Source organism: Hippopotamus amphibius, chromosome 2 (genome assembly GCF_030028045.1).
Source record: "Hippopotamus amphibius kiboko isolate mHipAmp2 chromosome 2, mHipAmp2.hap2, whole genome shotgun sequence".
In the NCBI taxonomy this organism is placed as follows: Eukaryota; Metazoa; Chordata; class Mammalia; order Artiodactyla; family Hippopotamidae; genus Hippopotamus; species Hippopotamus amphibius.
This window is the reverse complement of record NC_080187.1, coordinates 23,608,421-23,752,599: the sequence shown is the minus strand read 5'-3', so window position 1 is coordinate 23,752,599 and position 144,179 is coordinate 23,608,421. Positions and strand designations below refer to the sequence as shown.

Genomic DNA, 144,179 nt, shown 5'->3' with positions numbered 1-144,179 from the left:
TGAGGTATCACTTCACACCAGTTAGAATGGGCATCATCAGAAAATCTACAAACAGTAAATGCTGGAGAGGGTGTGGAGAAAAAGGAATACTCTTGCATTGCTGGTGGGAATGTAAATTGATACAGCCACTATGGAAAACAGTATGGAGGTGCCTTGAAAAACTAAAAATAGAACTATCATTTGACCCAGCAATCCCACTCCTGGGCATAAACCCAGAGAAAACCATAATCCAAGGAGAAACGTGTACCATAGTGTTCATTGCAGCACTATTCACAATAGCCAGGACATGGAAGCAACCTAAATGCCCATTAACAGATGAATGGATAAAGAAGATGTGGTGCGTATACACAACAGAATATTACTCAGCTGTAAAAAGGAACGAAACTGGAACATTTGCAGAGATATGGATGGACCTGGACACTGTCATACAGAGTGAAGTGAGTCAGAAAGAGAAAAACAAATATCATATATTAACAGATATATGCGGAATATAGAAAAATGGTACAAATCAGCCAGTTTGCAAGGCAGAAATAGAGACACAGATGTAGAGAACAAACATATGGACACCAAGGGGGGAAAAGGTGGAGGGTTGGGGGGGAATTAATTGGGAGATTGGGATTGCCATACATACATTACTAACAAGAAAAAAAAATCAAATTGTACACTTTAAATATATGCAGTTCATTGTATGTCCAAAAAAAAAAGTAAAATTATTCTACTTTCCTCTTTTGCTTGCCATTCTCCTCTATTTTAGTTGTATTATTTATACTTGTAAAAGCTACAGCACATAACTGATATTGTGTATAAGATTATTTTACCACCATATTCCTCATTTTTATTGTACTATAGTCTTACTTAGATCTATATACAACTGAGTGTATGAAATGTATACCAATAGTCTTTTTTTCTGGTTTCAGCAGTCAGATCTTGGTTAGATGCGTGTTTGTTAGTGAATTCCTTAAGTAAGGAGTATAGAGCTGAGTATAGAATGTCCTGATCTCTTGCATACTGAAAGCATTGCTATTTGAAAGACAACATTCTTGGTTTGCATTTCTTTTCCTGAAAGGATTTGAAAATTCTGCTTCATCAATGCCTTGCTTTATGTGTTTTTCTAAGAAATGTGATGCTAGTCTAATTGTCTTGTCCTTGTAACATTTTTTTTAACCAGATGGCCCTGAGAAGTTTAATCTTCATCTTTAAAGTGTGATAGTTTTACTAGGATTTGTCACAGCGTTGATCACTGTAGGTCAATTTTCCCTGGTACCTGGTAGATCATTTCAATATGTAAATACAGGTTTTGTTTATTTCTAGAAACTTTACTTAGATTATACATTTAAATAATAGTTGTTCAATTTTCCTTCTTCTGAAACTCCAATTATACATAAATTAGTTCTTTGCTTGAATAACATCTAAATCACTTTTCTTTAGCCTTTTAAAAACTTTATTTTTTCATTCCCATGGTTGTTTTCTTACTTTTATTCATTGTACTTTATTAATTTTTCACTCATATTTGTTTTTCCATATGATCCCCTCCTCCCTCTCTGAATTCAATCAACTCCTATTTTATTTCTTCTTGTTCTTGTTTTGAATTTTTGATGTAAAGTGCTTTTTAAAAAATCCCCAAATACTTGTTTGAGAATATTTAATTCAGTTTGGAACATTGTGTGATAGTTTCCTTTTGCTTTGCTTTTCTTCTGTTTAAGGAAAAGTTCATCAGAAAACTGTTTTGATTTTCATTTTTGTTTTATTTTAATAGTAATCTGTACAGACAAAGACTGTAACCCTGCTTGGGGTAGATTACTAGATTCTTAATTCAAAAGTATCTTCTTCAGTCTGTAGAGCAAAATATAACTTCTCTATAGATGGCTTTTGTTTTTCTATAGGGGGTAAGGAGAATGATTCTGTGCTCTTTGATATTTTAATTTCTTTTCATCTTCTAGGATCTCAAATTTCCCTCTCTTGCTTCTTTTTCTCATTCACTCTGAATTTTCCAAGAAGTATTTCTTCCATCTGTTTAACCCCTATAGCCCCCCAAATTTACTCTTTTCTAATTGCCTCCTTGCATCCTTTGTATATTTTTCAGTCCCTTCCATGAGGTCAGTACTCTTTTTGGTATTTTTACGCTTAGGTTTGGTTTTCTTTCTCTGAAAGTAATTTCTAGATTAACCTTAGGCCTACTGCCAGTTTCCCTCTTCTCTCTTTCATGCAGTTTTTAGTAGACTGCTTTTGCTCTCCGCGGACACTTCTGTCAGGAATGTGAGCAGTAGTTCACTGGTATTGTTTTTATTTTTCTAGTTTTACAAGTAACTGGAAGTTGGGACGTTCTCTACTACTAGAGTTTTGCATAGTTTTATTTGTTCCTGTTGTTCTGACTTTTTTTTTTAAGTCTTTATTGAATTTGTTACAATATTGCTTCTGTTTCATCTGGGAGGCATGTGGGATCTTAGCTCCCTGACCAGGGATTAAACCCGCACCCCCCTGCGTTGGGAGGTGAAGTCTTAACCATTGGACCACCAGGGAAATCCCTGTTCTGATTTTTTTTAAAGATGATATGTTGGGAGATTTGAATTTACACCACTGCCATTGCTTTAGCTTCCCTAAATTCCCCCGATTTTAAGTGGCATATTTTATAATCATCAATTAATATTAACTTTGAAAATAATGTGTATTTTTTAAAGCAAAAAAAAAAAAAATCCTACAAAGTTGCATGAGATGCTTCACAGCAAAAGACGTATCTAAGTCTTCAAGCCTGTGCTCCAAAAAGAATTGCTACTGAGATACTGGAATCACTACTAATGATCTTTGAGATACCAAAGGGACATGGGACAGTTGCGAGGATATTGCAAGTGGGTAAATCCTGTTGAAATTTTCACAATGTGAAAGATGGATTATGTAAGAAAACTATAGCAATTTTGACTATTAGCCTAAATAGTGTTCTAGGATGGTTATTTAAGAGGTCGTTTGGAGTTACTCAGATGAAGCTCTAGTTGAACACAGGTTCCTTGTGAAGAAGTACTATCAGTTCAGCTAGACTGTTTTTTTTGAAAGTATGGGTAGATTTAGGAATCATGACTGTAATGTATGTGGAATTGAGGAGACATTTGACAAATCTTTTATTACTTCCTTTTGGGCAAAAATATAAGCTGTATTATAATATAATATAATACAAAAATGTTTCTTGTTTCCTCTAAGCTATCAGACCTATCTTTGTGTCAGGTGCTCACTCCACCACATAAAAGAGGTCCAACAACACATTCTTTTTACTACCACATTCTGAACAATTTTCCCTTGCTTGTTTCACGTTGATTTTACCCCAGCTTCTGACCTGTTTCATTTTCCCATTTATGACTTTACCTTGACCCTTGGAACTATTGCTCATTACAAGTCGCTGGCTAGCAGCTACGCTTGGCTGGAATTCATATTCTCTCTTTGGTTACTTCTATAAAAAGGGATGACTATAAATTAAAGATTATAAAACTGTAAATAGAATGAAGGGATAAAAGAATGATAAGAGTTCATAACTCAGATTCTGAAATCCGTCTTAACGGTATCATACATATGCTACACTATGTAAAGTCCTTGAGATTTTTCCTTAAATACTCCTCTTTTTCTTATTTTATGTTTAGTTTTGATAACTACAGACTCCCCTAAGTTCTAAACATTTTGCTGTTGTTGTTGTCCAGAGGAAACACTCCCAAGTCGATCAGCAGATGGCACTGCTAACTTGAGGAACCAATTCCAAGATGAATTAAAAATTGGAGACATGACTTTTTAAAACTATTAACAGTCACTATTTTTTTCACTGCACAAGTGTGCTGAAGAATAATGAGAAAATTAAGCTAAGCAGATGGAAGAAATTTTAAAATCAGATAAATAACAGGTAAAATCACTATGAATATTTTAGTGCATAGCCAGGTTTTATATTCACATGTAAACAAAAATGGGATATATCCTACAAGAGCTTACTGACCAGGTCTTTTAAATGAATAATGTATTATAAACAAATTGCTATGTCATCTTTCTCAGCACCATTATTTTTTATGCCTATAAAACTATACCATAATTTAGTTAACTAACAACATGTTGTCCGGAATTTAGGCTACTTCCAGTTTCTTATTTTCATAAATAACACTGTCATGAACATCCTTGTGCCTAATTCCTTAGTTACAAGCATCACATACTTAACTGTCTCCCAACAGGATACATTTTTAATAGAACTTCTGTTTCAAAACATATCTATTTTTAAAGTATTGTTTTCAAATTGGTCACAAGAAAGGCGATACTAGTTTACGCTTTCCTTTTTGCTATGATTTACATACACTGAACATTATGTTAAAAAGCATTTGCTTCAAAATAGGTACAAAATAAACTTTAAAACAATTGTCTGTCTTATTAAATATTTTCTAACTTTTAATAGGTTTATGATCTGCTTGATTTTTGTGAAATTCATATTCAGGTCTTCCACCAAACCTTTTTAAAAATAGAGTAAGTCATGATTTCTCTGCTTATTTTGTAAGCGCTCTCCATATATTAAGGTTATCTTTGCCACTAAATATCCCAATACCATTAACCCAGGAGTTATTTAAGAGAGCATTATTTTACTTGAGAAAGAATATATTCTTTCTTTGTAAAGTTTATTAACTTTTTTTGAGTATTATTTTATAATTAATTTTAATAGCTGTCCCCAGGGGTTATAAAAAGAGTTAGTCTATATTGTATGCTATAGAATTCAAATTTTACAATCTATATTTCTCTAAGTCTCTATATGTTATTTATTTTTTGACCACTTGATTTCTCACGGAGAAGAGAAATTAAAATTTTCAACAATTATGTTTCTCTTTACTCACATTTGGTTTTTCTTTATAAGTTTTATCATTGCATTATTTGATGCATTATAGCGTATAACTCATATTTTTAGTGTGCATTTGCATTTCAGCTTAAAGAAAGCCCTTTACCCTGTTTCAGTTGTCTCTTAAAAAAATCAAATTATACTTGGTGTACTTCCTAATTAATATACCAATTGGTATATTATTAATATATCAGTTAAGAGTGGTTGAGCAGTTTGATCTTTTCACTAGCTGTAAACATGTTACTCGTAATGTTTCCCATGTTTTTTCAATAGCTTCCTTCAGATTGTCCTACAGGTCTATGTCATTCCATGTTGTAAATTAATAGAATTTGCATTTCATAATATAAATGCTATAAAAGAGGATGTGAGTGTCTCTTATGCACTTCATGTTTAGGGAGCTGCCTAGTTTGAATAGAGTATTTCTCATGTAAATCAATGGATTTTTTTTAAATAATGGCATTCACTTAATGACAGGGTTTTCAGGATAGGTATATGTACTCATCAAAACATCTACAAGAAGTAGATATTATTATTACTACTACTACTACTACTACTATAACATTTTAAAAATGAGGAACAGAGAGACTAAGTTCTTGCCCAAGGTAAGTCAGCCAGGATCCAAACCCACACAACAAAACCATCTGAATTTGTGGTTTTATTTCCACAACCAACCCAGAGAGAGAGAGAGAGGCCTGCAAACAAAATCTGAAAGTGCTGATTTTATTTATGACTGCAGGATGATGGTGTGTGGCACAGTATGGCTGGTGCCTGGTGGCTGGGGTGCCCGGTGGCAGCACCTTGGCAACCATGGTGGAGGCTGTTTCAACAGCTTAGGGGGCGTTAGAAAGTCCCTTTGGCAGGCCTGGCGACAGTATTATGGGGAGCAATAGAAGCGGTGACAGTGAGAGGCAGGGGCACTTACAACAGGCTTGGCAAGATGCCGAAGGAAGGGGCTGGCGCAAGAGAGGCAGATAAAAGCAGAGACGGAGCAGGTCAAGACTCAGTTTTGAGTTCAAGTGCACACTGCGCCCCTCCCCATCCCCCCACCGTCCCCTTACCAATGAATATGATAGATTCCAAAAAGGACTGATGCCACAGGAGGGATGAAGTTGAAAGCAGAAAATTTTCCTTAAAAGTGTTGTAAGCATAGCTACAAAAATGGGTATAAATATGAAAATTATGTTTGCTTATAAATTTATAGTGCATATGTATATTTAAAACTAATACAGCAGAAATTAATACAACATTGTAAATCAACTATACTTCAACAAGCTTGTTTAAAAGGTAATTCAAAATTATGGTAGGTACTTTAGGGAGTCAAAAAAGCATAGAGAAAAAATCATTTGTAATTCTGCCTACTAAAAAAAAAATCTTAACATTTCAGTGTATTTCTTCCTGCTACATATATGCATGTTGCAAGCCATATTATAAGCAAATTTTATTCTTACATTTTAAAACTTAATAATGGATGAAATATAACAGTCTGAATTTCTGAAAACATGATTTTTAACATTTCTGCATAATATTACATTCTACAAAAATCCTATAATTTCAAAAGATTTCCTCTTGGGGGTTGTTAGATCATTTCTACTTTTTTGGGCTATTAGGTATAACACAGATGTAAATGTCTTTTAATCTCTGCATTGGATAGAGTCCTGAACATGAAATCAGTGAGTCAAAAAGTATTATCTTTATAAAGCTCTTGATAAAAATTTCCAATTAATTTATACAACCACCATCTGTGCAGAAGAGTACTGGTCTCACTATGTCATCAGTAGCAATGATCATCCTTAGAAAGTATAACTTTCCAATTTGAAAGGCAAACAATGACGTATTTTATCTTATTTAGGTCCTATGTCTTTCATAGAAACTCAAATTGGAGCATTTTCCCTGGGTAAATGTGGTTGGCCAAGGAGTCAAGAGTCATGTTCTGTCTTGATATGTTGTCTCAGCAAACTGTGTCTATATCCTCACTGCACACACCCCTCAACCACACCAGCCCCACTTTCTACCATCCCATCCATTCCTCTGCCACTACATCATCTGTCCTTCTAGCCCTGAGCTAATGTCCTATCGTTGCACCATCCACCATTCAGACTGAAGCAAAGTAAGTTAGGGTTGGAGGTAGGAGCACATTACATGTTGCCCATTGACTAACATTCTCCTACAATTTGCTATTTAGAAATGGGGAACCAATTCTTACTGGTGCATTTGATTTAACTCTTTGATAAGACAGACCTTAATAACAACAGGAATTAAGTCATTCTTGCAGTTACCAGGGGCTGATTGGTACAAGGTTATTGCTTACACTTTTTTATCACGATACCAGCTGCACCGAAGCTAATGGACGCTGCTTTTCTCTCCAAGGCGGAAACCTCATATAGACATTAATGTTTACTATTTGTATTTCTTTAAATTGTGATTAGTTTGAGAATTCTCATGCTATTAGGTTTTTGTAATTCTATGACTTGTTTATGTCCTTTGTTGAATTTTATGTTGGAATTTTTACTAGTTTATATGAGCTTTTTGTGCACCATAGTTAGTAATCAATTGCCATTTCTGTAACAAACATTTACCCTCTCTTTCTCTTAGGTAGAGAATAGTCCTACCTGATTCCTAATGTCTAGGTGTCTATGCATGATATTCTTGGACATATTCTGACCTTGTTATCATTTCTCTCCGACAGACAAGCAGCATTGTGATCCAACTGATGAGTTGGGAGCAGAATCTACGCAAACACAGGTAAGTACCCTTTTCAAGTGCTTTCTGATTTGAGACGAGAGGGACAACTTCTGTTTCGCCTTCTCATGCTGTACATCTGACAGGCACAGACCCCCAATGGGAAGGCTTGGGTTGCTGCAAGGCTGCCTGTGAGTGGTACATAAGCCTAACTCAGGGGCTCTATTTTAGCAAACTCACCTGCCTATCACTGTCCAGTAACATTCTCCAATATTAGCCTGATAATAATAAAGGCGATATTTTGGCCTCTGTCTAGTGACTTATCTCCTTTATATTTCGAGTGGTTCAGAAGTTGGACAGGGTAGAGGAATACTACTGAACCTTTTCATTCCAATAATTTGTTTCTTAATGATGTGGATTTTTAATAATATAAAATTGTTTAATTTTTGTAAAGTCAAACTTATTGCTGCTTTCCTTTATTCCTTACATTGCTTTTTTTAAATTTTTTTTATTTTTTGGGGGGTACACCAAGTTCAATCATCTGTTTTTATACACATATCCCTGTATTCCCTCCCTCCCTCAACTTCCTCTGCCTCGAGTCCCCCCCATCCTCCCCATCCCAGTCCTCTAAGGCATCTTTCATCCTCGAGTTGAACTCCCTTTGTTATACATCAACTTCCCACTGGCTATCTATTTTACCGTTGGTAGCATATATATGTCTGTGCTACTCTCTCGCTTTGTCTCAGCTTCCCCTTCACCCCCCGCCCCCGCCAAACCTCGAGTTCTCCAGTCCATTCTCTGCATCTGCATCTTATTCTTGTCACTGAGTTCATCAGTACCATTTTTAGATTCCGTATATGTGAGTTAGCATACAATATTTGTCTTTCTCTTTTTGACTTACTTCACTCTGTATGACAGACTCTAGGTCTATCCCACCTCATGACATATAGCTCCATCTCATCCCTTTTTATAGCTGAGTAATATTCCATTGTATATATATGCCACATCTTCTGTATCCATTCATCTGTTGATGGGCATTTAGGTTGCTTCCCTGTCCTGGCTATTGCCTTACATTGCTTTTATCCTTAGAAAAATCTGCTCCCAAGCTAAGATCATTCAGATTTATCTATATTTTCATCCAGGTCTTACGTAGTTTGGCTTTTTATTATTTAAATCTATTAGAAATTAGCTTATGAACATGATATAAAGTGAAGATTTCTTTTCCAAGTAATTAAGAAAACACCCTGGCACAACTTTTTTGAATAATCCTTTTTATGCACAAAATTACGATAACCTTATCATATACTACCAAATATGTATATGTGGCTTCACCGACAACACCATCAGGATCTGGGACCTGCAGGACCAGGGCGTGGTCAGGGACCTGCCGGGTTACCCTAACGGAACCAAGAGCGTCACTGTCAAAGATCAGAGGATCCGGACATGGCAGTCTGGACTCCTGCCAGTGGTGCTGAGACCCAAGGACAGCCAGGGAGCCTCAGGAATACCAATTCATGTCTCAGATAATGAGCTTGTACCTCCGCCTCTGAAAGGTGGGCACAGCCAATAGCCAGCAGTAGCTGCAGCACATCTGTGGGAGCCAGAAGTACATGGTGGGGTGTAAGGACAGCACCATCCTCTGTCTCAACTTCTCTACCCTCCACTAGTGGTGGGTGAGTGTTGGGATGGACCACTATCTACTGCATGCCCATGGTGACCAAGGTGTTCCAGGTACCTGAGATCTCCCCATCATGTGCAGTGATGTGTCCCCCCACAACTGCCTGATGGTCACTGGGGTCCCGGGTCTACTCCTGATGTACCATAACATGTACTGGTGAACACTGTTGTGCCAACTTAGGTCCTTTTTTGGTCTTTTTTTCCCCCAAGGGATGGGGGGAGATGGTAGTGGTGGTGGTGTGGGGTGGGGCGGGCTGAGTTTCTCTGGCATTGCAAGATTGGACCAGTGATCTTTGTCACATGCAATAAAGCGACTGAGGAAAAAAAATACCCCCCCCACATATATACGTTATGTATATATGCATATATACATATGTCTGCGTGTTTACATACATATTAGTATACGTCATGTCTCTGGACTGTCAGTTATATACCCTGTCGATTCTTTTGCCAAAGTTCTATTTTTCTATTACAATAGCTTCATATATATGTTTTTTAATCAGGTAAGGAAAGTTCTACTTTGCACAATCTCAATGTATGAATACATGTTATAATAATAAAATACCATTTTTGGCTATCAAGTTTGCAAGCAAATGTTCACTAATTTCCTACAATAAACTTTTATTATTTTGTAAGTGTGATATCTACACATTGTTCATGCCTGTGAGTCAGGCATGGACTAGACTGTGGCTTGTGCTACCAGCTGGCCTGCCACACGACTGAGAATGGTCTCCACCAGTCACAAATTACATCTGTTTGTGCCTCTATTTGTTAGACAATCTGGCACCAGGAACAGCTGAGAAGAAAGATTTGAAAACAGCTTGCTTGATTGATGTGTCTAGAGTTATCTCTAAATCCAAATAAAATGTTAAGTGCTATCAAGAAATCATAAATCAGGCATGTCTCTCTTTGAGCCATGAGAAGGTCTTGCTACAGCTTTTATGACACCCATTTGTGAGAGATGGCTTGTGTTCAAAAACAGAATTTAGACCTGCTTGTTCTACACAATTAATTAGGTCACATTTTTAACCTCATCGAGCTGTGAGGTATAGCACAGGGCCTAGCATTTAAGTCATGGTGATGAAAACTGTTGGAACTAGGGTTGTCGGCCAGGTAAGAGGAATATAGCACCAACTAAGAATGCAGAAGGTGGCGGATACCAAAGAATATGTTGAGAGAGCAGCTATGATCCAGGAGTAGTTTGTGGGTAGTGAGACATCGATCAGGACAGGCATGAATAATACAGGGTAGCTGAGCAAAAAACCAGTAGGGCAGGCTTCCCAGGTGGTACAGTGGTTGAGAATCCGCCTGTCAATGCAGGGGACACGGGTTCGATCCCTGCTCCAGGAAGATCCACATGCTGCGGAGCAACTAAGCAACTAAAATAGCCACAACTATTGAGCCTGCACTTTAGAGCATGTGAGCCATAACTGTTGAGCCCATGTGCTGCAACTACTGAAGCCCACGAGCCTAGATCCTGTGCTCCGCAACAAGAGAAGCCACGGCAATGAGGAGCCTGCGCACCACAACGAAGAGTAGCCCCCACTCACCACAACTAAAAAGAAAGCCCATGCACAGCAAAAAAGACCCAACACAGCCAATAAAATTAATTAACTAATTAATTAATTAAAAAAACAAAACAAAACCCAGTAGGGCATCGCCATGGGGGAGATCCCAGTACCGAACTTCATGGGTTATGAGGAGAAGTTTTCAAGGGAACCCTCCTACACTATTGGTGGGAATGTAAATTGGTGCAGCCACTATGGAAAACAGTATGGAGGGTCCTCAAAAAACTAAAAATAGAATTGCCATATGATCCAATAATCCTACTCCTGGGCAAATATCCAGACAAAACTATAATTTGAAAATATATAGGCACCCTATGCTCATAGCAGCACTATTTACAATAGTTAAGACATGGAAATAACCTCAATGTGCATCAACAGATGAATGGATAAAGACGGAGCACTATGGAATGCTATTCAGCCATAAAAAGAACTGAAATATTGCCATTTGCAGCTACATGGATGGACCCAGAGATTATCATACTAAGTGAAGTAAGTCAGAGAGAGAAAGACAAATACCATGTGATATCACTTATATGTGGAATCTAAAATATGACACGAACTTATCTAAAAAGCACAGACTTACAGACATAAAGAACAGTGTTGTTGCCAAGGAGCAGCAGTAGTGGGAAGGGATGGATTGGGAGTTTGGGATTAGCAGATGCAAACTATTACATATAGAATAGATAAACAACAAGGTCCTACTGTATAGCACAGGGAATTATATTCAATATCCTGTAATAAACCATAATACAAAAGAATATGAAAAAGAATATATACATATATATAACTGAATCATCTCACTGTACACCAGAAACTAACACAATATCATAAATCAACCATACTTCAGTAAAAAAGGAAGTTTTCACATCTGTATATTTGTGAAAACACTAATGGCCACCTGAGTGTATAAATGGACCTCTTCTTCAAGCAAAGCTTTTTTAAAAAAAATATTCCCTATCTGTTGTATTAGATGCTATCAGTTAATACCAGCTCTGCCTTATTTAGGCAGAAAAGTAATTACTGGAAGAATATTGGGAAGCTCACAGAATCAACAGGAAACCTAGTGAATCAAACTTGAAAAATGTGTAAAAACCAAGGAAAGTTAGGCAGGAGGTACTACATCAAAGCCATGCCCCAGGAGCAGCGGAGCCCTGGTGACGTCTTGGCACCAGCAACGCTACCCTCTACCATGGCTGCCGTGCATCACGTCAGTGAATGTATTCTCAGGCGCCTTTGGCTTTTGCTGACTTACTTAATACTGGAAGTCGTGGTCAGGAACATCTGATTGGCTGAACCTGGTCATGTGCCCACCTGGGTTTGGAGGCAAGCCAGGGAGAATCTGGAAACTTGGGCTTCTTTATGTAAGGGGAGGCCTTGACTCCTTCGCAAGACTGTTGAGAGTGGGAAGGGAGGGAGTCTGGGTGTTGGATAGCAAAACAAAATGAAACAAACAAAAAACCCCACAGACACAAATATATCAGCAATGGATTTCTATACCTGAAATATCAACACTTTGAATATTTGTTACTTATATTATAAAAATCTGTTTCTGTTTTCTGCAATAATTTGTTTTTAAAAGTCTATTTCTTAATCGAGGGGGGGGCGTCAAGGAAGGGAGGGAATATGGGGATATGTGTATAAAAACAGTTGATTGAACCTGGTGTACCCCCCAAAAAAATAAAATAAAATAATAAAAATAAATAAATAAATAAATAAATAAATAAATAAAAATGGTACTGATGAAAAAAAAAAAAAAAAGTCTATTTCTTGAGGTCTGTTTTTTCCCCACTTTTTGTGAAAGAAATATTTTTTTGTTTGCTCATTCCCTTCACAGGGGCCTGGTACAGCTCCCCAGTAAGAGGGTGCTCACAGCTCCGCCCACCCCCTATCCCCCACCTCCCCCACATTTCCCTAAATGTCACTTGGGTCTTCATAAGGAAGCCTGGTCTCCAGCTCCTTGATCCAGGAGCCCAAACTGAGTGCAGAGGGATCCAGGCCTGGCAGGTAAACCTCATTTCTGAAGCAAATCTCATCTGTCTCTCTCAACACCTGCATGCCAGCTACCACATCTTTCCTGGTGCAGCATAAGCCTTGGAAATCTGATGTAAATGTGTCACTCACGGAAGGCTGTGCCCCATCTCCACCCATCCCCATTTTAGCACTCTGAACAGTTAGCGGCCTGGGCTTTGGCAAAAGTTTTCCAATATCATCTTTGCCAGCAACCAGTGCCTTGATAAAGTCATCCGGGGCTCAGACCTCTCAGGTTAACTACTCTCAAATCTGGCTGGATTCCCTCAAGGCACTTATACCAGGGAAGTCTGGTGAGGAGTAACTGCCCAAGACCCTTGAGGAGGAGGGTTTTCCTATGATCTGATGGTCCATTTCCAGCTCAAGCCCTAGACCACATAAACTAATGTATATTTGTGGCATTTGGAATTTCTTCTTAATTTCTGAAAGCCTCTAACTTCTAAGGCAAGCTATTTGCAAGCCAATCCTGATTAAGCAGATCCCATGTGCCCTGTAATTAACACAAATTCTAGCATTTGGATGGTACCCTTCCCTGGTTTCCTATGCGAACATAGCTGTTTCTCCATTTCTTGGCTGATTTTACTAGCTACTGGGAAGAGAAATATTAGACATCTGTTGTCAAGTAGCTACCTTCCCACAGATGGCAAGGAGATCTGCATTCGTTCTTTTCATATTTTATTTCCCCTCTTCCTTTGAGCTCTTGTATCATTGCTTTTTCTTGGCATTCATAAAAAGGTATGAGGCAAAAATGAATTAGATGAGAAAAGAAGTAGCACACTTCTCTCGTACCCACTCATCCTGGAGAGGCAGTTTCCCTTGAGCTCTACTTCTCTTTCTGCTCTTACATCTACCTAGTTAATAGCTGCTCAGCTCAAATGCTCTCCTCTCTGGGGGATCATCTCAGACTGGCCTCACCATTGCAGGACCCCTATCAGCACCCAGAGCGCACCCCCAACAGCTCTCTCAACATGCCTCTCTTACACATACTGTACTCCATCATCACTGTCCACGCACTCACACCATCTCCCTAGCCAGACTGTGAACTCCCTGAGAGCGTTACCTACCACTGGATTCCCCAAAGTCAAGCTGAGTTAGTGAAATGAATGAACAGGTTTGGGAAAGAGACAGAAAAGACAAGAAGAAAACTTTTCTTAGATTGTTCCTAAATTGTTAACATCTAAGATCTCTCACACTTTGTTCCATCAGTTTGGGAGGACAAAAGTGAAGAAAGAAAGAGCTGGATTATGGGGCTGATAACTATTTCTGTTTATTCTGTTAAAAGCATAGTGCATGTGTTAAGGGCTAACATTGTAAATAATTACGAATAGCCATGAAGTACATAAACATAGCTTTTGATAATAGTTTCTATATAATTCCCATTTCTTTATAATAAATGCCCTATTCTGCCTTTGTTATTAGAAAAACGAATTGTCCACTGTGGAAGAGCTACCCATCAGCCTCACAGCTCCTAAACAATCTACAATCTCGTCTTTTATGGCTCTCAGCTGCACCCTGCCTGGAAGATGCTTTAGACATGAGCCAACGTTTTACGTCTAACAAATGCCCAGTAAAAGACACTTCGAATTCCAGTTGGACTGAACTTGCCCTTGCTCCAGAGGGCACATAAATGAATAAATACATCGTGCACACACACATATGCACGCACGCAATCCTCAGAGCAGCTGTGTTGTATTATAAGTTGGAGGCCTTTTGTTAGTTCAGATGTTTCAGGTCTGTAAAAGCACTCTGGAGAAGAAATAAATATTATGAGTAAGTCTCGTTTCCAGGCTTGTAGTGGGGAAACACTTACTAGCACGGTTTACTACAGCTTTATACTCAAACAATCTCGTAAAAGAATATCAGCATTACTCACTCAGCACATGACTGCTAAGACAAGATGGTGTTTGTTTTATTCCCTAAATATTCAAAACATGATTTCATTCAGACCATTTCCCAGATGGGTTTTCTTTTCAGTAAAACTAATCAAGATAATCATGGATCACGACTCACTAACTTTCTTCTTCTTTTTTTTTTCTTAAAGCATTCATCTTTCTTTTACTTTACCAAATATTGAATATGAATAAAACTTCACAATTAGAGAGATAAGGTATATACATTTGAAGTGTCAAAGGAAAGGCAAGAAGCTGGGCAGGAACTCAACGTGGAATCCAGATCATTCCATTTGAGGATTTGGGTTTTTGCTGTGAAGGCTCAGGGTCTGAGGCTGACAAATAAGGCAACAAGAAGAGGATGTACTGAAGACTGATATAAATGTGAATTTATTAATTTACAAGGAGAAAGGACTCTCATAACAACCAGAACACTATAAGTCTGCCTATCAGTGCATTCTCTTCTTATTGTTAAACCCTATGTGAAGCCAAATTATAATAACATTGTTCAGTGAACATAAAGTCAGAATAAGGGGACAGGGAGAAATTGATTTTTAATGGCACTGAGAGCCTGATATGTCCATCTCCCTAGGAGATCTTGTTAAGGGGATTAAAACCCTTTGCCATGCTCTTCCCAAAGCCTGATACATTCTTTCCCCATTCTTCACTAACTTTTACTAACCCATCTAATCTTAGATTAATTATCACTTTCTTAGAGAGACCTTTTATGGTCTTCTTATCTAAGAAAGGGCCCCCACTGTACACTCCAGAGCACTCTGTAATTTCTCTTTATAGTACTTGCCCCAATTTGTATTTATAAACTTATTTACTGCTTTAAGTCCTGTCCACCTGTAGACTGTAAGCCCCAGGAGAGCAGGCACCATATTTATTTATTTTGAGTCCCACCAGGTTCTCAGTACCAACCACAGTGCCTGGCACCCCTGCAAGCATTCAATACATATTTGCTAAATGAATAAATGAATGTTCATCTAGAAGCTGCCTGGAGAAGTGGCTAAGAGCACAGGTGCTGGATTCAGGCTCCCTAGATTGAAATTCTGGCCCTGCCTCTTAATAACTATGGGAGCTTGAGCAAATTACAGAATAAGATCCCTTATCTGTAAAATGAGGACACTGAAAGTGCCTGCCTCAAAGCATTCTAATGAGGATTAAATAAGTTAATAGATGTAAAATACTTGGAACAATGACTGACACAGTAGGCACTCAAGCAGAGTTAGCTTTTATAGTTTCTTTCAAAGGATAATTCTAAGAAAAATTGAAAGTCTGATTGCTAAAACTCAATTTCCCTGGGACATTATTAGGATGAAAACCGCCAATACTAATTTCTGAACATATTTACTTGTGTTTCCATGGTTTAGCAAACCATCTTTTTGATTAAAAAATCCCTTATTATAGAATATGTGGATATATTAAAAGAAGTCATACTCAACCCCTTCCAGACTAGAATTCACTTGATCTTCTCAGGATGTTTTGTCTGTGCCCTGATCCTATGTATGGGTGACAGAGCTTAACTCTAATGGCAGCTGTGTTATCCTCATTTCTGAGTTCTTGGGCAGGCCACCGCTGTAACAATGAATTATGGACAACAATACTCAAGGTGGCTATTTTATCAAATTTAGGAAGGAAAGAGGAAGAACATAATAAATACACAAAATTCTGTAATAGCAGAGGTAACCATTATTGTATTCATTTGTTTTAAAGCTTTATTGATAAACACTATGGGGCACGCACCATATTGGACAACTATATATTATTGAATATAATGCTATAAGGCAAAACTTACATGGTTGTTAGAGTCTCACACAATGATGTGTGAGAACACAATTCCAAAACAACTAAAGTGAGGACAACTACATTTTTATCCCCACCCCCACTCTATATACACCTGAAGTGTATCCTTTAATCATTAGCTGTAGGTGCTATTCAAAGAGCCTATTTTCATGCACAACTGAGCAGTTTTTACTTGAAGTTAAAATACTTTTATTTTATTTAATAAAATCTGCTCCTTCCTTAACTTTAAGGACATTTTGGTATTAAACCCCAAATCAGGACTTTCTGATATGCCTTTCTACATTTGAGCCTTAATTTGTCCATCTTCTCTCTTTTTGGAATCTCCACTTTCTTATTCTCTCACATAGGAACTCTGCTGTTTTCAGTCCTTAAGATTTTAACCCATGTCTGCATGAATATCCCACAGACTAAATCAGTGCACACTGAATCTCAGAATTGGACCAAACTCAAAGAGCTTGTTTGCTGAATGACTTCTTACAAGAAGCAAAGCAAAACAAAACAAAACTACAATAAAATATTAATAAAAGAAATTGAAGTAGACAGAAATAAATAGGAAGATAACTCATGTTCTTGGATTGAAAGAATTAGTATTGATAAACTGTTCATATTATCCAAAGCAATCTACAGATTCAGTGCAATCTCTATCAAAATTCCAATGGCATTTTTCACAGAAATAGAAAAAACAATTTTAAAATTCATGTGCAACAACAAAAGAACTGAATAACTGAAGCAATCTCAAGCAAAAAGAGCAAAGCTGGAGGCATCACACAAATCACATTACAAAGCTACAGTAATCAAAACCGTATGGTATTAGTATAAAAACAGACACAGATCAATGGAACAGAACAGATATGAGTGGGTCTTGCCCCATCCTGGACAGAGTCATCTTTCCCTCCCCGACTTGGACACAGGTAATCAGAGCATGCCCAGAGATCCTCCCACTTCTAGTCAAGGACCACTGCTAAGTTTCCAGCCATGTCAGGACCAAGCAAAATAAAACCACTAGTGCAGGTTGCCACAGGCACAACAAGGCCTAAAAGGTGACTCAGAGTAACCTGGGGTTCATTATGCCATATTTGTAATAAATTAGCATTGCAGTTTTTGCCCCACTGCCCCCATGGGTTTCACTTGGGTGCTTATGGGAAAGCACCTGGGCACTAGGAGAAAAGTTACATAACCTCAGCTGTCAATCAACTTGTCAGTCAAATGACACAGAACACAGGGAGGGACCACCACTTTAAAAAAATTCAACCCTACTCCATTGTGGAGCTGCTTCTGGTTTCCAAACAGCCCACTCTCATCCTTTCTCAGGAGTGTACTTTCACTCTGCTTAATAAAATTCTTGCTACTTAAAACTGCTCTATGTCTCTCAACTGAATTCTTTCCCTCCAGAGGGCAGGAACAGAGGAAACTGCCAATCTGCCAGTGACAGACAGACAAGAAATAAATCCATACACATATAGTCAACTATAATTTTTGACAAAGGAGATATAAGAACACAATGAGGAAAGGATAGTTTCTTCAATGAATGGTATTCAGAAAACTGGATATTCCATGTGAAAGAATGAAATTAGACATCTGTCTTACAACATACACAAAAATTAACTCAAAGTGGAGTAAGACTTAAATGAATGACCTGAAACAGTAAAACTCCTAGAAGAAAACACAGGAGAAAATCTCCTTGGCATCAGTCTTGACTATGATTTTTTAGATTTGACACCAAAAGTAAAGCAATGAAAGCGAAAATAGATAAGTGGGACTATATCAAACTAAAAAGCTTCTGCACAGCAAAGGAAACCATCAACAAAATGAGAAGGCAACCTACCAAATGGGAGAAAATATTTGCAAATCATATATTTGATAAGGGGTTAATATCCAAAATATAGCAAGAACTCGTACAACTCAGTAAAAACAAACAAACAAATTGAAAAATCAGCAGAGGAACTGAGTAGACACTTTTCCGAAGAAGATATACAAATGGCTAATGGGTACATGAAAATGTGCTCAACATCACTAGTCATCAGGGAAATGCAAATCAAAGCCACAATCAGATATCACTTCACACCTACTAAAACGGCTCTCAGCCAAAAACAAGCAATAGCAAGTTCTGACAAGGATGTGGAGAAAACAGAACCATTCTTCACTGTTAGTAAGAAAATCAATTGGTGCAGGCACTGTGGAAAACAGTACGGAAGTTCCTCAAAAAATTCAAAATAGAACTACCTTATGATCCAGCAGTCCCACTTCTGGGTATTTATCCAAAAGAAATGAAATCATAATCTCAGAGAGATATCTGTACTCCCATGTTCATTGCATCATTATTCAAAATAGTCAACATATGCATACAACCTAAGTGTCCATCCACAGATGAATCGATACAGAAAATGTGGTTTATACATACGATGGAATATTATTCAGCCTTTAAAAAAGAAGGCAATACAGCCATTTTTAGCAACCTGGGTGAACCTGGCAGACATTATGGTAAGCAAAGTAAGTCAGGAAGAGAAAGACACGTTCTGTATTCGTGGGAGTGGAAAAAATGGGGAGAGGTTGGTAAAACAGTACAAATTTTCAGTTATAAGATGAATGAGTTCTGAGACTCTAATGTAGAACATGATGACCATAGTTAACAATCTTGTATTTCACACTTCAAATGCATTGAGAGAGTAAGTCTTAAGCTCTCTCATCAAAAAATAAAAAAAAGGTTACTATGTGAGGTGATGGATATGTTAATTAACTTGGTAGTGGAAATCATTTCACAATGTATAGACACATCAAATCATCACATTATGCACTTTAAACATATTACGATTTTGTCAATTATATCTCAATAAAACTGGAAAAAGCCTACAACTTTTCCACTCGAATTATCAATTACAAAGAGATGTGTCAAAATCTTCCACAATGGTTGGAATGGTTCTATAATGGCTATGGATTTGCCAATTTCTCAGAGTAATTCTATAATTTTTTGCCATATATACAATTTATACATATGCTTTATATATATACGTTAGGTGCGTGAAGCTACATATATGATAGTGCATGAAGAATAGGTAGACATCAATGAAACACAATGCACAAATATAAAGCATCTTTCCTCTCAAATATGTGCTCATGGGAGTCCTTAGTAATCAAACATGGCCCTCCATTCTGATCCTAAAGTTGTTCCAAACTATGTTTACCATATTTGTATAATCTCTGTATAATCATTTTAGCCATCCCTCAAGGTAATTCCTTTTGGCCTTTCCCTTCCTTACCATCTTATTGTCCTCAAGAATTGAATACACTAAAAAGATGAGATCTCAGGTCAATGGGATGAATAAGAGATTATTTTTTTAATAAATGAAGATTATTACTTAATAAATGGATTAGTTAATAAAGAGATTATTTAATAATTAATACTTTAAAAAATAATTTCATATTTCTCCTTTCCATCCATCATACTAAGAAAAATTCTGGATTGATTGAAAAATTTAATATAAAAATAAGAAACTCCTAGTTGGTCTAGAAGAGAATATACGTTGTTACTATCTTTTCTTAGAATCCAGAGAATTTTTATGAACATAAAAGCAGGGTCTGGGTAGAGGGCACAAGGAAAAAGTATGATAGATTAATTCTTGCAAAAATTAAAAAAATTTTTTTTCAGTCATAAAAGACAAACTAAATAAATGAGGAAAAGATTGACAACGCATATAATAATTTAAGTTCTTAACGTGTACAGATCTTATAAATTAAATAAGAAAAAGACAAACATCTTTGAGGAAAAAGAGACTAAGAACAAAACTCATAATCTACAACACAAGTATTAACAGCCAATACACATATTGCAAAAGGTTACATTTCACACATAAAACAACACAAAGATACATATTTTACCCATCAAATTATCACAGAAAGCCAAAGACCATATGATTTCACTTAAATGTGGAATCTAAAAAACAAGTGAACAAACATAGCAAAACAGAAACAGAGTCATAGATACGGAGAACAAACAGATGGTTGCCAGAGGGGAGGGGAGTGGGGGGACGAGAGAAATAGGTGAGGGAGATTAAGAGGTACAAACTTCCAGTTACAAAAGCCATGAGTCATGGGTATGAAATGTACAGTATGGGGAATACAGTGAATAATAATGTAATATCTTTGTACGGTGACAGATGGTAACCAGAATTAGCTTGGTGATCATCTTGTAATGTATAGAACTATCGAATCCCTTTGTTGTGTGCCAGGAGCTAACGCAGCACTGTAGGTCAATTATTCTTCAAAAACAAACAAACAAACTTAGAGAAAAGAAGAACAGCTTTGTGCTTACCAGAGGCAGGAGGTGGGGGGAGGGGGAACTGGACAAGGCGGTCAAAAGGTACAAACTTCCAGTTATAAGTAAGTACGAAGGATGCAATGTACAGCATGATTAATAAAATTAACGCTGCTGTATGTTACACATGAAAGTTGTTAAGAGAGTAAATCCTAAGAGTTCTCATCATAAGGAAAACTTTTTTTCCTCTCCTTTTATTTTGTATCTGTATGAGATGATGAATGTGCACTAAACTTATTGTGATATTTCATGGTGTATGTAAGTCGAATCATTATGCTGTACACCTTAAACTTATACAGTACTGCATGTCAACTATATCTCAACAAAGTGAAAGAAAAAATTATCACTGATAGTTCAAAAATGATATCATGATAGAGTGAAAATTGGTGACATTGGTAAAAATATCTGGAAGGAAATTTGGAAACATATATCAAGGGCTTCATAAATATTCACACACTTAGACTCAGTAATTGTTTCTATATATATCTAAAGGCCAGAGGATCACATGAACAAGAATGGATGAGATGCTGATATTTTACTTCCAAGGTTAGAAACTGGAAATAACTGAAATGGGAGAATGATTGCACAGATGATATTAATAGTATATCTGTATATTAAAATAAAATCTGTAATAATCAATGTTGGTAGAAATGTACACAAAACAACGTGCAGTGTTCTTCAAACTTTAACATACATTTTCTCTACATGTAATATGAAAGAATTTGAGAATAAATGTACAAACGGCAATAATGTTTGTTTGCTAAGTCTAGGCACTACTATAAAATGACTGACTACTGTTTTTATTGTTCTCAATGTTTTATAATTGTTTTCTTTTTCTTATTTTTTTTTTACAATGAATGGCTAAAAACACAAAAAGAGTTTTAAAAAGAAAATGTCAGTGAACAAAGAATGCCTGCAGTCTTCAAATACTTCCTAATCCAGAGAAGTGCAACCAACAATGGTTTATTAGACCACTGACATAGAAACGTCTCAAAAATCTTACTTCACTCGCAAAGCTAGAAAACCACAGAAAATGTCTTCTTGAGTATGTACTGCAATAATTCATAAAGCCCTATGCAGATCGCCACTCAAAATCTCCAGAATGTTCCCTAGTATGCACAGTTCAGTCTGGCCCTTGCCCTGGGCTAACCGAAAGCAACCTCTCCTCTGGTCCATGGGCCACACACATCCAGGCTTTGCAAAAGGGCAGGAGGTATGGTTGGTCTGCCTACCTTAATCCTGGTGATTACCAGGACATTACAAAATAAGAGTTATCTGTGGGTTTATATTTTTATTAAATTAAATCTCCTGAGAGTGTCAGGGCTATGCATAAACCACATTTATTAATCCTTGATTCAGCTCAAAGAGATCACTGCAAAAATAGACTATGAATACATTGACCACATCATACTGATTCAGCATGCAGCGTAATTTTCCAAATGTTATTTTGTGCTGCTGAGCTGCTGAGGGGCTAAATGAAGGCTTCTCTGTCCCTGAGGTTGTATGTTTTTCAAAACTGGAAAATTCTTTCCAGGCCACTAGGACATTAGTACATACTTCCTGAGCCCTTATTTATCCAGCACATCACTATAAGTGTACTATGCTGTTTATAGAAAATACTAGAAGACGTAGCTAACATCTTGTCCAATTGGTTTAAGATGATTGAATTCAACCATATAAAGAATTATCATAGTTTGTGTGTGCAGCTAGCAATTACTGCCAGGCAAGGAGAAGGGAGAGCTGACTGTATTCGTTTTCTGATCGTTTAGTCAACTGGCAAAAATGAGGGCTAATAATTTTGGGAAGCAAATGCCAAAGCTACTTTAAATATGGTGTCAACAGTTGAAATACATTATGCTTGGGACTTCCCTGGTGGTGCAGTGGTTAAGAATCCGCCTGACAATGCAGGGGACACAGGTTCGATCCCTGGGCTGGGAAGACCCACATGCCACGGAGCAACTAAGCCCATGTGCCACAATTACTGAAGCCTGCATGCCTAGAGCCTGTGCTCCGCAATAACAGAAGCCACCCCACTGAGAAGCCCGAGCACCACAGTGAAGAGTAGCCCTGGCTTGATGCAACTAAAGAAAGCCTGTGAGCAGCCTGCAAGCAGGAATGAAGACCCAATGCAGCCAATAAATAAATAAAATAAAATAAAATATTAAAAAAAATCAAATACATTATGCTTTCGTTTTGGGAAATGAGGATTGCATAAATCAAATTAAATCAAACTGAAATTTAATAAACACAGAGATCTCCTAAGAATTCAGCATGTGAAATGTCTGCGATTTTATTCTGTCCTCATGTGAGCCCTTAAATCTGCATGCTTGAAATATTCCTGACAAGGTCACCAGCAACCACCACGTGGCAAAATCAGATGGACACTTCCCATCCCGAAACTCCCTCAGCCCTCAGCAGCATTTGACCAAATTAACTGCTCGTCCTGCTTGAGGAACTTCCCTCTTCCCACAAGAATGCACACACCTGGTTTTCCAACTTCTCTGGCAATTGTTTCTCACTCTCTCCTGCCTTATTAACTTTTCTCAATACAGCCTCTAAACGTTGGTGTTCTAAGAGCTCAGTTCTGGGGCCTCCAATTTGCTCCACCTATGCTCTTCCATGACAATCTCTGCTGTCTTATGATTAAACAATATCAATATGCTGAAAACTCCCAAATTTATACAGAATCCCAAACTTCTCTTCTGAGCTTTAGCCCTAAGTCTGACCTGCTTAGCAGACATTTGGATATCATATAAACTTCTCAAACTTCACACCTAAATCCAAAATCATGGTTAAGAACGTTTTCCTTCTAAAGCTGTTATTTTTTTCCCTTTTTAAAAAAAATCCAGTCTTCGGCATCTTAGTAAGTGACACCACATCCATCCAGGTAGTCAATCTAAAACTCTGAGCATTATTTTTGTTCCTCTTTCTACCTTACCAAGTGCTGTTGTTCTAATACCCCAGATGAAAGACCAGTCTTTTTATAACCTAATATCGGAAGAGACATACCATTGCTTCTGCTGTGTTTTATTCATTAGAAGTGAGGCATTAAATGCAGACCACACTCAAGGAAAGGGGATTAAAAAGGGCATGCCACGTTTGGGGGTTATCTAAGAGGCTGTCTAAACACTCCACCACTATTCAGGCAGTGCTCCCAGCCCTGCCAAGAACTTCTCTCCTTACATTGCCACATGGCCTAGTGGAAGCAGTTGTCGATGTTTCTTTTGGATTCCAGCGCCTGGCATGAGGCCTCGCAATGACCTGCTGAACTGAATTGAATTGTATGTCTCTCAGGCACGGTCAGAATATGTAAACAGTGCTGATGGTTGGAACTAAATTGAGAAATAAAACTTTTGAAATGGGATGCTTCCTTTGGAGGTGATCTAGTGCCGTGTTGTCCAATCTTGTCCACAGTGCCCTGAAAATAGATCTAACTTTTTTGAGGACTATGTGGTAGGAATCTGGAACACACCAGTTATGATGATGAAGAAGAAGGAAAGAGACAGGTGGTGTGAAATAGGGATGAATCTGTCATCCTTGTTAGGGGATAAAATGGTGGTTTTCTGTCTTCTCTGTGTCTCTCTGTCTCAGGAAACTCTGGATGAAGTTTAAGATTGAGGAAAGCAGAAGAGATGAGGATACAGAAGGGCAGCTTACAGGGCACTCAGGTACCAGTTTTATTATAAGAGGAACTGAAGGACATTTGCTTACCACTACCCTCAGGTTCCCAAATGATAAAGGCCAGGGAACACCCAAATCAAAATCATTCTTATCCTGCACACAGGATATGCCCAGAATTCCTGCCTGCCATTTTCCCCTAATGATCTGGGTAAATACAATAACATAGATACTCTTTCTTCTCTACCAAAAGCATAGACTTCAAGCGTCTAGCCCTATGACTCCATTCTTGCTTTCTCTCCAGTGTTGAGTATGCCTCCAAACCATCATTTCCCCAAGCTGCAAAATGCAATTCTGCGTGACCTAACACTCCCAATGCTACTCTGGAGGAAAGGGAAAAATAAGACCTGTGAACGGAAGCCAAGGAAATCGCTTTTAATGTTTCACTCCCCTATCAAAAGAATCCACCACCAAGGCCTAAAATTCCTAGGAAGAAAGGAAGATATTGTTTCATTTATTCCTTTCTCATCATAAAAGAAGTACCGGGGTACAATACGTCAGGAACTCTGCTAGGCACAGGAATCACAGAGTTAAAAGATACAAAAATCAGTCTTCAATAAGCTCACATTTACGAGCAGTAAGAATTCTATTGTACAGTGTGTTGTGATATAGAGGGAGGGGAGCACAGGGTGGGAGTGCTGATGAGAACAGAAAAGAGAGCATCCTACCTGGGTCAAGGCATCAAATGAGGCTTCTTAGGGAGGTAAGAACCAGGTGGAATCTTGAAGGACAAGCTGTGATTGGCTTAAAAAAGAAAGCAGAAGAGTAACATTTCAGCAGAAAGTAAGCCACGTCAAAAGGCAGAGAGGCCAGAAAGAATGTGGTGATTTCAAGGCACTGCAGTTATTCCTCAAAGAGTGTGAGAAAGAGAGGATGAGAGGAGAGGGAGGAGAGGTGAACAGAGGTTTGCCACGCTAGGGAGTGTGGAGTTTACTCCCCAAAACAATGGGAAGCCATAAAACATTCTAGGCAGGAGAACAAAGTGGCCAAATTTGTGTACTAGAAGGAACTCTGATATCAGTGGAGAGAAACGATTGGCAGGGAGACCCATTAAGGGCCTGCCGTGGTGAACAGACAATAAATTAAAGAGGGCTTAAAGTAAGGCAGTGAGAAAGGGACAAATTAGAAAGGTCTTCAGAATGTAAATCTGATAAGACACATTCAATTTAAGGTTAAGGGGGGAAAAAGGGGTGTCAGGGATGATTCACAGTTTAATAGCTTGGGAAGCTGAGTAGAAGACGGTGATACTGACTGAAACAAGAGATAAAGGAATTGCCACGTTTCAGGGAAGATGGTGAGTTCAGTATTGGACATACTGATGCTGTAGGGACTTAGGACCAGTTTCCTCTGTTACTAGGATCTTCGATTCATTTAAATTAAGACAGATCTTTTGTTTGGTAAAAATTTAGACTCCAGGTCTTGAGAGCTTTGGGATGATGTTTTGTATCAAATTCAATCAGCTCTGAAATCATAATACCTTCCCAAGCTGTTTCCCACAACTCCCCAAACTAACTTCCCACGACCATACAGAGATTGGGGTATATAGGGGGACAAACAATGGAGACTATCTTATTTAAAGATTCAGATAACTGTATAGCACTAGCACTGTGTCTGTTACTAACTTCCTCTAAGGAAACTTTAACATTGAAAATCATGTTTTGCAGGTAATTTAGAACCACATCAACTTGAAAAGTTTCTTAATTTATGTTCAACTCTTATTTATTAAACTCATTCCATATGCCAGTCGCTATTCTAAAGTACTTGCCTTCACAGATCTCACCAATAAGAGGAAACACGTATTCTCCAACTTTCCCACTGACACCTTCATTTATAAGAGTTTGGAACTGGGTCTAGTTTCTGGAGATATGTGGGTTTCCAGAAATATTTTAGCTCAAATGAGAACAGTAGAAAGCCATTATGAAGATATGGCCTGTAAATGACATTTCTGTCTTAAAGAGCCCCTTGCAGTAATGAGGAGGGAAAGCAAAGTCTGAAGGTTTTCTGTCTTCTCTGATCTCACAGTTAATTCTAGTTGAATATTAAACGTTTTCAAGATTAAAAATATTATATCTCAACTGTCGAGTTTCAGTTGCTGTGGGACAGCCATGCAGGCAACCAGCTATACAGGTGTCTCCAAAAGAGAGATTTAGTTCAAAGATACAGGTGTAGGAGTCATACATGTATAGATGTTGTCTAATGCTGTAAAATGGCTAAAACCACTCTTAGAATATGTGTGCAAAAGAGGAATGCCAAGGACTTAACGTTGGGAAAAAATAAATGTTTAAATTCTACATGGGAAAGAAAGGGTTTTAAGAGGGAGACAATAAAAACTGACAAGAAAAACAAGAAAGGACATTATGCAGAAAAAGAAATTCAAGTAAAAAGAACCGGCCAGTATTGTCATATGCTAAGGAAAATTCAAGTAAGATACATACTGAGATATCTATTACCTTAGGAAGTTTTTTTTTCTTTTTGATATCTGCCTTTTGACCATATGTTTTCCAAGGTAGATTTGAAAATTTTATGTAGTCAAATGTATTCATCTTCGTATGACTTGTAGGTTTTGTATCATATGAAAGACTTTTCCCACAAGAATATACACATGTATTTTTTTCATGTATTCTTTCAGTACTTTTGATTGTTCTAGAATTTTACTTTGGTGTAATATATGAGGTACATATATAATTTTTTAGATGGCTACCCAGTTGATATAATAGGTTACCTTTTCCCCGATTTAAGATGTCATCTATCATTTATTCATTTTCCATTGATCTATTTGTAGCCTAGTACTACACTACTTTAATTACTATAAGCTTTTACAATGTTTCAGCATTTGCTAAACAAATTACCCCTTGTTAGTCTATTTTTTCAACAACTTTCCTTGATCATTTTTTATTTTTTTAGTTTCCATATAGCATCCTAAAATCAGTTCTCCTACTTCCAAAGATACTATTGGAATTTTATTGGGTTTACCTTAAACGTAGAGACCACACACTATTTCGGGGAGCAGCAGTTCTGCTAAAACTGTGGCTCTTGCTCTTTTTCGTCTTCATAAACTGCTGCAGGAGTAAATGAGGCACTATTACAAGTAGCTCCCCTTTAGAGTCTAGATATCTAGCTCTATGCAAGATTACCTGAACTAACGGTACCTACACAGAATTGATGAAAAACTGAGGTCCCAGCGGAGGAGGAAATACATGCTTCTATATACTAAGAAGAAAACAAACCCTAAAACCTCTCCATCCGTTGTATACTTGCCTGACATCTTAGGTGTTAGTGTTACCGAACCAGGTTCACTCACCTAGGGTGCAGCAACTCAGACCCTGAGATGCCAAAGTTTGCAGCAGAGAAAGGGTTTGTTCAGGAGGCAACCAAATGAGGAGATGGGTGAACGAACCGCAAACCTGCCTTGGCAAAGTTGAAGCGTTTGGGATATTTATGGGGTAAAGCTAGGGCGTGGGGAACTTACATGGGGAAAGGTGATTGGAGATAAGAAAAAGGTGAGACGCTCCTACTTCTGCGCAGGCGCAACTAAGCTACCGCCGTCTTCATGGGCCCCACGCGTTCAGAAGGGCAGCACCAGCATGTTCTGAGGGTGGAGCTCCTGGCCCTCTGACGTCAAAAGGTCACTGAGCGGACACCCGCGCATGCCCAGTTGGAGGGTCAGCGGTCCTAACCAGTCTTAACTGACTTAAGCTCAAACCGGACACAGTTGACGCCAAGTCTCCAAAAAGCAGCCTGGGCAAATATCTAGCTGTTTAGGCTGCGTGAGGCTTGGAGGAAATGTGAGTTTTTGTAAAAAAAAAAAAACAAAGCAAGCTTGATGCAGTGAAGGCAGGTTACAGCTTATTATTTATTAATGGTAACTGACAACTGCCCTCGGTTTCACTAACACACCAAGATAGGTAGATGCACAAGAAGTTCATAGTCAATATTGGTGACAGTAGGCTAAGTAGTTAAAATCCAGTAATCAAGTCTCCCATTCACAATCCTGTGACTGGCAAAAGCAATGAGTGAGCACGAATGTTGGTAATACGGTGAAGAAACTCCACGTTTCTAGGGCCAGTAATTCCTGATGCTATCATCTCCTACTCTTACAGGGAAATCATTACCTCCCGCATCTCCATAGAAAACTGGTTACTTTGCGGGATGAGATTAAATTGGAAGACAGTAAGTACTGAAGGTTTTTTTTTTAAATAGATAAATGTATTTATTTATTTATTGGCTGCATTGGGTCTTTGTTGCTGTGTGCAGGCTTTCTCTAGTTGCAGCGAGCAGGGTCTACTCTTCCTTGCAGTGCGCAGGCTTCTTATTGTGGTGGTTTCTCTTGTTGCAGAGCACGAGCTCTAGGCATGCGGACTTCAGTAGTTGTGGCTCCTGGGCTCTAGAGCACAGGCTCAGTAGTTGTGGTGCACACGGGCTTAGTTGCTCTGTGGCATGTGGGATCTTCCCGGACCAGGGATTGAACCCACACGTGTCTCCTGCATTGGCAGGCGGATTCTTAACCACTGCACCACCAGGGAAGTCCCCTGGGGTTTTGCTTTTGTTTTTTTGTTTTTGTTTTGTTTTAATAGGTACCAGGAAGTAGAAGGGAAGCAGTGACTTGGATGAAAACCTTGCATGAATTGTCTCCTAGAAGTTCAGGAATATTTAAGTTTTGCCTGCTGAGGAAGTTACTTTTGTTCCCAGAGAGGAGGAGGTACATGCTTACCTGCCTCCCGAGTTTATTGGCTAAGTCCCACTAAAAACCTGACTGATCTCATCTGTAGTCATGTATACATATTGGGTCACCATCTAAGCCAGCCTGCTCACTATGACTGTTCACACCAATGTGTAAAGAATCCCAGATGACTCACCTCCATATGGCAGGACATGTCCAACGTGATCTTGGGACAGCATTTGCCATCTCCATCCTTCCTCCAGAGTTACTGGATAACCATGTTTGCTCCTTCCCTGATTTCTCAGTTTGTATTCATCAGAGAAGATAAAATCACTACTTACCTTAACTAGTGTAACCTCTAAGCTTGTTTAGCCTTTAAAACATCCACCTATCATATGCAGCATATACTATATCTGCATTGTGGATGCAGTGGTTTGGGGGCTGGGGGAGAGGGAATCATACTTAGAGGCCAGACAGACCTGTATTAGAATTCTGCTTCCATCATTTACTAGTTACAAAACTTGGGACACATTTTCAACCTTTCAAAGCTTCAGTTTTCTTATCTGCAAAATAGACATTTATTGTTGCAATCAACAAAAAATGACTGGTTAATTTAAGAGAAAACAAATTTTGGGGAAGGATATTGGGTAGCTTATGGAATCCTTGGGAACACTGAAGAGCCAGGCAGGGACCTAAGGCAGTCAGGTGGCAAGCACCAGGGCCACGATCTCAGCAGGGGAACAGCCTGGTCAGGGTGACACAGCTCTGCAGCTGAACGCTGGGCACAGCCACCGGCACTGCCATCGCTGGACACTGGATACTGCTGAGGCACTGCCATGGCTGCATGCTGCTCTTGGCACCACTGCCACCGAACACTTGATTCCACCACCACTGGAATGAATTCTAACTACCTCTTTCTTTCTGGCGCTTCCTCCAGATTCACAGTCCCAGCAAAGGCGTCTGATTGTCTGAGCTTAAGTCACTTATCCAAACCCAGCTAGCAAGGTTCACATGAGTAAGTATGCACTTTTCTTAGCTTTTGTAGGCAGAGCAGAGACTTGCCTCCTACCAGATCTCACACAAACATAGGAAGAATCTCAAATACTGAGTTAAAAAAAAAACAAAACTTCGCAATAGAGGATAATGCCTTCCTTGCAAAGATGTTTTTACGATTAGTTCTTGGTCATGAAAGAACATCTGTAGTTGTCATAATTTTTTTAATATTTATAATGAAACATAAAAACATGAATAGTATCACTGCACTTGACTCTTTACATAAATTCTTTTTTTAGAAAGACTTTATGTTTTTAGAGCAGTTCTAGGTTTACAACAAAATTGAGAACCAGGTACAGAGATTTCCCATTATACCTCCTGGCCAACCCATGCAAACCTCTTTCATCATCAGCATCACTCACCAGAATGGTACATGTTTTAGAAAGGATGAACTGACACTGACACATCATAACGATCCAGAGTTCACTGTTTACCTGTCCACTACATGCCTATTAGAATGGCCAAAATCTGGAGCACTGGCAACACCCAATGCTGGTGAGGATGTGGGGCGACAACTCATATCCATTGCTGATGGGAACGCAAAATGGTACAGCCTAGCGTATAATACTCCATTTTCTACATTCACTCAATTTTTCCAGTTGGAGATGTCTTTATGAACAAATCCTTCTAATTCACCTTTCCATATTTGTCCTAAATCTATCCTTTTCTCTCCATCTACACTATCACAACCTCATTGTCCCTCATGTGAATAGCAATAGCTTCAGAGCTGGTCTCCACTCTGAGAAATGAGCTTAACTACACAAAAGCAAGACGGCCCCAGGTCATGGGCTGTGCTCCCAAGGGGAACTCCTAAACGGGCTTAAATCTACCCACATCCCTGAATCCCTCCCTTTTCATCGCTTGCTGCCATTGTCCATTTCCTAGCTTCTTTGTCCTGCCAGTATCATTGCTTGTTTATTGACTATCTCTTTTCTAAATACAGCCACTTTGCTTCCTACCATTACACTTCATTCTCTCTTTTGGAATGCTGCTTCCCTAGAATAATAATATATCACTGACAAATACAGTTCCTCCCCCATCTCCAAAATAAACCTAACCATTCAACATCTATTACGCAGAAAGCTGAGAAGTGCTAGAGAAAAATATTACACCAGGGTATGTGAGAATCAGTATAACCCTATAGTGAACAACCCCAACTGGGTGCGCTCTTCTTCTCTAGAATAACTTTTAAATCTTCTCTGAGCTCATCTTCTACTTGATAGAGTGATAGAAGTCATCAGATGAGGGCTCAGTAAACGTTGCCATTCCTGCCAACAGATTTCCCTACTTATCCCTTCCTCATCATCTTCTATTGCTAGATCCTATCTGCCTGCCTTCCTTGAGACCTTGAATTCTCTATTCTCTCTTTTCTCTCCTGTGTCTTTAACTTCTTTCTCTCTGCAGGATCCTTCACAGCACACCTTCAAAATAAATGAAAAATAAATTCTGTCTTCATCGAACCTCTCCCTTCAGCTGCTTAACTCTCTATCCCTTCATCTCTTTATAGTCACTCTTCTTGAGAGAATCATATTCCCATACTGTCTCCATTTTCACACCTCTTATTCACTCTTCCATCTCTCTCTACCACCCTGATTTCTCACCTCATCCCCCACTATTCCCTGAGACTGCTCTTGATCAACGTCATTAATCATTTCTATGTTGCTAAATTCAATGCAAACTTTTCCATTCCTTCTTACTCGACCTCTCAGTGGCATTCAGAACACTCCTGGAAAGTAGGCTCTCCTGGAAATGCTCTTCCCTTTCCTTCTGTGACACTCCATCAGTTTTTTTCTTTCTCACTAGCTGCTCCTTGTCAGTCTCCTTCTCTAGCTCTTAAAGGTGTGGGATGTTTCATGGCTCAGTTCTAGGGTTTCCTCTCCTTCTACACTCTCGCCTTAGCAAAGCTGATTCACTTTGTTTTAAATTAATTGATTTATTTATTTTATTGGCTGTGTTGGGTCTCCATTGCTGCACATGGGCTTTCTCTAGTTGGGGCGACTGGGGGCTACTCTTCATTGTGGTGCATGGGCTTCTCATTGCCATGGTTTTTTTTGCTGCAGAGCACAGGCTCTAGGCTCGTGGGCTTCAGTAGTTGTGGCACACAGGCTCAATAGTTGTGGCTCATGGGCTCTAAAGCACAGGCTCAATAGTTGTGGCACGCAGACTTAGTTGCTCCACGGCATGTGGGATCTTCCTGGAGGAGGGCTTGAACCCATGTCCCCTGCGTTGGCAGGTGGGTTCTTAACCACTGTGCCACCTAGGAAGCCCCAAAGCTGATTCACTTTTATAGCTTTAATTGTGATCTACATTCCCATGAGTTATTCCTGCTCTTAGAATGAAGTTCTTATTGAAACATACAAGATCCTGAATGCCTCCTCTACTTACCTCTGTAGGTTTTACCTTCACTTTCTATACTACAAACACATTGACCCTCTTTCATTTCCATCACATCACCTACTTCATGTTCTGGATCATTTCCACATTCTTCTCCCACTACCTGTTATGGTCCACTCCTAGACCTCCCTAGTTTAGCTGTCTGACTTTTACTTATCCTGCAGGGTTTAAGCCTCACTAGCACCTTCTCAGAGAAGCATTTCTTGAGCCCTCAGACTAGGTCAAGCTCAATGATGTAATTGTATAATATTCGCTCCATCACCATTGTTTCTTTTTCCATTGATTCCTGCTGAATGTTCAGCATACAGTAGGTAGTTAAAATCATTCATTCATTCATTGAACATTTTAAGAGTCCCTCCCAATTTCATAAGGTATAGATTCCCAAAATATTGATGCATCTCTAACTGCCATCCTCATATTTAATCAGACATTAAATCCATTTGTAAAAATAGAACTCCAGAATCTCTCTTTGACTTCCCAGGAATTTTCTGGAGAGGGCAATCCATGTGGCATTTCTGACCCATTATCAGCTGACCAGTGAGGCAGAGAACCAGGGTCATTGCCCTTTGTGATAATTAGAAGGGGCTCCTTGCCAAGCCTCACCAGATGTATGAGAGCAGGGTGAAGACCAGGAGCATTAACTTGTTGATGTGCTGACTCCAGCAGGAATGGGGCCATTCTCATCAGCTGCTGTATGGTTGAATTCTGGCGTCAAGTTCAAGATATGACTCAGCATGGTGCTACTTGCTGTCTTGACCAGCTCTTGAGATGAAGAAGCAGAGATACCAGAGGTGGCAAGACAAGCTTAGTTGGTGGCTGAGTACATTTTACTGAAGGGAAGATTGGTCATCGGCCCCATTTACTCTCCACATGCCCAAGAAAGAAGCCAAATAACTGGCTGGCATCCACTCTCCACTCTCTGTGGCTGAGTGAGCCTGCTTTATAAGGAAAAGGTCTGCTTGTATTATAAGACGGAAGGCCATTTTGTATCCAGGTTCCATGCAACTGCTGCAAGGACCATAATTGGATGCCAACTCCAGCTGCTACACTTTGGCATCTGCTGCAGCGTTCATGCCTAAGCCACACTCTCCACAGGCTTCTCTTAGCCAACGACTGATTCATTTGATTGATTGACTGATTGATTGATTGATTTCAATTGAAGTATAGTTGACTTACAATGTTGTGTTAGTTTCAGGGATATAGAAAAATGATTCAGTTACACATACATTATATATATATGTATATATATATACATATATTTATTTCAGATTCTTTTTCCTTATAGGTTACTACAAAATATTGAGTATAGTTCCCTGTGCTGTACAGTAGGTCATTGTTGTTTATCCATTCTATATGTAATAGTTTGCATCTGTTAATCCCAAACTCCTAATTTATCCTCTCCCCACCTTTCCCCTTTCGTAACCATAAGTTTGTTTTCTATGTCTGTGAGTCTGTTTCTGTTTTGTACGTAAATTCACTTGTATCATTTTTTAGATGTGGTATATTTATACAATCGATTACACAGCTATTAAAAAGAATGAAATACTGCCATTTGTAGCAACATGGATGGACCTAGAGATGATCATACTAAGTGAAGGAAGCCAGACAAAGACAAATATCATACGATATCGCTTATATGTGGAATCTACAAAAAAAAAAAGATACAAATGAACTTATATACAAAACAGAAATAGACAATCATTTTAAACCAGCCCTAACCCATACATTCTGGCTTTCCCTCAAAAAAGTTTTGTCTCCCCTTAGCTTCGCACAGTACTGTTGTCACCTTCAGCCTCAGGTTGTGCTGGAATTTGAAGTAGGGGATAATTTCCTGAGGTCATTGGTCTAGAGGGTACAATTCCCTTTGGATTCAAAATGGGCACCACCAGTGCTTGTTCTATACTTTAGGGGAAAGGGAAAGAGGATGGAGAGTGCTCACTCCCAAATCCTCCTCCTGGACATTTGAATAGAGGCTCTCGGAGTCATTCATCTTGGACTTCCCTTTATTAATGGCTGGTGGTGACAATGAGCTTAACTTTAGCTCATAAATCTATGGTCACCCAAACCTCTACAGCCCTGTGCTTCCCCTAGCGCCACTTATGGGAACGACAGCCACTCTGTTGGTCCTGCTGATGCCTAAATTTCACACCAAAAAAAAAAGTGCTCATCCTGCTAACATCAGAGTTTCCCATGAAATACACCACATGCACAGCATATTCTCAGAGCAGGAACGACACCAAATTTATATCTCTTCTATTAAAATTATATCAGGATTATTTTGATTGCAATTTAAGGAATGAAATTCATATTAGCCAAGCAAAGAAAAAAAAAGAAACATTAATTTCAAACACAAGGAAACCCAATGGATAGATTTGGCTTTGCACACTATTTCTTGTTAATGAAGCCTGAAACCTCCAACAGCCTTGGCTTTCTTGGTCGTCACAGGTGGTGATCTAAGAAGGAGGAGCTTATTTTGTATTAGGTCCAGTAAAATACCAGGGAGACCTTGAGCCATAAGCTGGCTTTAGCCCTAACCCCATTTCTGAAGCAATCACTATGTCTAGGTAGTAAAGCTATTCTACATAGAAAATATTTGCAAAATATACAGTGGACCAATGATATAAAGTATTTACATCCAGAGTATTTTTCAAAACTCCTATAAATTAATAAGAAAAAGAAAAATGACCTAAGAGGAAAAATAGACAAAAGCCACAGAAGAGGAAAATAACAAATGCATGAAAAATTCTCATTACCAATAGTAAGAGTGGAATACATGTAAATTAAAACAATGACACACCTTCTACTTAAATGAAAAAATTCAAAGGTAAGTGTCTATGAGGGTATCCAGAAATAGATTCTCTCATACATTGCTAGGGTATGATTAAATATACCATCACACATCCAAGATTTAGAAATCTACGTAGCCAATAGAAATAATGAGGTAGTGCTGTATATTAACATGGAAAAGTCTCCAAGACATATTGTTCAGTGGGAAAAGGCAATTTGCATAGGAGAACATTTTGGAAGAACGTGCTGCTATTGACAGCCCATGGCTGCTGACCCTGTGGGCTCTTGAAACCAAAGAATGAGGGAGACACCAACACAAGCAGAAAAAAATATTAAAACCATGTGGTAAGTGCAATAATAGAGAAGTCCAGAGGAGGTATACCTAAGGCAACTTCAGGAAGATGTGGGAGTTTTGCTCCAGGATGGCTCCCAGGAGGAGATGATGTTCAAGCTGAGATAGGTGTTAACTGGGTGGAGAGGAGGGAAAAGCATTCCAAGAGGGGAGAACAGTAGGAACAATTCATGGAGGCAGGAAAGATGTGTACAGGGAACCAGGTTGCTAAATATTAAACTAGAAGCATGATTGTAACAGCTGGGGCAAAACTGGTAGGCAGAGTCCAGTAAACCTTCCTATATCATACTAGAGAGATTTGAATTTTTTTTTTTTTATGTGATGAAGAGTCACGGAAGACTTGAGCAGGACAGGTGATCTAAAAAGAGATTAGAGGACAGTAAGACACAAGGCAGAGAGAATAGACAGGAGGTTACCACTGTCATTCCAAGAAGATGAATGTCTGAAAGGGAGGTTGGGATAGGGTTAGACTAGCTGGAATCAAAGGAGGGGAGGAAATCAAGGAATATCGAGTTGGTGCAATCTGTAGGAATTTGTAATGGGATGGATACGGGAGGGGGAGTGAGAGATGGGGAGGAGTCACAGTTAGATACACCCAGGGTTTTGGGGCGAGTGCAGGAGAGGTGGTGAGCTGACTCAGAAGATCAGGGAAACTATACCTCAGGGAATACAGTGATGGTTGCAAAAGGCATCTGGTATTGTCCTTCTGCCACTGTCTTAAAAGGGATTCTGAAAGGATTTTCTTTCCCTTGTTCCTCCAGCCCTACACTTGCATTACTGGCCTAAGTGGATACTCACCAGCTGGCCGTGTCCATCATTACAGCCAAGTCTGAGAATTCCTGATTATACTTAGAGCCAGTGGAGCTGCTGACACAAACAGTCATTAGCAGACGACCCTTTTGGAACAAACTATGCTTTAAAATGTAAACTGTGGGGGCATTTTCCTTGCGTTGTCCAGAAAGAACTTTCTGCTGCCTGAGCCTGGATTAATCATGAGAGAGCTCGTCAACATTCCACTGGTACATATTCTTACTTTGGTTGCCTTCAGCGGGACAGAGAAACTTCCAAAAGGTTGGTTTGAGCGATCTTGTCTTCTGTTGCCTTGTCACCGTTCTAAAGTGCATGCGTTGTGTTGCGATCGTGACTGATTCATATGATGGCAGGCTTGGGTTTTACTTGGTGAGGTAGAGGTGCAGTGTATGGAGAGGGAGAAAACTGTATAAATAAGCAATTGATTGATGGTCTCCATTCTACTTCTATCCCTCCCCTGCTTAAGTTCTGCAATAAAAAATTCAGCCATTCAGCGCATGCGGAGCCCTCAGCTGTAGGGGAAACATTAGCAGGTAGACTGCAAGTTATCGAGGTCAGTTTGTTTATGTGTATGTCAAACTTCAGGGTGGTCTAAATGGATGGTGAAAACCTTTTCACATCAGGTTTGCCAGGAATATAATCAACCCCACTGCCAGACATCCAGAGTGTTTGCTTCTGAACACAAATCATTTCCATTTTCAGTTTCAGCTTTGCAAAACTCTTAATATTTTAGCTCCTCCCAAATTGGAATCAGAGAAAGACACCCACAAGTACCTAAAAGATAAAAGCCTGAAGAACAATGGGTTCTCAATAACTTTGAGGCTGGAGTCATGATTTGGTTTGGCAAGAGACGTGAAAGGTTTTTTTCAGAGCCTTTGGAATGTACCGGAAATAACACCACCTCAGGGGAAAGGAAAGCAACTTAAGAAACTGACAAACACCTGTTGCAGTAGCAAGAATGTCCACAGTTTCTGGCCAGTGTATCATGAAACTGAGACTAGCGTATTTCAAATCAGGAAGAAAGACAGGAAAATAGGTGATTTGTGAAGTGACTGAGGGCTTCATTGCTATCTTTTTACAAAGACATGAGAAAGCAGATTGAAAGATATTAAAGAATTTTCAAGTTAAATGTATTACAGTAGAGTAGAGAGTTCTGTGATTTATGACACACTCAAAAGAATTATTTTCCCTTCATATTACTTTACTGAAGAACTGAACAGGTTTGTATTGTATAGGTAAGTGAAGGTAATATATTGTATGTACATGGGAAACGTAGCTTAGATTTTGTGGTTCATTAGAATTTCTGGAACTGCGAGGTCAAAGTTCACATGCTAACAAGACACAGCGTTCTTCACAAATAGTCACATTTCATAGGCTTATGTTGTTTTGTTGCTTTTTTTTTTCTATTTTACGTGAGCAGAACGGTATCTTCATATGTATTTAAACGTCTAATTGTCGACTAATACATTAAGGTAGCTCCAAATAAAAGAGAATCTAGATCTTTTCAAATAGCTAATAATAGCCAGAAAGACTTAACGTTGGCTTCAGATTATTTTAATACTTCCTGATCGTACAACGGATGTCCGGAAAGGCAGCACCTGGAAGTTTAGACTTACGGATCGTTATAAATGTGTTTGTGCTATTCTAAACCATGGACTTACATAAACAGGACATGGTTAAATGCTAAAATTTATTGAAATCCAGTCTTACAAGGAGCAGGACAATTGATTTCTGGTTCAAATTAGAATCTTGTAAATGAAGAAAAACCAAACCCAACCTCCTAATTTATATTCTAGAAAAAGATGATATGTAGTTTCCAAACTTTACAGGTAAAGCACACTATATCTCTTTTGAAAACTTCAAAATATGGTGGCATAAATGTAACAAAGCCAAACCCCTGACTTCTAAATAAAATAGCCAGATGGTTACCCCAAGCTTGTTTATTTGTTCATAAGTTATTTACGGCTTTAATTAGATTGTAAAATCAAAAAACTAAAACACTATTTTTGCCTAGTCTACTCAAAGAGAGTATTTGAGTATTATTGAAAAATCTAAATTAATATGGGTTTAACATCAGCCTTAGCCAAAACACCAGGCCTGGAAGAGCAAACGTGCATTAACTACACTTACCAATTCTGAGAATAAACATTATCATGAAAACACAATCCTTAAAATTTGAAAAGTTGAAGTGCATGGACTATATTGGTACAAAAACACATTAATATGTGATTATTTTAATACTATTGAAAGTAATGAAATTGTTCTACATAAAATATCTCTAGTTGTTTTCTTTAGTCTTGGCAGAAGGCAATAACGGGTAAAGGCTTTTTAGATGGTATACCTTTTTCCTAAGTTCTTTATCATGAATGAATCAAGGTGTCTACAGTATAATACATCACAAAATAAATTGACACAGTTAAAATAGTGCAAGAGTATTCCAGGGATTCTTTTCCAACCATCAGCATACGATTTCACCAATAAAATTAATAACCAACTTTTTAGAATTATAGTTTATTGTTACAATTTTAGTTTGAGATTCCTAATGTTCAAAGACAAAGGGAAAAGTCACTATTTTTCTGAGCCATTTCAACTAGTGATACTTTCAATCATGAGCTCAGTATCAGACCACAAGGAGGAGAATTTTATAAACCATCATGTATGAAAATACATGATACATTTCATTGAACATTCACCTTAACCATATTCTTCAATAATACTTAACACTTTATCAAGGAATATTAAGTGTATAGTGGGATTTTCTGTAGGAGTATAGGAATTCATGTACACAGCCCTGAATTTGTTAATATGCACAAAGAACTCCTGTTCAAATTCCAGTTTTAAAATTACCCCATTACTACCATACCTAGAAGTTCTTGAGTCTTAAGTGATTTATCTTTAGATATATTTTAGTACCTTCTTCTTCTAAATCGTATGTCTACAGGGATAGGATTCACAGATTCAACATATGACTAAGTCAGAGCAGGCACAGCTGTCATTGAAATCCAGGACACCAAGTCCTGGATGAATGTTTTATACTGACGTACATTGAAAGAGTAACTCATTCCATGTTTGGGGAAACACAGTACTTTATATATTATTGACCTTAAAGAACAGAAAAAGAGCAGAAATGGCAAGATTTCTACCATACTTCTAGGGGTGAAAGGCAACTTCTCAGTGAAATAGGATGTGAGGTTATTGGGGGAAAGTGACAAGTGAGGGATGAGTAAAGGACCTGAAGGAAGTGGTCCCATTCAGGAAGATGAGAGAAGTGGACCAGAGAATTAGAAGGACCACATGTCCATGGTGAGGACCTGCAGGGACTGGGGACTGCACCCCCAGAGTGGCCCTGATCTGCACCATGGTTTCACTTTATCCAACAATACTTTATGAATACAGGAGCAGTAAGGACAGCTGTTTGGATTAGTTCAAGATTGGTACTTTCCAGGGTCAGTGCAGCTAAAGGACTAGAGTAAGGGAGCTGAGATTATACGGCAACATACCACATGGTCTAGGTCAAATAATGAAGAAAGCGAAATAAGGATATTTCAGGCCTGGAAGAGAATGTTAAGACCAAGTTTCTTTTCCTAGTCCCCAATGCCTTCCTGTGTGTCTTTAGGGAGAGTACATAGTCACTACAAGTCTCAATTTCCTCAAGAAATGAAGTACGTACCACTGCTCAATTTACAGTGTTACATACCATGCTAAGGATTGTCAATGACTGGTGAAATGATCACTCCTGGGGAGCAAGCACATTTTAGATGAGTCCCTATGAAATCATGTCTTAAGTCCAAAGGAATGTCCCCAGGAGGTCATTTCAGAAATTCTAACAGGCTGACCCAGAATTCCTACCTGCCTGTCCCCAGTGTCATTCCCAAAGGCAAGGACCAAGAGTGTGTTGTGTGACAAAGAATTAATGATACGGCATTAATAAGTGAGATAATAATAATTGAGATTATCAATGAACATTACAAGTTCCAAAGACATCATAATAAAAAAAAGTTATATTTCATTACATCACCAGCAGAATAAATGTGTCAGTTTCTAAGATATGCCAAACGAGAAGCAATACTGAATATCCTCTTTCTTTGGGGGATTTGAAAAATTTCCAACACCAAAGTGTTTTCTCATACTGAAAAAACAATACTGCATTCATGATGTTAGAAAAGCAAGAATATGTTCCAAATCTGAGCCCTAATTTTACTAGAACAGAAAGTAGCAAATACACCTGACTTTGTTTATTCAATCATTTGGTCTTGTCAATCAGCAGCTGGTTGATCAGAAGTTGGAATGTCAATGGCCATGTGCTAGAGCCCATAAAAGGGTAATATATCCTTCTCACCCAGCAGCTAGTATTCAAGTTAAGTTACTCTTTGGGTACAGAAAAGCATTGCATTCATTTTTATGTGTTTGTTGTTCATGTGGTCCTTGGACTGAGGGAAGAAATAGTGTCCTAGTTTAAACAGGCCCTGGCTGAGATGAAAGCTGGATAGTAGATTGCAAGCCAACAGGAGACAGTCTGCTGAGTCTACAAATATCATTAAATACAACTATGTGACTGTGTCAGTAAAAATTTGAAAGCAGATTTGTTTGGATAATTTTGGAATATGGGCAAAGTGGACTTAACCGACTATATTCTGCCTGTAGATATTGATATTGATGTCAATCTTATGTTTTCCCCCTTTCTGTGAGTAACTAGTACCACACTGAAGACATGGTATAGCTTAGAGTTAAAAGATAGGAACTTTAAATCAAACTTAACCTTGAAGTTCAGTTCTATCACTTCCTGCTTTTGTTTTGTTTAGACAAGTTATTGAACCATTCGTAGCCTTCATTCCTTATCTGCCAATGGGAATAATCAAAGTATCTGCCTTTGTGTTTGTTGTGATAAATAAATGAGATCATGAATGAAAAGTATAATGCATGGCTGATAGCAGGTTTTTAATCAATTTTAGATGCTAAAATCTCACATAAAACTGTCATGCCACTGAGCATTAAGGGAAGCTGTTCTTAGTAACAGCTCATGTATTTCTCTACATCTAAGTTTGTCAAGACATTCTAAGATTTACTTCTTTGATCTTAACTGATCTCAACAGTTTGTGTTGCCTCATTGGAAAAATAATATTATGTCTGTTACCTCTGTCACTTTTGCACCTGCATATTGAATGAGAAAAAAACTAATGAATAAAGTTGGGGTTTTGGGTAAAAAATAATTCATGGCCATTAAGAATGATATTGAAAACAAAATATACAAAAGTTTAAAATAGAAAGTCATCCATACTTCCAGGACCGTTAACATATTGATACATTTTCATCCATTTTTTTCTACATACCCTAAAAAAAGATATCATAATAAAATTGTTTATGCAATTCTGCTACCTGCCACTAAAGCATGAACATATTTTATATTTTCAATACCTTTTACAGGGAGTGTGTAAATAGTATCCTGTTTAGATAACAGTTGCTTGTATATGTTGAACATTTGCCTCTCTGATATAAAAGAAGGCCCTGATATGTTGCAATTGTTGACTGTTGTAGTGTAAATGCTCCAATCACAGCCAATTTCAAGGTACCAACAAACACTGAGTTGGGAGATGTACAGTAGCACACCTGTATGTACAATTTCTACAAACATTAGATGTAAATAACCCCAAGAACATAGATAATAGTAAAATGTAGTAAAATAATTAAAGTGATAAATGTTGAGTATTATCACTTTGTTTTTAACAATTTATTTAATCATAAATTTATATAATTTAGTTTTTAATAATGGCTGTATCCCATTATTCTTGTTAAATTTCTGAAAAATTAACACTTGACTCTTGCAAGCCAGTACAAGCCATCTAGAAGACAAAGCTGCGTGCTTACCTCTTCTTCCACTTTCATATAATTAGTACAATTTAGTACAATTAATCTGTTTTGTGCAGTGAAATTTATCTATATGCCTTTCCATTTTGGGATTATTTCCTTGGGATAGATTCCTAGAAGTATCATTGGTAATTTGCAGGTAATATAGAAACCAAGAGAACAACTGAATAGTTCAGGATCCTGCCTCTAAATTATAGAATCAAGTAACACAGAGCATTCCATATGGGCCAAGGACAATGTTAAATGCACTATGTATATTCATTTACTTAATCCTCATGACAAGTCTATGCAGCGGTTTTATTTTTATCTCAGTCTACAGCTGAAGATGCCAAGGCAACTAGTTAAGTGACTCAGTGGAGCTGGGAAGTGATAGAGTAGGGATTTGAATTCAGCCCTGTGCTAGAGCCTCTCACTGTCTAGTTCCTCAGTAGTCCTTCTTTTTAAACAAGGAAAGCACTCAATACTATCAGTTAACCTCTGGGCCCATCATTACCTGCATCCCATGACCTTACTATAAGATTTTTTGTTTTTAATCTCTCAAGATCTATGTGATTATGCAATTGATTGCTTATTTCATTCACTAGTTGTTTAGAAAAATCTTTTCCTGCTTCCTTCCTTCCTTCCTTCCTTCCTGCATTGGGTCTTTGTTGCTGCATCCCAGCTTTCTCTGCTTGCAGTGAGCGGGGGCTACTCTTTACACTTTTTTTCTTAGTAGACTGACTTTCTCAAACTGTTATCAGTTACAAGTTTGCTTCCACTGCATTGGAAAATTAACATTTCTGTGGCATTCTGATTTATGTCCTATAATTTTTTATTATGAAGATAATATATATTAATTTTATATATATTTTTAATATTATTTAGTATTCTCCTGTAATACTTTCCTGTAAGGTATAGCAAAACAAAAATACAAGATTACACATAATGCTCACAACTAGGAAATAAATGATTATAGCATTTTGCTACTCTCTTGTGTATGTGTGTGTTATAATTTTCTTTAAAAATTTAGGAGCCTATTACTTCATTGTAATATCTTCTGGTAATATTAATTTTCATTTGGACTTTGAGTCTAAATTTTTAAATAATTCAGCTTCCTGATTGTTGTATCTTTCTGATGGGTTTTTCCTTTTATCATTAAGTAGTGTTTCTCTTCATTCTTTAAGGGCTTGCTTATCACCTTATATTCCACTTTTTCTTATATTAGCACTACTTTATTGCTTCATCACTTTGCTTCGAGTAGTGTTTACTTTGTATATATTTTCCATTCTCTTTATTTCCAACATTTCTGTTTTAATTTATTTAGGCATGTCTTTTGTGTTTTTCATTCCTATATGATAGTGTCTGTCTTTCCATAGATCAGATGATACCATGGGTGTTTATTGTGATTTCTGATATATTTGGTCATGTTTCTTCCACATTCGTGTCTTCTGTTAACCATACCTTTTCTTGGCTTATTTATCCTCCTTCTCTGCTTCTTCATTTAAAAAAAAAATGTCTCTTTTTCCTTCTGCTGCTCTGGAAGCTTTGGTTTTTAATCTTATTATTTTAGTGGTAAATAAGCATTAATGAAATTTTAACAATATGCCTCTAACCACATATTTTCTTCCTATGTTTGGAGTTACTCAGTGTTTCTGTCATCTTCCTGCTTAGAATGTTTTAACAATCTGCTGTACTTCTCCTCTAAACCTTCATCTTATAATTGTTTGTCTAGAATTCTATTTCCACTCTTTTTTTAAACACAAAAATTATTGAGTTAAAAAAATATATTCCGCAGTGTCTAAAACTGCAATTATATTTTACCACCATCTATGCTTACTATAGCTTCTAGTCTCTGGCCCCTTTCTTTTGAGTACAAGTTATTTCTTATGGAGTTTATATACTTTTAGTAACTGTTTCAGAGGAGGTCTCAGTGGTAAACATTCTCAATATTTGTCTGTGTATTTACTTTGTCTTCATTAAAAAAAAATGATTATCTAAGCTGGCTATAGAATTCCAGGCTAATGGTTATTTTTTTCTCAGCCTTTTAAAAATATTGGTCCATTGCCTTTTGGTATTGATTGTTGTAGAATAATATCAGGTGATCCTAACTGGCATTCTTCTTAAGGTAATTCATCTTTTCTTTCTAGCAAGGTTTAAGATTTTATGTTTAATTTTCTACAGTTTTAATCCAGTATATCTAAGGATGAATTTATTTTTGTTTATCTGGCTTGATGCCTGGTGGAAACTTTCAACCTGAATATTTCTGCTTTTTTTTCAATTTTGAAAAATGATCAGCAATTTATCCCTTTATATATTACTTCTATGTCATTTCTTCTATTTTATTTTTCTGAAGCTACTATTAGAAGTTTATTAGTGCTTGTCCATCTTTATGTCTCTTAACTATTCTTTAATACTTTTCATTTCTTTATTCCTTTGTTCTGCAATCTGTATGTTTTAATAATGCAAAATCGGGAAAAGGGGGGCCTTGATGCCTAGATATAAAATATAAAAGATGTAATTTTACCTAAAAATTCTGTCCTCTTCTTTCAGCTACTCTATCTCAACCTTTCTTTAAAAAAATATGTCTTTTATAAAGGCCTCAGAAACAGAGTTTGGTTCATTTAAACAATACATTAGTCAGTGTGCTACCCCTCCAGATAGAGAGAGGTTTGAGACACCAAACCCAAAGCTCAAATTTTTATAACTGAGTGTGGGACAAAGACATAAACAAATCATTCTAATAGCATCTGTGTGGCAAGTGCTATAGAATGACATTTATAGGATGACCCAAGGTTAAAGAAAAGGGCATTTGGTTCTATCTAGCAAGTCAGGGAGACTGGGAGGAGATGATGCTTAAACTGGACCTTAAGAAAAGAATAACACTCACGAAAGAGATACGGGCTAAGTGGGACACTCCCAACCACCATTTCCCTTACTCTCAGCCAGTGAGTTTGCCTCTGGGTTTACTGTAAAAAATGTTTCATTTAGATACTGGATGCATATTTTATGGCCAATGTGCCAGTTTGTTCTTCTTGTTTCATGGGGCTGTCACCCCCTACCTTGCATCTAAAATATTGCTCACACTACTTTCCTAGGCACCTTGCATTTTACTAAAATGTTCATATAATTGATTGTCCAAACTCACGTATTTTTGGAGTATGGGGGCACTATTAGCAATTATGCCAGGATAGCAGGCATAATTGATTATTATTACAGCTGATCATTTTATGTATCTATCCTACCTTATCATCTAGATTGTGGACTCTTACCAGGCAGAGATGTGCTCCACACATCTTTTTTGCTTCTAGTCAACCCACTGCCTGCTACGTGGAAAATCGTAAATAGATCTTCGGTAAATAATAATAACAAAGTGGTAGTGATGATAATTGTTTTAAATCAGATTATGCCATGGGGTAGATTTTCAGACTCACCCAAAGACAGGGGCTGGCACTTTCTCCCACCATCAAACCCTTGAGGTGACCAGGACCTCACCCCTTTGGTTTGGTGGGATTCACAGGTTTGTAAATTGAAGGGGGGTGCATCCCTTCACCAACCTATTCTCATCCTTATTAACTTGTTTTTCCTCCCCAATTCTTCCAAGTCAGGTGACCCTCATTTTGTGGAGGTGGGAGGAGAGAGGGACCATGTTTATAGCCTCTCCTTTTGTCTTTCTTTTTGTAACGCACACATACACACAGACAAAACAAGCAAAAACAAATTAACACAACTCCCAGCTTTGTTGAGATATAATGCACATACCAGGCACTTTGGGTAAAGTGTACAGTTCACAGAGTTGTGCGTTCAACATCATAATCGATTTTAGAACATTCTTATTACACCTGTTTGAAATCTTGCATTCCTTAGCCATAGATTACTCCCTAATCCCTCCACCCTCTTCCCAACTCCCAGACAATCACTGATGTATTTTCTGTCTCTATATATAAGGACTATCCTGGATATTTTATATAAATGGAATTGTATAGTATGTTATTCTTGTGACTGGTTTCTTTCACTTAGTTTATTGTTTACAGGTTTCATCCACATTGTAGCATATATCGATACTTTGTTTCTTCTTTTTTTACATATAAATTATTTATTTATCTGTTGGCTGCATTGGGTCTTCGTTGCTGTGCACAGGCTTTCTCTTGCGGTAAGCGGGGTCTACCCTTTGTTGTGGTGTGCTGACATTGCGGCGGCTTCTCTTGCTGCAGAGCACAGGCTCTAGGCATGCGGGCATCAGTAGTGTGGCACATGGGCTCAGTAGTTGTGGCTCATGGGCTCTAGAGCACAGGCTCAGTAGTTGTGGCACATGGGCTTAGTTGCTCCATGGCATGTGAGATCTTCCTGGCCCAGGGATTGAACCTGTGTCCCCTGCATTGGCAGGCGGATTCTTTTTTTTTTTTTTTTAATTTATTTTTTTTTGGGGGGGGGTACACCAGGTTCAATCATCTGTTTTTATACACATATCCCCATATTCCCTCCCTTCCTTGACTCCCCCCACCTCGAGTCCCCCCCACCCTCCCTGCCCCAGTCCTCTAAGGCATCTTCCATCCTCAAGTTGGACTCCCTTTGTTATACAACAACTTCCCACTGACTATTTTACAGTTGGTAGTATATATATGTCTGTGCTACTCTCTCGCTTCATCTCAGTTTCCCCTTCACCCCCCGCCCCCTCCCATACCTCGAGTTCTCCAGTCCATTCTCTGTATCTGCATCCTTGTTCTTGTCACTGAGTTCATCAGTACCATTTTTAGATTCTGTATATGTGAGTTAGCATACAATATTTGTCTTTCTCTTTCTGGCTGACTTCACTATGTATGACAGATTGTAGTTCTATCCACCTCATTACATATAGCTCCATCTCATCCCTTTTCATAGCTGAGTAATATTCCATTGTATATATATGCCACATCTTCTGTATCCATTCATTTGTTGATGGGCATTTCGGTTGCTTCCATGTCCTGGCTATTGTAAAGAGTGCTGCAATAAACATTATGGTACAAGTTTCTTTTGGGATTATGGTTTTCTTTGGGTATATGCCCAGGAGTGGGATTACTGGATCAGATGGGAGTTCTATTTGTAGTTTTTTAAGGAAACTCCAAATTGTTTTCCATAGTGGCTGTACCAACTTACAGTCCCACCAACAGTGCAGGAGAGTTCCCTTTTCTCCACACCCTCTCCAACATTTGTGGTTTCCAGACTTTGTGATGATGGCCATTCTGATTGGTGTGAGGTGATACCTCATTGTGGCTTTGACTTGCATTTCTCTAATGATGAGTGATGTTGAGCATCTTTTCATGTGTTTGTTGGCCATCTGTATGTCTTCTTTGGAGAAATGTCTATTTAGGTCTTCTGCCCATTTGTGGATTGGGTTCTTTGCTTTTTTGGTATTAAGCTGCATGAGCTGCTTGTATATTTTGGAGGTTAATCCTTTGTCCGTTGTTTCATAGGCAATTATTTTTTCCCATTCTGAGGGTTGCCTTTTAGTCTTGTTTATGGTTTCTTTTGCTGTGCAAAAGCTTTTAAGTTTCATGAGGTCCCATTTGTTTATTCTTGATTTTATTTCCATGATTCTAGGAGGTGGGTCCAAAAGGATCTTGCTTTGATGGATGTCATAGAGTGTTCTGCCTATGTTTTCCTCTAGGAGTTTTATAGTGCCTGGCCTTACATGTAGGTCTTGAATCCATTTGGAGTTGATTTTTGTGTATGGTGTTAGGAAGTGTTCTAAGTTCATTCTTTTACATGTTGCTGTCCAATTTTCCCAGCACCACTTATTGAAGAGGCTGTCTTTTTTCCATTGTATACTCGTGCCTCCTTTGTCAAAGATAAGGTGCCCATATGTGTTTGGGCTTACTTCTGAGTTCTCTATTCTATTCCATTGATCTTCCTTTCTATTTTTGTGCCAGTACCATACTGTCTTGATCACTATGGCCTTGTAGTATAGTTTGAAGTCAGGAAGCCTGATTCCACCAACTCCAGTTTTCCTTCTCAAGATTGCTTTGGCTATTCGGGGTCTTTTGCGTTTCCATACAAATCGTAAGATTTCTTGCTCCAGTTCTGTGAAAAATGCCATTGGTAATCTGATAGGGATTGCATTGAATCTGTAAATTGCTTTGGGTAGTACAGTCATTTTCACGATGTTGATTCTTCCAATCCAGGAACATGGTATGTCTCTCCATCTGTTTGTGTCGTCTTTGATTTCTTTCATCAATGTCTTAAAGTTTTCTGCATACAGATCTTAGGCAGGTTTATTCCTAGGTATTTTATTCTTTTTGTTGCAATGGTGAATGGGAGAGTTTCCTTAATTTCTCTTTCTGCTTTTTTTGTTGTTAGTGTATAGGGATGCAAGAGATTTCTGTGCATTAATTTTGTATCCTGCTACTTTACTAAACTCATCAATTAGTGCTAGCAGTTTTCTGGTAGAGTCTTTAGGGTTTTCTATATATAATATCATGTCATCTTCAAAGAGTGACAATTTTACTTCTTCTTTTCCAATTTGGATTCCTTTTATTTCTTTTTCTTCTCTGATTGCTGTGGCTAAAACTTCCAAAACTATGTTGAATAATAGTGGTGAGAGTGGACACCCTTGTCTTGTTCCTGTTCTTAGAGGGAATTCTTCCAGTTTTTCCCCATTGAGAACGATGTTGGCTTTTGGTTTCTCATACATGGCTTTGATTATATTGAGGTAATTTCCTTCTATGCCCATTTTTTGGAGAGCTTTTATCATAAATGGATGTTGAACTTTGTCAAAAGCTTTTTCTGCATCTATTGAAATGATCATATGGTTTTTATCCTTCAAGTTGTTGATATGATGTATCACGTTGATTGATTTGCGTCTATTGAAGAATCCTTGCATCCCAGGGATAAACCCCACTTGATCATGGTGTATGATTTTTTTAATGTGCTGTTGGAGTCTGTTAGCTAGTATTTTGTTGAGGATTTTTGCATCAATATTCATCAGTGATATTGGTCTGTAGTTTTCTTTTTTTGTGACATCTTTGGGCAGGCGGATTCTTAACAGCTGTGCTACCGGGGAAGCCTGATACTTCATTTCTTTTTATTGTCAAGTAGTATTTCACTGAATGGATATACCACATTTTGTTTATCCATTAATCTGTTGGCAGACACTTAAGTTGCTCCACCTTTTGGCTACTGTGAGTAATGCTGCTATGAACATGGGTGTACAAATATCTATTTGAGTTTCTGCTTTCAATTCTGTTGGGCATATACCCAGGAGTGGAATTGCTGGATCATATATTAATTCTATTCTTAATTATTTAAGGGACCACCATCTTGTTTTCCACAGTGCCTGTGCCATTTTACTTTCCCACCAACAATGCACAAAGGTTCTAATTTTCCCACATCCTTGCCAGCATCTTTTGTTATATTTCTTCTTGATTATAAATAACCATTCTAGTGTGTGTAAAGTAGTATCTTACTGTGGTTTTGATTTGCATTTCCTTAATGGCTAATAATATTGAGCATCTTCTTATGTGCTTGTTGTCCATCTATATACATTCTTTAAAGACAGGCTGATTCAGATTCTTTGCTCATTTTTTCCTTGGGTTGTTTGTCTTTTTATCATTGAGTCTTTTTCTAATCTACTTATATGCAGATGTGGATTCTCCACAAATCTGAAGCTTCAAAGCTTATCATTTGCAGAAGCCCCCTTCTAAGACCTCTAGTGGTTTCTAGCAATGTGTTCATACAAACATATAATACATTTTAACAAAATGGGGAAATTTGTTTTTAAACAGGAATTGTTAAGATTGCTTTTTCTTTTCACTCTAGCTTCCCTTCAGTGACACTTCCCTTCAAGTTGATTGGTGTTAGGGAGGCAACAGATATTTTGTATTCATACTTTTATGTAACTTTTCTTAAAAAGGACACCTAAATTGTAGGTGGGCTTCACAAAACCTGGATCTGCCTCTACTCATATATAACAAATTCTAAGTCCAGCTCTCTTGAGAGACTTCCCTTTTGATTCTCAAATGCCTAGTTTGGAAGTAGCAACAAAATCCTCTGCACAAAATTTTTCCTTCCTTTTGGCAAATTTCTGCTAATGTCATTCTCATCTAGGCATGTGATAGCCTCTGACTGCTTACAGAAGGGTTAGTAAACAGTATTGTAGAATGCTCTCATTTGATTTCTCCTGTCCTTTCAGCCCCTGTCATCACCACTCCTCTTGAAACAGTGGATGCCTTAGTTGAAGAAGTGGCTACTTTCATGTGTGCAGTGGAATCTTATCCCCAGCCTGAAATTTCCTGGACCAGAAATAAAATTCTCATTAAGTAAGTATTCTGCCTTTTTCCAGCAAGAATGCCCAGGGCTGCCTTGTGATTTATCTTTGTCACAAATGTAATCACGGCTCTTGGCAGTACTAAAGTTCACCTTCTAGAATATGTAAAATGCAAATTTCCTCATTTTATAAATGTAAGATCTGAACTTTAGTGAGGTTAAGAGAATTGCCCAACACAAAACAGTGATTTAATTGACATGGGGAAGTCAGGGCTACTGACCTAGGGCCCCAGGTCAGGACCTAGAGGAAGTTTCACAGTAATTAGGAAACAACATGATATCCTATTTCTGGGGGTACACGTTCCAGGACATTCTTGGGAGTTAATAGGGGCCAGCATAATTTCCTGTACTTCTAATATCCCAATCAAGTGATGCATGTTGTCTAGGAATCTGACCCCAGAGACCATAACTTTTTATTTTGAAAGTCAGAAAGGACTCCTGATATATAGTGAGGCAGCCTCTCAAACAGATAAAATTGCCACTTGGCATACAAAGGTTATGCTATCCTTTCCTCATTACAATAGCTATCTGATCAAAAATACTCTAAAAAAACTGTATCAAAGGGAAACACTGGCTTTCTAGCAGGCCACATAACTTGCATTAGGACTAGAGCGTTTAACTGCTCCACAAAACTGGGGACCTTGAACTTGGATGGGGAAAAGGTACATCTTTGTTTTCACTAAGCTCTAGTTGAAACTTGGCACTTCCTTCTATTATACATGTTGTAAAGTAGGAAATTACCCTGGGCTGCAGAAGCCTTCAAGTACTTTATCAGCCAAGCTATCCCAGAAGTCCTGGAATAGGAAGGCTCACAGACCAGATTAAGATGCTTGAAATACAGGTTATTAAATCAATTTAAAATACATACAAACAAGGGGGAAAATAGGGCGAGTTAATATACTTAGGAATCTTGGTTTACTTAATGTTTATGTGTCTAGTCTCTCTTCCCTGTGCCTCAGATGGCCCCACTGTGGTGTTCTTACAAGAAACAAAGTTGAAGTTGAGCAAGGGCCCACAGGTGGAGGGTTCCTGAAGTCAATGATACATATTTGTTCTGTTGGAGGGATGCAGGGATAAATATACCTGGCCAGAGCTATAGCTTGCCAGTTAGCCTGCTCAACAGCTATGGATTTTAACTGTGTTTCTTGGATACAGCTCATGGGACCATAATGGGGCCATATTGCATATCACCAGTGGATGGTTGTTTTAAAGGTAACAAAGTTGTCAGTCTAGAGGTGGCAGAATTATGAATTTGTCTTTCTGTCTCTTCCTGCCATAAATAATACTCTTCTTTGTTCCATCATATTTTTAATTTATTCCATCTATCTTTGGTAGGTTGCTATCTTATTTACTACCTGTATTCAATACAATTTATCAATTCTGCCTATATTTCACAAGTCACTAGCTTACTCTTTATCTCTACTTAGAAGTCATTTTACCAATATCCTATAAGTTATTAGCCTTACAATTTATGACTTTTTTATGAGTTTTATCCATCTTATATATGTCTTTTCTTCTATAATAAAATTGAATATTCCTAAACAATACAGGAAAACCTCATCATGAATAACAGTGCTAATACAGTACCTGTGACATTATTACAATAGAAGTTATAAACAGTTTTGTATTATATTACAACATAATGTAATATACTATTATTGCTTATATACTGAGATATTTATACTTTTCCCTACTTTGAAATTATAATAGCTGTTAAATAATCAGCATTCAATACTCAAAAGTCAATATTCAAACACTACTGTCCCTACCATCATTTTTTAACTTGTCCAAGAAGGAAGTTTGTTGCCTACACTGTCAAATAGCTTTGAAAAATATTACCCTGTAATCCTCTCATATGTTTAACTCCCAGTAGTATATGTAGATGAAGAAATGGACAACCAACGAGTGTTTTCAAATCATGCAAAGAAAATCAACATTATAAGTCTAATTCGGGAAACCGTAAATATTCTAACTTGGCTTATATTACTATGAATAAAATTACTTTTAATAAATTTAAATCTTCCATTTATTGTGTGGCAAAAAATGTTGCAAGTAAATAAGAAATGAATGGAGCTATAGGTTTGAAGAGTTGTTAGTCAAAGGATATGTGAAAGAGGAAGAAATTAGGTTTTGAAAATACAATTGAGTGCTTCTTCAGTAATAATGAATAACTTTACACAGGAAATATCTGACAAGCACTACCTCAGCCAGGTGATAAAGGTCAATATCGATAGTGACAAATTATATTGATAGTAGTACCCTTGTTACGATGTGATGAAATGGCACTCTGCCTTTGTGGTCTTCCTCCCAAAAGCTATAAACCCAGCTTAATCATGATAAAAACATGTGACAAATTCCAGTAGATGAGCATCCAACAAAATACTTGACCAGTGCTGTTCAAAACTGTCAAGTTATCAGAAACAAGGAAAGTCATAGAAAATGTCAAAGCTAGAAGGAGCCTAAGGAAATCAGACAAATAAATATAATGTAGTTTCCTGGATGAGATCATGGAACAGAAAAAGACATTAGGTAAAAACTAGACAAATCTGAATAAACTATGACTTTGGTTAATAATGCATCAATGATGATTCATTACTTGTAACAAGTGTACCATACTTATCTAAGATGTGGGAAACTGGATGTAGGGGGTATATGGGAATTTTCTATACTACCTTTCCAATTTTTCTACAAATCTAAAACAGTTCTGAAAAATTTCTCTTTGATGTAAGTCATAGCAATATGTTTTTGGATCTGTCTCTTAAGACAAAGGAAATAAAAGCAAAAATAAACAAACAGGACCTAATTAAACTTGAAAGCTTTTGCAAAGCAAGGGAAAACACCAATGAAACAAAAAGACAGCCTATGGAATGGGAGAAAATATTTGCAAATGATATGACCAATAAGGGGTTAATATCCAAAATATATAAACAGCTCATATAACTCAATATCAAAAAAGAAAAAAAGAACCCAATCAAAAAAATGGGCAAAAGACCTGAATAGACATCCTTCCAGAGAAGACATACAGGTGGCTAATAGGCACATAAAAAGATGCTCAACATCACTTATTATTAGAGAAGCAGCAATGAGATATCACCTTACACCAGTTGACTATCATCCAAAAGGCTACAAATAACAAATGTTGGAGAGGATGTGGAGAAAATTAAGCCCTTGTACACTATTGGTGGTAACGTAAGTGGTGTGGCCTCTATGAAAAACAGTATGGAGGCTCCTCAAAAAGCTAAAAATAGAAGTACTATATAATCCAGCAATTCTACTCTGGGGTATATATATCTGGAAAAAATGAAAACACTAATTTGAAAAGATATATGCACCCCAAATTCATGGCAGTACTATTTACAATAGCCAAGATATGGAAGCAACCCAAGTGTCCATAACAGATCAATGGGTAAGGAAGAGGTGGTACATATTTACAATGGAATCTTAGTCATAAAAAAGAAGGAAATTCTGCCATTTGCAGCAGAACATATCGACTTAGAGAATATTATGTTTCGTGAAATAAGAGAACAACAAATACTATATGATACCACCTACATATGGAATCTAAAAAATAATACGAATGAGTGTATATGCAAAACAGAAACAGACTCACATAGAAAACAAACTAGTGGTTACCAAAGGGGAGAGGGGAGGGGGAAGGGGCAAATTAGGGATATGGGATTAAGAGATATGTATGACTAAGTAGAAAATAGATGAGCAACAAGGATATATTGTATAGCACAGGTATAGCCTTGTATACCTTGTATATTATAACTTGTATATTACAAGTATAGCCATTATCTTGTAATAACTTTTAATGGAGTATAATACATAAAAATACTGAATCACTATGTTATGTACACGTAAAACTACTATAATACTTCTTTAAAAAAGAGAAAAACAATTTATATTTTGAAAATTATAAATGCTTGTGTTCCTCACAACCTAAAAGGAATATATCTACTTTAATGAAGCAACAATGATACAACAGGTTATAAATCTTGAAAGTTTATATTTCACAGAGTGGCTGGACTCTTGGTCCACAAGCACATCTGTAAAATATTCCAATATTCATATTTTCCATGAAAACTTATACAGAGCAAAAAACAAAAACAAAGCACAAATTACATGAGAGTGAGTATCATGGCTATCCTGAGTTATTTACTGTGATTTAATGCACTATCCAGTGATTATATTATCCTTTAGTCAAATTAGACCAAAAAATACTGCATCTCTTTTTTTTCCTCTTTAAGGTCAGTGTGTGATAGGAGCCACCCATCAAATTAGAAAAATCAAGAACCCATTTCCTTTACATTTTTTGCTTTCATGTTGTATTAGTTTTTCCCATTTCTACTGTAACAATTTACCACCAACTTAGTGGCTTGGAACAACACAAATTTATTATCTCACAGTTTTGGAAGTCAGAAATCTGAAATAGGTCTCTTTGGGCTAAAATCAAGGTGTTGACAGGGCTGCATTCTTTCTGGAGGCACTAGAGGAAAATCTGATTTCTTGCCTTTCCTAGCTTCTAGGAGCTGCCTGCGTTCCTTGGCCCCGTCCTACATTTTCAAAGCCAGCAATTGCGTCACTCTGCCCTCTGCCTCCATTGTCACGTGTCATTCTCTGATCCTCCTGCTTCCCTCTTCTGTCTTTTAAGGACCCTCATAATTATATTGGGCCCATCTGGATAATCCACGATACTCTATTTTAAGATCCTTGACATCTGCAAAATCCCTTTTGCCATATAAGGTAACATAGTCACAGGTTCTGAGGATTATTAAGACATGGATCTTTGGGGAGGGCTTTACTCTGCCTAATATATACTTGTTGCGTAAAGAATCTTCATTTGGTCATAAAACCCACTTTTAGGTTTATGCTTCCCCTCAAATTTCTTTCTGTTGTCCTAATTCCCTGTTCAACATTCAGGTTGCATGTCATTTAGTGAGATAATATATGTAAAACATATTTTTACAGTTTGAACCCGTTTTGCTTCCTTATGTGTCCCAAGGATCGAGAACCAAACCATGCCTGGCACTTGTTAGGCACTCAACAAATATATGATTAATGAATGAACAAATATTTAGTCAACTGATAGTTACTTCTATAAATATTTAACCCTTTCTTTTTTTCATTTTTTTATTGACGTATAGTTGACTTACAACATTGCGTTAGTTTCAGGAGTCCAGCAAAGTAATTCAGTGTATACATATATTCTTTTCCATTATAGGTTATTACAAGATTATTGAATATAGTTCCCTGTGCTACACAGTGGGTCCTTGTTTATCTGTTTTATATACAGTAGTGTACATCTACTAATCCCTTTCTGCTAGTCTCATTTAAGTGTGTGCATGTTCATTATCTAGCTGCTACTTCCCAATAAATTTGGGGGAAGACTCATACATCTTGGGTAATGATATACTTTCCTAAACAAAGTAAAATTTATGCTTGGTCTCATCAACAGACATCACCTTTTGAGATTAAAATAAACATCACCTTCAAACCTTTGAGTTTGAAGGACTCAGCAATACTTCAATTTTTGGAGCCTAGGAAAGATTAGACAATAATGTTAGCTTTCAATTACTAAATAAGGTTATTCTATTATTCAGAACTCACTTGAGTTTCCTCTTGCTTTTAATCTACTTCCTCCATTAAGTCATCTGTTTGATTATGTAATCATAGCCAAAAAAATCACAGATGAGGCCCTAACCTGCCGTAATCCTCTGTGACCCACAGGCTCTTTGATACCCGGTACAGCATTCGGGAGAATGGTCAGCTCCTCACCATCCTGAGTGTGGAAGACAGTGATGACGGCATTTACTGCTGCATAGCCAACAATGGCGTGGGAGGAGCTGCCGAGAGTTGTGGAGCTCTGCAAGTGAAGATGAGTGAGTGGGAAAGAGAATCACCCGTTGATTTCAGAGCTGACTTGGTATACTTTGAAGCAGGCACTAAGTACAGCCTTCAGCATACCTGTTGGTTCAGGCAGCCAGACAAGTTCAAGTCCAAATCACAACTTTCCACACCTCTTATTTCTGCCATCAACCACTACCCTACAGGCAAGCCTCATCGTTTTCCACCCTCTCCCATTTTCTTGCCTTTATATGGCTCTTTATTTGCACCACTCTGACATCTTTCACCAGGAACTTCCCTTTAAAATCTTTACCCCGTGCCTTCAAAACAGTTTCACTACAATCAAACATCCTTTTAATCTCTAACCTCTTTGCAGACACTTCTTCCACCCTTTTGCCTTATTTCAAACTTGATTTTCTTGGGTGACTTTTCAACCTTAAGTAGCTTTTCTGCTTAAGGGGAGGCTATTTCTTCCCCACTTCATGTCAACAAGGCTAGCATGTAGTGATGGTTCATTGCTCCTTGTAAGTCATTATACTTTGTATTCCTGTGCAAAACCTTTCTTCTCATGAAGGCTTATGCCATTTTGACCATTCTCTCTAGTTCTATTCATCAAGTCATCTACTCACTTCTAGGTCCTCTCCCACATTTATCAAAGATTTTGATTCCAGATTTAGTATCTTTCTATTCACTGCTACTCCTGCCATTATCCTAAAGGATTTTAACAGCCATAAACAGAGCCACTATCCACTTCATCTTATAGCTCCTTGACCTTCCCAAGTCCAGTGATGCTTGCCTTAACTCTTTATCAGTCTACCCAGTCTATGACCTTGTCACCCCAGGAAAGGGACTATACTTCAAATCTTAAACCCTAGTAGGTCACATCCTGAACGTGGACATTTCTATTTCCAGCTCTCTCCGATGAGGGAGGTGGTTTCCCATACTCATGAGTTGCCTCCAAACAGAAGGCACAAACTCCATCTGCCTCTTTCTCAGCTAAGAACAGAGTCTAGCTCTCTCACACCCTTCCTCCCACTCCATACCATCACCATCATGGTCATGTTCTCCTGCCCTTAACTCCTCTCTCTTCTCTGTTCCATCAACCCCCCGTGGGCACGTCACTCAGTTCTCTCTTCACTTAGTTCTCTCTCTGACCTGGTGTGGCATCATTACGCACGCCCTTCCCAGCATCCTCACATCTCATGACCCCCTGTACAGTAGCACCTGCTGCTTGCAAACCCTTGACCTTGTAATGATGTAACTTTTATTTTCTCCTCTCTGACATCACACTACTGATGGGAAAAATCACAGAAACATGCATATTGACACCATACAAAGCACAGTGGAATCCAGTTCTACCCCAGACCTTTATCGTGAGTTTTTGTTGTTGATTTTCATCTCTATTTCTTACATCTTTTACCTTTCACTTTTTGTTGTTATTGTTTTGCTGGAGGAAGTTGTTCGCTGCTTCTTTTCAGTGTGAACACACGAGATGTATTTTCTGAATGTTTGCCTGGCTGAAAGTCTTTATTTTGCCCTCAACCTTGGGTAAATAATTTGTCTGGGTACAGTTGGGAATTTTAAAAGGCTTTTCCTTTAGGTTTTAATAGACAATTATTCACTGGCATGTGACAATCTAGGTTGCAGATAAGAAATCATTCTCTTTTTTTTTTTTTTAAGAAATCGTTCTCATTCGTTTACAGGTAAACTTAATGTTTATCTATCTTAAAATTTTTTGGATTTTTCTCTATTCCTAGAATTCATAATTTTTTCAAATTGACAAGAATCCATCAGGCTTGTGTTTTCTTTTATTATTTCTACCTTAGTCTTAGATGAGTTGTTTTGATCTAAAAACCAAAGGTTTGTTTTTTTCTCAAAGTGAGCTACACTTTTTTTTTCTGTTTTCTTCCTCTTCATTCTATCTCAGTCTTAAACTTTTAGTCAACAAATATTAGGTTTCTTTTTTCAATTTTTTATGACTCCAATTTTTTCTCCTCATATTTCCTACATATTTATCTTGATATTCTACTCTCTAGGAGATTTATTTGGCTTTTGCTTCTACATCATGAATTTGGTCTTCAATATGACCATTCTGCTATTCTGACCTTATATTGTGTATTTTGACCTTAAAAACCCATATTTTTAATTTCTAGGTATTATTTATTCCCTGATTGCTCTTTTTTTTCATAGCCAACTCTATGTGTATGATGTAATACTCACTCATCCAAGGATACTATTAATGCATTTTAAAATTTCTTTTGTTTCTGTTTATTTCTGTTAATTTCTTTTATTTCTGCTTTATTTCTGTTTTCTTCAGGCTAAGTTTTGATTTTATTTTGGTTCTTTTCCTTCATGTTCATGGTTTTTCTCAGATGTCTGTTAATCTCTTATGTTTGATCACACCTATAAATGATGTCCAAGATTAACTATAATAGGTATGTAGTGGGGCCAGTGGGACATAGTGGGAAAGCTGATCTGGGGTTCTGAGAGTAAGTAGGTCGGGATGTACCCACAAGCAGCCTTTCTTTCAGCATGTGGAGCAGTAAGAACACCTAGTAAGGAAGTTGGGATGTTCTCTTTTGCTGAAGGATAAAAGTGTGATTCCAAAGACAGAGTATATCTAAGTACTTCACTACTTTGTGGAACTACTTTTCCTTAGACTATTGCTCACATTCTTTCTGGCACTAAATGTTCTTGATTTTGGTTCTAGCCTAAATCCTCTTTTCTTCTTCTCTCCTCTTCTTTCTCCACTCTCTCCTTAGGAAAGCTCACCCATTCATGTGGGTATACACTGCTGTGGCCATCCCAAATGTTAAAATTTTGGAATGCTTTCACAGTGCTTGCTAAAGAGCTGTTTCCTGAGACCCTCAAGGTCCCCACCCCCATCGCTACTCCAACTACCCTCAGACCTCCTTCAGGAGTTTCCTCCCCCAGATTCCTTATGGTCCAACAACTAAGGGTTCAATCTTGGCACAGCAGGACACTTCCAGCATCCTGCTTCAACAAGATGTCCAGTTCTGATTAGTCAGTGCTCCTGGCTCCACCTGAATCATGCTTCCTTAGAGTGGGGAATCCATGACTCCACGTGAATACTCAATTCATTCCTAGTTTACTTTATAATCAATTACCCACAAAGGTTCTCCTGACCTCTCACCAAAAGATGACAAAGAGCTTTAATTCACTGAAAAGATAGGAGTTATTTGCTTTAAAGAAAGGTTTCCTGCCTAAGACATTATCAGTGACTCAGGTTTGCCATAGGGATCAGCTCAGGGAACCCAACAGAAGGAATGAATTATACTCTCTTTGACTATCACAGGCATATCAACTCCTAAGCTAAGCTTTGGCCAGTAGCTGTTTGACAAATCTACTCACAATTGATGTGCTTAGTCATTATCTAAATGTAGGTATTCACCTTGTATCTTTGCCACAATGCAGGATCATACCACCTCTAAATGGCAATAAATGGCTAGATTAAAAATCAATAGAACATGCAGTCTTTGCAAATATCGCTTATAGCTACCACCAAACCATGTCCCTCAAGCACACACACACGCAAATGAAGTAGAAGGGAAAAATTCTATTTCCTGCTCTTCTATGTCAAAGTAACAAGTTGATTATGGCACATGACTTGAAAGAAATAAAATGCATCTATTTCTCAGGAGTCTCTTCTGCAAAGACAGTCCTCTGTTATGTATCTGTAACATAAGATTCCTTAGGAAATAAATGTAGTTTTCATTATTTTATGAATGTTTCAAATAGTAGAATAACTGACTTGAACTTGTCAATTCTTCTATACATTAGATTTAATAATGTCTTCCTCTGAAAGCTCAATATTGGAGAATATTAACTGACATAAAGTATTTCTTCTGAAAAAATTAATTTAGGGGTGTTTCACAGAACAGTATACACAAGTTTGCTTTGCAGAGTAGAGTTACTCTGAATTGTATTGCAAAATTTCTCTGATTACAAATATAGTAACATCGGATTTATTTTCTAGAGGATACATGTATCTAATTTTTAATCATCAAATTTAATAGTCAAATTAAGATGGAAACTAAAGGGAAAGTAGGTCATAATTCAATTGTATACAAATATAAACTTATAGCAAAACTTTATTTTCATATGGTTTCATGTCTGTTGCTATGAATTAAATAATGTTGAATTGTTATGGTAACAGTTTATTTTAATGAACTTTTTATTAACTATTTTTTAAAGTGAAGAATACTATGGTAATTTCAAACTCCTAATTTTTTTATGAGTTGATTTTTCAAAAAAGGTAAAACAGAGATAACTTACATTTTAAAAAATGATTTCTGTTTGATATCCACTAAAAACATGTCTTAGCATTTGGAAAATTCTGTATTATAATACGCCCAAGAATATTTTTTAATGGATATTGATAATTAAACATAAAGTTAGAAACCCTAAGTTTAATAAAGCCATATCACCTTTTTAATTTTTAACTTCATTTGCTTTTAGAACCTAAAATAACTCGTCCTCCCATAAATGTAAAAATAATAGAAGGATTAAAGGCAGTTCTACCATGTACTACGATGGGCAATCCCAAGCCATCGGTGTCGTGGATCAAGGGGGACAGTGCTCTCAGGGTAAGTGATTATTATGAAAAAACATGTATATACAACAATATTTTCAAGTACAACAATCCTTTGCAAACTTGATCACACGCTTATAAACTTCTAGTATAAAATGTTTTCTGTGTACAACATTTTAACCAAACTTAAATATTTCTGTTCCCATATACACAAGTCATAAGGCATTGAAGGTGGGGCTGAGCAGGGGAAAAAAGAGATGGGAACCAGTAGCGTTAAGGATGGTAAAGGAGGCAAAGCAAAGCTAGAATCTTTTTTGTTGGTTGGTCAGCTGGTTGGTATTTGAATCACTTATTTTTTTAACATTGAATCTTTGAGACTCAAGAGATTAAAAAAATGGAACTAAGCTCCAAGCTTTATACATGCCAAAAAGTTTCTGGGAGGAGAGAGAGATATGAGGTTTGGAAGAAGAGGAATGATTATATTCTGGAGTGAAGTTAGAGCATCAAGACTCAAGACTGGTGAACAACCCTTGACAATGACCTCAGTCACATACAGCAGTCAGACTTGAAATGCATTATTCACATGTTTATTTTGTACTGCTTTGTATCTTATACCTACATTTACTGATAAATTACTATACTGCGTCACCATCGACTCTTTCCATCCTTGTATAACCTACTAACTGTGAACTCAATGAGGTCAAACACATTATGCTTTTCATATTACTGTACTCAGAGTATTGCATGGGGAACACATAGGTGTTGATATATGTCAATTAATTGAAATAAAACATAATATCAATTAGCTGTGTTTTATTTAAAATAAAACAAATAATTTTCATTTCTTATGGTAATCTATATAATTCTCTGGCTTTCCTTTTGTTACAAATACTTTCTACAATAAAAGCAGGGGGTAGCTCTATACATACTACAGAATTTAGAATCCCCAGAGAGTAGATAAATGTAATATTTTAACTATAAAGACCAATTTTTGTATTATTTGTAGAATTTTCCAACTTTTCAAAGGACATAGATTTCCCCTAAGGATACCACACAGGCAGTAAGTATGGCTGTTAGAACCAATGCTTTTAATCAGACAGACCTGAATATGGCGTTTTTAGATATCAAATAAATTCCTAAAGCAAGCCTTGTTGACTTAGGATCCAATAACACTTGGGATCTTCATATAATGAAAGAAAATAAAAATAACTATGTCTTATGGCATTGTTATTGAAATTAATTTAGGTAATCTTATACTATCTCATGTATTTTTTTTTGGGGGGGGGTACACCAAGTTCAATTATCTGTTTTTATACACATATCCCCGTATTCCCTCCCTATCTCATGTATTATTGTCTGTTATCCATAAGAAATGCCAAATAAGTGTTAAAATAATATTTTTGATGCGTGAGAATGACGAGGAGGAAATACAGCACATGTGTCCTTGACAGACCTATGGCCATTTTTAATTTCCTGTCCCTATCCCTGGCAGGAAAATTCCCGCACGGCGGTTCTTGAATCTGGGAGTTTAAGGATTCATAATGTACAAAAGGAAGATGCAGGACATTATCGATGTGTGGCCAAAAACAGCCTCGGGACGGCATATTCCAAACTGGTGAAGCTGGAAGTTGAGGGTAAGGAGCTGTGTTCCTTCCCATTACAGTGTTAGCAGAGGGCTTCACACTCTACTGTGAAGGCTGTATTTCAGCTTGCAAAGCAGAGAGGCAATAGGTAGTTCAGTTCCCTCAGTTATTCCAGATATTAGACCATCAAGTCAACACTCAAAAAACTGAAAAGAGAAAAAAAAAAGTTCCTTTGTATAAGAGGTCATATTCCATCTATAGCTCATTAATTGACCAAAACAGACTAAAGTCACTATAATACTAAAACAATAGGATACCATTTTAGAAAGTCCTGTTGGCTTGGACAATTCTCCCTTGTTTATAAATTTGAAGATACTCATGTTATCTTTTTTCAGCATAAAAGATGTGACTTAAAAATGTATCAAAAAAAAAAAAATTACCTTCTTTCCAGATTGTATTGTCACCAAGGGTTGAGAAAAATAAAATACTGACTCAAAATGTATAACCCCCAATGGTCCTACTTCTATGAATTACATTGTCAAAATGTTTCTATTTTTTAAAATGTTCCTTCAAGTCTAGTAATTCAACAACTGGCTGTGAAAGATCTTCACTGAGAAATCAGAATCCAAATCGAGCTAGGGATTCTATTCATTTGGTTGTCAGATCCTTCCTAATCTGAAATTATATCACATTTTGCTTAAAAATAGAAACTGCCAGCACGCCTGTACTAGGTGAGTAAACTGAGCGCAAAACTCTTTCCAGCTCTTCCTGTTACAAGCCATAGAATTAACCTCACTGGCTCTCAGTTTTCTTATCTGCAAAGTAGGTTTTGTTGTGAATATCCAATGAGATAAGTTACTGTAGTATTTAGCAGAGTGTCTGACCCTTTATAAACATTCGATAAATGTTGACTATAAGAATTATCACTTCCTTTTCTCCTTTTCTGTTATCTGATTGATAAAGTAATTGTCATACACTGGCACAAGTTATAATTCAATTGGGGGAGACTTCACAGTTTCCCCATAGCTTACTTTGATGTTACCCTTCTCTTAGGCCAAAATCGACCCTTTCCTACATTTCTTCCTTCTCAATCACACAGTTTTCTATTAGCTCCTTTAAGATTATCTTTATTTCCTAGCTAGACCTTCTTCTCACAGCTTTTATGATTTCATTTCAATTAACTGTTCATGGAAAGGAATGAGGTTGGAGGGAATAGTGGTTGTCAGATGTAAAAAGGATATATTTTTAGCACAGCTGCTGGAATTTAATATCTTTTCAATTATCAGTGCTATTTAAAGCTCAGAATGCAACAACCACCTGATGTAACTTATTGAGTGAAAATTAAATAAACATACAAACACACTCAGTCACACTTTCAGACACAATGAATGTCTGCCTAGATCCAGTGTTTCCTTGAACTATACGTGGAGGGATACAGAACCAATATTATCCATTTGTGTATGATATCATAAATATTTTCCTCTTTAGGGTGTGAAATACGAGCCCTCTGAATTATAACATAAAATACTGATTGTTTAGGTTGCTGTCTTCAGAGATAGTGAAACCATTTGCTTTAGCTTTGGTCTAGAGAAGATTATCACAAACCTCATTAGCTGGAGTTTGATTACACAGTTTGGTCTTGCCTGGCCGTTTAGTTTTGTATCATGCCTATCAGTAAAACTGAATGCTCTCCTTTCTTCCTAACAGTGAAACAGTCATGTTCATTGTGTTAACAATTAAAAATACATGCTAGAAATTTTCATTAAACTTGCTGGTACTGAGAGCTCCTAATATCATTTAACGTGACTCTATCAGTAGGCAAGATGCTCATTTTAGCACACGTCTATTTCTACTCCATTCTAGTCCCTATTAGTCAATATACAAGAAAATGTGACATGCTTAGCACAGTTGCTTGTACATAATATGCATTTAGTAAATGGTATCAATTATAATTATTGCTATTAGAACAGAAATTTTGCAGCAAATCTGTTTTGGCTCTTGAAGCTCTGAAAAACTGGCTTCCAACTAAAGAAATAGTTGAGGCATGTCCACAAGATATAATGCAAACATGTTCTATTTCAAAGGAAGGGCCAATTCAACCAACAACTCAGAGCAGGTGAAAAAGCAACTGAGAAGTCACTGGAAGAATCCCAATGTGCCTTCAAATGCCCGCTGTCTTGGCAATGGTGAGGGCTAAAGATGAAGCTGGCCATGGTCAGTTAGGACAGATGAGTATTTGCTATGTATTATATCAGTAACTCTGCAAATTAGTTTGAGCAAATCAGAATGAGAGCCCTGTAAGTGCTATTTGAGGCAGGGCTACACTAAGGGCAAATGGGTATGTCAGGGAAAGAGAGGGTTTGTCTGCCATCGTGAGCTTCTAATGAGGTTAAGCATGCCAGGTTATGGATTTGGTACAGTATGCTAGCTAAATCTTAGCAGCCATAATAAACATGAAAGAAATACCCTTGGACACAGAAGTAAAGCTCCCTTTCTAGATTGCCATCCTCAGGCTTCTGGGTCTGGAATGGCAATGTAATGATATTCTACCCTTCTGTCTTGCCTTAAAAGATTCAGATAGTGGCATGCAAAATTACTGATGCGAAGGAGGGAGGAGATATGGGGATATATGTATACATACAGCTGATTCACTTTGGTGTACAGCAGAAACTGGCACAGTGGTATAAAGCAATTATGCTCCAATAAAGAGCTTAAAAAAAATTACTGATGGAACCATCTAACAACCATGACCAAACATGGATGCCTTTCTAAAAGGATGAGCAATGGGATGGCTAACATTTTAAAGTCCTAAATGCTTTACATGTATTATTTTATTTTAATTTTCACTAATAGTCATTGAAGAAGGGCCTATAATTGTACCATTTTAGGAAACCAAAGAACACAGAGGATAACTAACTCACTCAAGGCTGCACAGATAGAGGCATCTAAGAAATGGAGTAATACTGAATACTGTCTATTCTATTAAAGAACTAGAGAATCATATGTGACACTGTCAAGAGCAGTGTCAGAATGGGGATGGGGAAGAAGCAAGAATTCTGTGAATGAAGGAGAACGGGAGCTAAAAAAAAGACAGTGGATGTAGACAATTTTTTTCAATAAATTTGGCAGAGAAAAGGGATGAGTCCAAAAAGTGAGCAGTAGTTGGAGGCATGTTTTAAAAAAACCATTGACAATGTTAAAATATTAATGAGAAGGAACCCAGAGAGAAGGAAAACTTGAATATACGGGAGACTGGCAGAATATTCAAGGGACTGTGGTGCTTGGGAAGGCAAAAGAGACATATTCAGCAATAAACTTTATACAGGGGGTGACCACATATCCCAGTTTGCCCAGGACAGTTCTGGTTTACACCTGTTGTCCTGGAATAATTATTAATAGAGTCCTTCTTTTACTTTCAAAAATGTCCTGGCTTCCGTGGTCAATTATTTGATTACTTAGACAGGAAGAAGAAACTTCCTTCCTTGTAATAGGAAGAAAGGAGAAAAGGGGCATATTCCAGTATAAATGAGTTCATAAGTTGGATGGATGGAATTTGAGAAAGCTCTGTTCTGATGGGCTCTGTTTCCTCTAGGAAGTAGGAAGTAAGGTTATCTTCGGAAAATACTTCTGTAAAGGGGGGGAGAGGGATGAGGAGAGTGCAAAGGTTTTAAAATAGCTGTGGGGAACAGGGGAAATGACTCACAGGGAAACAAGGCTTGCTGGGCAACATTCAGGTTTTAGCAGAGAACAGGACTATGAACACAGAGTGACATCAATTTGCTTCGCTGCAGGTTTTCCCCCAGGGTTGCTCAGCAGTACAGGTGTAAGTTGGAATAAGTAGAAAGCCAACTCCAAAGGCAAGATATAAGCATTGGAGTTTTGCCAGGAAGGAAAAGAGGGCAAAGGATTTGTGAATATTGTTAAGAGAATGCTTGAAATGATGACTTACGGAATCTTTATGTACTAAATACACAAACCTGGGATTAAACACTTAGAACTCCAGCAATACTGCCAACAAGATAATATGAAAATCTTCCTACTGCAAACAGCGAGAAATGTTGGGTTAGTTGTATAACTCATAAGGAAAAAATTTAAATATTCAGAAATCAGGAATGAATAGAAATTGGAAAAGCAGAGCAGTAAGGTCATGAGCTGGTTGGGCATTGTCCTCCACATAATGAGACAGGTGCCCATTTCTGTGATGTACAAGACTGGGTTTAAGACTCTTCAAGGGAAAGAGGTCAAGGTCTTGGGTCCCTGTGAAATGGAAGTTAGCACCGATACCATCGTATAAAGCTGAGAACCACTGAAATGAAAAGATGGGCCAGAAAAATTCTACCCATTGGAGTAGAAAGATAACACAGAGGTGTGTCTGTCTCTTCATAAGAATTAAAAACAAGTCTTCTTATGAAAGAATATCCAACACTCAGGACTGTATGTCAATTAGATTTGATTTTGAATTCATGCTGCCAGCACAGCCAGTCTGGGAATCCTCAGCTAGAGAAATTATCATAAAAAACAGTCCCAGGTCTTCCATAGAAGACACAGAGATGGCCAACAGGCACATGAAAAGAAGCTTAATATTGCTAATTAATAGAGAAATGCAAATCAAAACCACAATGAGGTTTCACCTCACACTGGTCAGAATGTCTATTACCAAAAGTCTACAAATAATAAATTCTAGACAGAGTGTGGAGAAAAGGGAACCCTCCTACATTGTTAGTGGGAATGTAAATTGGTGCAGCCACTTTGGAGAAAGAGTATGGAGGTTCCTCAAAGAACTAGAAATAGAACTACTGTATGATCCAGCAATCCCACTCCAGGGCATATATCCAGAAAAAACGAAAACTCGAATTCAAAAAGATGCACCCCTACATTCATAGCAGCGCTGTTTACAATAGCCAAGACATGGAAACAACCCAAGTGCCCATCAACAAACAATTGGCTTAAGAAGATGTGGTATATATATATATAATGGAATATTACCTGGCTATAAAAAAAGAATGAAATATTGTCATTTGCAGCAACATGGGTGGACCTAGAGAATATCATACTTAGTCTTAGCAAAGACAAATACTATATGAGTTATATGTGAAATCTGAAAAACGAAAAACAAATGAATCTACACACAAAGCAGAAGCAGAGTCACAGACACAGAAAACAAACTTATGGTTACCAAAGGGGAGAGGGAGAAAGGGAGGGACAAATTGGGAGTGTGGGATTAACAGATGCAAACTATTATACAGAAAATAGATAAGCAACAAGGATTCACTGTACAGCACAGGGAGTTATATTCAATATCTTGTAATAACCTATAATGGAATATAATCTGGAAAAAAAAACAACTGAATCATTTTGCTGTATACCTGAAAGAAATACAATATTGTAAATAAACTATAATTTAAAAGAAAAAGAAAAAATTAGTTCCAGGTCAAAAATGTAACAACAAAAAAGCTGAAAAAAGAAACACCTCACACAGGTTACGTAGGGTTTTCGTAGATAAAGCCATACTGAGGATGGGTTCACAGGGCAAAATTATTGCATCCATAGGAAACAACCTGCCTTGAATGAGAGTTCGCTGACACAATATACAAAGGGATTTAAGCCCCAGGAAATTCAGTTAACAACACAATATAATAGATATTCCAAAATAAATATGTTTAAAGACACAAAAGGAGGAACAACAAAAAAGGAAAATACATTAGGAGCAAGAAAGGCAGTTCTGGTGAAGAATTAAATATAATTTTAACATATGGGAAATGTAATGATTAAAATTCAGTGGGTGGGTAATGGTGCATTAGAGATAAAGAGAGAATTCACACATTAGAAGTCAGCTCTTCAGAGCTTAGAATTCGGTGCAGAAAGATGAAACTGAATTTAAGAAATAATTAAGGATAAAAAGAGAAATAATTAAGGATAAATTACAGAAAGAGAGAATAGAGAAATATAAGAGAAAGCTATACTCAAAAGCATGATGCCTGAGAACTTGCCAAAACTGATGAAAACTTAAATCTTCAAATATGAGATGCCCAAGTCTCAGTAACAAAAGAGCAGATATAGAAATAGTTGCACACTCAGACACATAAGAATGAACCAAATACGTAATGAACCAAAGACAAAAAGGTGATCTTAAATTATTGAAGAAAAGACAGATTACTTACAAAGTTCATCAATTAGAATAACAACAATAGAGAGGATATGGGAACCAGCACTTTCAGTTATTCTTATAATTTGGTATAGCCTAGTGGAGATGTTTTTGTTTTTGTTTTTTTAATAAAAATCAAACTTTAAAATGTGTATAGATTTGTCTCAGTAATTTAACTTCTAAAAATTTACCTAAGGGAATTATTTATAGAAGTATACACTCAAGATTATCACAAAGTTGTTTATAATAGTAAACTTGTTTACATAATTTAAATTTGCATCAGTAGGAGACTGACATAATATGTGATGAAATTCCTCGTGACCATTAAAAAGGATGACGTCGTTCTATATGTATTAACTTCTAAAACTATCCACCATATATGTGACTGGGGTCTGTGTTCTATCTCTGAATCTCAGTTTCCTCATTTCTAAAACGGAGGTAAAAGCAGCACCTACCTCTTAGGTTTTCGCAGTAATTACGTGAATTAATACGGGCACACAGTAAGCACGATAAAATCGTTTGTTGTTTTTATTATTAATAATTTAATATTTATATAGTGCTTACCATGTGCAAGGGACTATCATATTTCTTTAGAAATATTAACCCATTAGATATATTAATGTGTTCGTAAGTAAAAACGTAAGTTAAAGAACAGTATGTTATATACTATACATTGGACTATAAATACCAAATTGCTAATAGTCATCATCTCTGCATGTAGAATTACATGGCGGGAGGTGGTAACCTCCTATCATACACTTTATATAGCTTTATACTTTCTGAACTTTTATAAGGACACCTTTATAATTAGGTACAATGAATGCTTGTATTTACGCTTTGGAAAAAATTAGTTCATCCAAATATATTACTTTAATCCAGTGACATCCATCTTTCAGTTCATTGGTTTGACATGCTATTTTTGTAGTTCTGTTGCTCCATTCTGCTCTAGAACCAACTCAGGGATGTGAAAAGTTTTGTCAAAGGTAGGATCCCTATGTTGATTAGATATTCACAACACTCTGGCTATTGGCTGAAGAATGTTCAAGGTGTCACGAACACGGAACCTGCCCTTTCCTTAGGGAAGGAATCAGTCCATAAAGACAGTAAGGTGAGGAAGTAAGGGGGCCACTTGGCGGAGTGGGAAGTGGAAAGGTTCAGAGCGGGGCAGCTGCTGGTGAATTCTCTTCTCGTTTGACGCTTCTTTCTTACTTATGGGCAGAAACCTGGAATTTATGACTCTATAGTGGCTTGGAGGATCCAAACTAAAATTCTATTTGGGTTCTGATTTCTCAATGAACATTCTCTACACTTGGTTAGGTGTTATTGACTCATAAAGTAAAATAAAGATAAGTTCCCATAGAAAAGTGAAGCACTTCTGGGTGAGGACTATATAGGTATACTGATTTGCCATTGGCCGGGAGGTCTCTGGTTTCCCAAATTCCATAGTTGCCCGGAACGCAGAAAAGAGCTGTCAGTCTCTCAACTGTGGAGGCTCTTCCCCTGGAAATGTTAAGCCCTGACTCAGGTACCTCTGTGACAGTGGGCTTTAGGATAGGCTCCATGGCAGGATAGATGAGAGCCAGAGAAATCTATACATCACATTTACTAGAAAATTTCATTTTCTAAATGCTCATTTTAAAATATTTTACTATATTTGGAGTGCATCTCACAATCATTGGTTTCTTACAACAAGCATTGGCTAATTTTTTGTTTCTCTATTATGCATTTTAATACATCTGAAATTGAGATTTGTCCAGCTTAAAGGCAATCATACCTCGTTTGTGGCTTCTGCCCTCTAACGAAGATGGTTCCTTAGCTGTTTCCAAATATGAGAATGAATATATAAAGATAAATCAATCATATTGGCTCAGAAAGATTTCCTTATATTTAACTAGAAATGTTCTTTCTGTTTGAGATCATTTCTTTTCATTAGTTCCTCACAGAGGTAGAAACATCATTTTCAGCAGCAGAATTCCATGTAGCCTCCCCCGTCCCCACCCCCCACCCCCAAACAATGATACTCGCTGCATTAGTTTTGTTTGGTTGAAAACAGACAAAGTGACTTCTCAGGGCCCTATAGAAGGAATTCTCTTCTAAGTCCAGAGCCAGCCTTGTCTCTTTCTCCAGTCTACTTCATGTTCTGCCTTAGGCCTATGTGCCCCCAAAGAATGGTCCATATGGTTTCTCCTATGTGTCTATAACTGAAACAGTTTTCTCCTGGGTACTCCAAAGTACTCCTGAGGACTCAGGAGCAGGGCGATACCACCATGGAATGTGATGATTTGAGTGGTACAGCTGGAGTTTGCAAGGAGATGCTACCATCAAGGGAGGCTTTGAATGACCTCTGAAGTACCAGATTCTTACTTAACTCCCCAATTTTGACCAGAGAGATATTCTCCTTTAAAAAAAAAAAGTGTTTCATAAACACTACAGTATAGAAATTAAACACTTTTAATAAGATAATGTAATTATTCTTTTTGTAGCCAGAAAGGTCATTGTTCTGAGTTTTTTAATCATTGGAAAAGGTTAAAAAACTACAAATATCTAATTTTCTTACATTTCCCTTATATTCTTACATATTTCTCTTATACTTCCCTTATATCCTTTGCCTTAATTATTATGAAATTATTTCTTTGGAGCTGAGAGTGGATTTTATACATTCTGTGAATATCACATTTAGATGAGTCCTGCTTTGTGTATAGAAACTGGTTGAGTATAGAATACTTGAGACCCCAATTAAAACAGATGGATGTTGGAACGGATTGGGCTCCCTGCTGACTGTATATTCCATCATTACCTTGTTTCGCCTTACAGCTTTAAGCCATTAAGGAAAAGATTAGGCAGAAGAGAGGCTAGAACCAAGGGTTCTCAGTCAGTGATCACCAGTGGGAAGAGGGATCTTGGCATCAGTATGCAAATAAGAGCCCTAGAAGCAGACCAAGAAAAGAACAGAACTCTTCTCTGTAGAGGGTTATTGTAGGCTCCTCTAATGTTTAAATAACTCCTTGTTTGCAGGGGGCCTTAAAAACAGACCTATGTCTTCACACTCAGGAGAGGCATTTTGGGGAGTGAGGAGGAAAGGTGAGCCATTTGGCAAATTTAATTGGTTCCAGTGCAAGAGTTTCTGACACTGCACAGGGCACTTTACTGCTGTCAGTCCCTTCTCTGCAATCTGAAAAGCTTCACCATCTATCCTTAGGGATGACCTGGTCTAGTGGAGGCTTTTGTTGTTGTTGAAGATTTTTTGCAAGCATATGCAGTATATAAGCAGAATTCTAAAAGACCAAAACAAATACACACATAGGATGTCTCATAGGTAAATATCAAGAGATCTAACACTAAGAGATCAGGACTGTTTTAAAAAATGTTAGACCTCTGGCTGTCTTCTTTCCTAGAGACCAGATTTCCTTACTGTATCTAGAAAAGTGGAAGTGATCACGTAATATTTGTACACATTTGATGTGCTTTTTCCTTTGTTTATGCTGCAGCTCTTAATATGACAAATGCCACAGAGAGAGGTATTTAAACCCCCAACGTGTGCTGTGCTCTCAGTGATTGCAGTTTTAATAAAATTTGCAGTGGCCCTGTTCCCGGCATCAGTTCTACCTGTTTGATGCCACTAACAGGTTTGATTTGCTGTCATGAGTACACTGTGTATTTAAAAACCAAAGAAAAGAAACAGCCATAAACCTTTGCTATCCCTGGGGGTTATCATGGGGAAAATTAAATCTGCATGATTAATAGGGTGCATGCTCTAAAAGAAGGGTTTGACCCACTGATTTCAACTTTAGGGGATATTATGCTGCATTCTCATCTAGAAAGTTCTGTAGTGCTTTCAAGAAACAAGAGTAAAGTGGTCCTTTAGTTGCAGAGTTGTCAGTAAAGTTCTCTAAGAACAAAAAAAAGAAGTTACATAATAATTATGCACTGAACATATAATACCTCAAGATAAAGAACAGTTAGGCCCTCCTTAATCGCTTTGGAGAAAATAAAATGTTTCAAAGATTTGTCTTCAGCTGTTTAAGATAACAGAATTGACATAATGTGGACATTATATCATTTGAAATGATAAGTTATTGGGACCTAAAATATGCATCCTCTAATTGGAGTAAGCTTTTATTTTCATTGTTTAGGTATAAAATGAGATGTACAAGTTCAAACATACACTCACCAAAAAAAGGAAAAATTCTTCTCTTTAATGCACTAATTCATCCAACAAAGATTAATTGAGCAATACACCAGGCACTGTGTGAGACAGAGAAGGCCACGTCATCACTGGGCTTAATTTCAAAATGTACCTGTTTTGAATCATGCAAATGTATCACAGAAAGCTATTAGGACTCTACGGCAATATGGAATTCAAACAATATGTTCACTTATTTCCTTCAGAAATCAAATATATGACTTTCAAATTTTAATCAATGATAAACTATTGATTTTCACCAATGATAAACTATGGAAGACATGATTTTTGGAAGGAACTTAATGTACTGGCTAATAACATGGGCTCTAGATTCTTGAGAAAACTGCCTGGGCTCCAGAGTCTAGAGTCAACTGCTGAAGTTCAAATCCTGGCTTACCACTTGTGTAACTTCAGGTAGGTTACTTCGTTTCTTAGTGCCTCAGTTCCCCTATATGTAAAATGAGGTGAATAATACTTCTTGTCTCATACGTTGTAAAAGGATAAACCTAAATACCACGTTTAAAGCTCTTAAAAGAGTGCTTGGCACAGAGCAATCAATCAAATAATAGTTACCAACGTTAATTCTAGGACGACTGTAACTTCAGTACAATGAAAGCAATGACGTAAGCAATTGGAAAGACATTTACAGCTCTTTACTCCATGTGTCGTCTTTATCTTTGAGGTAGAAGCAATAAAGTTCAGTGGCAAAAACTAAATTTTTATTTAAAATAGAGTTGATGTTTTATTAACTTTGGTTCTATCAGAAGAGTAACCATCAACTTTAAAATCTGAAATGGGCCCTGGAAGTTATAGCTCAATCCCTTAATTTGCAGATAAGGAAACGAGACCAGAAAAATGATTACTTTACCCAAGTTAGCCAAGAGCTTGGATGTCTTAACCCCTAGACCAGGACATCTTTCATTACCCCATTCTTGAGTCTTTTCTTTCTCTATGTTTTATATTCCATAGATCAGCACTCTGGAGCATTGACATGCTTTAGCATGTACTCTGCCACTTACTAGTTACATGAGGTTCGATAATTTACTTAACCTCCACAAGTCTATTTCCTTTTTGTGAAATAGAGGCAATATGACTTGAAGTGTAGAGTTCTTCAAAGGGGCTGAGATAGCCTATATACAGTGTCTAGCTCTTCGATAAATACTGGCTGTTGTTGGTATTGTCTGCTGTTTACATTGTTATGAAGCTGGATGACTTCTGTCCAGAGAATATTGCTGGTTAGGCTTTTCAAATTTCATAAATAGAATGTTAACATTACCAACTGCTTCTCTTGCTTCTGAAGAACATAAATCTACCCTCAATCAGCAATGCTTTGTCCCTGCATTCTTGGTACTTGTTAGAGATTATAACTTTGGTTTGGCCCCACTGTGACAAGTGACGTAAGAATGCTTATCTAAGGAGCTATATGAAGATGTACCTTTACCAGCAAACTGGAAAGAGACTGTTTAGAATCAAACTGTTCCCCACCCCCCTGCCCTGCAAAATAGTATAACAACAGGAAAGTCAAGGCAACCTTAGTGCATATCCCAAGCTTACATCATATTTTACTCACTACAGAAATAGCAGTTTGCCAAAAATCTTGTTGAAAATATTGATCATTCCGTCACTCACTGCTCTGAAAAACATCTTAAGTGAGAAATTGCTTTAAAAATTTAGTGCCTGAGAAGGAAACAGTGGTCTCTCTTGAGAAATTGGCATTTTGCTCTCTTTCCTGTAGTGAGAACTGTGTACCTTATTTTCTTTTACTTTATTTGTGGCTCTAGCTTGCATGTATCTCTGAGTCCAATTTGAAGCTTAGTCAAAATCTGTTACACTAAACCAATAAGAGGTCTCCTTTTCTTAATACTAAAGTGTTGTTATTTCATTTATTTTACTGTCATGTCGTCAATTATAGTCACTTCAAACATCTCTATGGAAAGAGATGGAAATAAAGTTGATGGACTAATGGAACTCTTCCTCCAAGGTAGTGGTTCTCAAGCATCAGTGCACATCAGAAGCATCTGCAGATCTTGTTAAAAGGCAGAGTGCTACGTTGCATTCCCCAGAGATTCAGATCTGATGGGTCTCTGTTAAGGCTGTTTAACAATCTCCCAAATGATCTTTATATACGTAGTCTATGAACTATACTTTGAGAAACATTGACTTAAGGGTTTCTACCTGGAATGTGTTTATTCCAGATGAAGCTTAACAACTTAAGGAGAAAGTTAGCTTATTCACAATTAGTATGAGAAATGTTAGGATAGCTTCAAACTTATTCACAATTGAGTGCCTACTATATTCCATGTGATGAGGTAAATCCAAGGATATAGAGGTAAATAAGACACGGTTCCTTTCTTGAAAAGTCTTCAAGTTTAGTGAGGACATGCAAGCAAGTCATTACAATAATTAAAGTTCAATATATTTGCAATGATAGAAGTTTGGGCAGGATACACACACAGGACAGGGGAGACAGTGAGAGGTCGGGAAAGTTTCAGACAAGTGAGATCCAACAGGGCTTTGATCAGTGAATAGCAGCTCATGGTACTGAACATATCTCAGTGAGAAAGGGAAAAATGCAGATTTCTCATGCAAGCACAGGCTGACACTGACTCCTAACCAGGGAGTCAAAGATGGACTAGAGAGTTTGGGACAGTATCTACGGGAGGTGCTATGAAAACCAGAATAAGCTCCAAGTTGACTCATAAGCTATTTGAGTTTATATCCTATGCTATCTTTTCTTGGACATAATTTTAAAATGGATATATATCTATCATCTTATCAGCACGGGAACCTATGGTTTGGAGGTCTATCTATGGTCCAATTGGAGCATCCAGAATCCCATCTCGAAGGCTACGGAAATGTTCCCAAACCAAGCCACTTTAGACAACCAGGATATTATGGTATCACTTAGGATTAAGGGTATTAAGTTAAAAGAAACTCCTATTTCTTTTTCCAGCTGAAATTTCTGGTTAGCTAAAAAACAAATAAATAATTTGAAAATTCTGGTTCTTATTAAACTTCAGCTTCTTTGACTGCTGTCAGAGCTCAGGTATCTTCTTTTTCATGAGATTAGGTCAAAATGTTATTTAAAAGTAAGCTAAGATTTTGATAAACACAGTGTAGTTATATAAGATGTTAACATGAGAGGAAATTGAGTGAAGAGTAACTTTCTTATACTTCCTTTACAACTCTTCCGTAAATTTAAAATTATTTCCAAATAAAAACCTTTTGAAAAGTAAACTGAAAAAGGCCTCTGTCCTCATCATTAAGCAGTTTAGCATCTCCTCCCATTAAAACCAGAAAATATATTTTTTTAAGAATGAAAAAAATGAATCAGAACTGAAGTTGAACTTTTTTCTTGGCTCATAGTTAAACTTGTAATGTATTTTCAGAACCATTTTAACAAAACTATTCTTAATCGTCGCTCTAGCTACATTCTAGGACTGAAATCAAAACAAGTTAACTTTGTTCAGCTCTTGTCTGATTTCCTTGGTAAACACGTCTTACTCACAGTCATTATTCACCATCCATATTTACAAGCTAGGAAAATGTTATTATCTCAAAGGCCACAGAAATGTTCCCAACCCAAGCCACTTTAGAGAATCAGAATGTCACAGAGGCAAGCTAGCCTGACTTTGAGGAGAGAGTCACTGTTTGTGAGGGTACCATGTAAGTTTTTTTAAAGGAACTTGCGCTCCACTTCCTTCAGAGATGGAGCCGCAGTGGATAAACCTCTTTATCCATTGCTCTGCTTCAAAGGGGACAGAAATGTAAACAGCAGCAGCAGCACACCAGGATCGGGTTTCTTTGCTTTAGCCACAAAGAAGTCAGGAAAGGAAAACCAGGTATTTACTTAGGTTTATCATGACTATTGTCAGGTTTCCTTCTAATGACTGGAAAACAAAAGAAGAATCTGTTCAGAAACAAAGTGCCACAGAGCCTCACTGTGATTACTCTTCAACCACCCCTGAGCCATTTTTTAAAGTAAAAAATTAAAATGAACTTTTTTGTTCTTTGTGGTGGTTGTCTACTAACAGGCATCTCTGACTTAATAATTCCTAAAATACAAGGCAAGATGAGACAAATGTAGCCTATTTAAGAAGGGATTCAAATAATCTAATATTGATTAGCATCTATGTTTTCATGATAGGACCTGAAGAACGGATTTCTCTTTCTAGAGTGATTCTTCTCGGATAATTGAGAAATGGATTTAAGCACCTGCAGAAAAGCTATTCGACATGATCAATGTCTGGGGCGCAGCCAGCTAAGGCAGATTGAAATTTAAAAACAAGATAAAATAGAATAACCTTCTACCTTTGAAGTCAGTTGGAAGAACAGCTTTCATCAGGAAGGTACCATAGAGATAGAAACAGCAAGAAAGCAAGAAAGAGCTAGAAGACATGGCTTCAAAATTAGCCTTCAGGACTCTCTAGCTGTGTCTTAGTTGCTATATTAACTGGTTTGTACAAATCATTTCACTTAATCCTCTCCATAATTCTATGAGTTGGAAGTTGATACCTACATTTTCTGTGCAAAGAAACTGTAGGTCAGGGAAGTTGAGCAATAGCACAGATCAAACAGCTAGTAAGCAGTAGGGTGAGGACCCAAACCTGGATCTGCTTGCCTGGTTTGTTGCCAGGGTATTATATAAAACTGTAAGGACACAATTCTAGTAATATGACTTTCATTTCCCAGTTTCTGAGTATGTCCTTAGAAAAAGCCCTGCAATAGTATTCTTAGAGTACCAGAGATTTCTTTAAGATATTGCCTAAGAAGAAAGTTATAAATGATGCCATCCTCAAAGAGCAAAGGATGTGCTGTTTCAGCCTCCATTGAAAGTTCAACTCTAGGTAACCCAATTCCTATTATCTTCTTGGCTTTCCTCACTCTTGCAGTCAAAATAATGGAAACCTTCTCACAGGTCTGCTTGTTTTCTCTCCTAGTTTCATTTCTTTCTTTCCACAAGATCTACATGACCTGTTATTATTTTACTAAATGTATGCCTTTTATTTCCACCAGAGAACCTCGACGGCTTTCCCTCCTGCTATATAACAATACATTTCCCTCCAAATTTCTTCTCCCATCAACTAATACAGTGAACTGAATAGGAAAAACTTAATTTACCTTAGAATCAAATCATTTACACACATACACACACATTCAGAACTGGGGAGACAGACCTTAATAAGAGCAAATATAAAAATGAGTATTGGATATTCATGACTTTCAATGGAATCAGTAACCTAACTGTATTACTGTATGAATGCAAATGAAAACGTATGCAAACATATTCATAGAGGTAGAGTATTTAGAAAGGGTCTTGCTATTCTTTGACTTTGTGAGACTCTAGGTGTGTGTTAGTTTTAGTTCCTGGTGCCACAAGATAAGAGGATAAATTAAGAAAAGAAGGAAAAATAAGAGGTTCAGAAGTGAGCAGTCAGGATGGTAAACTGGGGCTAGCAAGCTTGGAAAAATGAAAATATTTGATGGATTTTTTTTTTCATTTTTGTCCAGTGGATAGAAGTAGGAACGAGGTCTTGCGGGTGATAATTATAAGGAGACTGATTTTAGTTCGATTTAGAATATATACGTGCATATTTTTAAAACACTGTTGTTTAAAGTGGGTTGATATGATAATGCTCAGTTCCTCATAAATCAAAGTATTCAAGAAAATGATGGAAATCCTAAATCCTATTTAACTTGGATGTTGATTTTATCTCATTATTCCAATATAAGAAGTCTCAGATTCTCAATTCTAAATGTCCTCCTAAAAAAAAAAAAAAAGTCCTGCTGAGCAATCCCCAGCAAGCAGAGGAGAATGAGTCACTGTCCAACTCTTTTTTTTTTTTTTTTTTTTTTTTAAAGTATTTCCTTTCCTGCAAGAGACTGTGCTGGACTTTAGGGGAAATTTTTTTCCCCTACACAACAAAAGTAAAGGATTCTGTGCGGCTCCCCTCCTCCCCCACCCCACCCTCCCAAAGAAGACTACACATCACTTTGGAAGACAAGACTGATGCATTACACATAAAGCAATTGAAAGTAAATTTAGCAGTTGAATGGGAATAAAGACCATGAAACAGAATATATAAAAATTGATAAGAGGTAAAACCATCCGTTCAGAAGTCAAGATGGATCTTGGTAGGCTAGGTAAGCAGGATATATGGCAAAACCAGGACTACAGTTTCACCTTGAAAATAACAAACAATCTTATACACCAAATGAGTGTGCTCAACTTTAAATAGTTTGCAGGTATTCTTGCATATTTTTCTCTAATTTCAGTAACCTCAATCGTGTGTGCATGTGTGTGAATATGAATGTGTGTTTTAATACATAAGCATATATATGTATTTATAAAGATGTATATTTGCATTTGCACATAGAAAGAAATTTTGAGAGTCTATATATAAAGTATAATTTCTGCTGGAACTGCCAGACCTCCTGCGAGGAAAATGGTAAATGTTAGACATCCTTTCATTCCTGAGTTGGTTCTACATATCTTCAGTGGAGGAAGTGGGTGCATTCATTCAAAATTGCTTCCAATTCCAAACAAATCAAGCAAAATGAGCAATAATAATGATAATAACAAGGTGAAAGATGGCAAAGGAAAATCAGCATTGCCCTCGGAGTCCACTTTACAATACAGTCCAGTGAAAGATCACTGGTGTAAAATTAAAAGGAGGCTGAGGATTTACCCGTACTTGCTCTAGAATCCTCAAAAGAGTAGTGTAAGAGATTAGTAAATAAGGTCCCCTCAACTTCAGTGGAACAAAATTTTGCAGATATAGCAGCCAGATAATAAAGATACTTAATATTCCCATAGAAGTCCCTTGTCCATCTCAGACACTCATAAATAGTCATTTGGCTGGTGAAAAAAAAAAGAGCTTTTTTCCAAGTTTAAAAATAACCACAGTTGTGTTGAGGAACTAGAAAGACATGCCCAGCCCAAAGCCATTCAAAGATAATTTTTCAGGTCCAATCTGGTCCAACTATGGACCTTCATTTATTTCTTCCGATTAAGGTGTGTGTTGCAAACAGGGAATCTCTGCAGTTTTCAAGTGTCCAGATGACCAGTTTTCAGTGGAAAAATCTCATTTTTAGCCAATACGAAATTGATACTTAAAAAAATAAAATAAGAATATGCCACGGACCTGATTGGTGGAGGTAGGGAAAGTTCAGACAGAGTAAAACCTAACTGGGAAATTTTAAGTTCACTTAAATTTAAGAGTATTGAGTATTAAGTATAAAAATGAGGCCTTCTCACTGTGATGCTAGGTTAGAAGAGAAGACTTGGTGTCTGAAAGTTGGAGTGGCATTTCTGGCTCTGAATCTGCAGCAAATCTGTGACTCTCTGATTCCTTGTGTGGAAAATGGGCTGAATAATATCAATTATGTACAATCAGAGGGATATGGGGAGAGTTAAGTGAGATAATGTATAATACATGTGAAAGTATCAGTAATCTGTAAAGACCCATACCAATGTATTCTTATCATTAAAAGCAGTTAACAATATCATTGCTATTTTATACTGAAAACAAATATTGCACTTGACTTATCACTAATTCAGAGAAAGGTCTATTCTAACTATACTCCCATAAAGTTAAAACATTTGTTAAAAAAACAAAGCCTAAATTGACATGAGAAAATAAATCTTCCTGATAGAGAAATAGTGCTTCCTGTGGGGTCTACACCTGATGTGGTTGTATTAAACATTTTGGAACAATTAATTTGATGGTTGTCTCTTTTCTAGGATTTTTAAAAATTTAAAAATTCTCAGTTCCATATACTCAATTTAGACCTTTTTATAATATTTTTCTTTGCAGCTTGCCTTACTGTTTTGTTTTTTTTTTCCTGAAAGATAACTGACTTGCTCCTCTCTGCTCTCTGAGCAGCCTCTGGGAATCAGTACAGAGGAGAGAATCTCTGTTGGTTGTAGGCTCTCTTCTGCAGAAACCCCCTAATCCTCTGTTTACCACAACATGAGTCTATTGCCATAGAAATGATAGCTGAGATCCCAGATTCAACATCACTGACTTCACAGCAAGGCCTCGTAAGAGGAGAAGCCACACTAACAAGAGAAACACAATTACTACTACTATTATCAGAATAGTAGGCAGTCTGTTGTATTGAAAGAAAGGGTAATTGTCAACATTGCAATAAAAATGCATGAATGAGCTTTTTGTTGGGTGTGCTGTAATTCATTTTCTGTGTAATATTGCCTGACTAAAAGTAGTAATTTGAAATTTTATGTCATTTAATAGTCTGCTTTTAAAAGGTCAGCAGTTTCCCTTGATTGCATTTGTTTCTTATTGAAATAAGAAACAAGCAGATTCTAATTAATCTTGTACAGCAATGTTTCTGTGCTCAAAGATTTCCCTTTTCATGATGTGTTGTTTTTGTTTGTGTGTTTGTGTGTGTTTGTTTTTGTTTCTATTAATAGAAGAGAGTGAACCTGAGCAAGATACTAAAGGTATTTTTTTTTCTTTCTGCACTGCTTCTTTTTAAATGTATGATTCTATTCAATTGTTTATTTCTCTGACCTTATAAACAACTCTAAGTGCCATGATTTTGTAAGGAAATTACAAACGACTTAATTCAACAGTGTTATTAGATGGGCTGCTTTATTACATAATATAGTTATTGAGCACTTACTTTTATTAAGAAAAGTTTGAATCAACAGAAATGTTTCAACTTTGTATTCCAAACTCTGAAAATGCAAACAAGATGAAATGCCATAAATTAGCATGAGACTATAAATCTCACACAGATTGGAACAGAAAGTTCCTCTGACCAAAAGCCTTGAGGGGACAGGAGGTGAGGGTGTTACAATCTTTGGAGACTTGTAAAATGTCAAGGTGCCAGCTTAAGTTTGTATTGTTATTACTTCAAATGGACAAGAATTAGGTAACTGCTCCAAACCAAACCAAATCAATCAAACTGTTCTAACCTAACTTCTGTATATTTTGGATGAAATTCAAAAGTTCTCATATAATACAGTTTGCTTCTAAGAATAAACCTTAGGCTGGTATTCTCTGAAATAGCACCTCCTTGTCTTAGTGCTTCAAATAAGGTATCCGAGATGTTTTCCTATTTCTAAACATCAGGCTGCTTATAACTGAATTTGGATAAAATCATTTCACCTGCTCCTGTGTGGTTTTGTGGTTGTTTTTTGTTTGTTTTATAGTTTTTGTTTTTACTTGTTTTCAATTTATTCCTGTCATTGCTGGTTTGAATCAAGTAACCTCAAAGACCTCTTTAAGAGAAGCTAGAAGATAAGAAAGAATGAAAAAAAAAAAAAATCCATGCAAGCTCACTGTGTCGTTTGAAATAATTGCTCAGAAATAGAATTTATAAGGGACTTAACTATTCTTCTGGTCCTACTCGCTTACCAAGAGAAGAGAGGCAATTCATCTCAAGCCAAACTGTTTATTAATTTCAGGATTTAATTGGGGTCCCCTGCCTGTTAGGCTCTCCATTACACCACCAGTGAAATTTCAAAGTGTATAATGGCCCTACCTCCTTATTACAAATTCAGATTACCCCTTAAAATGACGACCAGTAATATAATTTATTATATATCTGAAAGTGCTTTGAAAAATGGAATAAGAAAGATGGGGCGGTATGGGAGAGGGAGGGAAGGAGGAAAGGGAGGAAGGAAGGAAGGAAGGAAAAGAAATGAAACAGAGAGAGAAAGAAAATGAGAATGCAGTACGGTTATGTTATAAAGAACTTTGGAATCACAGGCTGCTTAAGCCCAGTTTTGAGTACAGTATTCTCAACTGCAGTTAGTACTGTAAACTTACCTCAGAGAAAGTAAAGCCCAAAACTCGGGACTAGATACCATGAGAGAAAACCCAGGGTTAATCAGATTGCCTGTGTCTATTTTACACATTGCAGATAACGGGCTTGCCTTGCCCATAAGAAAGCAAGTGGGAAACAGTTCACAGTGAATAGGAGATGATGGATAAAACTATCTAGAGAAAGAAGAGTTGGATAATTTTTTTCTTTAAAAATCCATATCAAAACAATTGTAAACATTTTCCAAATTACTCAGTAATGTCATGCCCCTTCTATTAAACAGCTTGTGTAACAAAACCACTTTTATATTGTCTTTCATGCAAATAAAAGGTAAAATAGGGATATTCAAGGGACATTTATTTGATATGAAGCCTATCACATTACTTTTAAAATGGATGACAGAATGAATTTTCAGTTTGTGGCTACTGCTAAAACAATGGGAGTTTATTATTGAACTATGTTTATTATTACAGGTGTATTGTTATCCATGGAGCAGTCTGGCATTTATTTTTAATGGCAACTGGCTTTACTGTTTTTAATGTTTGATAAATGTGGTGAAATTTCCTTCTCCATCCGGTCACCTTTTATGCTTGGAACTGGTAACAAATACTGATAGGTAGAAAAATATCAGCTATGTTGCTGATAGAGCTGGATTGAAAAATAAAGTTTTCTCTTCCTTCATCCAAGGATTAGATTCAAGTTATCTTCTGATTCCTCCCCATACCTCCACCTTTCACCTGGAGTTGTAGGATGGAGAAGCCCTGACCTGGAGAACATACCTCCTGCAAGTTAACCCCACACTCTTCTCATTTGCTGGGTAACTGGCAGAAAGATGACACAGAAAGGACTGAAATACTCATTACACTCGTACAAGCACTTTTCCCCAATCTCACCAATCAGAGGAGTCATTCATTTATTCATTCAACAAATATCTACTGAGTACCTACCATGCACCATGCAGGGTTCTGGATCGATTGATCAATGAATCAATCAGTCATCTGTCTACTTAACAATCAGCTTTTGTTAGTGAACAAAGCAATCTCTGCCCTTCTGATGCTTACGTTTCAGGAGAAGAGACATCCAAAAACCAAACAAACAAATCAATACCTATGACGTGGTGTGAGGGGGAGGGGTCGAGAAAGCATTATGAGAAGAAGACATTTGAGGCGAAACCCAAAAGACATTTGCAACCTTCTGTGAGGGAGGGAAACTAGTAGGAAAGGTGCAAGCTACCTTTCAGTACTGAAAAAAGAGGGAAGTTTCTATTTTATCTTTTGGCAAGAAAGTGGGAGTGCAGGAGAGACCAGCTTCCCATTACTTTCTGGCCTTTTTTTTTTTTTTTCCTCTTAACCCATCAGACTTAACAATGAAACCCATGGTCAGCCAAGGCTGTATCTGCCCCCTCGGAGAAGGAGATCAGCAGCTTATCAGCACAACTCTACATTCATGCAGCCACCTGCAGTGCCAATGGTGCTGCTCTCTGTGCCCCACTGGACCTCCCAGAAGGTTCTGATATGGGACAGAGCAGCACATTAATTAACTCCAAGGCTATGCTGACCTCTAGAATGATGATGGACTCTTTTATTTACCATCTCACATAATTCTTAACTGTGTTGTGCAACATGGGTCATCAGAGGTTTTGCAATGAACCCAAATGATATTCCAAATAATATAATGCCAGCCAAAAGAACAGAAAATGCCATAAGTTACAAAATAAATAAATAAACCTTCGCTTATTACTAAATTTCCAGGAAGAATTTAAAGTCCCCAAATGAAAATTCTTGCCCTTGTAAATTAAAGCAGCAAAAAAATCGAGATTTCATACTTTTCCAGTTTCTTATGCTTCTCATCTTCAGCCATAAGGCTCTCATTCAGGTTCCAGGGCACACCGACTAGAGTCAGCTTCAGCAGCTGCTGTCTACGCTCTTCCAGGATTCGTGGACTTGAATTAATCCCACTCTCAATCTTTCAAGGATCCTTCTTTTCTTCCCCCCAAATTCTCAAAGGCAGTGGCTCGCATAACATGATCATTGCAGTAGTCTCACACGCAAACCATTCTGGACACACAAGTATAGCCCCAACCCCTACAAGAGTTATTTCAGCCAAATGATGAATGTGGACTCAATTATGTTGTGCAATCTAGGTCTGCATTATTGTTGCCAGAAAACGTCAGGAAGGAAGAGAATCCCTGGGTGTACCCTCACTCAGATGCCAGTCACTGTGTTAGTTGCCAAGGGTCCACAACCTGTGAACTTAGTTGGGAGAAGTCTCCTATCAGGTGGCCAGATGGGGTACCATGTTTGTCACCCTGGAGGAAATGTACACTGCCTCCTAGCTGGCTTGTCTTCTTGAGAAATTTAGACTTTTCCATGGGGACAGCCTCTGTCATCTGGTCTTCGTTGATACTTCCTTTGGACCTGTCCAGCATTTGGCAACTTTTTAATGTTCTATTTCACCTTGGAGCCTTGCTTATTGGGAACTCCAACAGAGGTGCAGCCTTCACCCCCTATTTTAAGAAGGCAGTTTTAGCCCTGACCACCAGGCTCTCAGGACTGGCTCCATAATTTGTGGACCAGGTGCAAATGACCATAAGGGGCCCCTAGTTTAAAAATCACTTATAATTTCAAGACACAGGCAGCAGAAAAATAAACCAAGCATGGGGCCCTTTACACATGGCACCCTGGGGGAACTACAAGAGGTCCCCTCTGTAATGACTGCTATGCTTCTGTGCCTCTTGCTATGGAATTTTTCAGGTTGTACACATTGCCTGGTAGGGAGGATTTTCCCTGAGTCCCGCATTTTGTTTCAATTTGGAATCACCCCCTGCAAAACTCTGATCTAAAACTGTTGCGGTTACTTCTGAACTCTCAGGACTGACATGTCTGTGTCAAATTCAAATGTTTCTCCTCCGAACCTTACCCTCCTTCAGGTTTTATGTTTTCTAGTAACTAATGCTATTTCATGGGCAGTGTCCCATTACATGTTTCTCTGGAGCTGTGGAGTAGGCTCTACTGCAATTTTTAAATTTTTTAATGTAAAAATTTTTCAATCTGACAAAAAAGCAGATACAATAATATATTAATAGTAAACTCCCATTATTCAACAGCAACGATGCTCAATAGTCTACCATTTTTGTTTTGTCTAAGAAACCATTTTATTGCTGCTGGTTTATTTGAAAGCAAATCCCAGCCGTGCAGTCCATCAGTCCATGTGTACTTTAAAGATGTTTCACACATTTTCATGACCCCATCTATCCCCAATTAGCACTAATTTCTTAATATCATTTACTACCAGGACTGTGCAATTTTTATTTGATTGTCTCAAAAATGTCTTTTCACATCTGATTTGTTGCATAAGAATCCAAATGAGAATTCACACATTACATTTGGGGGGTCCGCCCTCCATGCCTCAGTGTCCTCATATGTCAAATGGGTATGAAACCAGGCCCACCTCCCAAGGCTGCTGTGGGATCAGTTAGATGTCTCTTAAGTCTTTCTCAATCTATAATAGTTTCCTCTTTTTCTTTCTTCCCGCCCCCATGTTATTTATTTGTGGAGGAAACAAAATAATTTGCCCTGCCCAATTGTCTATATTCAGGATATGATTGAATTGTACCCTCATAAGGTTATTTAACATGTTCCTCAATCCTTTATTCTTTTGTATATTGGTAATTAGGCCCTGGTACTTACTTAAAATCAGGCTCATTTTTGTTTTTATTTGGGGCAGGGGGGGAAATTCAGCTTCCTTTTAAACATTAAATCAACTTTTTTTTTTTTTTTAACACTTTTGCCTTGATATTGGCACCTTCCTTGCTTTTTCTTTCTCCTGGCTTTTGGGCCCAACATTTGTATTTCTAGCATGTTTTTCCAGATTCCATCTCTTAGAGTCCTCAATATCAAAAGATAGGAAGGTAAGTTCATCTGAACCTGCAAATCTGAAATTAGAACTTGCGAAAAACATCCAACTGTCAAACAAATCATATCCTCCTATAGCTCCTTGAATTATATAATCCTTTTAAAAAGGTATTAAAAAACTTCTAATACGGCTGAATTTGATCTAGTCCTGTCCTGTACATCTCCTGTCTAAGATATACTATCTCTCGTGTACTTTCCTTTTGAATCCAAATTCCACAAATTTCACAATTTTAGAACAACTAAGCATCAAAGCATTGTGTTAATTGGAATTTCATAGTCTAATATTATGTTGTGTTTAAGTCCCAGGGGAAAAAAAGGGAAGAGCAGAAAATATCATGTTTGCAGTAAATCGGCAATTAAAAGGATTCCATAACAACCTAAAGAACACTGGATTTGAAGTCAGAGGACTTGAATTCAGGTTTCTCACCCATCAGTTTCATTACTTAAGGGAAGCAACTTAAATTAACTGGGATTTTGTTTCTACATCTATTTAATAAGAGCAGAAATCTAGTTGAGCTCTGAAGTCTCTTCCAAGATTAGTGATTCTGTGATCCTAAGTATCCTTCAATTTATTGTATGAGGGTGAGTCAAAAATGATCCACACTCTCGTTATATTAAAACTTCTATAAATTCTACAGCCAAAGCGCGGATAATTTTTGCCTCACCCTCGTACATTCTGAACCGCATCTCTACTCTTTAATTAAAGGTAAAATATCTTCTCATATCCAAAGAACTTCCCTTTATCTAGTTAATGGGGATTCAGCCTCAGAAAAGAATATAAATTACTCATTCTCCTGCCCCTTAGCCTAAAATATTCCTTTTCTTTTTGACCCTGTATGCTCATCTCACTCTCTGAAAAGTTTGACAGATTTTGTCTGTCCTCCCACTATGATACAGTTGAAGATGTAAAGCATTAATTAATTATTTCATTAATTCAATTAAATATTATTACTTTGGTAGGCGCTCTCCTAGGTACTGAATGAAACAAGCAAGGTTTTTGGTTGCTGAGGACTCATAGTCTACTGCAGGGAGACAGAAAGTAGACAAAAAACAACTTCAGAGAAGGGTAAGGTCTATAAAGATAATGAAACAGCATGATGAAAAAGTGAATGGGAGGAAGGTTAGACTTTACATTGGGTGGTCAAGGAGGGCCTTTCTGAGAAAGTGTGACTTAAACAGAGACTTAGATGGTGCAAGGAAACCACTGCATGAAGATCTACAGGATGAGGGCTCTAGGCTGAGGGATGGCATGAGCATCTCCTAAGTTGGGAACAACCTTGGTGTATTCTAGAGTGGTGAGAAGCATAGGGCCACAGCATAAATGGCTTAGAAGCCAGGACACAGCATTTGGTTTTATCCTTAAGACAGAGGGAACATAGAGGATCCTTCTTGGGAGAACGTGATCTGATTTACATTTCTTAAAGACCACTCCAGGTTGACCATTTCTGGTAGGAGAGTCACTCACCACTTCTGTTTTCCTAACAGTTTTTGCCAGAATCCTGCGGGCTCCTGAATCCCACAATGTCACCTTTGGCTCCTTTGTGACCCTGCGCTGTACAGCAACAGGCATCCCTGTCCCCACCATCACCTGGATTGAAAACGGAAATGCTGTGAGTGCCATCTGTATGGGGACTTGTCTGGGGAAGACCCACTGGTGGTGAATTTCAGGGCAGACCACATATTTGTAGAGTTAACTTGATCTCTGTTATTGTCCTACCTGCATCTCCATTTTTCAAAGCCTTCCAATATTCTCATCCTAGAAGTCACTGTCTTAGAAACTGAACTCCATAGGTTTACTTCTTTCCTTGTATCATGGGGAATAGTAGAAAATCAAATTCATTCTTTATGCTTTGTGTAAAAGGGAAGTGGTAACAATTCCTTCCCATATAGAACTCATCAGTTTAAGAATTAGTTCACTGCTGGAACCTACTTTGATGAAAAGTAATCCAGAATTAGAACGCATGTCTGTTAGTGCAACATTTTCTTTTCATTTCTAATACTGGCAATAATAACTAATATATAGTATGTGATTGCTATGACCAGGCCCTATTCTAAGCACTCTATATAAAAGCATTCATTTATTCATTCTATAAATATTATTGAGTATCTCCTGGGCATCAGGCATTATTCTAGACATTGTGGATACAGGTGCAACCAAAACAGTTTCCTGCCTTCAAGTTGCTTACAGTCTGATGGGGGAAAACAATAAAATAAGCAGATAGTAGAATCTATAGTCTATGCAGATAGTGTCAAATGCCATGGAGAAAAATAAAGCAGCAAAATGAGAAAATACAACCTCGGGAGAAAGATTCCATTTTCAATAAAGTGGTCAGAGAGGCCTTATTAAGATGAAGATATTTGAGAAAAGATCTGAAAGAGCTGAAGGAGGAGGCTATGTAGATAATGGGGGGATGGTAACCATGCAAAGCCTCTGAGATAAGGGTGCACCTGGTATGTCAGAGGAACAGCAAGTAGGTTAGTGTGCTAGACGTGAGTGAGTGAAGAGGAAAGAGGTAAGGGGTGTGTATAGGGGTTGTAGATCCTATAGGCTTATGTAGCTCATTGATTCAATTTGGCTTTCTTTGAGTGAGATGGGATGCCATTGTAGGTCTGTTTCTGTTGTCTGTTTTCCTGCTGACTCTCTTTCATTGTGTTTTGTTTCCTTGTGTGCCAAGTTATCTTTGACTACCCGCTGTTCATTGTTTTGAGAAAAAAACATCAGAGATTAATTTGAGGTCTAGATAAAGGTTCTTTTCTCCAGAGAATTTTTCTTTGTTTCTGCTAGGGACCAGGGGCTACTACTAATCTTAGACTGCCTTAAACTTGTTATAGTAAAGTAACTTGTAGTCTTGTTCTTCTTTAGCTCTCTGATTAAGCCTCAAGTGTCATTTAAAATTCAAGTCTTATTTGGCAGTACATTTTGTGACTTCTCTGTGAAGCTGTAGGAGTTGTCTTAAGCCTCTCAAAGTAGTATAAATTTATGCCCTAAGAAAACTGGGAAACTGACAATATGACTTTACTAATTTGTCCTACTCTGTGAAAACAGTAATAAAGAAAATGGAAAGACATAGGCTTTTAAAAAATTCAGTGTTTTCGAAAGGCTCTTACGCGTTTAGAACTGAAGATATATGATTAGTCTCTGTTGGAGCTGAGTAGCAATTTAAAAAGCCGGATGGTTTGAGTTAGTTTTGGTCTTATTGAGACTCCAACTTCATCTTTCAAGATGTGATTCGCAAAAAACAGAAAGCAAAATAGATTCTTCACCAAAGATTCTAAAACAGGAATAAAATAAACGAATAGTGACTTTCTTCCAGGAAGAAAGCAAAACGACATCTGCAGTTCTCATGGTCAGAGAGTGTTGTTCTTACAGCCAAGTTTTGCTCTTGGTGCTACAATCCAAGCCTGAATAGAAATTGAGATGACGACCCTGAGCTGATGCAAATCACAGGAAATGGAGGCAATTTAAGGCATTTAATATTGGACAAGTAGCCAACCAGAAAATATCTATTGAGGAGAAGAGGGAAGGGTCCACAGACCTGGTATCGTTTTGGGTGGGCAGGATTAAGACAAATGCAGTGCTGGGAGCTATTTGGCACAGAATAAAACAGAATTTGAACTGTGGCTTTTCACTAACTATAAGCCAGTGAACTAACTTCACTAACACACTACCAAGTACAACGAGTACTTTAAAAGATGTGAATGTTCCTTTTCTCCCCCTTCATGAACATGGCAATAAACTAAAACCCTGAATGATTACAGCCAAAGAACAAGAGGAAGGCAAGCAACTTGCCCCAAAGCAATCAAGAATTCTCTTGCTTTCTTCCTATGGAAATATCATTTATTTTTCATGAAAATTTGTAATCTTAGATGAACTTGGAGTGAGCAGTAATATCGCTTTTGTTTTCCAACACTGGAAATAATAGTTTGGTGTGATTCCAGCAGAGATTACTTTTCTAAAAGAAAATATCCTTGTATTTTGATAACCAGATTTATTTAAAGTTATATTTAAAGTTATACCCATCTATTATTTTGGCATTCAAATTAAAAATGTAGAAAATTTGCACATCTCCCTTGCTTTGTCCAATCAATATAGTTCCTAAAGTATGTTAAAAGTTGAATCACTTTAATTTATTAGAAGAATTTTATGAAATAAATAGCCAAATCATCTGTGTTGAAGATTGTGGTTTTTGAATTTCCTTAAAGGGAGACTCACCTATATTTTATACACATTTTTAAGAGAGAGTTTTTTGGTTTAAAGGATGTAAGCTTGGGAATCATCTCTTACTAACTGTGTAAACCAAGATAATTACATATATCAAGTGGGCTATATTAAGTTGAATATTTCAGCAGCCAGATTGAAAGAGGTCAATATTCATGGATATGTTGATCAAAAAAAAAGCATGGGAAATTTTCTCAGTCAATGGTTCCTTTTTCTATGATGCACAGACAAACATTATTACAACTCCCTAAACATGGACCGTATTGGGCTACATCCTAAAGTCCCTGAGATATTCCTAGCCAGCTGGGACTATCTGCAAGACAATGTCATAGAAGCCAGAATACCATTCAGAGGTCTCCCTATGTTGAGGTCAAATCATGATGAAGTTATAGGATTATCCATAACTGGGGGTAGATTCTCTCCAAAGAGTATTATTAATGTATTAATGACATGTAAAAAATATTCCACCTATATTGCCTCGTTCAGAAGGCTTTTACATACAGTAAATCAGGTGCAAACTAATATGCCTATTTAATAGAGCTCCTGCCTCAACACCACACACAGAGCAGAGAGTTGCTCACCTAGCTCTTTCAGATCAGTATGCCTGGGTGACCTGGAGAAATACCATATTTACTGTAATACCAGATAGAGTCACCTCAATTAAGTCCTTGGCTTTGCCTCAGGGCACCTTGGTCGAAGCTCCCAGGAATAACCTGCACTCATCCTTTTGAGCTTCTAAACCTGAAGAGCAGAACAATCAAAATGCAGGGCAAAGGGTTGTTCACAGGCCAGGTCATCAAAAACACTAAACTGTTGGTCAGGTTGCTCCATGAAGAAAGAAAAACAAACTCAAATGATGACTAACAAGGCCTGCTGTGTATGAGTCACCAACTGAATCAAGCCAGGCCTCTGGAAACAGGAGGAAAAGCTCTTAGGAACCACATCATAATCAGGCAATGAGCCTCGGAACTTGCTGGTCTACTCGCTGAACTATGTCAGCACCTGGATGACATCCAGGAGGAGAGAGGTCAGGCGGTTTAGAACTCACTTCTCTTTCCTCCCAAGAATGTTTTCAGTGACCTTGAGGAGTGACTTTCTTAGGTGTGAACATGAAAATAGTGTGAGTGTAGTCAGCATTTGGGGGATTACTCGTTCCTAAGTTGTCTCCTAAGCATTGACCCTATGGACCTACTTCTTGAAAGAGGGAATGAACTTTGCAAAGGAGCAAGGTAACTGTTCTACAGATTTCACATATATAAACTGGAAAGGGATTATATTTATAAACAAAATATCCTGAGATCATAAAGCATACTGACTGACAGACGTTCGAAGTCTTTAGCTTTTTCTCATTGTTGCTTTGTATTAAAATTCAGGGAGAGTCCAAATTGTATTTCACCAACAAGCACTGACTATATAGCACAGGGAACTCTACTCGATATTCTTTAATAACCTATATGGGAAAAGAATCTGAAAAAGAATGAATATATGTATATGTATAACCGAATCACTTTGCTACACACCTGAAATGAACACAACATGGTAAAGTAACTATACTCCAATAAATTTTTTTAAATTGTATTTCAAATTGTTCAGTCCTTTCCATCTAACTTGGACACTCAAATCCATAAGAACTTGCACCTCTAAGTATTATAATGATGAATTCAGTTTGAATTCCCCACTGCATGTATGTCTCTTAAAGATATTTTTCTCTCTACCTTGTCAATTTCTCATAGAGTCCAGGCTGCTTATCTGGGGAAAATGCCACAATACTTGATCTGACCTGGGAAGTTTCCCCAGTTAAGGTAAATTGATGCTGACATAAACAGTGTTTCTCATAAGGATGGAGACTAATAGCTCAGGTAAAGAATAAAAAGACAAAGAAGCTAATTGGACAAACTTTCACTGCCTAATTGCTATAGAGAGTGCTTGGTTCTAGGGCCAGCCAGCTATCTGGCAACAGAAGGATGGAAAATTGGTCTTACCTTAGGGCTTCCCTCCCCTTTGCTGGTCTAACTGCGAAATCCTCCCTCATGTGAAACAGTAAAATAACCGGCCCCAAGTTTCTCATTCCCAGCTTCATCCTCTACTAGTCAGAAAGATCTCTTTCAAAATCACCATGGTACCCATCCCTGCCCCTCCAAGATAAGGTCAAGATTAAACCATCAGCTGATTCCCTGATTGTCATTCCCTTCATACTTCCCTCAAACTAGCATTTTCCCCATGTATAAGCAATGATAATCAAAGAATAATTATTGAAAAGATGGTAGAGTGCTTAAGAAAACAGTGAAGAAAGAATCAGCAGGTTAAGAAATGCCACCACCTTAACAATGACATTTAAGTCAGATGTTTATTCTGTTCAAGGTTGATTTGAGGTTACTGTTGTTACTGTTCTTGTTTTCTAATGACTCTATTCCATTTTCTAGGACTAGGGAAGGCACTAAAACCTAATGATTAAAAGCACCGGCTTTGAGGTCAGACAAACTAGGATGTAACTTGGAACTCTACAACCCAATAGAATGTGCTGGGCAGCTGTTTTTCTTACAGAATTGGAATGCTGACAACAAATAAGCACTTATATAAATTAACCTGTCAATCATGTGCTAATATGGCATTTATAGCCTGGCTCTTCGAGGACAATTTGATTTTCTGATTTAAGTAATGAGGCAGAAACAGAATTGGCTTTACAACCATTTTTTCTTGATAACCATCCACTATTTGATGTGCATGTATGGGGAACTGAACAGGAATGATGAAAATAAGTGCAAAACTCTATAACCTCTCATAATCGACTCTATCTTCAATACATATACATTGGAGGATCCACACAGTGTATCTTTCTTACCTTGCATTAGTTATCTATTGTGTCACAGACATCCCAAAGCCTAATGGCTTAAAACAATAACCATTTATTAATGCTCACAAGTCTGTGGGTCAACTGGGTGGTTCTCCTGATTTGGGCAAGGATTCCCTGCTCTTGCTGATCTAGCTCCCGTGATTGGCAGGTTGACTGGGAGCTGATTGGTCTAGTATGGCCCTACTTGTATATCTGGGGGTTATTACTGGCTCCTGGCTGGACCAGTGAGGATAACTGGGCCATATGTGTCTCATCCTCCAGCAGGCGAGCTCTGGCTTGTTCACAGGAGGTCTAAGAGCAACAAGAAAGCAAGCCACAATGTGCAAGAACTTTGCAAGTCTCTGTGTCTTTCTAAAACATGTCACAAGCCAGTCAAGATTCAAAACATGGAGAAAGATGCCACCTCTTGAGCAGAGAGCAACAAAGTCACATTGCAAGGTCATGGGCATATGGAGAGAAACGTTGTTGGCAATTTTTGCAATCTACCACATGCCTTTCAATCATAACCCTAATCCTTTTCCTTTCCAGTCTACTGATACAGCATATTAGAAATCCTTGACCTATTTCAATCTTCTTTGTCCCCCCAATTCCACCAGGTTTCTTCTGGGTCCATTCAAGAAAGTGTGAAAGACCGAGTGATTGACTCAAGACTGCAGCTGTTTATCACCAAGCCAGGACTCTACACATGCATAGCTACTAATAAGCATGGAGAGAAATTCAGTACTGCAAAGGCTGCAGCCACCATCAGCATAGCAGGTAGGATGGATTTTCACAATTGCATTGCTCCAGGGGATGAGAGAGTTGGGACTATTCCACAGCGTCTTTCCCTGCAGAAAATCATTTTTTAAAATCTCTTCCTCCAGTCCCATTTGGGATATTTCTTCCTCTATAGGGACACTCCAGAGGTTAACCTAGGTAATTGACTTTGGCTGATTTGTTGCTTTAAAAACTAAATCCTCAAATGCCTGCCCAAGTGATGGGTAACGGCTTCCAGGAGTTCATTTCTTTCTATTTCTTTTTCTTTCATTTTCTTTCCTTCCCTTTCTTCTTTTATTCTTCCCTTCCTCCCGACCTCCTTCCCTCCTTTCATCCTTCCTTCCTGCCTACCTCCCTTTCTTTTTTTTTCCTTTCCCTCCCCTCTCTTTTCCCTTCCTCCTCTTTCTTTCTCGGGGTTAATCAAACTCTCAAAGTCTCTCGAAGAGTAAGTTGGCAGATATTTAACATGGCTGTGCCAATTTCTGCGTGGCTATTTTTTGAGAGCATTTTTACTTATGATATGTGATCTACCTTATGGTCTTTCCCCTTCCGGTTTCAGGCAAGCGATAGCAGGACCTACAGGTATTTACAAGAGAAAGGGCTGACACATGGATTTCTAGGATATTTGTGTTGAGTTATAAAGGTTTATTTTTAAAACTTAAATGTCCCAAAGGCTACTGAGAACATTTGTGGAATTCCTAGAGATGGAAATAATCCCTGTATCAGGAAATGCCAGGCATGATAATATTCATAGCATATCTACTGTCCAAGGGTCAGCAGAGAGATGCTTGGCCTCACATGTAAGGCAAGCACTGGTAGAACCAGTGGCCAGGCCCAGCTCCCCAGAGCCTACTAGTTCTTATTACAGTGCCACTTCTTTGATCTTTCCTGATGGGGAAATTTCGAGTAATGTTTGTGATTTTTAGTATGAGGTGAATAAAGACACAGAGAAATACATAGGGAGCATTGGACAAGGCTGGCCCTCTGAGGCATGCCCATGAAAGAAAGAGATTTCAAAACCAAGGATCCTTTCTGCCTTCTGCTCCAAGGGTATATCTGCCCACAGTATCTTGAGACATCGTATCAGTTATCTGGGAATTTCCACTGATGGGAAGTCATTTTCCCAGAGAACGGTGAGAATCTTAAAGGTAAATTCAACTCAGTTTAACAAATAACAATAAAATGATTACTATTCACATAGCACTTTGTTGTTTATGAAGCACTCTTACATGCATTTATTAAATACGCTGGGTTCTGTCCGTTGTGTTCGGTAAAGGATGCAAACTTAATTAACACATGGGGAAGTTTGTTGGCCTTAGAGATGACAAGGTCAAAGTGAATTCAGAAAATAGCAAGTCACGATGGAGACTGAGAGTGAGGTGGAGGATGGGAAGAAAGGTTTGAAATGTGAGTGCTAGCTGGGTCCTGAAGAGCCTGAGTAGGCTGACTGTATTCTTCAATCAATGGGAAGTCATTTAACTTTTTTAGAGGAGACAAGTGATATGGTCAGATGTATCCTTTATCAAATCAACAGATGTCAGGTGTCAAGAGATGGGGAGGCATGGCATGCAGTTAGGAGGCTATTCCAGGAGTCTGGAAAAGTCATGAAGGTTTGAACAACAACAGCAACAGCTGGTAAAGAGAGAAGAGGGGAGATGCATGAAACCTATCTGGAGAGAAACAATAAGATTTTAATGTGTTTGCAGTAGAAGTTCAGATGTGTCTGAGATTTTCAGGAAAGTGTCTAAGACAAACAATAACAGATAAAACAAAAGAACATGAGAAGGTTCAAGAGATAATAAAATAATTAAATTTTTGATGCCTTTGAATTACTTGGAATGATTCTAGTCTCACCATCTTATGTTTTATTTGATATTTGATCGTATATTAAATAAATATACAAGTATATTTATGTAACCTAATCTATATATTCATAGCGTGTGTGTGTGTGTGTGTACAGAGAGAAGGTGAAACATTTATGTATGAATTCTCAAATGCAGGGAAATAAACTGATCTAATCTAGCTTAGCCTACACCTCCACTGGTTAGAAGAGAAAAATTAATTTTGCTAATCTGAAGAGAGTCTCATTTCGGGTAATTATTCAGTCATTCAAAGATCAATTCCCTGCCACATCTCTTCCTCCCATTCCTCCTCTCTCTCTTCCCTACATGAAAGGAAAGAAGGAGTCTTGGATTTATGCAGTGATGTCCTCTGGACCCACCCTGGTCTTTGGTAAAGTCTACAGCTAGAGAACTAGTGATCTCATCTCTTGGCTCGGCTGGAACCCAGAAGACCTCCCTGTCTGGCTCAGCCCCACTGAGGCTCTTCCTGTAGCAGCACAACCCTCTACATCTCAGTCAAATCCTTCATCGAGCCCTTCTCTAGAGTCTGCAACCTCTGCATCTAGGTTACCCTGGCTTTCCCTACAATACCAGACATACTAAAATCCAAGTCAGCTCCTTCCTTATCCCTCATGGGGCCTGAAGCAACTTCTGGATCACTTTCTTGTTACACAAAATCCAAAAAAGATTCAGATCTACCAACTCAGTTCTTCTGTCTACCCAAGCATGTCAGTTTTTACACTAATGTGGCCATCCCATGTCAGGGTAAGAGGCCCTTATAAGGTTCTCTGCTTTTAGAGTCCAAATAAGAAGCAGGAGAGACTCCCTCTGCTTTGGCTTTTTCCCTCATTTATCAATACACCTCTCTTCTAGGATTTTGGTCCAGAGAAAGAAATCTATAAAATGCATATCTGAATTCTTAATTCTCCTACCTTCCACCTTTCAGGAACATACGAAGGTGGAGGGGCTGGTCAGGGACTCCCCCTTTAGTGAGTAACCTTCAGAGCCTACCCAGCGTAAGTACAAAGATGGGTGTGAAGGCAGTGCTATGACCAATAAAAAGAAGAACCTGATAGAATGGGTGTATCTCCCCTTCACAAAGACAGATCCATCACATGGCATGACCTCCAAGATGCTGAAAGGACTATAGAGCATAATTACCACCCTAGTGTATACGGCAACATCGCCTCTTTCATCCCTGTCCTAATCCAAATGAGAACCTGATCCAACACCATTAATAAACAGAATATGCCAACAGAAGAAACTGTGATCCTAAAGAAAATAATGGTATCTTCTGGTGGTAAAAAGAGCCTTAAAGTGTGGACAGGCAGCATAGAAAGGCAATGTCCCAGAATGCAGGGAGAAATCATTAGTGTTGAGAATAGAACAGAGTGAGAATGAGGGCAAACAGCAATGGCAGCCTGGGGGGAAATAGCAGGAGAACTTGCATGGGGAAAGGGATGGTGGGAGCAATGCATGTTTGGCATGTAGCAGCAGAGAGGGCTGGCAACTGGCCACAGCAGAGGTAAACGCAGATAAGGAGCAGCGACCCCCAGGAGGGGCAATGGTCATGTAGACTGAGACCAGCAATGACTTGACTTTAGTCAATGGGCCTGGCAAGTGTTAGGTACTGTATGTGAATAATAAATTTGAATCCATCTGCACGTGGAAAAAAAGTTACTAAAATGAGGAGAGGGACTCTCTCATGTAGCTAATTCATAAACAGCTACAAGACCCTTTCATTCATCCCCTGATCTATTTTTCCTATTGGATCCCACTTACTGTGAGACTTGAAGCTCCCTTACTTTTCCTAAAATTTCCTCAGGCACATTTAATGAGGGTGTCTCATGACTGCAATGGAATAAGACCTCTGAACCCCACGTGCCATTTTTCTTCTCCTTAACCTGTTCTTTTCAGTCAAAGCTGTTAGATGCCTCATAAAAGTCCCTCTGCCATCACTGAGGAAACTACTTCCCAATTCTGGAGTGCTGCCTGAACCAATATTCCAGGGAAGTGAGGCCACTCTGGAGAAAAATGGACTCATGGAACCACTTTAATTCAGAATCATTTCAAAGCATGGTCTTATGCTTTCCAGATCTCTCGGGGCTTCATTGTGACATCTGCTTTCTCCATGTCTGCTTTTGGCATCTCTCTCCATTGGCCTCTGATGGGGCTGGCCAGAGGTCCAGAGCCTGGTGCCTCCCTTTGACATTTTGGCAATGCGTCCTTACCCCAAATTCTCCTTTCTCTCATTTCAGCCATCCCTATCCTCCCCTAGTGTTCCGTAGTCAGCAGTCCCCTTTGTCACATTCTCTGTGTTTTACTTTGAAGATTTCACTCCATCTGTTTATTTACTCATCCCAGCAGGAAAACTGGAAATGGAAAAAGCTGGTCTAGTGCTTAGGATTATGTCTAATGATATTTCTTGTGTTTGAAAGACAACAACAAAAAATAAATATCAGCCTTCATATTCCCAAAACTCTTCCATGCGTATGCCTAGATTCATATGTATTACTTGAGAAATGCGATATACTTCTTTCTGACTCATTTACATTTGCTGTTAGTCATCAAAAGGAGCCAGAAAAACTTTTGGAACCTCTCCCTATGAACCAGGAAGTTCCATTTCCCCTCCAGTCACAACCCCAAAAGTCTCAAGTTGCAATTAAACTCACCAGGATGCCGGGTTATTGGCAAGATGCCTTCTCTTTGTCATCAGAACCCTCAGGCCTGTGACAGAAACCAGCAAGACAGCTCATGGTCCTTGTAATGAGCATAGTCTGGAAGAGCCAAAGGCCATCAAAATAGACACAGGTATTAATTCTACCAAACATTTAAAGAAGAATTAACACCAACCTTTTTTATCCTGATACCAAACCCAGATAAGGGCACTACAAGAAAACTAAAGGTCAATATCCCTGATGAACATACATGTAAAAATTCTCAACAAAATTCTAGCAAACCAAATTCAACAGCACATTAAAAGAATCATACGCCATAATTTATCTTTGTGGGATTTATCTTTGTGATGCAAGGATGGTTCAACATACACAAATCAATTAATGGCATACACCACATTAATAGAGTGAAGGATAAAAATTATATAATCCTCTCAATAGATACAGAAAAAGCATTTGACAAAATTTAACATACAGTCATAATAAAAACTCTCAGCAAATTGGGTATAAGGAACGTACCTCAAAACAAGAAGGGCCACATATAACAGACCCATAGCCAACATCATACCTAATGGCAAAAGGTTAAACACTTTTCCTCTAAGATCAGGAACATGACAAGAGTGCCCATTCTCATCATTTCTATTCAACATAGTACTGGAAGTCCTAGCCCAAGTGATCAGGCAATAAAAAGAAATAAAAGGCATTCAAATTGGAAAGGAAGAAGTAAAGTTGTCCTTGTTTGCAAGTGATACAATCTTAAATATAGAAAATCCTAAAGGCTCCACCAAAATCTGTTGAACTAATCAATGAATAAAGTTCTACATACAAAATCAGCATACAGAAATCATTTGTTTTTTTATACACTAACAACAAAACATCTGAAAAAGAAATAAAGAAAACTATCCCATTTACAATAGCACCAAAAACAACAAAATACTTAGGAATGAGTTTAACCTAGGAAGAGAAAGACCTGTATGTTGAAAATTACAAGACATTGATAAGAGAAATTGAAGACACAAATAAATGGAAGATATCCTCTGTTCATGGATCAGAAGAATTAATATTGTTAAAATGTCCACAGCACCCAAACCTATCTGTAGATTTCATATGCTCCTATTAAAATTCTTATTGCATTTTTCACAGAAATAGAGCAATCCTAAAATTTGTATGGAATCACAAAAGATCCCCAATAGCCAAGCAATCCTGGGAAAGAAGAACAAAGCTGGAGGCATCACACTTCCTGATTTCAAACTATATTACAAAGCTATAGTAATAATAACAGTATGGAACTGGCATAAAAACAGACACTGAGACACATGGAACTGAATCAAGAGCCCAGAAATAAACCCACACATATGTGGTCAATTAATTTATGACAAGGGAGCCAAGAATATACAATGGGGAAGACAGTCTTTTCCATAAATGGTGTTGGGAAAAACTGGATAACCATAGGCAAAAGAATTAAACTGGACCCCTATCTTACAACACTCACAAAAATCAACCTGAAATGGATTAAAGACTTAAACATAAGACTTGAAACCATAAAACTCCTAGAAGGAAAAATAGGCAGTAAGTAGTAAGTTCCTTGACATCAGTCTTGGTGATGATTTTTTTTTTTTTTGATATGATATCAAAAGCATAAGCAACAAAAGTAAAAATAAACAAGTGGGACTATGTCAAATTAAAAAGCTTCTGCACAGCAAAGGAAACCATCAACAAAACTAAAAGGCAACTTACAGAATGGGAGAAAATATTTGCAAATTATATATAAGGGGTTAATTCCAAAATATATAAAGAACACATACATCAGCAAAAAACCAAGCAATCAAATTTATTTTTATTTATTTATTTATTGGCTGTGTTGGATCTTTGTTGCTGCACGTGGGCTTTCTCTAGTTGCAGAGAGTGGGGGCTACTCTTTGTTGTGGTGCGCAGGCTTCTCATTGTGGTGGCTTCTCTTGTTGCAGAGCATGGGCTCTAGGCATATGGGCTTCAGTAGTTGTGGCACGTGGGCTCAATAGTTGTTGCTCATCGGCTCTAGAGCTCAGGCTCAGTAGTTGTGGTGCATGGGCTTAGTTGCTCTGCGGCATATGGGATCTTCCCAGACCAGGGCTCGAACCTGTGTCTCCTGCATTGGCAGGCAGATTCTTAACCATTGCGCCACCAGGGAAGCCCAAGCAATCTAATTTAAAAACAGACAAAGGATAGGAATAGACATTTTTCCAAAGAAGACATACAGATGACAAATAGGCACATGAAAAGGTGTACAACATCACTATTCATCAGGGAAGTGCAAATCAACCCAATGATGAAACATCACCTCATACCTACTAAAATGGTTATCATAAAAAAAAAAAAAAAAGAGTTAGCAAGTATTGGCGAGAGAGAAACCCTTACCCATTGCTGGTGGAATTGTAAATTGGTTCAACCACTATAGAAAACAATATGGAGCTTCCACAAAAACTTAAAAATAGAACTACCATATGATCCAGCAATCCGACTTCTGGATATATATCCAAAGGAAATGAAAACAGAAGATCAAAGAGGTATTTGCACTTTCATGTTCATTGCAGCATTATTCACAATAGCCAAGATATGGAAACAACTTAAGTGTCTGTCAACAGAAAAATGGGTAAAGAAAATGTGATACATACATATAATGGAATATTATTCAGCCACGATAAAGAAAGAGATTTGGTCATTTGCGACAACATGGATGAAACTTGCGGGCATTATGCTAAGTGAAATAAGAAAGAGAAGGAAAAAAATACTGTATGATATCACTTATATGTGGAATCTGAAAAAGTCTAACTCATAGAAACAGAGAACAGTGGTGGATACCAGGGACAGTGGAGTTGGGGAAATGGGGAGATGTTGGTCAAATGGTACAAACTTTGAGTTATAAGATGAATAAGTTCTGGGAATCTAATGTACATCATGGTGATTATAGATAATACTGTATTATATACTTAAAAGTTGCTAAGAGAGTAGACCTTAAATGTTCTTACCATAAAAAAGAAATGGTAAAACATCATGAGAGACTACTACAAGCAACTATATGCCAATCAATTGGATAACCTGGAAGAAATGGATACATTCTTAGAAAAATACAATCTTCCAAGACTGAACCAGGAAGAAATAGAAACCATGAACAGACCAATCACAAGTACAGAAATTGAGGCAGTGATTAAAAATCTCCCAACACACAAAAGCCCAGGGCCAGATGGATTCACAGGCGAATTCTATCAAACATTTCGAGAAGAGTTAACACCTATCCTTCTCAAACTCTTCCAAAATATTGCAGAAGGCGGAGCACTCCCAAACTCATTCTATGAGGCTACCATCACCCTGATACCAAAACCAGGCAAAGATGTCACAAAAAAAGAAAACTACAGACCAATATCACTGATGAATATAGATGCAAAAATCCTCAACAAAATACTAGCTAACAGGCTGCAACAGCACATTAAAAAAATCATACACCACGATCAAGTGGGGTTTATCCCTGGGATGCAAGGATTCTTCAATATACGCAAATCAATCAACGTGATACATCATATCAACAAATTGAAGGATAAAAACCATATGATCATTTCAATAGATGCAGAAAAAGCTTTTGACAAAGTTCAACATCCATTTATGATAAAAGCTCTCCAGAAAATGGGCATAGAAGGAAATTACCTCAACATCATAAAAGCCATATATGACAAACCAAAAGCCAACATTGTTCTCAATGGAGAAAAACTGGAAGAATTCCCTCTAAGAACAGGAACAAGACAAGGGTGTCCACTCTCACCACTGTTATTCAACATAGTTTTGGAAGTGTTAGCCACAGCAATCAGAGAAGAAAAAGAAATTAAAGGAATCCAAATTGGAAAAGAAGAAGTAAAATTATCACTCTTTGCAGATGACATGATACTATATATAGAAAACCCTAAAGACTCTACCAGAAAACTGCTAGCACTCATTGATGAGTTTAGTAAAGTAGCAGGATACAAAATGAATGCACAGAAATCTCTTGCATTCCTATACACTAACAACGGAAGAGCAGAAAGAGAAATTAAGGAAACTCTCCCATTCACCATTGCAACAAAAAGAATAAAATACCTAGGAATAAACCTGCCTAAGGAGGCAAAAGATCTGTATGCAGAAAACTTTAAGACATTGATGAAAGAAATCAAAGATGACATAAACAGATGGAGGGATATACCATGTTCCTGGATTGGAAGAATCAACATCGTGAAAATGACTGTACTACCCAAAGCAATTTACAGATTTAATGCAATTCCGATCAGATTACCAATGGCATTTTTCACAGAACTAGAGCAAGAAATCTTACAATTTGTATGGAAACGCAAAAGACCCCGAATAGCCCAAGCAATCTTGAGAAGGAAAAATGGAGTTGGTGGAATCAGGCTTCCTGACTTCAAACTATACTACAAGGCCATAGTGATCAAGACAGTATGGTACTGGCACAAAAATAGAAAGGAAGATCAATGGAACAGAATAGAGAACTCAGGAGTAAGCCCAAACACATATGGGCACCTTATCTTTGACAAAGGAGGCACGAGTATACAATGGAAAAAAGACAGCCTCTTCAATAAGTGGTGCTGGGAAAATTGGACAGCAACGTGTAAAAGAATGAAATTAGAACACTTCCTAACACCATACACAAAAATAAACTCCAAATGGATTAAAGACCTACATGTAAGGCCAGACACTATCAAACTCCTAGAGGAAAACATAGGCAGAACACTCTTTGACATACATCAAAGCAAGATCCTTTTGGACCCACCTCCTAGAATCATGGAAATAAAATCAAGAATAAACGAATGGGACCTCATGAAACTTAAAAGCTTTTGCACAGCAAAAGAAACCATAAACAAGACTAAAAGGCAACCCTCAGAATGGGAAAAAATAATTGTCTATGAAACAACGGACAAAGGATTAACCTCCAAAATATACAAGCAGCTCATGCAGCTTCATACCAAAAAAGCAAATAACCCAATCCACAAATGGGCAGAAGACCTAAATAGACATTTCTCCAAAGAAGACATACAGATGGCCAACAAACACATGAAAAGATGCTCAACATCACTCATCATCAGAGAAATGCAAGTCAAAGCCACAATGAGGTATCACCTCACACCAATCAGAATGGCCATCATCACAAAGTCTGGAAACAACAAATGTTGGAGAGGGTGTGGAGAAAAGGGAACTCTCCTGCACTGTTGGTGGGAATGTAAGTTGGTACAGCCACTATGGAAAACAATTTGGAGGGTCCTTAAAAAACTACAAATAGAACTACCATATGATCCAGTAATCCCACTCCTGGGCATATACCCAAAGAAAACCATAATCCCAAAAGAAACTTGTACCATAATGTTTATTGCAGCACTCTTTACAATATCCAGGACATGGAAGCAACCTAAATGCCCATCAACAAATGAATGGATACAGAAGATGTGGCATATATATACAATGGAATATTACTCAGCTATAAAAAGGGATGAGATGGAGCTATATGTAATGAGGTGGATAGACCTACAATCTGTCATACAGAGTGAAGTAAGTCAGAAAGAGAAAGACAAATATTGTATGCTAACTCACATATACGGAATCTAAAAATGGTACTGATGAACTCAGTGACAAGAACAGGGAAGCAGATACAGGGAATGGACTGGAGAACTCGAGGTATGGGAGGGGGCGGGGGGTGAAGGGGAAACTGAGAAGAAGCGGGAGAGTAGTACAGACATATATATACTACCAACTGTAAAATAGTCAGTAGGAAGTTGTTGTATAACAAAGGGAGTCCAACTCGAGGATGGAAGATGCCTTAGAGGACTGGGGCAGGGAGGGTGGGGGGGAATCGAGGGGGGGGCGTCAAGGAAGGGAGGGAATATGGGGATATGTGTATAAAAACAGTTGATTGAACCTGGTGTACCCCCCCAAAAAAAAAAAAATAAAATAATAATAAAAAAAAAAAAAAAAAAAAAAAAGAAATGGTAACGATGTGACATGATGGAGGTGTTAGCTAATGCTATGGTGGTAATCATTGTGCATTATGTAAGTGTAGCAAAGCAACACCTTGTCCACCCTAAACTTACACAGTGTTGTCTGTCAATTATATCTCAATAAAGCTGGGAAAAATAGACACAGGGATTCAGCAGAGGAAAATTCATGTTTGTATTTCCTATTCTCAATGGCATTAATAGGTCCTTTATGAAACACTGAGGTCCAGAGTTCTGTTTTTCTTATGCAGACTGAGGTTACAGGAATGAGTCTGTGGTCACATCCCTCCTCTGACATAAGCCACTCCTCATTCGACCAACACCCCCACCATCTGCAGTGCCCCTTTGGATTGACCTCAGAGTCTGGGGCTTCTGGTCACTAAATTTAAAGCTTACATGAAACTATGTAGCATAACCAAAACTAGACAGCAGGTAGAAATCTGACATGGTAGTACTGGAGTTCCCCACCCTCCCAAAATGGACCACATGTTTTTATTTTTTTTATTTTTCATTGAAATATAGTTGATTTACAATGTTGTATTAGCTTCAGGTGTATAGCAAAGTGATTCAGTGTGTACAGATATATATACACATATATACATATCTTTTTCATATTGTTTTCCACTATAGGTTATTATAAGATATTGAGTACTGTTCCCTGTGCTATACAGTAGGTCCTTGTTGGCCATCTATTTTATATATAGTAGTATGTATATTTTAATCCCAAACTCCTAAATTATCCCTCCTTCCCTTTGGTAACCATAGGTTTGTTTTCTATGTCTGTGAGTCTATTTCTGTTTTGTAAAGAAGTTCATTGGTATCATAGTTTAGATTCCACCTATAAGTGGTATCATATGATATTTGTCTTTCACTGTCTGAATTCCTTCACTTAGTATGATAATCTCTAGGTCCATCCATGTTGCTGCAAAATGGCACTATTTCATTCTTTTTCATGGCTAAGATTCCATTGTGTATATATACCACATCTTCTTTATCCATTCATGTCATAGTTTTATTTTCTATATTTTGAGTTGATGTTTCATATTACAGAAAAAATTAGAACTCTGGACTCTTATTTCATAATCAGCATAGCTGATTGAACATACTACCATGTTTCACACCCTCTCTCATGTCTCACAGTCACACTTCCGTGTCCCCCACAATGTTCTCCCCAATTGTGAGACATGGGGTGATGTCTCAGGAGAACACGACTCCCTCTATCAGTCAGTGCTTCAGCCAGAATAGGTAGAGAGTGTTCTTATCAACAAAACAGACCCCATCCCTTGGCATTTCATGGTGGCTTCATCTGGTTTCCAATGGATTAAAGGTGTTTGGTTTTGTTTTTAATAAAAGGGAAAAGAATAAATGAGTAACAGCCAGTAGCCGCACTAAATTGCTACCAGCTGTTCTGCAAGAGGTAAGCATTCTTTTTACAATCAGGCAGCTTTTTTATATTAGATTGGCTGTATGTTTTAGAAGAGAGCCAACATTTTATTGGCTTTTCCAGTTAATGGAAAAGATACTACAAATATTGATGACTGTTGGAAATTTTTGGAATTTTTAAAAATCTAGTTTTGAGATAAAAGCACTTGTCTATAATTGCAAGATCCTTGGACCCCTTCCCTGCTCCCCACCCTCCCCCCAAAAGAAAATGTGACTGGAGAAATTTCTGTATGAAACACATGGAAGCCTAGTGAATCATCCTTTAATTCTCTTAATATTCTTGAAAAGACTTAGCACCCTTAAATGACCTTGATTTTTTTTCCTCACTTGTCCTTGAAATAGAAGCCTATCTAAGCTTAGTATCTCTTCCCAAGTTCTATGGCTGGATTCTCTTTGGTGTTGGTTCATCTCCATGGTATTGAGTCCTCTCTTTTACATCTTAAATTGAGGGCTCTTTCATGTACATAACCTTGGCCTTTTCATGTTTCAACAGGTTTCCCTGTTCAGCTGCTATTAGATTCTGCCTTTACTCCTTCCAAATTAGAAACTTTTTTCTCTGTAAGAATTTCTTCATGTTTCTTCCATCTGTTCTATCCAGAAAATGTGGGTCCCCTTGTTAAAAAAGTATTAAGTGTTTCAAGATGATAACAACAGAACATTAAACTAAGCATGTCCTTCTGAGTGTGGAACCCTGTGTGACCATGTGAAGCCAGTGGGTCTGTGAAAATCACAGCTCCACCACCCATCGCCTCTCTCCTCTTCCGGTTCAACCTCCACTTTTTGCTTTTTTGAGGCAAAGTCCTTGGGCAGCCAACAGAGGGAAATTCTCATCTGTGATACTGCCTGGGCTAACGATGCCACGGCTGACTCAGCTTGAAAAGAAGAATTCAGTTTCTGGAGACGTTTCATATTTTCTTACTCTCCTTCTCCAAATCTGCCTGTTAATGTAGTACCTAGCCTCCTAGCAGAAGCAGAGAACTTTTAAGAAACTTAAGGATTAGAGGTATCAAAACTATCTCTTATAAACCTTGTGGTGAAAATGCACTAACTTTTGTTTCTTTTCCCCTTTAATTTGATTTCCTGTGGGAACTTCCTTTGCTGTTACTAGAATGGAGGTAAGATATCGTTGTTATACCAATCTTTTGTTTTGCTTTGACATGCCATTTATTGAGTACCTATTATTTGTTGAGCACTGTAATCTTTCAGAAGCTTTCTAGTTTCTAATCCTTTTAATAGTCTCACAAAATGATGACGTAGATGAAGGTAGGCAGCGTCTATTGAATACTTACTATGTATCAGGCACTATGCTAAGAGCTTTACATGCACTTTAAAAATTTATCCTCAGGACATCCCTATGCAATAGGTACTATTATCATCCCTATTGTAGGAAAAAGAAACTAAGAGACTTACTTTGAACTGGAGAGGGCACGTGACTTACACAGCTAGTAAATGACAGGCTGGAAAAGAGACACAGAACTGACTCCCAAAATCTCCCTCATAGCTTTATCCCGCACATAAGAAAATAAGACCTTGTAATGCAACATTTTGAAACTTACAGTATTTGATTTGCATAAAATTGACTTTCATAAAGACTCTATGATGTGTGGTAACTATTTTAATCTCGTTTTACAAATGATGAAACTGAGATTCAGAATGGTTAACTAACAATAATAACAGCAGTTAAGTTTTTCAGGACGTTTTTGAGCACCGCTGTTCTCATATTAACGTTTCAGCAACTTTATGAGGCAAGAACTATCATCCCTCTTTCTTTATATGAGGAACCTGAGGCACAAGAGTGGTCCAGATCACATAGCTAACCACAAAGCCTTAATCTGAGCCCCAACAGACAGACTCAAGCACACAGATTCACAACTACGATGCTACCCCAGGTAGCACCACAAGTGACCCGCACCTTCAACTTAAGCCATTGATTCGAATTCCATGGAATGAAATAATTCATTGCATAAGAAAATTGAGTTTGTTCTCAATCTTTTCCCCAATTCATATAGCTTTGATGCATTTGTTTACCTGATGAATAGGTATTGAGACTTAGGTGGCTATCACAGTTCTAAGAGACAGAGTCCCGACTTCAGGGATTCTGCAGAGAAGCTGAATATCTGCTGAAGGAATATATGACATAAACATGAGAAAAGGTAAATTAAAATGCAGGCCACCCACAGAAGAGATACCATCTTTCATTCATACACCTGTCTTTCATTCAGCATACCTGTCTTCTCTGTGCATCTTTTAAACAACTCACTCTATTCCTGGCACTATATTGGAAAGTGGAGAAACAAAAATTGAATATATTCCCTGCACCCAAGGAATTTACATTTTACTAGGGGACACACACACACACACACACACACACACATTAATTACAAGGCAGCATAATAATGGAAGCATGCACAAATTCTAAGGGCTCAAGAACAGAAATAAATCATTCACATGCAACTAAACGCAAATAAAAATTGTTTAACTTATTATAGTCAAATAAATGCCAACTAAAGAAAACTCCATACCATTTTTCACTTGTGATAACACATGCAGTTTTGGCTTTCTGCAAAGGGCTAGATAGTAAGTATATGGCTTTGTGGGTCACAGTCTCTTGTTGCAACTGCTCAGCTCTGCTGTTGAAGCACGAAAGCAGCCATAGACAATTCAGAAATGGATGAACTTGGCTCTGTCCCAATAAACCTTTACTTCTGGCCACTGAAATTTGAATTTCCTGTCATTTTCCCTTCTTTTGATTTTTTTCAACCACTTAAAAACATAAACACCATTCTTAGCTCACAGGTGATATAAAGAGGCAGTGGGCCACATTTGACCTGTGAGTTCTATTTGCTGACCTGTGTCTTAGAGAATGAATCATACGCAAAGACACTAGGCATGAAAGGCTAAAGCCAATTTCAGTTTGCTTTGGAGACTGAGGGTGGTGTACAGCCCTAGCCATCACATTTGTTGGGAAAATACAGTGGGAGGCCTGGTGTCACTACCAGAGGAGAGGTCCCGTTCTCACATGTGCCAGCCCTGGGGAGGGCAGGAAAAGAAGGTGTGGAGTTTCCACTGGGGTAGTAGGGTTGTCCCAACCAGCCACCCCATGGCTGGTCATCTGGATGTGCCCTTGGACAATGTATTGTATTAGGTGTTGAAAGGGAGTAGATGTCTCCCTCATAGAAATTGGAAGATCAGATTTTAAAACAGTGGACCCTTGAACAATTCAGGGCTTAGGGGCCCCAACCAGCATGCCCTATAACTTCATAGTCGGCCCTCTGTCTATGTGGTTCCTCTGTATCCACATTCTGCATCCTTGGATTCAAACAACTACAGATGGAATCATATAGGACTGTAGTATTTATTGAAAAAAACTATGTATAAGTGGACCCATACAATTCAAACCCATGTTGTTCAAGGGTCAACTGTATTCTATTGAATGTGATCCATATGTGTTAAAGCAGAGAGAAAATAAAACCAAAACATGTAGTAAGAATCCGTTAGGTACTCCATTTGACCAAGAAGAGTTGCCTGTTATGAGAGAAGTTAAAATGGGGGAATTGGGATCAAATATCAGTTGTTGCCTCCAAAAAGAGAAACTTTACAGAAAGGGAGGTCAGCTAGGTTCAGTCTGTCAGGAGGCAAGAGAGAGACTGGCTCCATGTGCAATATTAACTAGAATTTTTGGAGGTGGTCCAGCAGATCATTCCAAAATAACCAGCATTCTGTGAACAGAACCCTGTGACCTGTTCACATGAGCAACAGGACCAGCTGCCTCTGCTGTTACTCCATCGGCAGTCCCAAGAGCTGCATGTGGAGAAACACAACTTCGGTTGGATAGAAAGGGGATTCGTCACTTGCAAAAGACAGAAGTCACCAATGGAAGTTTTTTTGCATTCATCTTCTTCCCTGGGTTTTGATGTGACCTCCTTAAAAGAAATTTTTTTCAGAGACAGGGTTAGGAGGGTGAGGGGAAAAAATGGCCCCATTGGCCTCCATATCTTGCCGCTGAAATTTGATCACTGCTTAAAATTTGAGGTTTATAAGATGGCAAAAGAAGGGAGAAAAAGGAAAAGGAAATTGTTCAAACTCTGAAACTGTGACTGTGCAGTCTCTTTATATATGTAGGTATGTGTGTATGGTAAAAGGGAAATTAAAATGCAGGCCACCCACAAAAGACATGCCATTTTTCATTCACACACTGTTCAGCACATCTGTCCTCCCTGTGTTTTTAAACCACTCACTCTATTCCTGTATATATATTTGGTCCTATATATCCTTTACCTTGTGGGGTTAATCCAAGCAAAGATATACTACTAAAGCTGCCTTTAATGCTCCCAGAACATTGCAGAGACGTAGAAAATTAATAAGAACCATATACTTTGTATTTGTATGGTTTAAGGCTAGTTATCTTCAAGCTGGTAGGAAGACAAATCAAAATTAAAACCAAGATCTTCTCATTTCTCTTCAAAACCTATTCTGCTTTTTCTTTTTTTTATTTTGTATTATGTAGCTAGTACTCAAAATCAATGAGGACTTAGTACTATTAATTCACACTGAGGTTGCTCTAAAGATTTTTCTCGAGCTTTTTAAAAGAGAAGCAGCAGAAATTCAGAGAAAAGAATGGGTTCTTAATTGGGTACTAATAATCCTTATCTCTGAAGCTATTTTCATTAACTTTTCTTTTGTGTAATTTTTCCACTATTTTATTTTTAAAAATGATTTTTGCTTATGTAATTAAAGAAAAAATTATGAAGTTTTTAATTAAAAATATTCATGGAGAAATAAAGAAGTGTCATTCAATAGTTAACACATGACTGTGGAACATGGATGAATAATTGTCAGCTCAGACACTAGGAGAAATACTTAACTTTTACATGATACAATTTTTTCTAAGTGAAAAGAGTCACACCTGCTTTTTATCCATCCTCTTTTTATGGAAGGATTATCAATATTTGTGACCATTTTAGGTATTATTAGTTATGAGGTATTATTAGTTATTAGGTATTATTATTCAGTTTCTTAAAGCACAGTATTCTTGTCTGTCTAGAACTTCCTTAATGTCATCATACCCTGGGTTCTCTTGGAGATTGAGTCGTGAGCTATTTCTCTGGGTGTTTTCTCAACCTTAAAGGGCCCAAGTTTTCATGAGAGTTTTGTGTTTTCTTATTCAAGGACTTCATTTTTAAAATCCCCAGTGAATTACAAGTAATGCAATAAAAGTCATGTTGACTAATTAGTAAAAGGCTAGTATGAATTAGAGAATGATTCTATACTACAAAACATCATTTTAAAATACAGTGTTTCATGGAAGTTCATTGTTTTACCTGAATGAGTTATATCTCATTTAATATATTTGCTTCAAAGACCAGTCAATGATGACTTCTAATCAATTTTTCAAGTTAAAATGGGGTCTGTTAGCAGCTTAAACAATTCCCACAAATTCCAATTTAAGTTTATTTCCTTGAAATCCTTTATATAAAGACAATGAAATCCTAAATTTCAACAGATGTACAAATCTAAACGAGAGCGCAACTTGAATCCGCTGTCGTTGTTGACAATATATCTGATGGAAGGCATAAGGATATATTGAAACCATTACAGTGCCTGCACGTAATAAGTGCTCAATAAATATTTGTCAGGTGGGTATAGGAGTTACTATTATAATTCTCAGCATTGCATTAAGGGAGCAGTAGATATGTGGAGAGAGTACCAGCAGCACTTTCCATTTTCCTATTGTCCTCTTCAATTGTTAGAGCAGATAAGCTTTGAATCTTATTTTTGTGCTAGCACTTATATTATCCATGAACACAAAATAACCTGGATTCAGGATAATTACTTACATTATTTTACAGATTAGGACATCTTGAGGGATCAGATGACTCTCCCTGAGACATGTGGTGAGAAAATAGCAAAACTGAAGATGCTCCTTAGCTCCTCTGAGAGCCACAGCCAATGCTTTCTCCTCCCTGGCTTTCTTATTCTTTAATGGAATGCTGGGAAGATGTATGAGTAAGAGGATCTGAGTGTGGAAGATGTGTGCCAGCTATCATAACATTTAAATAAACTATTTTCATCAAGCTGCAAGCTTTTTGGATCAGAGCAATTACTACTCTTAATCACTTATTAGTCATCATGATGAATGCATTTTTAGATGTATTTATTCACTATGTCCACTTATATGTAAGAAATGTGGAGTCAAATTTTATTTATGATGGAAACAATAAAAATACTCCCATCCACTCTGGCCTTCAGAGTTTCCAAAGCTTTCCACATCCGTTGTCACATTTGATCCTCATCACAGCCCTCTGGAGTAGCTAGAGGTAATATAATTGCTGCTGGAAATGAAGACAATATTCAGATGGAAAGTTTCAACCAATTTGCTGGTACAGTCTTCTATTTCTGTGATGCAGATGTGGAAATGGAAAACAAACAAAAGGCAGATGGAATGCTAAGAAATAGCATGTGATCAGGAATGTTGTTCACTGCTTCTTTCAGTAAACCACAGAAAGATAACAAAGGCTACTGCGCCCAGTACAGAGGGGAGGTGTGTAATGCTGTCCTGGCAAGAGATGCTCTTGTTTTCTTCAACAACTCCTACGCAGACCCTGAGGAGGCCCAAGAACTACTGGTCCACACCGCCTGGAATGAACTGAAAGCAGTGAGCCCATTCTGCCGGCCGGCAGCTGAAGCTTTGCTGTGTAACCACATCTTCCAAGAATGCAACCCTGGGGTGGTACCTACTCCTATACCCATCTGCAGGTAAAATCAAAAAAATAAACAAATGGAAACATTCCATTTGTCTGTCTGCAAACAGGAAATTTTCAAAAGAGAAAGTTGTCATGAGTAATAGTAAAGGCAAAAGCTGGCTTTGTCCAAAATATAAGGTAATTAATTGGACGAAATTCCCGTCATGTGACTCACTGATGATACCCCATTATACAAGGGCTCTGAGCTAGAAAATGTTATAATAGGTATAATATTTGATTACATTTCTTATCATTCACATTATTATCACATTCATAAATATCCCTGCTTCCTAGGAAGTAAAAAACAAAATCTCAGACTAACATGGACCTCATCAGTAAGCCAAAGTAGAGAAAATAAAGACTCCATATCAAGTGTTTCAGCATCATTTGTCAATAAATATGAGATCTTGGTGAGCATTTCAGAATATTAATATACATTCCACCCAATATTCTTTTTTTTTAAGAACTTTTATTGAGATACAGTTAACAGACAATAAACTGCATATATTTAGAGTGTACAATTTTCCACCCAATATTCTAATTAAGTACTGACACTCTTGTCTCATGGAGGGTGGGGGAGGTGGAAGTAGTTATAAATATTTCTTTAAACCCCCCATCCTCTATAAGCATTGACGTTTATAAACCTACGTTCAAAAGAATTATCTTTGCCTTTATTTACTACTTATGTAGAAAGACAGGAATCAATATGAAATTTGAGCTAACTAGAACAAAGTTCATATACTGTTTGTACTGCTTTTTAGATGTATATGATCTTGGCTAAATTCAGTTTCCTCATTTGCAAAACAGAGTTGAGAAGATTAAAGGATAAATTTCACCTATGGTATATATTAGAAACTGGATAGATGCTGTTTGCTTTTCAAGAAAACACAGGAAGACTACCAACACAGCACATTTCCAACTGTTTCAATAAAACCAGGAAATATTTAAATACTGAAATAGTTTTTAGGCACTCTATTTAGCATACAAGCACTACAAAGAGGTCATTAAAATAGAGTGCTCCATTCTGCACCTTCTGAAGATTTTGAAGGTTTGGAGACATTTTAAGACTAATATAATTTATTGTTTCTTCACCTAAGATTATATTGTCATCAGACATGACATCTAAGTATCTCTTGAGGAACCACCAGAATTACAATTGAATTGTATCTTCATATGCTAGCACAAAATAAATGAATTGAGTACATTTCCAACATTTATGCACTAGACCAGTTTACATGCATAGGCTACAAATGTCCTTTCTCAAGATTGAAAATAACTTAACTTTTTTGGTTTTTTTGGAAAAAAATCCCTTTCATTGAGGTTTGACGTTTATTAGAATAACTTAGTTAATTATCTCTTAAATCTGTAAGCCGTTTGTAGTATACTTAACATTTTTTTCCTAATTCCAGTTGTTATTTAAATAAGTACTTTTATCTGAAAATTGTTTCAATTTTTTTAATCCTTATAAACAATTTATTCATACTGGGGTCAAAAAAATAGTCTAGAAATTTTCACATTTTTATATTTTATTAAGGTTTTCTTTTCTCTCAAACATAATTAATAATTGTTTAAAAATTAGACATATAGGGACTTCCCTGACGGTCCAGTGGTAAAGAATCCACCTTCCAGTGCAGGGGACACGGGTCCGATCCCTAGTCAGGGAGGTAAGACCCCACATGCCTCGGGGCAACTAGGCCTGTGTCCCACAACTACTGAGCTCTCACACCTCAACTAGAGAGCCCACATGCCACAAACTACAGAGCCCATGTGCTCTGGAGCCCACATGCCACAACTAGAGAAAGAAAGCCTGCACACCACAACTAGAGAGAAGCACACACACCACAATGAAGATCCCAAGTACCACAACTAAGACCCAATGAAGCCAAAAAAAATAAATAATTTCCCCAGGTATTTGCTTTCTCCACATAGTTAGGCTACAGAGTTTTTTCATTTGTCTCATACTGCTTTTGCACAGTTTAATTATAACACGTGAATGCAGAAAGATGTGCTTATGTGACCCAAGGATGGGACCAGGCATAATAAGAAGCAAGCCAAGCAATGTTTCCCCAGTTGTTCAGCTTCTCAGGAGCCTAAAAGCCCCTTTGCTCCCCCTTCCTTTGCAGACGTATTAAGAATCTACATCCCACGGTTGTACTCAGGACCCCCATTGTATCCCATCACATTCGTATGCACAGCCCTTTCATTCTACATCTGTTCAATTGGTCCATATTGGCAAGTGGTTGCCTGGGACAGTGGGAGTGTAGGCATGAGTATTAAAAAATATGTATATGTAGGTACACATACACATGTATGTGCACACTCACACAATTTCCTCCTCTCTATATACTTCAGATGTTGAATGAATGACATTGCTGTTATTATCCTTAACTTCTTTATCTTTAATTTCCTCTTATTGTGACTCCCCAATATCTTAATTTAGAACTAACCTGGTTTTCTACTATGTAATCTATCTTATTTTCTATAAGGTAAGTTTGAACAAATATTAATCCACAAAATTCTAATTAGTCCAACTAATCCATCTAGTTTTTCTTCAACCTCTTCACTCATAGTACAACACAGAGATGAACATTACAGCTTCCTATTCACATAGACATTACTCTAGCTTTCTCAGATGAAAGCATACACAGTAATGGGACAGGACTCAGCTTCTCCAAGGGTAGGGCTGGGTAAGGACCCCCAAGCCTTCCTATAACCTTCCAGAAAGGTGATGCTCTTCTGTTTCAGAGAACAGAGCACATAGAGATGCCAACTGTGGTCCTCAGGCCCTGCCCTTTAGCCTTGAGATTACAGAAAAACCTCCCAGTCTGGAAAGCGCTTGACAATGATCCATGACTTCAGTATGTGTGCTTTTAAAGCTCTGCCTAACTTGTTTCTGCACCTTTGTAGTTACTTTAATATGAAGTTGAGAGAAAACATACCTGGGATTCCTAATCTATTACCTTTTGAACTTGAAAGTTCTTTTCCCCAGTAGCATTAGTGATGCTTTAAAAACAAGATAGCATGTCATCTCATGGGATAATAGACTACATATTTCATAAAGTCTCACAGTATTTACAATAAAAGGACCTTTACAAAAACACTTTTGCAAGAACAAACAGTGTACTATGATGATGTTTTGAAAGCACAGGATTTAGGCTCCACCACCAATTTGGCTTCAGCGTGCTATGATTCATCAAATTTTGTTCCCCTAAATTATTTTAGAGAATACTGCCTGGCAGTCAAGGAGCTCTTCTGTGCAAAAGAATGGCTGGTGGTGGAAGAAAAGACCCACAGGGGACTCTACAGATCTGGGATACATCTGCTCTCCATGCCAGACTGCAACAAACTCCCCAGCATGCACTGGGACCCCGTGGCCTGTACCAGACTGCCATATTTAGGTAACAGAGTTCTCTCGAGACTTTGGAGGTTCAGAGAAATTTACTATTTTGAGGAAGCTAACATGTGAATTTAAATCTAATATTTCTAGGCATTTCTTTTTTTTTTTTTTTTTTGAGTTCTGCCTTCCTTCCATACCTAATAACAGAATCCTCCTGCTCTCCTAATTGCAGGGGTTAGCATAAGGATTTATTCCATTTATTCTACAAGAAATTAAAGAGCACTTTTCACTGCTGCTTGAGATCTTACCTTACTTCATAAGCAGATCTTAGAGCTTATAAAATTTTATGGAATATGCAGAGAAATGGCTAAGAAACATTTCACATTTTGTCAGAGGAGTGGAATAAAGGAATAAAGTCCTCTTTCTTAGCCAAGGAAGCAGATTTTTCAGCATGCAAAAAAGAAGCCACGTGTCTGCAAATGCTGATCTCACAAAACAAAGCTGAATGGCTGCATGTTGCTTTAATGAACTCCATTTGTAAGGAACTATGTGGTGAGCCCTAACAGCTGGTTTAATTTCAAAGATGCAATCCTTTCGCATTTGAATGCGAAGAATGTTTTCCCATTGTATATTAAAAAGCTGAAAGAGAACTTTGCATTTCTTAGCACTTTCTCACAGAACATAGGAGCTATCTGGATGTTCATTTAAAACAAATTTTTATCCTTTCCCCTTCAGATTATAAAAAAGAAAACCTAACAAGTAAGTAATTTTGTTTGTGCCCTTGAAACCTTATGTGTATGTAACTGGATTCATGCATGCGTATTTACACCCATATTTCATGATGTCCAGAACAGAACGTACCGTTCCTCTCAAAGGCTTTTCAGTATATTCACCCAGGGTAAAATATGAAGGAAGATCATTGGAGATTCCAGTGTATAGCTTCCAATTAGGCCATGGAGAGCACCATATTTACTGATTGATACAAATCCTATCTCCTGCCTCAAGGTCATTAAGTTGCTTTATCGCTCCTATGGCTATAAAAGAACCAATTTAAAATATCACCTTTTGATTTTGCATTCATGATTTTTGTGTCATTCAATTCTTTATAGAGGAAAACAAATGTTTATTTCTTCATTGAACCAATTCATGCTCTTGCTTTATGACAACAGATCCTTCTTTTGGAAGATAGGTGTTTTTAAGACAGCTAATTTGCAGTGTGAAGTTTACAGGGTCAAATCAAATGGTTTTGAAAGGATAATCTCAAAATCTCTAGGAATAAATTCAAGAAAGTTGCTTGAAAAGTGGTGCCCTAGAAACTAACTTATATCAGATGGTACGTTAAACCTACCAGAATGCAGAAATCTTCAGAATGAAATTAGAAAAATTTTTCATGTCAGTTAACTTCCTCTGATTTCCATGTTTAAGGCTCAAACCATATTCATTTCTTGGGATAGATATTCCAGGCCTAATTGCTTCTGCACTTGTCTAACTGCCTGGACTTGATTTTACCAGTTTATTAAAGGACTAAGACTTAAAGTATTGAAAGAAAGAATGCTACTGGTCGCAAGTGAATCACTCAGGGCTAGGAAACAAGAACAGCTATGGAAAACCCGAAAAATCTATTATTCTGGAAGCCTATCAAGTTGTCATTCCCAACTCGGAAAGAATGAAAAGAAATATTTCAATTCTTTGTCACTTAAGCAAGCAACCAAAGTTAACTTTGATTGGACTTTTAATTGATGACTGTGATCTCTGTTACCCTTTAGTTGTTTACTCATTCATCCATTCAAGCGTTCATTGAGGCTTTACTGCTTGAAAGATGCAGATCTTCGATCCTAGATTAGGCAGAAATAACACGCACAAAAGCATCCAGATTTCTGCCTTGTATACTGATTAGAAGGCATTGCGAGCTGCATAGATTAGCTAAATCATTTTATGAAATCTTTGCTATATGTAAGAAAATGAACTCCAGATGTCATAAACCAAACATTTCATCTGACCATATGGTGAGTAATGTCTAAAAATATGTTCCCTGAGTTAAATGCAGCTATCAAAGAAATCGGCTTTAGATCTTCAGGTAGGTCGTTCATTGAGCAGAGAAGGCATCCTTATTAGGTAGACTTGTCCCATATTCTGTGAGAGCGTGTAAAGCCCTCAAATATTTCCTGGAGAGTTTCTTGAATTCTGAGTAAACTCTAAAGGATATTACCAGTTCACTTTGAAGGGTCATAGAAGATTTTTTTAATCATTAGTTTATCTTTTGGATATTTCCTTCTTGCTTCCCTTCTCCCTGTCTTTTAATGATTGCTCCTACTTTCTTATTAGCAGGAAGTTTAGCTCTCCAGTTTAAGCCCCCCTCCCTACTTATCTTGGATTGATTTTTCAAATCCTCAAATGACTCAGTCCAAAGAAAGTCAGAGCAGCTTTCAAACCATCACAGAGGAACCTGGGAAGTCTGTTACATCCACCACTGCTGTGATGCTTGATGAGAAATGCTGTCATTGGTCCTGCACGGATGTTTTACTACTGTGCTAATATTCTTCTAGTTCTGGGTGCCTGCTTGAGTCACAAGGGTAACCAAACTTGGTCTCCACAGGCTTCAGAACCACTTGCTTAACCACTGGTGCTCAGGGTATAATCATTGTGTCCATGCCTAGACTAAGTCATACATGGGCATCCCTCATAATCTCTGCTTTTACAAGTGTCCTGTTTCAAATGGCTTCAGGCACCCACTGCAATGAAAGTTTTCCTTTGACTTTGTGATGTGTTATATTAATATAGTTCCTTCTATGAAATCATTATTTTTTTTTTACTATATTGCAGTCAACTGCTAATATTTCATTTAGGACATTTTAAATCTATGTTCTATAATCTATGCTGCACTTTTCTTTCGTGCTAACACTGTCAGGTTGTGATATTCGTATTATAGTAACTTCCTAAAACAATCTGAAAGAATTTTCTCTTACTGGAATATATTATAAAACTGTGGAAATTGTATCTCCAGTTGTATCTTCCAAGGCTGAAAGAATGTAACCATAATTCTATAATGACTTAAATTTCCTGGTTATGACTATTTTCAGATTTTCTAATTCTTCAAATTTGGTTAATAATGTGTTCCTATCATTTTCCTTAAGATTTTTAAAATGTAACTGCATAGTTACATCTTATTTCACTTTTATTGACCTTTGAATCTATTGTTAAAACAACTTTATCATTCCTAATTTTATATGTTTGTGCCTTATTTTTTCAAAAATTAAAATGTCACTGATTAGACTACTTTGTAAATATTTATAAGACCAACCATTGACCTAGTTTTTAATTCTATCATTTGTGTTATGTGTATTCTAACTTATTAATTTCTGCTTGTACATGGCTGTTATTTTATCACCTGTTTTCCTTTGTTTTCTGTAGATTTTGTTTCTTTTCCAAAGTTTGAATTAAATGTTTAGTTCATTCACTTTCATTCTTTTTATCTAATGGAAGGGGATGATGCTATGAGTTTATCACTGAGCACATCTTTGGCCAAATCTCATAATCACTGTTAGGAAGTTATTTTGTTATCTGTAACTATGGCTACTTTCTACTCTTTGATTGAAAGGTTATTAATTTTTTTCTTTTTTAAATGTCTTATTGGGTTTTATTTAATCTACTGTTAATTGCATTTTGGTCAAAGAATAGATTTGCATAATTTCCTCTTTTAAAATTTACTGAGATTCACCTTTGTGACCTGACAAAAAAGATTGGGTCTGTCAGTATCCCATAAATATTTGAAAATAAGGTTTATTCTCTCTTTTTAGGGTACAAAGTTCATTCTTCACTATTAAGACATTCTTGTTGATTATATTATTAAAACATGCTGTATCCATGCTTTTGTCTTTACTCAACCAACTAAAAGGATTTACAATATAATTCATAGTGTTGTTTTAATAAATATACAATGGACTTTGCACCCTACAAACAGAGGGATATTACTATGACATCTTCTGGTTTCCAGTAGTAATACAGATTTTACCGTATTTGTATACTGCATTGACCTTTTTAACAGGAGTTTGACAGGAGTTCAATTGTTAGATGAACTTTCTCGTTTGCGTCTTATTTCCGTTTTCCATGTTCTTCCACTTATTTGTTTGTAAATCAACAATACATATGTATAAAAACACGGCTTTAGACAATCCTGACTTCAATTTCATGAAGATATTTTATTTAATAACTTAACAATTTCTATGATTGTTGTCAGGTCATAAACAATATGATGAGTGTAAAGACACTAGCCCAGGATCTGCATTTGTCTTGGAAAAAATATTTCCTTTCTCCGAGTCTCATCTTTAAAATTCTGTGATTCTATAAGCTGGATTTACTTACAACTGGACCTCACTGGATCCTTACAATTGCACTTTATAGATATATGACCAGGGAGAACCTGATACATTAAACGTAGTCAAATTTAGTTTACCGATTGCTTGAATACAAAAGTTGCTGCTTAAAAGCTTAAGAATGAATGAAAAAACTGTTGTTGACTTACAGCATTCCCACCAATGACATCCTCAAAGCCGAGTGTGGACATTCCAAATGTGCCTTCCTCCTCCTCGTCCTCCTTCTCTGTCTCACCTACATACTCCATGACAGTAATAATCTCCATCATGTCCAGCTTTGCTGTATTCGTGCTTCTTACCATAACCACTCTTTATGGCTGCCGAAGACGAAAACAATGGAAAAATAAGAAAAGGTGAGATTCTAACATTTTAAAAACCTTTGCATATTTAGTATTGAAGCTGGAGATGGGAGGCGGGATACATATAACACTGCCAGTCTCTTTATGACATCCATTGCCTTGCTTTAACATTAAGCATCCCCACCATGATCTTTAAAAATGTCAGTGACTTTTTTGCATAGGATCACATGTCCTGAGGTTAGTTTTTCACAGCAGATAGACTCTAAAGCACAATTTGGAAGAATATGGCTGTTCCTTCTCCCTATCAGCCCCCTCAGCCCCACCGCCACTACCAGATTGGATAGTGGCAAAATTCTTTAAAAAAATGTACCTTTAGGCTCCAAACCAAACCAAACTCTTCATTGCTCTAAAGTGGAAGGATCTTTGGTGAACTTAGTATGATTTGTGTTGTGTCCTCCTAAACACCATGTCTCTGAGTACAAAGCTCTCACCTGGTCCTCAGCTCATTATTGATCTTACCTGTCTTACCTGCAGAGAATCAGCAGCTGTAACCCTCACCACTCTTCCTTCTGAGCTCTTGCTAGACAGACTTCATCCCAACCCCATGTACCAGAGGATGCCACTTCTTTTGAATCCCAAATTGCTCAGCCTGGAGTATCCCAGGAATAACATTGAATATGTGAGAGACATCGGAGAGGGAGCATTTGGAAGGGTCTTTCAAGCAAGGTAAAGTTGCCCGTGTTAAAAAAAAAAATCCACCCACTGAAATACATTATGTCTGAAAAGTTACCAGACCATAACCTTGATTCTATGTAGTATGTATAACAGTTATTATCAAATTAGTTCATTCTTTACATCTTTCACCTTATTTGTATTGAGTACTGTACTTTGGACCTTGATTTTCCCTCTCTGCTGGAAAATAGGGTTGTGTATATGAAAAGAATCTTTATAAAACATTCCGATGATAAGCAATTAGCAAAGTTTAATCATATTTTCTTTTCAGAAGAGAATTGCCATACATTTTAAATAATCATTTCTCACATTGCTTTTAGTAAATACTTCTAAAATCTCTTCTATTTTCATTTGCTATAATCTCTACTTCATTTAAAATTTACTTTGAATTTCAGTTTAAGAACTCAGAGCCTGACGTGTAGATATTAAATGTTCACAGAATAGCAAGACAGAAAAGGGAAAAAATAATGCAAAAAGGCCAGAAAACAATGAGCTCAAGAAAGGAGTATGTATTGGGCCAACCCTAGCCCAATTAATGTCTTTGTGTGAATTGGAATAAAATACCCTCTCTGCATGGGTGTAGCTCCACAGACACACAGCTGGCCACAGAAAGTGGACTTGGTTTTAATCACCAGTTGCCACTTTGGGGCCTGTTGCTCTTGGGCAGGACACAAGCTTACCTCTACTCTTAGTGGCCCTGGTATGGAGGTTACATGATTAATGAAAATCTCATACAAATACTTATTGGAAACCAAAAATATGCAAGGCACCCTTTTAGGCTCTTTGGGGATATAAAGATGAATATGTCATGGTCCCTGCCTTCCAGGAATTTAGATTCTGGCCAAGAGATTAAGAAGTTAGGATGGTAATGATGATCCCATTGAATCTGGGCACTTTTGATTTCCTGTTATTTATAAACAATGCATTTTTAAACTTAATCTATGTTGAAAATAATCCCAGTGATTTTTCATTGGAGTCAAGGAGTTTTAAGTGTGACCTGCCATTGGCATCTTTCTTTTCTTCTGTGGCTGTGGGAAAGGCTGCGTGAGTATGGGGATGTGTATTAACGTGGGTAGTTACCACGTGACTATGTGTAATACTCCTGATCTTTGATTTCTTGCTAAATAATGTATCTCTCAGGGCTCCAGGCTTACTTCCTTACGAACCTTTCACAATGGTGGCAGTGAAGATGCTGAAAGAAGAAGCTTCAGCAGATATGCAAGCAGACTTTCAGAGGGAGGCAGCCCTCATGGCAGAATTTGATAATCCTAACATTGTGAAACTCTTAGGTATGAAAATATACGGGAAGAAATGTATTGCATCAGAAAACAGAGGCTTGCCCACTCTTTTCTCTTTCATACTTCACTTAAGTTTTTGCTTTCATTCCTTGATCAGAGAGGTGTCTCTGTTCCTCTCCACAGAATATTTTCAGTACCAGGCAGTAGACTATTTCATTAAATCACCTAAGTTCAAAACATTGAAGTTTTAAAAAATTTCTCAGAGAAATATTTTGTCATTTCATTAGCTTCCTTTTACCAATTTTATTTTAATTTTTAATTTAATTTATATAGTACATATAAATGCACTGATTGCTAAAGTCCCTGGAATTAAAAACTAACCCCAAAATAAACAAGCCAAGATAATAGCATTCTCATTTCTCTTCCTTTTTGAACAGACTTCTAACTTTTGCCTGAAAAAAATAATAGTTAATAATCTATTTTTATGCTGATGTGAAATTGCGACCATCTGATCTAATATTTCAAATTGTCCAGTTTCCCTCTCAAATACGGCAAGACTGTAGAATTAACAAATGTCTTCCTGGCACTAAATCTAAGGCTCTGTTTATATTAACTTTTTTTTTTCTTTCTGGAATGCACACTGTAAATTTACCTAAATGTTTTACTGCAGTAACCTGAAAATTTTCTCTAAGATCTTGGATTGTTTCTGTGCTCCTTTCCAAATTTCATACAACAGCTTCCTTATCATCCCTCTTCGGAAAGGAAGCAGAAAAACAGAGCAATTGCATTACATACTTAAAGCAAACATCCATCCATAAATTCATTCACCCAATATTTATGGAGTACTTGCTCCCCGGATATGTGGTAGGTGTATGGAATTTACAGAAGACTTAAGACATAATCTCTGTTTTTAAAGGGCTGGTAGATAGGATGCAGGATTAAGGATAAGGAATGATGGAAGGAAAATCGGATCCTGGAAAGGTCAGGAGCTGAGGCACCCTAGGAGAAGTGATATGTCAGCTGAATCTTAATAGATGAACAGGAGATGTGTACACAAAGAAAAGGGGGGTCAGGGTTCGACTATGATGGTCTCTACAGAAAACCAAGGCCCATTTTCTGATCCAGTCATTTGCTGTTGGACAAGTTTTTCCAGCGTATCACTTTAGAAACACAACCTCTAACAAGGGGCCTTATTTTGGTTCCAGGAGTGTGTGCGGTAGGGAAGCCAATGTGCCTGCTCTTTGAATACATGGCCTACGGTGACCTCAATGAGTTCCTCCGCAGTATGTCCCCTCACACCAGACACAGCCTCAGTCCCAGTGACCTGGCCCCCGGGGCACAGGCCTCCAGCCCCGGCCCCCCGCCCCTCTCCTGTGCCGAGCAGCTGTGCATCGCCAGGCAGGTGGCCGCGGGCATGGCCTACCTCTCTGAGCGCAAGTTTGTCCACCGGGATTTGGCCACCAGGAACTGCCTGGTGGGTGAGAACATGGTTGTGAAAATCGCCGACTTTGGCCTCTCTAGAAACATCTACTCGGCTGACTACTACAAAGCCAATGAAAACGACGCCATCCCCATCCGTTGGATGCCCCCGGAGTCCATCTTTTACAATCGCTACACCACGGAGTCTGATGTGTGGGCCTACGGGGTGGTCCTGTGGGAGATCTTCTCCTATGGCTTGCAGCCCTACTACGGGATGGCCCACGAGGAGGTCATCTACTACGTGCGGGATGGCAACATCCTCTCCTGCCCAGAGAACTGCCCCCTGGAACTATACAATCTGATGCGTCTGTGTTGGAGCAAGTTGCCTGCGGACAGACCCAGTTTCACCAGCATCCACCGAATTCTGGAACGCATGTGCGAGCGGGCGGAGGGGAGTATGGGTATCTGAGGTCAAAGATGGACAAATAGCATTCTCCAGTCTTCTCTCAGACTCTAGGATCCAGAAAAGTCCGATGCCAGAGGCCGAAGGAGACCCAGATAGGAAAGAACAGCAGCAGGCAGAGGTACCATGCTGTTTGTTTCTTAGAAAAATACTGGGCAGAACTCATGGAGTGGGTGGAAAGTGGGTGATGGGAAAGGCAAAGGAGCAAAAATGTCAGATAAGCGGAGATAACTACTCTTCCTCATGGGGAAAGTTTGTATTACATATTGTACAGGAAAGAATGTCATCCTATTCAGTTCCTGAATTAGCTGGCAGCAGAGTAAGACTCTGCTGTATTAAATTTTAATATGAAATGCAGTTGAGAGCTTCATTTTTAATGAGTTCATTCCTGTCCATTAGGAAAGTAGCGTATCTTCCTGTAAGAAATTAAGCTCAAGCACAGAAAACTACAAAGAAGGAAAAACCATTTATTTTCTCCTCACCCAAAGATGGGTGTTGGTTTTTTATTCAATTTCTTTCTTGAGTTTAATGCACACTTTTATATTTGTTTGTATTTTACAGTTGTGGTTTACTTTATTGATAGAGGGTTTCCAAGGAATAAAATGATAAATCAGCAAGGCTATATTCTTATTGTGATTTTCAGTTCCCTTTCTCTGTCTTTGTGTTTCTTCTATAGAAGTTTTTCCTGTGTGTGCTCTTGTCATGAATTTAATCTCCTTATTTTACTCCTACGGTTTCTTTTCTGAGAAAAATCTTTTGTGGCCAATTAATTTACCTTCTTTGAAAATTTTATTGGTACTTTTTTCTTTGCTTTCATCTATATTTCTTCCTTTTTTCAGAACTTGGTTCTTTTTTGGTTATTTAGCTATTTTTTCTTTTTATTTCATCCATATAACAAACATCCTGGCAGAAATAATAACTTTCTAAATAACACTGTGGACTGTTATGTATATACCTTTTGCAAAGTATTACCATTTTCTTCTGTAACTTGCTTTTGAAGCTACACATTTTAAGGTTGTCATTCATTAATTTTATTGCCACAGTCTATTAAATCTCTTTATAAACCATAGTTTATAATATGGGATTTCACAAGATGCTCTTGTGGCTTTGAGTTACTTCAAACCTGAGGTGTTTTTGTTTTGGGGGTTTTTTTTGTTTTTGTTTTTGTTTGTTTTTGTTTTTTGTTTTGTTTGCATTCTGACATTTTTTTCCTTCTGGAAACCAATTTGATAGGCAATAGAATTAATATAGGGACTGCTTATCAACTTTCTGCATGACTATTCACCTATCTTGTTACATCTTATGACTCTTAAAAAGAAAAAAAAAACCTCTGGAACTCAGATTCTTGGTGCACAAGATTTCTCAGTGGAGCCCACACAATGTATCTTTATCTGACGCTAACATGGTTAATATCAGTCTCTTCCTGATATAGTATGAACCCAAATTCTCCCAAAAAGCAAATAAACAGGGAAGAGAAAATAGCAGTCTACCCTATATCAGCTTACTTTCATTCAACCTAATTGGGAGTTAGGGCAATGGAGAAATGGTCTGAATTCTTGAAAGTAGCTTTTCAACTGCTTCTGGAAGGCTCTACCTGAAATCTCCAAATGCACCTGCATGCAACAACTTTGTCATCTTTGCTGGAGTTTCCATTTCTTGTTCATAGTCATTCCAGGCAACCAAGACAAAAACACAGACTTGTCCCTCCCTTTCACCCATGAAAACTCTATCGTTTGCTTTCTAAAATTCTCCTGCACACACCACCTCCCCTTCAATCCGGCTGCCCATTACTCAGACTCCATCACTGCCTGTTATCTCATCTTTCTCCCACTGCAGGGCAGAGAAGAGTCCATGGGCTATGACAATATGTGCTTACTAACAGTTCTGATTTACAAATAAGGCAGCCAGAAGTTAGCACTGAGACCTTGAGAGGTGCCTTAGGTTAAGTCATGACGGTAAGTCCAAAATTAAGACAGTCATCCAAAGGGCTAGATGAGGAATAAGGCTGTAGCATGAGTCAAACAGTCAACCAGCCAGCACCGCAGAAAATTTGGAGAGGGCCGCCGTCAAGTCTGGAACTTTCCCCTAGATATCCATAGCATGACATGTGAGTGTGTCATATATACTCTGTAAACTTCAAAGATGTCTTCAGGTTTCCTCAGCTGACAGAGTTTTATTATAAAAGAAAGGCATGGAATCAGGCCAATCAGAAAAGCTCCATAGAAAAGCAGGGTCAGGGCAGTTAGAGTTACTTGGAGGACCTGCCAGGGGGCTGGTGCAGCTGGGATCATGTTGCACCTCAGAACCAGGTTTCCATAGCCCCTTCTATCATTGGCCACTTTGAGCTGCTGGATAATTGCCTTTACTTTCCTGCTTCTTCCTCGTGCCTTGTACAGGCTCATGGATTCTCTGTCTGTGTGTCTTTTAGGCTCTGATATTCAAGGTCTCAGAACAAAAAAATCATAGAGGTATAGACAAGTACAGTGAGTGAATGAATAAGTGAGCAGGCAAGTAACTATAGCCATCCAATTTTTAAAGGAACTGAAAACTAAAATAACAGCTAGAAATCCCATTATAGTAACAGTGGTAATAAAAGTCATACCATCCGCTAGCATTTACTGAATGCTTACCATGTATATTCTAAGGCCTCTAAATATATATATTTTTAATTGAAGTAAATATATTAACTTAAAACATACAAAATCCCTGTGTTGTTAGCACTATCATTATACCCACTCTTTAGGTGAGGAAACAGGCCCAGAGAGGTTGTGTAACTGGCCCAAGCACACAGAGCAGCAGAGCCTAGGTTGTGACCAAAAGAGGCTGAACTCTCAGTCATCAAACGGAGGTGCTTCCGATGATTCTAGAGGGAACAATTGAATCACGATGACTCTGTGGAGGTGATTTATAATTTGCATGTAGTTTCAAAGCATACACCTTATCCCTTGTACTACTGATTTCCAATCCAAGTCTTTTCACTGAATAGCAAAAAGTGTATTTTAGCATTTTCAGTTTCATGAAAAAATCCAATTGATGGCATGTGTATTTTTTTTTTATTAGCTCTAAATGCATTTTTAAGTCATGTCAAGATCACTGTCTTATTAGTGCCCATCCCAAGGTTCTGTATCTCAGGAACATGGGCCAGTATTTACCAGTATTGTTTTCTATTTTAAATACAGATTTTTCCCCCATTGTAAAATCATCATTGTATAACTTCAAAGAGATCAGAAGAGAGACTCACGGGATCATGGTTACCAAGTGTCAGGACAGGCATCAGTGAAGCACCCACAGTGATATTAAATGGTTGAACATCAAATGTGACATGAGTTCCAGGGACTGCAAGTGGCACCAGAAGCACACAGTCCCCGGTATTGCAATAGAGCAGAAAAAAAAGAGCACTCCTTCCACTTTGCAGGATATTATAAACCTGTTCTATATCATTAACTATTCTTCTAAAAGTCCAGATTAATTTCTGAATAATATTCCATTTTATGGATATGCCAGAATTTAATTTCTTATTTTTAAACCACTTGAGTTTTTGAACTGAAAACATTTTTTTTCCCCAGTTTTCACTATAACAAACAATGCTGTATTGGTCATCCTCATTTGCACACGCCCATGATTATCTCCTTATGGAAGTTCTGAGAAAGGGAATATCCAAACCAAATAGCAACACAAAATTAAAGCTTTCGTTAGTTTTGCCATATTCTCTAGAAACACTGTTCCCATCTCTGCGTCATACAGCGGCTCTCATAGCCCTAAACATTTGCTGTCATACATAGAAAATTAATTCTCTATTTTTTAGAAGGCTTTTGTCTACTTGGTTACAGAAAAAGATGATCTCATTTTGATTTTATTTTTAAATGACTAGTGAGGTTGAGTTTTTCGTGTTCCTAGGTCATTTATAGTTCTTATTTTGGAAATTATCTATAACTCACTTTTCTATTGCATAGTTCATTTTCTAAGTGATTTGTGAGAGTCATTTTATTTAATAAATAGTAAACCTTTGTCATACTTTGCACAAAGTAAAAAATATATACATACTTTTATTTTAAAATAGTATTTGCTTTATTATTGCAAAAGCAATACTTATTTTTTTGAAAAGAAAAAAGAAGCAACAATATTCAAATAAAGAAAATGAAAAAACACCAACCAGTGGTAACTAACGTTAACTCATGATAAATATTGTTGCAGTCTCTTTCACGTAGGTAGGTAAATAGGTAGATGAGAGAGATTAGATAGATAGATAACCATTTAAAATAAAAATAAGATCATATTGTATTGTTTAAAGCTTTGTTCTTATCACTGAGTGTATCAAACATGTTCAATATCAACAAGTATTCATGTGCAACATCACTTTTGAGGAATGAATAATATTCTATTACGTGAACTTACAATTTAACTATTATTCCATTGTTGGACATTTGGTGTATTTCTATTTTTCATTATAAAATACAGTATTTTGATAATCCTGTTGCTAAATTTTGTGAGCATCTATCTTGAGTGATTTCTTTATATATAACTCCTAGAAATATTGATAGAATTTCTAGATCAAAGGGTATATATGCTTTTAATGCTTTAATACATTGACAAATTACCTTCCTGAATTATGTTATCAATATATAATCTTCCAGCTAGATAAGAAAGCCTTTTTCTTTCAACTTCACCAATACTGAGCATGAGTGTATTAATAATTGCCAATATAATATTTTAAGTTTTTATTTTGTAGTTTTTGCTTACATTTCTTTAAATAAGATAAGGCTGAATGTTTTTTCAGTGTTTTGAAGACAGTTGATTTACTCTGTGATTTGCCTTCTACTGTTATTTTCCTATTGGGTATATCTCTTTATTATTGCTTTATGAAAACACTTTATATATTAAGGAGTTAAATTTTATCATATGTTTCAACCACTTTTCTAATGTTTAAAATGTGTACTTCTATTTGTCTTTTACTATCAGATTTTATTAATCAGGAAAGAATGTTGAATTTTCAGTCTATTGAGATGACTGTGGCTTTTTCCTTAATCTGTTAATATGTAGAAATGTAAGAATTGATTTCATACTGTTGAAATATTTTTATGTTCTGGGAATAAACTCTCTTTGGGTGTCATATCAGTCTTCTAATTTACTACCAAATCTGTTTTATTAACATTTATTTGCATCAGTATTTATAAATTTATGAGATTAAAAGTTTATCATTTTCTTCTCTGTTATATTTTGGTATCAGTATTATGATACTTTCCAAAACTTAGGAGTTTCTTCCTCTGGATCTTGGTTAGTTTTTTAAAAAAATTTACTTATTAATAAAAGCAATACATACATATTATCTTTTAAACACTCCTAAGAAAGAATTGTACAAATAAAAAGTCCCCTCTTCCAAATCATCTCTAGTTCCAGTCTAAGTACAAACCACTCTATCCATTTCTGGTTTTGGTTCTGCGGGCAATGACCACTGCAATTCTAACAAATACATGTCTATCTCTTTCTGAATTGATCAATTGAAAAAGGTGTGTAATATCTCCCTTCATGAAAGATGGGCAGGTTAGAGCACTTTAGCTTAAACCCCTCTCTATTTTCTGAGTTATGTTAGTTAACTTATTATCAATTATATTATTTATCATTGTAACTTTAAAAAATATACTTAAACATCAGTCCTCCCAAGGCAATGGACATGAAAGCAAAAATAAACAAATGGGACCTAATAGAACTTACAAGCTTTTGTACAGCAAAGGAAAGCATAAGCAAAACAAAAAGACAACCTACAGACTGGGAGAAAATATTTGCAAAATTATGTGACTAACAAGGGCTCAATTTCCAAAATATACAAACAACACATACAACTCAATAGCTAAAAAAACAAACAACCCAATCAAAAAATGGGCAGAAGACCTAAATAGACATTTCTCCAAAGAAGACATACAGATGGCTAACAGGCACATGAAAAGATGGTTGATATCACTAATTATTAGAGAAATTCAAATCAAAACTACAATGAGGTAGCACCTCACACCAGTCAGAATGGCAATCATTAAAAAGTCTACAATTAGCAAATGTTGGAGAGGGTGTGGAGAAAAGGGAACCCTCCTACACTGTTGGTGGGAATGTAAATTAGCATGGCCACTGTGGAATACAGTATGGAGGTTTCTTAAAAAACTAAAAATTGAGTTACCATATGACCCAGCAATCCCACTACTGGGCATATACCCAGAGAACACCATCATTCAAAAAGACACATGCACTCCAATGTTCATTGCAGCATTATTTACAATAGCCAGGACATGGAAGCAACCTAAATGTCCATCAACAGATGAATGGATAAAGAAGATGTACATATATACAATGGAATACTACTCAGCTGTAAAAAGGAATGAAACTGGGATATTTGTAGAGTCATGGATGGACCTAGAGACTGTCATACAGAGTGAAGTGAGTCAGAAAGAGAAAAACAATTATCGTATGTTAATACATATATGCAGAATATAGAAAAATGGTACAAATTAACCCATTTGCAAGGCAGAAGTAGAGACCCAGATGTAGAGAACAAACATATGGACACCAAGTGGGGAAAGCGGGGGGTGTTGGGGTGGGATGAATTGGGAGATTGGGATTGACATACATACATTACTAATAAGAAAAAAAATATCAAATTGTATGCTTTAAATATATGCAGTTTATTGTATGTCAATTGTATCTCAATAAAAGTTCTTAAAGAAAAAAAAAAAAAAAGATACATGCACCCCCAATGTTCATTGCAGCACTATTTACAATAGCCAGACATGGAAACAACCTAAATGTCCATCAGTAGATGAGTGGATAAAGAAGATGTGGCATGTGTGTGTGTGTGTGTGTGTGTGTGTATGTAATGGAATACTACTGAGCCACAAAAAAGAATGAAATAATGCCATTTGTAGCAGCATGGATAGACCTAGAGATTATCATAAGTGAAGTAAGTCAGACAGAGAAAGACAAATACCATATGATATCACCTATATGTGGAATCTAAAATATGACACAAATGAGCATTCCTACAAAACAGAAACAGACGCATAGACGTAGAGAACAGCACTGTGGTTGCCAAGGAGGAGGGGGGTGGGGAGGGATGGATTGGGATTTTGGGATTAGCAGATGCAAACTATTATATAGAGAATGGATAAACAACAAGGTCCTACTGTATGGCACAGGGAACTATATTCAATATCCTTTGATAAACCGTAAGAATATATGTAAAGCTGGATCACTTTGCTCTACAGTAGAAATTAACACAACATTGTAAATCAAATATAATTCAATAAAATAAACATTTAAAAAATACACTTAAAGGCTACCCATTGATTCTGGACTATGTTAGATGCTATTAAAACTCCCACACTTTCTTCTACCACTTTTTCTCTCCCTGCTACGTTCTATCACCTGTTTCTATGCTGTACAGCCGTTTTTATACTGTCCAGCTGTTTCTATGCTATCAGGATCTATAATGTTTGCATTTTCTTCTGCAACGAATTAAGATTTGAGTGTTGACTCTAGGCTGACTCTAAGCATGAAAAAAAGAAAGAAACAACGCCTACAACAGTGTGGTTATGTAATGCTTATGCATTGCCACAAAAATAGTGGTATTCAATTACTTTAATTTTATAGTATATTTTAATATCCATTAATTCTTTCTATTTCCTCTATATTATGGATGAAATATCATTTAAAATACCACAGAATTTTATGTTCTCTTCTGTTTTTTACATTTTGTTTCTTCCTCTTTCTTCTGCCTCCTTCTCATGCTTTTGTTTTCCACGAATGTTTGGGTGATGGTTGATTTAACATACAACACTGCAAATGAGAGTTGTTTTGATTGATATTGGTGGCAGGAGTGTAGTTCCTCTGCAATTTTGTTGGAATGTTTATGCAGCAAGGCCCCTCTTTAACAGGATGGCTCCCTGTGGGCTCTGCGTATGTGGTTCGTGGGGAGGACACAGGCAGGCTGAGTTAGAATCCCCGCAGTTGCCAAAGCGATAAAATACTCTACTCTGAGGGTATAATACTTTGGTATATTTCACTCCTGGAGAGAACTGTTATTCCTTCACCCCTTCCAACCCCTGTGAGAGTCTAAGATTCTCCCCCTATTCTACTCTGCCTCCCTACCTAGATTCAACGCACACAACAAGCGCCCTTCCCAGGGCAAATCTTCCAATCTTTTCAGAGAGCATTTCTTGGCGCTCCAGCTGGCGGGGAAGCTTCTCAGTCCTCCTGTTCTATATATGAGCCTCGTGTTGATCACCCTGACTGACAACCCAGAGCCCATTCCTGCCCTCTGCATCTGCTGACTCAGAGCCTGGAGTCTTTATTTATGTGAGATCACTTCCCACCTCTCCTGACAGCTGGATCCTGTGTGCTGCAGGCTGTAGTTTATCATTTCCTGTGTTATTCATGAATAAGAACATGAGATACCTCCTGCTTTCCAATATTTGTCAACACGATGGCACGTAGATTGCTTTCGGCATGTACATGGATTTCTTATTCGCATACGTTTACTGTCACATCGATGAAGTCTTGGGAGGAAAGCAAAGGAGAGGGTCAGTCAGCCTACCATCTTGATCAAGAAGCCTCTCTGAAATAGTTGTCATTTAGGAATTCCCTGCTAACTCCTCCTCAGTCTTCTTTGTTGATTCTTTCTTTCCTCCCTCCTTCTCCCAGCCTTTTAAGATTGGAAGATGCCATGGCTCAATCCTTGGGCTGCATCTTTTGTGAGTGGTCTCCCTTAGTGATCACATCCGGCCATCTCATTCATGGCTGTAAATACCACCCATATGCCAAAATTTTTATCTTTAGCACAAACCTCTCTCCCCAGTTTCATACTCATATTTCTAATAACCTTTTATGCATAAGAGCTTCAGATTCTCCTCCCTATAGCCAGGCTCTCTGCTCTATTTCTTTGCTTGATCTACATTCAAAGCTGTGCTTCACGGCTTGGTGTTGCCTCTCATGTCAGGGAGGAGTCTTAGCGCCTCTCCAAAATGGGAGCACACTTGGTGTCCGGGTGCTGCTGCAGACTTGGTACTTTTTCTCAGGAGGGCAGATTGTGTCCACTTTAATAGCTTCCAATACCCTCTCCCATTTCTTTTACAGCTGGTAGAAATTCAACAGTTTTTTGCACGGAGCTGCTACCCATTCCTGATTTACAGCACTGATACACCTGTTTCCTTTTAAATACGGTTTAGGAGAATTAGGGAGGGAAGAACTTGATGCTGTGCTCATTTCACCACTTTAACCAAAATCTTCCTTGTTGTGGGGAGGATTTACCCTGTTCTTGTGGATTCAAATCTTCACAGAAAATATATTTTAGGTCACCATTCTTTTTTCTTTTTTTTATTTATTTTTTATTTATTGGCTGCATTGGGCCTTCGTTACCGCACCTGGGCTTTCTGTAGTTGCAGAGAGCAGGGGCTACTACTCTTCGCTGCGGTGCACAGGCTTCTCATTGCAGTGGCTTCTCTTGTTGCAGAGCATGGGCTCTAGGCACGTGGGCTTCAGTAGTTGTGGCACATGGGCTCATTAGTTGTGGCTCATGGGCTCTAGAGCGCAGGCTCAGTAGTTGTGGTGCACATGCTTAGTTGCTCCACGGCATGTGGGATCTTCCCGGACCAGGGCTCGAACCATGTCCCCTGCATTGGCAGGTGGATTCTTAACCACTGTGCTACCAGGGAAGCTCTCAGTTCACCACTCTTTTACTGGTTTTAGATTTAGTTAAGTAGCACAGACACCGAGATATATGCATGTATAGACCTTTACTTAGGTCCTAATCACCATAGAAACAACAGCACCACTCACTCAGTGGCTTTTGGTCCTGTGAGTCATCAAATGGTCATGATGTAATCAGAAATTACAACAACCGGCAAGACTCATAGGTGTGAGGGTCTGATTTTTTAAAAAGTCTTTGCCACTCAGCCATAAAAAAAGAGTGAATGCCATTTGCACCAACATGGATGGACCTAGAGATTACCATACTTAGTGAAGGAAGTCAGACAAAGACAAATACGTGATATCACTTATATGTGGAATCTAAAAAAAATGATACAAATGAACTTATTTACAAAACAGAAATAGACCCACAGACAGAACACAAACTTATGGTTACCATAGGGGAAAGGTGGGGAGGGATAAATTAGGAGTTTGGTATTAACCTATACACATTAATATATATAAAATAGATAACCAACAAGGACCTACTGTATAGCACAGGGAATGATACTCAATATTTTGTAATAACCTATAAGGGAAAAGAATCTGAAAAAGTATATATGTGTGTGTGTGTAACTGAATCACTTTGCTATGCACCTGAAACTAACACAACATTGTAAATCAACTATACTTTAATAAAAAAATAATTTTAAAAGCAATAAAATTAAAAATTAAAACAATTTTTAAAAAAGTTTTTAAAGTCTTTGCCAGTGCATTTCTTTTTTTTTTTTTCCTTGACTTTATTTATTTATTGCCTGTGTTGGGTCTTCATTGCTGCACAAGGTCTTTCAGAGAGAGGGGTTACTCTTCGTTGCAGTGCGTGGGCTTCTCATTGCAGTGGCTTCTCTTTGTTGCAGAGCCCAGGCTCTAGGCACACGGGCTTCCGTAGTTGTGGCACATAGGCTCAATAGTTGTGGCTCTAGGGCTTTAGAGTGTAGGCTCAGTAGTTGTGGTGCATGAGCTTAGTTGCTCCGCGGCATGTGGAATCTTCCCAGACCAGGGGTTGAACCTGTGTCCCCTGCATTGGCAGGTGGATTCTTAACCACTGCACCACCAGGGAAGTCCTGTTGGTCCATTTCTTACAAACAAAGATATATGTGTGTCTAGATGTTTGCCTTGCCTTCTAAAAGATTATGTCATCTGAGTATAAAGCAAAATAAAAGTGGAGAGAAATAATTACGACTTCTCAACCTTTACATGTCTTCCTTACTGGATCCCTCTTAATTGAAAACTTCCAAGAGATCCAAAAGGGATACTTATTCTTATAAGCTTCGTCATCATACCTGTAATTATGCAAGTAACCATCATTCCTCTCCTTTCAAACCACAGCCTCTGGAAAGTATAGCCACATTTAGAATTGTGCCCATAAGAAGAGAAGCCACCTGTACTATCTAAAGTTATGTCAGAGAGATGCTACCCACAAAACACACCAGACTGAGATATACACACTATCATTTTCTGGGTGTGCTCTTAACTATTTAGAGCTGTGATTAAAATTAGAAGTACTGGCATGACACTGCTTTCGAAGTTTTCTTTTTTAGCCATGTTAGCACCACAGTGGTTTGTATGATGCTCCTTCTTATTTCACTTGATGCTTTACTCAAGGATGGACTAAACATATGATTTGCTGTCAACACCACTTTTGCTATCTTGGTTTTTAAATTATGGGGATGTATTATGTTTAAGGATCTTAGGGAAGTCTATTGAGCATCATGTATTCAATCATTTTACCTTCATTCATCTAAGTCACCTTTCTCAGGTGAGAAGAATGATCTCAGGATCACTCTGTCCACATCACTCTGCTCAAGTCACTTTGGTTATTGTAACCTGATAAAAGAACCACTCTGATTTCAGCTATCCCCCAAACTACTCTCAGTGGTGACAGGCAATGAGGGATAAAATAAATGAAGAAGAGAGAAAGGCCTATAGAGGGGTGACATTGAGTGAACAAAGAACCACAGTTAAATTCAATGTCTAAGAAGGTAAAAAAGACCAGGAAATGCCTGAGGAGTCATAAATTTTTAGTTTTAATAATAAGCCTCTAATTTTTTAAGGAAAATTTCTTTATCTCAGTTTCTATGGCTGACAAATCCAGTTTCCAATTATGAGATGGGTTTTCCAAAGCTTGATGAAATCACAGTTTTTAATTTTCAAACACAAGACAATTTTGGAAGGAAGCATGCCTCTACTCATCCAATTTTTTAAAAAATTTGGAGAAAATTCAATTTTTTTTCTCAAACAGCTCTTTTATTATTGCAGTACATGTGAATTTGTCTAGCACTTGCCCAGAGTTTATCATGACTAGGCAAATCATTACATCTACAGCACAATCAAAATGGATGGATGACTCCAAGATACCACATCTCTAAAGGAAAAACCATTAATCCTTTAGCATAAATCTTTTACACTAAGATTCTTCACTTTAGAAATCAACACTTAGGGGAGGGTGGGGGGGACTTGAGGGAGGGTGGGGGGGAGTCAAGAGAGTGAGGGAATACAGGGATATGTGTATAAAAACAGATGATTGAACTTGGTGTACTCCCCAAAAAATAATAAATAAATAAAATTAAAAAAAAAAAAGAAATCAACACTTAGATTTTTTTCCTTAAGATTGCCTTGTATTATTTAATAGCCTGCCAGTTTTCCACTAACAATAAATTTGAAACAAATTTTTAAATTTTAAAAATGAACAATTAATTTAATGGCTGTATAATAAACCATTATATACATGTTGCCTAATTGTATCTAGACAGACAGCAGATAGAGCAGCAAAAGACATGGACTCAGACACTGACTCAAATCCCAGCAATTGACTTAATCCCTCTATGCCTCAATTTTCCTCATTTCTAAGATAATAATAAGAATAAGACCTAGTTCATAGGTTGCTGGACGAATTAAATGGGTTAATAGGTGGACAAAACTTAGGAAAGTGTCTGATACATAGCAAATACTATCAAGAGTTTTGCTAATATAATTGTGTCTAATTTTTACTATTATATAGGAAGCTGCCATGAACCATAGCTAAATCTATAGCTGCCATGAACTATAGCTAAATCATTGCACATATCTTTTTACTGTGTCCTAAGAATACAATAATAGAACTGGGTCAGACTCAATACACATTTTTAGGAATGTTAATGTATGTTGTAAAATTACCCTCCAGAAATCTTACAACAATTTACGCAATCAACAGCAACGTATGAAAGTAACAATGTCTTATACTGGCTACCTTAGAATGTCACCAAGTTTTAACGTTATCCATTTTGATAAGAGAGACATTTTATCTCCTTGCTTTAATATGATTATTTTTTAAATTCCTGGAGACTGTGGATTTTTTTCACATATTTTTATCAACTTTTTTTTTTGGTCATTTTGTAAATTGTCAAGTACACGCTACTGTTTCTTTCCCACCGATTGTCCTTCATCTGTTCAGTTCTAGTTTTTGGAATCCCTATTAGAACGCATAACTCGGAAATGCTCGTTACAGTCATTATCTTTCCTCTCATTGCATTAATTTCATATCAGTTTCCTCTGGGGTAGGATAAATGTCTCAATCTGATTTTCTTTTTTCTTTTCTTTTTTTTTTAGCTCTTTATTGGAGTATAATTGCTTTACACTGTTGTGCCAGCTTCTGCTGTAAAACAAAGTGAATCAGCTGTATTTATACAAATATCCCCTCCCTCCCCCAACTCCCTTCCACCCTCCCTAACCCACCCCTCTAAGTCTTCAGCAATCATCGAGTTGATCTATCTCTATTATGCAGCAGCTTCCCACTAGCTATTTTACATTTGGTAGTGTATATATGTCAATGCGACTCTCTCACTTCGTCCCAGCTTCCCCTTTGCCCCCCACCCCGTGTCCTCAAGTCCCTTCTCTACATCTGCGTCTTTATTCTTGCCTTGCCACGGGGTTCATAAGTACCATTTTCTCAGATTCCATATATATGTGTTAGCATATAGTATTTGTTTTTCTCTTTCTGGCTTACTTCACTCTGACAGACTCTAGGTCCATCCACCTCACTACAAAACACTCGATTTCATTCCTTTTTATGGCTGAGTAATATTCCATTGTATATATGTGCCACATCCTCTTTATCCATTCATCTGTTGACAGGCATTTAGGTTGCTTCCATGTCCTGGCTCTTGTAAACAGTGCTGCAATGAACATTGTCATACATGTATCTATTTGGATTATGGTTTTCTCAGGGTATATGCCCAGGAGTGGGATTGCTGGGTCATATGGTAGTTTTTTAGTATTTTTTAGTTTTTTAAGGAAACTCCATACTGCTTTCCATAGTGGCTGTACTAATTTACATTTGCACCAACAGTGCAGAAGTGTTCCCTTTTCTCTGCACCCCCTCCAGCATTCATTGTTTCTAGATTTTTTAATGATGGCCATTCTGACCAGAGTGAGGTGATACCTCATTGTGGCTTTGACTTGTATTTCTCCAATGATTAGTGATGTTGAGCATCTTTTCATGTGTTTGTTAGCCACCTGCATGTCTTCTTTGGAGAAAAGTCTATTTAGGTCTTCCACCCATTTTTGGATTGGGTTGTTTGCTTTTTTGATATTGAGCTGCATGAGCTGCTTGTATATTTTGGAGATTAATCCTTTGTCAGTTGCTTCACTGGCAAATATTTTCTCCCATTCTGAGGGTTGTCTTCTTGTCTTGTTTATAGTTTTTTTTTCTGTGCAAAAGCTTTTAAGTTTCATTAGATCCCATTTATTTATTTTTGTTTTTGTTTCCATTATTCTAGGAGGTGGGTCAAAAAGGATCTTGCTTTGAGGTATGTCATAGAGTGTTCTGCTTATATTTTCCTCTAAGAGTTTTATAGTGTCTGGCCTTACATTTAGGTCTTTTTTTTCCTTACGATCTTCATTTATTTATACTAATCTTTTTAACTAATTTTTCTTGGAGTGTAGTTGCTTTACAATGTTGTGTTAGTTTCTATTGTACAACAAAATGAATCAGCCATACACACACATATATATATATCTATCCTCTCCCTTTTGGACTTCTTTCCCATTCAGGTCTCCACAGTGCATTAAGTACACTTCCCTATGCTATAGAGTAAGTTCTCATTAGTTTTCTACTTTATACACAGTGTGTATATATGTCAATCCCAAACTCCCAATTCATCCCACCATCCCTTTGTACAGTGGTATTCATACATTTGTTCTCTACATCTGTGTCTCTATTTCTGCTTTGCAAATAAGTTTATCTGTATCATTTTTCTAGATTGCACATATAGGTGGTATTATATGATATTTGTTTTTCTCTTTCTGACTTACTTCACTCTGTATGATCCATTTTGAGTTTATTTTTGTGTATAGTGTTAGGAAGTGTTCTAATTTCATTCTTTTACATGTAGCTGTCCAGTTTTCCCAGCAACGCTTACTGAAGAGACTGTCTTTTCTCTATTGTATATTCTTGCCTCCTTTGTCAAAGATAAGGTGCCCATATGTGTGTGGGTTTATCTCTGGGCTCTCTATTCTGTTCCATTGATATATATTCGTTTTTGTGCCAGTACCATACTGTCTTGATCACTGTAGTTTTGTAGTATAGTCTGAAGTTAGGGAGCCTGATTTCTCCAGCTCCATCTTTTCTTCTCAAGATTGCTTTGGCTATTTGAGGTCTTTTGCGTTTCCATACAAATGGTAAAATTTCTTGTTCTAGTTCTGTGAAAAATGCCACTGGTAATTTGTTAGGGATTGCTTTGAATCTGTAGATTGCTTTGGGTAGGATAGTCACTTTCACAATGTTGTCAATCTGATTTTCTAATTCACTACATCTCTTATCTAAGGATCCAATCTGCTTTTAAATATTTCCATTGCATTATTTGTTATTTTTATTGAATTATTTTTAATAATAATGTATTCACAAGAGACAGCTTCTAGAGGCTATAAAAATCTACACAGCAGACTTCTGCTTCCAGGGAGATGTACTTTTCCCCATCCCACCCACTAAATATAACTAAAAACCTTGAACATCACATATGAAACAAACATTAGACTATGAAAGGCAGAGAGAAGTAGGCAGATTGGCTCAGAGGAAGGAATTACACAGTGGTTAGTTCCCCAAATTTTCCTTTGGCTTCAAATATCTCAGATTTGGAGCTAAAGAAGCCTGGAAGCCCAAAACTACCAATGGACATACACCCCTAAACGCTCTAACCAAAGCCTGTTCTCTTTAGCCAGGAAAACAGGCAACCTAGTAAGACAGAAAATTTCTAAACAATAATTGCTCTATTCCAGCCAAAGACCACAGAAAAAACAGAATTCATTCTCATCCAGGCCAGCAAAGGCTGAATGGAGGTCTAGACTTCTAGCCTCACCCATCCATAATGGGGGGCTCAAACCCTGCAGGAGTAGCCTCAGAAAAGTCTGAGTGAAGTCAGGAGCTAAGATTTTCATCCCCACTGGGTTCTAACTGTGGGTAGAGGAAGCATTTAAGGTAAGTATATTATAAACAGGGGAGGCTAGAAGGATGTAAAGTGAAGCAAAGTTTCGACATGTCATTTAAACTGTAGAATGTCAACACCAATAGACTATGATAGGTTACATACAAACAGATAATGGAACATGTGGAACAACCACTACCAAATTATACAAACAGATATACTTTAAAACACTGCTAGTAAATCAAATCAGAATTCTAAAAAAAAGTTCAAGTAACCCACAGGAAGTGAAAACAGAAAGAAAAAACAGAACAAATAGAAAGCAACAAACAAAATGGCAGGCTTAAACCCTAGCATATTAATGATTATATGAAGTGCGATTATTGTGGAATTTTCAATGTTTAGATGGGCTTCCTGTTCAAAATGGGAGATGAAGCACATGTGTTTGCCTCACCACCTGGGGTCTCAGTGGACAATAGATTTTGATACATTTCTGGAAGACAGAAAGCAGATGGAGTCATGCTGACAGAAAACAGAACACAGGAAACAAAAGAAGGATGCGGTAGACATTGAAACCATTTTTCTCGGCTAAACCCTTGAGACTATTTCCCCAGATCTACTAACTAAAGTGTTATCACCTTACAAAAGGGAAAATTCAGGCCCTATGGATGGTGATCTTTCTGTTGTCAGTGTCTGGGCCCTATCAGTAAATATTTTGACCACTACACCTAATAACAAATCTTCAGTCATTCCTTCCTCCAACCTATCCATTAATTTTTTGTTCATTCATTTCACCAAGAGTCACTGATTCACTCCTAAATGCTAGGCACTGATGCAGGTGCTGGGGAAACAGGAGTGAACACAATGCACAAAGTCCTGGATGTGGTAATTTGCATCCTAGTGGAAAACAAACAATACACATGAAAACAAACATATAAAGATCATGTTAAATAGCAGTGAGCGCTATAAAGGCAGAGACTGTACACAAACTAGTCTATTTCCTTCCACCGCTCACCACAAACAAATGTATTAACAATTGAACTGCTACAGCATTCCAAGGGCTGTCTATATGACACCTACACCAGGTGATGGGGCCCTCATCGATATCCACAAGTGATGCAACTCTAGATTCCCATGCTTAGGATGTGCTTCCCGGTACCACTCCTAGGTCACTGCTTTAGGTCAGGTTCCCTAGGTGCCAGTGATTTATTAAGGAAATGTTCCTGGGGGAAATCCTTAGGGAGGGAGGCAAAAAGAATTGGGCAGCAAAGAAGCTGGGCAAAGGGGTGGTGTCAGCTGAAGTGTGACTCACCCTGGCTTCACTGGGAGCATGAGTTATACCACAGAGGTTGTCCTAGCCAGAGGCAAAGGCCACTGTACTGTTCTGCCTGTGCTTTGGTCAGCCTTGAGCTAGAACCTGCCCTAGGGCAGGCAGGGGAGTGGCGGCAGGAAACCTGTCAGGCATCACCACTTGAGACACATGCTCCAGTCAGTGGAGGACAGTCCTCTAGAGAAAGGTGTTGGTTTAGCAGCTGGGGGATGGGTTTTGGAGCCTAGGAAGGGAGATCTGAGTGGATCTTTAAAGCCTCTGCTGTACCACTTTGGTCTTCTGTTCTGCCATTCTGAGTATTCTACTAGATGAAATTCTTTTCCATGTGTTTCCCAGACAGTCTTCTCTCATGGATCACTAATCCAGATTCACTTACTTCTATCTTGCGAAATAATCCTCAAAGTTTCTGACTTGTAGATGACATCTTTCCCTAGTTTCCATTGCTAATACGGTACATAAATCCTCTCACTGGACTGTTTTGTTTTTGTTTTGTTTTTTGACTCAATCAAAATTTGGAAGAGGAGAAAGCATTGAAAAATGATACAAATGAACTTATATACAAAACAGAAATGGACCCACAGACATATAAAACAAACCTATCGTTACCAAAGGGGAAAGGGGAGGGGGATAAATTAGGAGTTCAAGATTAACATAAACACACTACTACATATAAAATAGATAACCAACCAGGACCTACTGTATAACACAGGGAACTCTACTCAACGTTTCATAATATCCTATGAGGGAAAAGAATCTGAAAAAGAAGAGATACATACATATGTATAACTGAATCACTTTGTTATATACCTGAAACTAACACAACATTATAAATCAATTATACTTCACTTAAAAAAAAAGGATTAAATGGTATGCTGAAATCACTATCTTGAATTCAAAGTCTGAGTTTCCTGATTTCCTGAACTTTCAATTTGGAAATGTTTTTATTATCAGGTTTATTTTTATGGATCGATCTTGTTAAAGAACCATGACACATTAGCATTTTATGTTGAACACCTCCCTCCATACTGCTAGTAGATATGACATCAATCCTCGTACCACAATCAATCTTTTAGGTTGGTCCAGGATCCAGCCTTCCTTTCTTGTTGAAGTGTAGCAGGAAAGAGCTAAATTGGACTCCAGTTGGATCTGTTTCTTTGACTTTAACCTTCGCTTTTGGTTACTTTACTCACACACGATGGCCTGCCTCGGGGAACCCTACCCATCTGTGAAACTAACATGTCCCTTCCCCAAGGCTAGTCATTCGGGGAGATGTTTTGCAAGACTGATAACCCTTTTTATTTTACTTCTCCGTCTCTTTCTCTGATTCTATAAAAGAAACTGGCATCCAGACCCCAATAAGATGGTTTTAAGTAGACATTAGTCTGCCATCTTCTGGGTTTGCCGGCTTTGCAAATAAAGTCATATTCCTTGCCTCAACACCTCGTCTCTGATTCATTGGCCTGTCATGGGTCGAGCAGAGTAAGCTTGGACTCAGTAACAGAAGCAGCAGCTGAACTTCAGGGGAAAGAAGGAACGCTCCAAATTCAACCTTAACTGGCTACCAGATGAATGAGATGGAAACTGCCTCGCACACCTTTTCTCTATGCAATACTAAC

At 37.6% G+C, this 144,179-nt stretch overlaps 1 protein-coding gene across 5 annotated transcripts; it reads left to right on the top strand.

Moving 5' to 3' along the window:
• Positions 1 to 36,727: 36,727 nt before the first annotated feature.
• Positions 36,728 to 125,112, top strand: MUSK (muscle associated receptor tyrosine kinase). Of its 5 annotated transcripts, none has more exons than XM_057722824.1 (15): positions 36,728 to 36,806; positions 50,554 to 50,680; positions 56,418 to 56,569; positions 61,014 to 61,141; positions 62,579 to 62,720; positions 88,189 to 88,313; positions 94,373 to 94,532; positions 107,611 to 107,617; positions 112,995 to 113,258; positions 116,468 to 116,643; positions 117,318 to 117,341; positions 121,107 to 121,308; positions 121,789 to 121,980; positions 123,127 to 123,275; positions 124,430 to 125,112. In XM_057722824.1, the coding sequence occupies exons 1-15, from the start codon at positions 36,728 to 36,730 to the stop codon at positions 125,110 to 125,112; spliced, it is 2,610 nt and encodes an 869-aa protein (XP_057578807.1). The 5 variants fall into 5 exon arrangements, with proteins under 5 accessions (XP_057578807.1, XP_057578806.1, XP_057578808.1 ...); XM_057722823.1 differs by lacking the exon at positions 117,318 to 117,341 and adding an exon at positions 81,432 to 81,461; XM_057722825.1 differs by lacking the exon at positions 117,318 to 117,341.
• Positions 125,113 to 144,179: the final 19,067 nt, after the last annotated feature.

Excerpts from the sequence above, each read along its gene's own strand:
- MUSK (XM_057722823.1), top strand. The coding sequence starts at position 36,728 with ATGAGAGAGCTCGTCAACATTCCACTGGTACATATTCTTACTTTGGTT. Across the intron at positions 36,807-50,553 it reads GACAGAGAAACTTCCAAAAG|CCCCTGTCATCACCACTCCT; the intron begins GTTGGTTTGAGC and ends CTGTCCTTTCAG. Across the intron at positions 116,644-121,106 it reads TACCAGACTGCCATATTTAG|CATTCCCACCAATGACATCC; the intron begins GTAACAGAGTTC and ends GTTGACTTACAG.